Genomic DNA, 144,179 nt, shown 5'->3' on the forward strand with positions numbered 1-144,179 from the left:
TAACAGAAACTAAGAAAAATGCTTTTTTTTTTTTTTAAATTCTCTGTCTTTTTTTATTTGTAGCATAAAAAATAAAAACCCCAGCGGTGATTAAGTACCACCAAAGAAAAGCTCTATTTGTGTGAAAAAAATTATAAAAATGTAATTTGGGTACAGTGTAGCATGACCGCGCAATTGTCATTCAAAGTGTAACAGCGCTGAAAGCTACAAAATTGGTCTGAGAAGGAGGGGGTGAAAGTGCCGGTATTAAAGTGGTTAAAAGTGGGGACCAAGTGCAGCCTCGTCAATGCCCATCAGCGCAGCCTCATTAGTGCCCATCAGTGTTGCCTCATTAGTGCCCATCAAAGCAGCCTCATCAGTGCCCATCAAAGCAGCCTCATCAGTGCCCATCAAAGCAGCCTCATCAGTGCCCATCAGCGCAGCGTCATCAGTGCCCATCAGCGCAGCGTCATCAGTGCCCATCAGTGCAGCCTAGTCAGTGCCCATCAAAGCAGCCTCATTAGTGCCCATCAGCGCAGCGTCATCAGTGCCCATCAGCGCACCCTCATTAGTGCCCATCAGTGTTGCCTCATTAGTGCCCATCAAAGCAGCCTCATCAGTGCCCATCAGCGCAGCATCATCAGTGACTATCATTGTTGCCTCATCAGTGCCCATCAAAGCAGCCTCATCAGTCCCCATCAATACAGCCTCACCAGTGCCCATCAGCGCAGCCTCGTCAGTGCCCATCTGTAACGAGCCCCTTGCTTGCTCTATTCCACTCTCCCGACACTCCTCTGCAGCTATAGAATCAGATTGCAGATCGCAACATCTGATTGTTGGGTCATCCAATGCTCCGGGATTAGAACTACAGCTATGTGCTGTTCTAACCCAGTTGTGATAGCTCAGAACAAACACCAGGCAGGCTGTATGTAAATTCAAACAGGAATCTCTTTTATTCAAAAATACAGTCTCTTTTATACACTAACAGTGGAGGTGCAGACCTCCGGCTCATATTACTCTAACAATACACCTGTAACCTAATTAACCTAATTAACATGGGCTAATTAACTAATCCCTTTAGACAGCCTAGATGACTCAGATATGACCTTTAGGCCAGACTGGCTGTCTTGTAGCTTAGAACCCCCAATCAACATTATCACAATAGCAGAGTTTAATTAACACAAACAACAATGGGGATCTAATGACTCTTAGATTCCATACTAGAGACTTATTTACAATACACATTTTAGCAGACAACAGACAGGTAGCTGGAATTGATGACATTAGCATTTAACAGTAGGAGTCCCAACGGTATGAATCAGTCACTATTCCAATATGGCAAATCCAGGGTCCCCAGAGTCTGTGTGTCCTGGGGGACCAGGACCCGAATCCACAGTAACACCACCTCAAGGGTCCCCAGGCATACAGCTCACAAAGAGCACCGTTCCCCCAAATGCCAGGGCCCACGATCGATCGGCAAGAGGCTAGCATTCAGTCCCCTCCAAAAGTCTCTCTCCCGGCTAGGTCTGTCACACCATTAATGCAGCCTGATCAGTGCCCATCAATGCAGACTTACCAGTGCCCATCACCTCGGCCTCATCAGTGCCCAATAAGGGTCTCCAATTGCATTCTAATAATACCAAATTATGTGCGCAGACTGCAGTTCCTATTTAAGCACCCATTTACATTGGGCCGATTTGACATGCGATTTGACATGCGAAATCGCATGCCAAATCGGCTGCTGTTGCCAGCAATGGCACTGTCTGAATTGGTGCGAACCTGACTTTGCGGCACCGCACCGATTCCCAAAAGTAGTTCCTGTGCTACTTTTGGCGACTTAGGGGGTGATTTGAATAGATATCTGTGCATGAACCCGCACAGATGTCTGTCAAATCACCCCCCGAAGTCGGACTGCACTGCTGGTTTGAAATTGTGCGAGTTCAGCTGAACTTGCACAGTTTCTAACCTGCATCAGTGTGAACCTGGGCTGAATGTAGTCAGCAGGATGGGTAATAAAATTCAGACTGATCTATGATCAGAAATGACACTTTTCTTCATATGTCAGAAGGCAGCATTAGGCCGGGTTCACACCTATGTGAATTGGATGTGGGTTTACCACCATCCAATTCGCATAGCAGGAGAATGTGACTGGCTCCCTATGGTGCCGGTTCACATATCTCCGGGGGCGGCTGTGGAGTACACTGCACAGAAACGCTGTGCGTCTTTGGCTCCGTTTCAATGCCGAATTCAGGCAAAGATTCGGTCCCTGAAATGGAGAACAGGGATGCACAGCGTTCCTGTGCGATCCGAGGCCGGTTCCAGTGTGAACTGAGCCTAAACCTAGGTTCACATTGGAGCGATTTGTCATGCGATTTGAGAGATCAAATCCCATGACAAGTCGCAGGCTATTGGAGGCAATGGCACTGTTCCAATTGATGCGACACTGATTTTGCAGCGTCGCACCGATTTGCAAAAGTAGTTTCTGTACTACTTTTGCCAATTTCAGGTGCGACTTCAATAGACATCTGTGAACGAAGCCACAGGAATGTCTATCAAGTAGCACCTGAAATCGCGCTGACCTTGCTACTTTGAAATCGCTCTACTTCAAGTGAAATAGTGTGATTTCAAAGTAGCATCAATGTGAACCGGGGCTTAGAGATACAAGGAGCTATGAAAGGTTAACCACATATATACAAGCAGACACTAAGGTGTTAAATGCCATTGATTCCAGAAGCACCAGACTGCAGACATTGAGCTGTAAAGAGTTAACCATAAATGTAAGCAGCAGTGTACATGTCTCCATTGATGCACAGCAAGGACACAGAGGGTTCATTATCAGAGAGTCCATATCTCAGATAACAGGGAGGTGATAGGAGAAACAAAGTTGGAGTACAGAAAAGCCCTGTGTGAGGTTTTCAAGAAGAGACAGTGAAGAGGATCGGGATTTTACCCTCACCCTCCAGGATATGCAGACTGTAGCCGAGTCTGCCCACTATAGCCACAATCCGAGCGACAACACCGGAGGAGACGCTGACAAGTTCTCTCTCTCCTGTCTGTGCAGAGCGGAGGGGGAAGGGGGAACTGTGAGCACTCCATGTGAGAGACGCTGCTGCAGCCAGCAACCTCCGGCAATGAATAGACTGACTCGGGAGGCAGAGGGGGGCTGCCCTAGGCCTGGGCCTTGTTGGCCTAGGCCAAAATACAGCACTGGCTGGGAGTGGCTCAGAGTTGGTTGGTGGTGATTCACAGATAGCATCATCTTTCGCTTACCTCCCTTCTGCTTCTAGAGGATTCTAGAAGGAGGGAGGGGAAGAGAGGTGGAGCTGTTTGGGGTATCTCAGGGAGCCCTGACCAATCCTCAACTAGGATTGGCAGGGGGCAGGCCTCCTTGATATACCCGGGGTCAGCCCATCTGGGGAGGAGTGGTCAGGTGGAAGAAGCTGGAGATGGAGCACTAGGCTATCGGGGCCTAGGAGGCACTCTCCAGTCTGGGGGTGTTGTGGAAATTTTATGAAGATGTATTTCAATATGTAGTGTCATAGTGTCTCCCAGTGTTAGTTCTCCCGCAGCCCGCTCTAAAGAGCTGACTGGGGCAGACTGACGCTGGTTGAAATCTGTTTTGGTAGTGGAAATGGGGATGTAGAGAAGTGTTTACGGAGTGCGGATATGTCCATCAGCGAAGGGCCCCTGTGCGATGCACAGAACGATCGTCTGGGGGGGGGATGTGTTCGCTCTGCAGACACATTATTGGTTTAGTGGATGTGCGCTCGTGTCACCTCTGTATGCCGGATCAACATATTTGTGGTGCCATGAGCATACACCTGCAGATAATCTCCCGTCCACAGAGACAGTAGTATAGTCCGGGTTCAGAGAACAACGCAGAATAAGCACTCATGGTCGGGAGCAGCGTTCAAAATCTCAGGCTTCCTGTGATCTCATTTGGTGTACAGAGACAAGGGGCTGGAGATCGTACACGCTGCCCCCGCCCAGACACGTTCATAAGACTCCCCTAGTCATTATTCATTGGTTGTTGTATAAATTCTTATCCTTGTTTGGTCATATCCTGTGTTGTCATATCCTGTGTTGTCACATCCTGTGTTGTCATATCCTGTGTTGTCACATCCTGTGAGGTCACATCCTGTTTGTGGCTTCCTGTTTGTGTGTGAATAAAAAGCCAAGAGCCTCTGTCCTGCTGGGCAGATGGAGGAACGATGGAGCTGAGGTGGTGATTATGTCTGTTTACTGGGGAAAAGGGGAGACATGGGATACTTAAAGATGCATTATACCATTACGCTGAAAGGGCGGTTAATAGCGCAAGAGTATAGTGGAATTTCCACGACAGGGGATTGACCTTGGGCCTGAGGAGTTCAGATGCAAGTCGGAGCCTTCTTGAGTAACTAAGGAGGATCTGCACAGGAGGCACAAAGAGGAACCGAGAAAGACGGCGGGAGCTAGTGTTGTCAGGCAAGTCTCCAGGAGGGATCCACCGGAGTGCAGCCAGGAGGGCTGGTGAGTGACAGGCACAGTTGGGGAAGCTGGAGAGGCATGCCGGAACAGACTGGGGGAGTGCAGTCTGAGATGGATGTAGAGCCAGCAGGAGAGATTGTGATGTCATGGGGAGTGAAGTTCTTTCACTATTTGTTGTTACACTAAAAGGATCCCTGCCTGCAAATGGCAGTTGTTAAGGCCTAGAGTCAGAGTTGGGCCTATCATGTGCTAGCTGTACCAGGAACCAAGTATTGTACAAGAGAGAGGAACAGTCTACAAATAAGCATTGCGCTGGAGGAGACTGGAGCTCTAGAAGTGTAAATAGAGATTACAACTGATCATCCTATTGATTCCATTATTGATTCTGGACATCCCATAATTTTCCTTACCCTATCCAAGTTCAAAATCCCTCAATTAAATACAGAACAAACATTTGGACTGTTCATTGTCTCAAGAGTGACTGGGAAGTGAATGCTAGGCCGGGCAGGGTGACAGGTGGACCACAAAATTCCAGCAGCCCCTATGGGGGTACAGCTACAAAACATCCAACGTGTTTCAGGGGGCAACACCATTCCCCCTTCATCAGGACTCCACACAGAATAAAACTTGGATGGACTCCATTCATTGCAACTCCATTGCTGCTCTTCAACTGTTGTCAAGTTGTTACTCCATGAGGAGAGTTCCATACTGGTTCTAATATACATCTGGGAGGTCTCTTTTTTTTCTGACTCCCTCCACGTTCCCAAAATGCTTTGGATGCTTTTATATGATTTATTTTTTTTTAACCAGCTTTATGCATTTCTATGGTTTGAGTTCCTGTTGGGTGAAGAGAAGCCTTGCTGTGTGGGAGCCGCCTCACGAGAGATATTAACCTCTTGGCGCCGGCGCCTCCCAGTCCTTTAAGAGGTTTATGGAGGCCGGGCATGGCTTAATATCACATGACTGCTGAGATTGGCTGTCACGGCAGTCATGTGGTCCAAAAATGTTTCGGTTAGGCAACGGTACCTGTGCTGGGAGTGCACAGCGCGTGGGGGCAGTGGCGTCACTAGGGTTGGTGTCACCTGGTGCAGTAAATCATGGTGTCACCCCCCTCCTGTCTAGACTGTCCAGCACTATGCAGGCAGAGCACGGTCACGGGGCGCGCCTCAAGCCAGCCCATGTAAATGATAGTATAGGATGGTATAGTAGCAGGTTGGGGTAGTATATGGCAGGTTAAGGTGGTATAGGGCATGTTGGGGTAGTACAGGGCAGGTTGGGGTAGCACAGGGCAGGTTGGGGTGGTACAGGTCAGGTTGGGGTGGTATAGGGAAAGTTAGGGTGATATAGGGCAGGTTGGGGTGGTACATGGCAGGCTGGGGTGGCACAGGGCAGGTTAAGGTGGTATAGGGCATGTTGGGCTAGTACAGGGCAGGTTGGGGTGGCACAGGGCAGGTTGGGGTGGCACAGGGCAGGTTGGGGTGGTACAGGGCAGGTTGGGGTGGTATAGGGCAAGTTAGGGTGATATAGGGCAGGTTGGGATGGCACAGGGTGGGCTGGGGTGGTATAGGGCAGGCTGGGGTGGTACAGGGCAGGTTGGGGTGGCACAGGGCAGGCTGGGGTGGTATAGGGCAGGTTGAGGTGGTACAGGGCAGGCTGGGGTCGTACAGGGCAGGTTGGGGGGCACAGGGCAGGCTGGGGTGGTACAGGGCAGGTTAGGATGGTACAGGGCAGGCTGGGGTGGTACAGGGCAGGCTGGGGTGGTATAGGGCAGTCTGGGGTGGCACAGGTCAGGTTGGGGTGGCACAGGGCAGGCTGGGGTGGTATAGGGCAGGTTGGGGTGGCACAGGGCAGGCTGGGTGGTATAGGGCAGGCTGGGGTGGTACAGGGCAAGCTGGGGTGGTATAGGGCAGGCTGGGGTGGTACAGGGCAAGCTGGGGTGGTATAGGGCAGGTTGGGGTGGCACAGGGCAAGCTGGGGTGGTATAGGGCAGGTTAGGGTGGCACAGGGCAGGCTGGGGTGGTATAGGGCAGGCTGGGGTGGTACAGGGCAGGCTGGGGTGGTATAGGGCAGGTTGGGGTGGCACAGGGCAAGCTGGGGTGGTATAGGGCAGGTTGGGGTGGCACAGGGCAGGCTGGGGTGGTATAGGGCAGGTTGGGGTGGCACAGGGCAAGCTGGGGTGGTATAGGGCAGGTTGGGGTGGCACAGGGCAGGCTGGGGTGGTATAGGGCAGGCTGGGGTGGTACAGGGCAGGTTGGGGGGCATAGGGCAGGCTGAGGTGGTACAGGGCAGGTTGAGGTGGTACAGGGCAGGTTGGGGTGGTATAGGGCAAGTTAGGGTGATATAGGGCAGGTTGGGGTGGCACAGGGCAGGCTGGGGTGGTACAGGGCAGATTGGGGGGGCACAGGGAAGGCTGGGGTGGTATAGGGCAGGTTATAACTCTATGTAGTGACACTGTGCAGTGTGCAGAGTAACTTACTGTACATAGCATGCCTGCAGATGAAGACTCAGGCGGGGCTGCTGTGTCCTCGCCTCTATCTGCTTCAGCTGCGGGATCAGCCATAGTGAAGGAGTCTGTGGGAGGAGTGGAGGAGGCAGCCACACCCCCAGCTCCGCCCACCAACTTCGGCTCACTCGGGGATATTAGACTGAGGAGTGTTACAGGCAGCCTACCCCTCACGGCTGGATGCCGTTCTCGCACCGCTCCGCTACAATACAGTATAACAAAGCAATACAGTACAGTGTTTAGCGGCGGCCCCGGTTTCACCCCTCTGGCGGGTGTCACCTGTTGCGGACTGCACTCCATATGGGGGTTAAGCTTTTATGAGGTTTTCCTTCATCTGACTGCACTTGTGTAGCGCCCTCCTAGTAAGGCTGCTAGGTAAATTTGTTTTTTGGCTTCACTGTAGTGAGTGGAGCAGTGATTGGCTGAATGTTTGATTTATTATTATTATTATTATTATTATTATAATACAGGATTTATATAGTGTCAACAGTTTGCGCAGCTCTTTAGGCCTCATGCACACTGCTGCTGTTAAACTCACGTTTTTGTGAGTTTGGGCATTTTTTTTTACCAGCCCTTAAACTCCCCTCTGTGTTATCCTATGTGTCCATGCACACATGGACATTTTGAGCAGCTTATCAGCAGGGGAATTTATGGGCTGTTGTCTGAATGCCCTAAAATCGCAGTTCTTCTGACCACAAAAAATGCTGAAAAACGCCCATAAACGCTCATAAAGGCGCATAAATGTGCTTAAGCTCTTGGCACGTTTAGCACTTCAGGGTTTATTTATTTCAGTGGCCGGAATAAATAAAAATACTAGCCAATGAAATAAACAAACTCCCAAACTCTGCTAAACTCTTTTGAAAAACTGCAGCTTAGGTGAGTTTATAACGCTGATTTTCTCCTTTCGGGATAAACAGCATTTACAAGAAACCAGTGTGCATAAGGCCTTACAATACCAAGGGAGACATAACAGCAACAATACAACTCAATACAAGAAAGTTAGGAGGGCCCTGCTCCTGGGAGCTTACAATTTCTCCCACCTGTTTCTGGAAGAAGCTTCTGGAATATAGGGCAGGGAGATGCAGATGACCAGTATGAATATTTATCATGCCCCAGCCAATCCCTGGAAGGAGGCATCCAAAAAGTAACTAGTGAAGTGATAAATGTTTGGGAAGCTCTAGGTAAGGGTCTTTCCTCTTTAAAGAGAGTTCCAGTCTCCTGGGGGGGCTGCTTCCTCTAGGAGAGAGATTCTGAGACAGGAGGTTGCTGTCTGGGTCTCAGCAGGAGACGGGTTGAGGAGCTGGGGAAGACCGTTAAAGGAGTATTTGCTGGAGGCCACTGTTTTGAAGTCTTGGTTTAGAGAAGGATCATTTTATCTCCTTCACTAAGGATCTACCTGTGGATGACACTGTGAGTACAGACCTTGCCTTGGACTTTGGGTGTGCTTGGGCTAGAAGGGATCTAAATGCCAGAAGTTGCTGAAAAGAATGGGGCTGCTCTGATAGAGTCCTAGATAAACAGGCCATTTCTTGTTACCTTCAGGAAAGGCTGCTGTAATAAGATTAGTGAGAAGTTTGTCCTCCTATGGTTGCTACTGATCATTTTGGCAGTATCCTAAGACCCTAAGATCCTCTCCTTTTAAAATTCGTCAGCAACAAATACTATATAGACCAGTGGTTTTCAACCTGGGGGGTCGAATGCCAGGGGGTCACAGAATCCTGGGCTGTTCCTGAAGCCCACGCCGCTCTCCCAGCCTTTACGTGGCCGCCCAGCAGGGCTGTCCCTGGAGCCCACGGCCGTCCACTCAGCCTCTTCGTAGCCACTTATTCAGTTCACAGCATGGCTGGGGGGCAGAGACTAGAGGTCAGCTGATTGGTGAGGAATGTGAAGTGAGAGGGGCTGGAGGAGACCCTATCTCCTGATTTCGGCATAGGTGTCACTGGTACGAGACCCCACAAAGTCGGAGACACAGTGAGTAACACTACCTGTGATTATAGTTGCCATTAAAAGTCCCCAATACAGTTCTCAGATCAGCAGATGACTTTGATCAAGAGCATCTAAGCTGGCTGATCAGAACCCCCCCCAGCGGGAGGGGAAAGAATAAGAGAAAGAACAAGAAAGATGGCTAGAGAGAGGGATGGGGGAAAAAACAAGAAATTAGGATAGAGAAAGGAAAAAGGAGAACAAAGAGAAAGAGTGGTATATCCTAAAATGTACCATAAGGGGTTTTAATATTGTACGAGTGGAAGGGACTCAGGGAGCGCTAAATGTCTGTGGGTTAGGGGTGCAAATTACTTGTCTTGCCTTGGGTGCTGACAACCCAAGCTACGAAAATAATTTCACTGTTAGGGGTCCCCACAACTTGGGAAGGTTTATCAAGGGGTCACAGCATTGGGTAGGTTGAGAACCACTGCCCTAGACTGAGCCTGAATCATCGGTGTGCATATGACAGTTCTTGTGTGATTGGCAGCCTCTATACCAGGGGTAGGCAACCTTTGAGAAATGGAGATCTACTTGAGCAACACTGATGAAGTCAAAGATCATCGGGCACAGTGGATGCAGTTATGCAGAGAATGCAGGGTTCACCAGTGCATTACGCTCAGAATGCAGGGATGAGGAGTGCAACTGAGAACAACCGAGTACCGGTAAGCCTAGGAAGGAAGGAAAAATCCTGGACGGCCGCACACCGCTGAAGGCATCTTTATTGAAAGATTAAAATCCAAAAACAGTCATATCTTAGGCATAGAAGACGGAAATCAGCTAATGTGTTTCACATCACAAACAGATGCTTAGTCGTAGCTTCTACCGGTAAACCAACTTGCCTTATGGGAAAGGGGGCTGCAATAGGTGAAGAACACCTGCATTAGGGGTAGGCGTGACATGGGGTTTAGATCAATTGTGCAAGTAGGATCTGGACAGGTGGTTATTCTTGCCTGCCAGCAGGGCTGGACTGGGATAAAAATTTGGCCCTGGACTTCATCCAGACCGGCCCACTTTATTTGTGCAAACAAGCACAAAAACAGTATATAAACTATATGCAATTGTGCAAAAAAACATAAGTAGCATAACATAAGGAGTTCTCACTAACCTCTTTTACTATTTCACTTATTCTCCTCTGTATTTTTCTCATCTTTCTCACATCACTGTGTGAAGTTGAGGGCGAACCAAGAAAGCCATTACTTTGACAGGCTGTCACTGAAACCAGCCCACTGAGCCATCGGCCCACCGGGAAACTCCCTGTAGTCCCGATGGCCAGTACAGGCCTGCCTGCCAGACACCTTATCATCACTCACTTAGAATTCAAATCCAGGAATAAAGGTCACATGACTGAGCTCTCCTCCCACATGAAGTCACATGCTCCTCCATACTCAAGAGTACCCACTATTTGCTCCTGTTGGTTCATTAAAGCAGGAGGAACGTAAGGGGGGCATCAATGTGTATGTAAGCCTCAACTTGTTTTTGTCAGTTTTAGATACAGTGGGTAGGGGTTAAAACCCCTATCAGGTTTTTACTGGCATCTCTGCCAATATTAGGTAGATTAACACTTTATTTGTATCCTGGTGCCCACTGTCACCTGGATGGAAATTTAGGGAAAATCCAAAATTTTGAGCTTTCGCTCCAATGGGGACATCTGTTCTCGTGACAACTGTTTAAGAGAGAAATCCCTTCCTTTTGGAGATATTTCTTCTGATTTCCTGTTATGTCTACAGGACAGATAATAAAGGGTGATCTCCAAAATGGGACACAGATGGCAAAAAAAGGAAAAACTGGCAGGGATTTCACCATTCCCTACTCTCATAGGTGTGCGCAGCCTGCTACATTAGGGTGTGCGCCCAAAAGCTCAAACACACACATGTGTGTGTGTGTGTGTATATATATATATATATATATATTCTATTATAAATTTATTAAAATATGGATGGTGTCAGTAGAGCAGTGGACGTTGTCAGTAGGGCAGAGACATTGTCAGTACTTTTTCATTTTCATTATTTGTTACAATTTATTTTTTTAAATATTTTTTTACAATATTGTTTTTATTATTTAAAAAAAATAAGTTTTTTAGGAGGCCCACTGAGGGGGCTTTGGTGAAATATCAGGGGTCTAAACAGACCCCTGATTACTCATTTTTGAGAAACAGACTGAGAACAGATCTTCCCAAAATCCTTTCTCTGCAGCCTCAGCTGCACTAAACAGTGAATGTGAAGACCGTTGTGCGGAGCAGCTTCTTGTTAATTCACAATTCTCATGAATGGACACAGTGAGTGATCGGTACCAATAACTCACTGTGTTCATTCCGAAAAAGTAGGAGCTGGCAAATGACATCCTGAAACTCTCCATCCTGAATCGATCTCCCGCGGTGAGAGGAGAGGGGTGCCCAGACAGCAGGGTAAATCTGCACCGCACAGGGAGATTAGGGTATGCCCAGGCACACCTGGAACACCCTGTGCACATGCCTATACTTTTTTGATTGCATATTTCACTTATTAAAGATTTTTATAGAAAATACAAACCAATAAAAAAAAAACATTGAAAACAAAAACAGTTCAATACCAAACAACCACAAAACGTAGATGTTTCACAATTTCTAAAATTACCTAATATAATCTTAAAAATACTCCTATCCTCATGTCCTATATTTTAACCAATGTGTAATCAAAGACTAAATTATTTGGTAGCAGACCAGATGTCTGAAGCCATTCTGAAGTCCTTTCAGCCAAATATTTTGCAATGTAATTTTGAAATGTATTTAGAGTGCTCTGTGTTGGAAAGTCATCTGCTCTAATTTAAAATTAAAACATCTGAAATCCAATTTTGCTACCATCGGTGAATCTGGCGAGGTCCACTTTTGTGCAATTCTTTTTCTGGCCAGAAACAGTATTCTATTAAACTCCAGTGTCAGAGTGACTTGACTGTGTGGTGCCCTGTGCATGAGTGTAAGGACCTGTGCTGGTGGGCTTTTGTTTGCTTTTATTGGGATTTGTAATCCTATTGTATACAGTCTATTGGATTGCACAACCTACTTGAAGCAGGTCAAATACAGGTTGGAAGGTGGTCCACTGCAGGTCAAATGTACCTGTCAATGAATTCTGATCTCAGAAGCTGCTCAAATTGATGTCAAACTAATGGCATCCACACAAGCCCAAAACCCATCTGTACCTGTAAGGGACCTAACATTTGTTGGTGACCCATGCCAACAGGGAAAAAAGGCCAAGATAAACGGTTACTAAGGAGAAAGGTTTGCAGTTCCTGTTCTCATGAGACCCTGATGATCCTCTTTAATACATTAAATAGTTTCCTACCTAAGCCTAACAAATTGATGTCAAACTGATGCCATCAACACAAGCCCAAAGTTTGTCCATACAGGACCTCACATTGTTCCGTGACCCATGCCAACAAAATGATAAGGCCAAGGAAAAGAGATTCTAAGGAGAAAGACTGTTGTTCCATTTCTTATAGGTCTCTGATGATCCTCTTTAATACATTATATAATTTTCTACCCAATCCTAACAAATTGATGTCAAACTGATGGCATCAACACAAGCCCAAAGCCCGTCCATACAGGACCTCACATTGTTCCGTGACACATGCCAGCAAAGATAAGGCCTAGGAAAAGAGATTCTAAGGAGAAAGAGTGTTGTTCCATTTCTTATAGGTCCCTGATGATCCCCTTTAATACATTATATAATTTCTTACCCAAGCCTAACAAATTGATGTCAAACTGATGGCATCAACACAAGCCCAAAGCCCATCTATACAGGACCTCACATTGTTCCGTGACCCATGCCAACAAAAATATAAGGCCAAGGCAGAAGAGATTCTAAGGAGAAAGAGTGTTGTTCCATTTCTTATAGGCCCCTGATGATCCTCTTTAATACATCGCATAATTTCCTACAAGAATCCGCAGCTGTAGAAATAGAAATAATGGGACAATCTTATCACATAAAATCGGTTCTCATCCTCTGCCTCTATGGGTCTAATAATGGTGGAGCACATGTTCAAACTAATTTCATAAAAGAATCACATATGGGTACAATCACTAAAGAGAGCTCCCTGTAATCTCATATGGGAACATATAAAAGAAGATTGGTATTATGAGTTTAATTGCAACCAAGCTAGCTTCTGATTATTCCTTGCAGACTTCCAATGGGAGGACGGCTTTTTAATGTTTCATTCTGTGTGCTTACCATTTCTAATGGCTCAACTTTTTAAAACAAAGGAACAGCTTTAGAAGAGGAAAACGTATTAAGATATAATTATCAGGCATGACATTCAAAAGCGAGCCGCCCCTACTGCTCAGTTATCAGATTGGAGACACTCAAGGGACTACTACCAACAGATAATACAAATGTGATGGTGGCCTATCCCTTGGAAACCTAATGTAACACTTATGTAGACCAGTCTGATAGGAGAAATGGAAATAACCCTAATCTTCTGCAATTTTTTTTTCTTTGTTACAGACTGACTGCAGTGTATCATCCCTGGAGAGGAAATAGACGGAATAAAGACATACATGATGTTGAATTAAAGGGAACTTGTCAAGATAGAAATAGTGGAGATATATTATATGGCCAAGCATTTGTGGATACCAGACCGTCATTCCTATAGGAGCTTGCTGCACATCCCATTCCAAAACCAAGTGCATATTGACAAACCCTGACATATACTGTATGTTCACTTCCAACCTTTGGTAACCTTTGGTAACAGGGGAAGTGGGAAGGGGTTTGGGAGTTTGGGAAGACCCTTTTCTGTTCCAGCATGACTGTGCCCCTGTGTACAAAGCCAGCTCTATAAAGACGAGGTTTGACCAGTTTGGTGTGGAGGAACTCCAGTTCCCAATGTTAGTCATCAAGTACCCGAAACAGGTCATGTGTTCAATCAATGTGAATGGCTAAATTATGTATACCTAATTGTTTTGATTTATCGTTGATAAGACATGTAAAGTTCGTTACTGTGTGCCTATCGCTGTATGTGTGAAAGGCCCCATATGAAAGTTATCTTAGAATCTGGAAGTCACATGATCTAATTGAACCTACTATGTTCTTTTACTTAGTATGTCTTTCTTGTGTTTTTCCACATATTTTGTCCAAGTGTTTTGCTGTAAACTGGAAAATATGTTTAAATAAAAATTACATGATTCAAAAAAAAAAAAAAATGTAAATGGCTTAGTATTTTTGACAGCTATTTTATTTAAGGGAAATTCCCCAAACATGGCCTGTTGGGGGTACTTGAAGATTGAATTTGTCTACCCATTGTTTTGGACAACTGTGCTCTTCCCACCTTGTGGTAACAGTTTGATGAAGACTCTTTTCTGTTCCACCATGACTATGCCCCTGTGTACAAAGCCAGCTCCTGGTTTGACCAATTCAGTGTGGAGAAACTTGAATTCCAAACCTCAGCCCCCAAGTTCCCCCAACAGGGCATGTGAATGGCTTAGCATTTACGACAGCTATTTTATCTCTGGAAAAATAGCCCAAACATGGCCTGTTAGGGGTACTTGAGGATTGAGGTTTTCTACCCCTGTTTTAGACAACTGTGATCTACCAACCTTGTGGTAACAGTTTGGTGAAGACCCTTTTCTGTTCCACCATGACTGACCCCTGTGTATAAAGCCAGGTCCAATCAATCCAGCGATGTCTATGAGAGCTTTGGCTCCCAGGGGACTCACACTCCAATAGCCCACGCTGCTGTCAATCACAGCCAGTGAGCCAGTCAGGAGACAGAGGGGGCGGGGCTGAGTCATGGCTCCATGTGTGAATGGGCACACAGAGCTGTGCCTTGCTCTGGGGGACACTGAAGCATTGATCTTAACAAATCAACAGCTGTGCACTGCTATTCACTTCAAAGGCAGGCTGTAAACACAGAGGCTTGACAAAGGGGCATGTACAGCCCTGAAACGCTTAACCACACCCATATCAGCATCTGATGTCACTTGCTGAGTTCGGAACTTCTACCATTGCTCTGCGTTCCACCCTGGCTAACCTATTGCCACCTTGTATCCAGCAGGTTCCTGTTGTGTTATTCTGCATTACCGTCTGCTTCCTCTGGGGAACTCGGCTCTGGCATCCATGTCCTTTTCCAACTGGGACCGAGGAAGGATGTATTATTTGCGTGCTGGCGCTCTCATAATTTGCAGTGAGTGCATTACTGTTTTTACTATTTATATTTACTACTAAAGCTACACTTAGATGGTGTGGCCCTCTCACCTACCACCCATAGTGTGCGTGCATGATGCCATATACTAGAAACATTTTAATAAATAATAAATTATTAATAAATAAATAAATTAATTAATTAATGGTCCCAAAGCCATTATAGATACAAAGTACTAGGGCCATGGGGGTACTAATTAAAAGACAACCTCACCAGAGGTCACCAAGGGTGCAGCTACAGTAAAATTGACCCAAATGCCTTTATAGTTATCATTTAAATGAGCCTTTCTCAACCCTTTTAACCCCAGAGGAGCCCTTCTATAATTTTCAGGTCTTGGGGAACCCAAATCATCAGGGATCAGTGAGAAAAATGCTCCTTACATTGGCGGTCAGTGAGAAGAATGTCCCTTACATTGGTGGTCAGTGAGAAGAATGTCCCTTACATTGGCGGTCAGTGAGAAGAATGTCCCTTACATTGGTGATCAGTGGGAAGAATGTTCCTTACATTGGTGATCAGTGAGAAGAATGTTCCTTACATTGGTGATCAGTGGGAAGAATGTTCCTTACATTGGTGATCAGTGAGAAGAATGTTCTTTACATTGGTGATCAGTGGGAAGAATGTTCCTTACATTGGTGATCAGTGGGAAGAATGTTCCTTACGTTGGTGATCAGTGGGAAGAATGTCCCTTACATTGGTGATCAGTGAGAAGAATGTTCCTTACATTGGTGATCAGTGAGAAGAATGTCCCTTACATTGGTGGACAATGGGAAGAATGCCCCTTATATTGGTGATCAATGGGAAGATTGTCCCCATTTCAGTGGTGATAAGAATGCCACTCTTACAGGCAGCTAAATAGATTGTTGATGTCAAGCAGTTGGCTTTGCCAACTGGCGTTGGCCCTGAAACTTAGCAAAGACCATAAGATGGTAGTCCAATCAGCCACAGCTCAAAGTACCCATAGGAACATCTGAAGGAACCCTGGTTGAAAACGGTTGCTCTATAAAAGATGAGGCTGAAAGTAGGAATGTAAGCCAATCAATTTCCATTGCAGTTCCAGGGTCCATTCCGGATCTGCCAACCTGAAAGGATGGTGTGGGAAGGGTGTTTATACATTTATAACAGGACAGGAAGAACACTAGGTAAACCTTACTTGTTGGTGAAGCACATTCCCAGTCATGTTAGAAGGATGAAGGTGGGTAGGTGACATAGAAAGCTACAGAGCTTCCTACTCTGAATACTGGGGTCTTTATGCTTTTCGTCAGATTATTTGAAGAAAAAGAAACAATGGACACATTTTGGCAGGTAATACAATTTATCTATGTGACTTGCAGCTGCTCATTTAGTTTTTTGTCAGGAGTTCTGCTTTAGGCATTGGGAAGACACATCATCTTCATTACCAGTTGGTCGTTTCGACATGCAAACCCTTCTGTTACATTAAAGATAGTATGTGACAGTCTTTATTCAATGACTTATTGCTCGAATTTACAATTCTGACTGAGCTGCCAGCGCACATCAAGCAAAAACTAGCGAGGCGCTGTGACACGTCCCCTTTGGGATCTGTTTAGAAAGGTACCAGCACTCCATTGAGCAGCAAACTCAGGAAGTGCATTAAAACAGTGCAGTGCCTACATTCTTGTCAGCATGAAAAATCCATCATTGCTGAATTCCCAGTGGACGGCCGGAACACATATTAAATTGTGAAAAAGGCCTGAGATAAATTTTAGACGGCATATAATAACATAATAGAACTGTGGAATATTGACAATTGAAGCAGGCGCCTTGTCAATCCAGTTTACCTTTTAAAGACCGAAGCCATCTTGACTGATAGTTCAGGTTTGGGTTGAACGGCTGTCAAGAGGTCTGGAGCGGAAACAGACCCCGTCACTCACAGGTTGTTCGATTAGCATTTTGAAGAAGGAAGAAACAGACAATGTCCAAATATAGTGGCATCATTTTTCAAAGGAGACAACGCATTTGAAGAAAAGTCTCCACTAGAAGAAGCCAGATCCCAACAAGACTTCCAAAATTGGCATCAGTGGGCTGTATTCCATGCATCCATGATGGGTAGGGATAAGCAAAATTGAGAGCATATGTTTACCTGAAATTTGGGCAAAAATCTATTTCTGTTAATAATTGTCATTTTAGGGAAGGTGGAAGGAAGATGATAAAGGGGATACATATAAAGGTTTATCATGCCTAAATAGTACCCTGAAAAAACTACTTTTTGTCCTGAAGTCCCACTTTGGGATACCAGTCACCTCTGCCCAACCCTTACCCCCCTCCTTTAACAGATCCGGTTAATAGAAAATAATTCCCTTTTTAGCCTACCTGAAGATGCAATCATGTGACACCACTAGTCCAAGTCTTCTCCTTTTTTGTTTACTTCCTAGAGGGGTCGTTCTTTAGGTGTCCATGTCGCCTGTGAAATCTGGACACCTCAGACTCTATAGATACTGGCAGGGTCCTTTCAGGAGAGGGGAGTGTGAGAGAACCCGGACACCCTGACTGGGTATCTCCGCCAAGACGTTGCTTCTCAATGCTCTGGAACATGAGATCAGTGAATCTAGGAATAGTTACCCCAGGAACTAGGCAAAACCAGTTTAAGAGTAAACCAAAATAAGAACTGTTTATTTGAACAAGAATACAGGCTTTTATACACTTGAGAGTTTTTACTCACCACATACACAATAACCCAAATATTTACCAAAAACATCACACAATGGGTTAGATAACGAGGTAGGGCTGACTCATGGCTACTCCCCCCTCCTCCTTAAACTAGCCCAGGTGAACAGACTGTCTGGCAAAAAGGGTAAAGCAGAGTTCATTATAAATGATCCTAAGTATAAACACAGAACACCTTATTAAACAGACAATAGCAGGAGACCCCCAGCAACAGACTGTCCATCATTGAGCTCACAACTTACAATACACAATATTACAAGTATAAACACATCCCCCAATAGTTTGCTAGGAGACAAAGGTGTGTTAATTAGCTCAATTAACAATGGGTAAACGACCCTTCAGATTAGTAGACAACAGGAGACCCAGGGCTTTCCTGATCTCATTAATCAGCGTTCCTTTCACATACATCTGTCTACTGAGTCCCAACCTGCCAGAGGACATCATGGCCTCCTTAATAGTGTCCTTTTGTATTAAATAACAGAACATCGTCCTAAATGCTTGTAGCTCCTTCAAATGCCAGGGCCCATAGTCGGTAGGCAAAAGGCTAGCATTCTGTCTCCTCTAAAAGCCTCTGTCCTGGGTGAGTTGGTCACAGACAACATCATAACAAGAGGATGGCAAGGGATTGGTGGTAGCTCCCTCAAATGCCAGGGCCCATAGTCGGTAGGCAAAAGGCTAGCATTCTGTCTCCTCCAAAAGCCTCTGTCCTGGGTGAGTCTGTCACAGACAACATCAGAAAAAGAGGATGGCAAGGGATTGGTGGTCTTGGGTTGCCATTGCAGCGCTGGATCAGCAGCCCCCTGAACTGGAACTGGCAATAGTGGGGGACCTGGACAGGGGACTTAGGTGAGTATATCTGCCTTCACCAGGTAAGGGGAGGTAAAATAACTATTAGGATGGGCTAGAGGGGGTGTAAACGAGGTGCTGTGAAACTATCCAAGAATGCGCCCTTTACATTTTTTCTGAAACCAGTGCACTTCCTGGTAGGAATGAGGTAATCTGCTCAAATTTAATTCAAACAGGGTCCTGAAGTTAGTGATGAGCTTGGGTTCGGATGAACCTGGAAGTAAGCCATCATCAATTGGTCAATCAGCTTCAAACCGTCACATTCCCTGCCCCACAGCTGTCTGTTCTGAAGAGATGCTCATGACATCATTGACCTAATATGGAGACAAGACCATGTTAGGTCAATGTAGGTCAAGGGGAGAAGATATTTATGACATCATTGACGTACTATGGAGACAAGGCCATGTTAGGTCAATGTAGGTCAAGGGGAGGGGATACTCATGATATTATTGACCTAATATGGAGACAAGGCCATGTTAGGTATATGTAGGTCAAGGAGTGACTCATGACATCATTGACCTAATAATGGGAAAAGGCCACATCATTAGGTCAATGTAGGTAAAGGGGCATGGATACTCATGACATCATTGACTTAATATGGCCATGCGGTCGGTGTCACAAGCATCCCCGTCCCTTTGTGTATGTGCAGCTGTAGAGCAGAGGCTACTTTTGGCCACAGCTGATTGGCCCAAGAATGACAGTTTACTTCTGCGTAAGCCCAAACTCATTGCTACTTGAAATTTATAAAAAAACTGGACTTAGTTGTGAACCCCATTGAAGCCTACGAGGGTAAATCTTGATAGAAGGATACGTTGAATCAGTGGTGATGGATGTATTGCTTTTGCTCATTTTCAGTGTACCGTATATACTCGAGTATAAGCCGAGTTTTTCAGCACATTTTTTTATTCTGAAAGTGCCCCCCTCAGCTTATACTCGAGTCAAGCACTTTTCTGGTGCAAAGAATGACATTTTCCGAACCGAATTTGGGGCCCCATATCTCGGGGCCACTTGGTGCTAGGAACCCCAAATTTGGTGTGCAAACCCAGTGGAACTAGCACTACAACCCCAGCTTTGGATATGTTGTAGTGCTAGTTCCACTGGGTTTGCACACCAAATTTGGGGTTCCTAGCACCAAGTGGCCCCGAGATATGGGGCCCCAAAATCGGTTCAGAAAATGTCATTCTCTGCTGCAGAAAAGTGCTTGACATTTTCTGAACCGACTTTGGCGGCCCCGTATCTCAGGGATACGGGGCCCCAAAGTCGGTCAACTGTGTCCATCTGCAGCAATGTCATTTCGGGACCCTTTGGGTCCAGAGACCCCAAATTTTGGCTGAAGCTAGGGGGCATCTAGGAACAATGGTGTCCCTAGGGGGGGCCCCAACATTATGCTGTGCCCCACCATGTGCCTCCCCCCCCCCCCCCCCCCCAATTAAAAAAAAATTTTTTTTTTTTTTTTACAAAAAGGCAATGCCTTTTTGTTTGCATTCATAGCGGATGCGCCACATCTTACTTGGGCCGCTGGAGTAACACAGTCTCTATTGAGCAGGAGAGCATCCCCAGTCAGCTCCTGCGGGTGATTCCTCCCCCCTCCCTCTGCTCGCTGACACTGCATAATGCGAGCGCTCCCACAACCACGGCCGCCCGATCTGCTCCTTCCCCTGCATCCATATTGGCAGGGAGAAGAGCGAGTTGCAGGAAGGACTCCACCAGGACTCCTAGTTACTGAAAAAACAGATTGATTTCTCCCGTCCTTAGGACAGGAGAACCAGCCTGTAAATACCAAGAGATGCCAGACCAGCGCTGTCAATAGCAGGGGCAGGACAGCAAGAGGAGGCTGGGGAACCCCACAGTGGCAGAATACCAGGGCCCGGAGGAAAGACAACCTTTGCAACCCTGATAGTTCTCCCACTGCTTTGGACCCTTATATTTTCTTGGTATGCTGGTGACATATATCTCTTGTTTTCTGCCACCCTGGGGGACCCCAATATAGTAGGAAGAGCGTTCACTGCAGAACATGTGAAAGGGCCCGTTGTGGGATCTTAGTAAAGGGCTCCAGGAGATATATATATATATATATATATATCCTATATATATGCAATTATATATATATATAATTGCATTTTATAGTTGCCCCCCTACTTTTGTCCTTGTCCCCCCATGTGCCCCCCCAAATATGAAAGCTGGAGACGCCACTGTCTAGGAACCCTTAACTACCGAGTTTGAAGTTCGGGGGACTTGTGGCTGCAAATGGGCACAGTGAGGCTGCAAATGGGCATTGTTGACCTTCTTTTCCACTTACAGTAGCTGCGCATTTCTCACCCTAGGCTTATACTCGAGTCAATGCGTTTTCCCAGTTTTTTGTGGTAAAATTAGGTGCCTCGGCTTATATTTGGGTCGACTTATACTCGAGTATATACGGTATGTACTTCTCAGTTACCTTAAAGAACAGAGTATCTCGAAACGTGTTGGAATATGAGAAACTTATACCCAAGTTGTACTATGATCACTATCACATCTGTTCTCCTGTTTTTATGAGGTTTTATAGAGACTTGATTCAATTCCCACCAGTTTTGTCACATGCTTTAAATTAGGGACAGGCATGTTTTCTGAATGTTTTTTCAAATCTTGATATAAATTCTGGCTATTATCAAGGAAAGCTATTTTCAAAAAAAGGGCCTAGGGAGCCAGGTACTGTCATGGGGGACATTAAACAAAGCAAGAATAATTATTATATAGTGCAGTGCTGAACAGTAATAAAACCTACACTATATTAATGTATACTATAAAGTGCAAACTACCAATATTAATAATAATAATAATGAATAATAATAATAATAATAATAATTATATATTGTTTTATTACTTTTAATCCAACTACAAAGGCAACATGGAAGAGTGACAATCCATTAACCTACATGATGGGAGATGCCGTTAAGCTGTATGTGGTGTTATGGAACAGTCCATCTTTTTTTTTATAAGAGTGTCAGCAACACCATATTCTGTCCTCACCCATTTTTTGAGGTGCAATTGATTTGTTTAAGTTTAACATTTCATTTGGCTTAAATACAACAGCAACACCTCAACCTGATTTATATCAACTTGAGGAAAAAGCTTTTTTTTTAGGTAGCTTTGGCTGCGACACCTTTGTTTTTTATCCAGTAATTGGCAGGAATTGAACTGTGGAAGCAGCAGCCTCAACAGATCTAAAAGCAATAGGAAAGTTTACTCTTAAAAAAAAAAAAACAAAAAAAAAAAACCTAAGGCTATAGCCTTTATTTAACTTCCTACAAATTGGTCAGTGGCACAATTTAGGAGTATAGTTTGTGAGCTTCCTTTTACACTGTAGCAGATCAAAGTTAAGTAAAATGTCAAAACCGAGTGTGCGAAAAGATTTTAAGCCACAGCCCCACATTGCCTGAACCCTCTCCCATCACTTTATAACCAATTAATTCCAAAATATTGCTATTATATTATATATATTATATATTCTCTAGGATAGTACGTAAGCAGTTGAATAGGCAGCAAATAGAAAATGATAAGACTTGCAATAAAAATGATAGTGTGTTATCCCAGAGACAATTGCCACAAAAATTATTAGGTAGAAGGAAAAAATGTGTAAATAATTTGGTTAGGCTACAATATACTGTAAAAGGCAAAAGGTTTTTAATCTTGTTATTGTTATTATTTAAAGGACAATAGCCTGAAATATTGTACAGTGGCTGGACATTGCAGCTCCAGATGGCAGCAGATGTCATCACAATCTTTAAATATTTATTTCCATTTTCCTTCAGAATTTTTTGTTACAGTTTTACTTTTATAATAGTTTTGGTTAGGTTGCAAAATAAAAGGCAAAATGGTTTTTATGCTGATTTAAAAATTAGAGTGTACTGTTTAAATGACAATAGCCTGAAATATTATACGGTGGCTGGACATTGCGGCTCCAGGTGGCAGTGGGCATCTGCTGCCATCTGGAGCTGTACAAAAAGCTACACTATAGCCACCCCTAGGTCCAGCGATATGAACCCTACTTTGCCCAAGCTCTTTTGCTTCTCCCCTTTCTCATTTACCCCCCCCTTCTCCACTTTCTTTCTTTCTTTCTTTCTTTCTTTCTTTCTTTCTTTCTTTCTTTCTTTCTTTCTTTCTTTCTTTCTTTCTTTCTTTCTTTCCCTCTTCCTCTCCATCATCTCCCATTCTATGTCATTATGGCATAAGGATGAGCTCTGGGAGCTAGGGTTATAAGGGGAGAGTAGTGTCTACTAAATTATACATGGTGGAAAACTAGTGAAAACAGCCCCCTTCCTACATTTCATGGTCTGAACGATCCCACATAACATACATTATTTCTTCTTGCCATCACAATAATTTAATATTTATTTGCATTTTCCTTAATAATTTTGGTTAGGATGCAATATAAAAGGCAAAAGGGGTTTTATGCTGATATCAAAATTAGATTGTATTTTTTAAAAGACAATAGCCTGAAATATTGTACAGTGGCTGGACATTGCCCATTCAGATGGTAGTGGGCATCTGCCGCCATTTGGAGTTTCATAAAAAGATACACTATAACTATCCCCAGGTCCAGTGATCTGAACCCCACTTTGTCCAAGCTCTTCTGCTTCTCCCCTTCCTCATTCACCTCTTCCTCCTCCTCCTCCTACTTCTCCATCTCCTATTGCTCTGTCTTCTTTAACTCTTCTTCCTCTACCACCTCCTTCTCATTCTACATCATTATAGAATAAGGATGGGCTCTGAGAGCTGGCGTTATATATGGGGATACTAGTGCCTACCAAATCAAACATGCCGAAGAACTGGTGAAAACAGCCCCCTCTACTTTTTGTGTATGTATGTATTATTATTATTTTTTTTTTTTAAGGGATGGCAACATTAAAATATTGGCAGCTGGGAAGGGGGACCCAATTGGATTTTGTAGGGCCACCACATGTGGTGGAAGACTCATTTCAGTTCCCCTTAGTCCTAACTGGCCTTTTCCGTGAGTCTTTCTCCAAGGGTAGGCAGCTGCAAAAATTAGGCATACAATCCTACGACCATAGCTTTCCTGTCCTTGAAACTCGAAACAACAGTCACCAACACGCACTCCACCATCTCCAGAAATACACTATATTACCAAAAGTATTGGTACGCCTGCCTTTACACGCACATGAACTTTAATGGCATCCCAGTCTTATTCTGTTGTGTTCAATATTGAGCTGACCCACCCTTTAACAGCTTTAACTCTTCTGGGAAGGCTGTCCACAAGGTTTAGGAGTGTCTGTATGGGAATGTTTGACCATTCTTCCAGAAGTGCATTTGTGAAGTCCCGTGCTTATGTTGGACGAGAAGGCCTGGCTCGCAGTCTCCACTCTAATTCATCCCAAAGGTGTTATATCGGGTTAAAGTCAGGACTCTGTGCAGGCCAGTCAAGTTCCTCCACCCCAAACTCACTCATCCATGTCTTTATGGACCTTGCTTTATGGACTGGTGTGCAGTCATGTTCGAACAGGAAGGGGCCATCCCCAAACTGTTCCCACAAAGTTGGGAGCATGAAATTGCCTAAAATGTCTTGGTATGCCAACGCCTTAAGAGTTCCCTTCATTGGAACTAAAGGGCCAAGCTCAACCCCTGAAAAACAACCCCACACCATTATCCCCCCTCCACCAAATGATTTGGACCAGTGCACAAAGCAAGGTCCATAAAGACATGTATGAGCGAGTTTGGGGTGGAGGAACATGACTTCACTGTTCCCCTTGGTCCTCACTGGCTTTTTCTGTGATTCTTTCTCCAAGGGTAGGCAGCAGCAAAAATGTAGGCATACGATCCTACGACCATAGCTTTCCTGTCCTTTTCCCAAGGTGAAGCCTTGAAACTCAAAGCAGCAAACACCAACACCCACCCCATCTCCAGAAATAACTTTCCTATACCAGGTTGGAGCCAAAGTAAAAAATGGCCCCCCGACACACATGTAAACTGCTCCCATGCCAACTGGCTAAAACAGCTCCCTTCCTTTACTTCATGGTCTGGGCAGTCCCATATTAACATTTATTATGTTGGGTTTTTTTTTTGTTAAACTTTTTTTGACCCATTAATTCTTCTTTTTTCAAAATAAAGTGATCCCTGCACTGGTCAAGTAAACACGAGCAGGGACAGCAAGGTCATAAGTAAAAAAGGCTACTGGGTGTCAAGGATGTACGTACCATTGGTTGTAGGTGACTCAATATGCACTTAAAGCACTAGCCTGCCCTGCTGAACGTGTCATGTCAGAGAAGGCCTACAGTGTAGCGGGAGGGATTTGTGACTGAGAAGCTGACTTTTAAGAAAATTAACCAGACCTGGAGCACAGAAGACTACCATAAACCCGCTGCAGATGTTAATGATAAAAACAATACATTTAATGAATGTACATTTAAATTAACTAAGAAAAGGCCAATCATTTTCCCTGTTATTCTCGCTGTTACTGCTGCCAACATTTCCACCTCCTGGCACCTCTTCTACTTCCACTTGCCAAAAAATCAATTGACCCACTCAAATCCAAAAGCTTAATTCTATTCTTTAAGAGAACTCTATGTACCTTCTGTCTCAGCATTTGACTTTGTTCTCATGTCTCGTATCTCCACATTTAGGGCCTGTGCTTGTTGTCTTGGCAAATTTGCCCAAGATGTGAGGCACAGAGTCTAAGGAGCCACCTGGTATTCACCAGCGTACCCTGCAAAGAGTGATGGGCTTCTCTGCAGAATGGTTCCCAGATTGTGGTTCCCTCAGGTGCTCAATTTACTATAAAATATCGCATGAGATAATTGGATCACGTGACACATTTTATCAAAATATCTAATGCGATATTCAAAATGTCAATTCTCTGTCAGTTGATGCGGTAATTACCGCACTAGTAAAAAAATGCATGGTAAATACCTCATAAACTGACTCTAAGGTCAATTCTCTAAACTAAAAAAATATATACATTCGTTGAACAAGTCGTGGTCCAGCCACAGGTTTTTCAAGGAATAAATTGAATTAGTGCTGCTTGTTAAGGAGCTGGCACGCGCCGGCGTCCTTAACAACCAGGAAAATATCTTGGGTGCTAAGGAGTGGGCAGCCGCCGTGTCCCTAACAACCTGTGGCTTCCCCCGCTTGCAGCAGGCCTTGCAAAGAGTGATGGACCTTGCTGCAGAACGGTTCCCAGGTTGTAGCCCTTCAGGTACCCCTCTCCCCAGATCCTGCCCCCCCATATGCATGAGTAGGGGGTACATACGCATTCATCAAAAAAAAGTGCAGAGTAAATTAAAACACAGTCAGCTCTTGACAAGTCCTTATCCCCCCCCCCCCCAAAAAAGAAAAAAGATGTCCCTTGAAGTAGATCCAATGTCAATTACGATGCAGGCAAACGGCTGACCCAAACTAAAATTTGAGAGCCCTTCCCTTAAAGCCTTTGAGATCTACTAGCCTATCATTACCTACTAAGAACAGATGAAGGCAAGTACGCAAGGAGGAAGACAGTTCTCACTCTCCGTGTTTTTATGTTACAGTTTATGAAGACTAGGAAAGTGTTGTTTTTCATTTCCAGTGATCCAACATCACTAGTGAAGCCTACAACGATACAGTATCGCACAAAAGTGAGTACACCCCTCACATTTTTGAAAATATTTTCTTCTATCTTTTCATGTGACAGCACTGAAGAAATGACACTTTGCTACAATGTAAAGTAGTGAGTGTACAGCTTGTATAACAGTGTAAATTTGCTGCCCCCTCAAAATAACTCAACACACAGCCATTAATGTCTAAACCACTGGCAACAAAAGTCAGTACACCCCTAAGTGAAAATGTCCAAATTGGGCCCAATTAGCCATTTTCCCTCCCCGGTGTCATGTGACTCGTTAGTGTTACAAGGTCTCAGGTGTGAATGGGGAGCAGGTGTGTTAAATTTGGTGTTATCACTCTCACTCTCTCATACTGGTCACTGGAAGTTCAACACCTCATGGCAAAGAACTCTCTGAGGATCTGAAAAAAAGAATTGTTGCTCTACATAAAGATGGCCTTGGCTGTAAGAAGATTGCCAAGACCCTGAAACTGAGCTGCAGCACGGTGGCCAAGACCATACAGCGGTTTAACAGGACAGGTTCCATTCAGAACAGGCCTCGCCATGGTCCACCAAAGAAGTTGAGTGCACATGCTCAGCATCATATCCAGAGGTTGTCTTTGGGAAATAGACGTATGAGTGCTGCCAGCATTGCTGCAGAGGTTGTAGGGGTGGGGGGTCAGCCTGTCAGTGCTCAGACCATACACCGCACACTGCATCAAATTGGTCTACATGGCTGTCGTCCCAGAAGGAAGCCCCTTCTAAAGATGATGCACAAGAAAGCCTGCAGTTTGCTGAAGACAAGCAGACTAAGGACATGGATTACTGGAACCATGTCCTGTGGTCTGATGAGACCAAGATAAACTTATTTGGTTCAGATGGAGACAAGCGTGTGTGGGGGCAACCAGGTGAGGAGTACAAAGACAAGTGTGTCTTGCCTACAGTCAGGCATGGTGGTGGGAGTGTCATGGTCTGGAGCTGCATGAGTGCTGCTGGCACTGGGGAGCTACAGATCATTGAGGGAACCATGAATGCCAACATGTACTGTGACATGCTGAAGCAGAGCATGATCCCCTCTCTTCAGAGACTGGGCCACAGGGCAGTATTCCAACATGATAACGACCCCAAACACACCTCCAAGACGACCACTGCCTTGCTAAAGAAGCTGAGAGTAAAGGTGATGGACTGGCCAAGCATGTCTCCGGACCTAAACCCTATTTAGCATCTGTGGGGCATCCTCAAACAGAAGGTGGAGGAGCGCAAGGTGCTGGAAAATAATGGTGGCCACACAAAATATTGACACTTAGGTCCAATTTGGACATTTTCACTTAGGGGTGTACTGACTTTTGTTGCCAGCGGTTCAGACATTAATGGCTGTGTGTTGAGTTATTTTGAGGGGACAGCAAATTTACACTGTTACACAAGCTGTACACTCACTACTTTACATTGTAGCAAAGTGTCATTTCTTCAGTGTTGTCACATGAAAAGATAGAAGAAAAGATTTACAAAAATGTGAGGGGTGTACTCACTTTCGTGAGATACAGTAGGTGTGCTAATAGACAGGGGTAAAAGAAGCACAATAATTATGTAACTTGTGACTCTATGAAGAAAGTTGGGAAGCATGACCTGTTAGACTCCATACATACATGTATTTGTTTCTCATTGTAGCCCAGATCCTTGAAGGGCCACACAGATTTGCCCCAGGTTCTATTCCCAAGGGAGTGCACGTCAACCAGGCACATAGCAGATCCCACAGTCTCACAACACAATTCCCAGGCAGTGAGTGTATTTTTTTAGGGTTTAATGCTTGTGGAACATGGATGGGATGCAAGGAAGCTTTGGGATGCTCCAGAATTTAGTTTACAAAATATTCAGAGGACTCTCTTTAAGGAACCCCCCCTCCTTTGACAGAGATTTGGAGCCCAAGCATTTCACAGTAAGGCAAATCTCACTTTAGCAGCGCCAACACAGTCACTCAAAGGGTAAAACAGCAGACACTTGGACCCCACTTCCAGGTCTCTACTCAATGTGTCTCCAGATACTTGGATAATTCCTGTCTAATATTGACTAAACACTGTACTGTGAAACTCCAGGCTGGCTCCTCAGTGCTCCCCCTTTGCTTGGCTCTGAACTGCTTCCAGCCACCAGCTCCTCCTGAGCTGGGACCTCAATTAACTCTCTCTGTTATAGCCGCCCCCCCCCCCCAGGTCTAGCATAGCTGGGCCTTTGGTCAATTCACTGCAGGCTTTCAGATGACTTGCCAAGAAGGGCAGCACCCCAGGCTGGGATCTCCTGCTCCAGGACAAAAACCCTGCGGCTCCAGGCCTCAGGCAATTGATGGTCTCTCTCTCCAGCTTCTGGGCTCACCTCCCCTGGGATTGGCCAGAGTCCCATAAATATTCAAGCTCAGGGTCTGCCTCTCTCAGCCCACTACATTCTAAACCCTACTAGAAGGCAGGGAGAGGTAGTAGAGCAAGCAGACTGTGAGACCCAGAACAGCCAAGACTAATCACACGCTGCTCCTCTGACTAAGGAGGAGCCAAAAAGACTAAATTTACCTTAACCTCTCTAGCATCCTAATCTAGGAAGGTTCTACATTATACTCTATTGTTCATAGACTTCCTCTTTCTCAAAGTTAAAAATCCCTTATTTGTACATTGAGTAGTAGTAGTGAGTATTTCAGTCCTTGCAGATAACACCAAGCTATGCAGTGGAATAATGTCCTTACAGGATGTCTCCAACTTACAAGCCGACCTCAATGCTCTGTCTAATTGGATGACTATCGGGCAGATGAGGTTTAATGTTGCTAAATGTAAAGTTATGCACTTGGGGGCTAAGAATATGCATACATCATACATACTAGGGGGAGTACAACTGGGGGAATCCATAGTGGAAAAGGATCTGGGGGTTTTGGTAGATCATAAGCTTAACAACTTCCGCCCGAGAAGGATTTACCCCCTTCCTGACCGGGCCATTTTTTGCGATACAGCACTGCTTCGCTTTAACTGACAATTACACGGTCGTGCGACGCTGTACACAAAATTCTTAAAAGAGACAGAAAAGACAAAAGTCTTAGAAGACGAAACGCGTCGGTTTTTCTGTGCTATCCCAGCTACCACTTACTGCACTATTTTTGGTTCAATTGAACCAAACTTTTACCACTCTTTTTTATCTGTTGGAAATATTTTATACAAATAAATTTTCCTTGCTCAACTGGATTTACACTATGTGGAGGCCCTTGTTCCTTTCCTTCCTGGCTTTCTCCTCGTTTACACTGCGAGTATTGTCAGAGATTGAGGCAAACCCAGCGGATGATCCCAGCCCCTACCAGGATTAGAAAATCGGAGCCGTGGGTTCTTTCCTGTCTACCAGACACTTCCTCTGGATCGGAACCAGACCTAACCCTACCGTTTTGACGGTCCAAGCCTGTATGACTCACCGCCAACGGCCTGTGAGTCCAACCTATCCGGTAAGGAGCATTATATTTTTCCATGATGGAGTGTGTGCTGTAAGAAGATCCTGTTTATAAGTTGATATGCCTTTCACTTTGTGGTGAAGAGCATTTGCACAAGTCTGGAACATTTTACTCTTCCAAGAATTTTTACTACACACATGGACTTGTTTTATCACATCATGCCATTGTCTTGTAATTTCTGGTCAATATTTTTTAAATTTGTCGGCACATTTTTTTGTCATGATAGATGTGTGTCACCATCTTTCTTTTTATGTTTGTATCAATATGCTAACATAATCCCCCAGATCACTTATGCACTTCTGATTTTCCAATTTATACCTTTTTTTCCTCCCCTTGTTTCTTATAATTCTTCTGCCCTGTTTGATGTCACATCCAGTGAGATACATTTACACGGCTTATGATCTTTGAGTATATGGAATATTTCTTTGACTTAGTAGTTGTCTATTTGATGCTATACACCTTATAAGGGTTATTTATACACTTTGTCACCAAGGTGATTTTACATTCATATAGATTTTTGTGTTTTTTGTTGTAGCGCTACACTTTGTTGTTTTTTATTTACTTTTCACCATTAGTCTGATTGTAGTGTTGGCTGCTTCTAGAGTTGGCGCGGCAGTTCTCCTTATTCACAAACAAAATCGACATCCTTTTTTCCCCACCAATAGAGCTTTCTTTTGGAGGTATTTGATCATCTCTTCTCTATTAAAAAAAAAAAAAAAAACACCGACAATTTCGAAAAAAAAGACAATATTTTTTACTTTTTTGCTATAATAAATATCCCTAAATTAAAAAAAAAATTCTTCATAAGTTTAGGCCGATATAGATTCTTCTACATATTTTTGGTAAAAAAATATCGCAATAAGCGTATATTGATTGGTTTCCAAAAATAGTGTAGTGTCTACAAAATAGGGGATAGATTAATGGCATTTTTATATTTTCTTTTACTAGTAATGGCAGTGATCTGCGACTTTTATCGGGACTGGCACATTGCGGCGGACAGATGGGACACTATTTTGGGACCATTGACATTTATACAGCGATCAGAGCTAAAAATAGCCACTGATTACTGTATAAATGTCACTGGCAGGGAAGGGGTTAACACTAGGGGGCGATCAAGGGGTTAAATGCGTTCCTACAGTGTGTTCTAACTGTAGTGGGGATGGGACTGCCTGGGGGAGGAGACCGATCGGTGTTCCTATATACTAGAAACACACGATCTGTCTCCTCTCCCCTGCCAGAACGTGGATTTGTGTGTTTGCACACACAGATCCTCGTTCTGTTAGGAGCGATCGCGGGTGCCTGGCGGACATCACGACCGCCGGGCACGCGCATTGGCTCCTCAGTACCACAGCGCCCCCTATACCCCTTAAAGCGGCCGCTGTACAGCTACGGCGATTCGCGCAGGGGAGCCATTCTGCCACCATCAAACGACGGCGGGCGGTCGGTCGGCAAGTGTTTAATAATAGCATGCAATGCCAAGCTGTGGTTTCCAAAGTCCTTTCTTGTATAAGAGGTATGGACTCCAGAGAGAGAGAGAGAGATATCATCTGTACAAATCATTAGTAAGACCTCATCTGGAATATGCAGTTCAGTTTTGGCCTCCAGTTCATAAAAAGGATATCAGGGAACTGGAGAAAGTGCAGAGAAGGGCAACCAAACTGATAAGAGGCATGGAGGAGATCAGCTATGAGGAAAGATTAGAGGAACTGAATTTATTCTCTCTGGAGAAGAGGAATTTAAAGTGATTGTAAAGCTTTGTTTTTTTGTTTTTTTTTAAATAGCAAACATATCATACTTACCTCCACTATGCAGCTCGCTTTGCACAGAGTAGCCCCCGATCCTCGATTTCTGGGGTCCCCCGGCGGCTCTCATGGCCCCTCCCCACATTAGATAACCCCCTAGGAGAAGCGCTCTCCTGCGGGGGGGGGGGGGGGGGGTTACCTTGCGGGTTCGCTCCCGAGTCCAGCATTTTCGTCCATAGACACGAATGCCGGACTCAGCCCCGCTGCGTTACTATCAATCTATCCAATCAAGAGCCAAGACCCCGTGGAGAGAGGGACAGCGCGTCACCGCCGAGTGAATTCCAGGGCTCAGGTAAGTAAAACGGGGGGGACTGTAAGAAGTTTTTATACCTTAATGAATAGGATGCATTAAGGTGAAAAAACACGAACCTTTACAACCCCTTTAAGGGGGATATGATCTCCATGTACAAATACATATATGGTCCATATAGTGAACTTGGTGTTGATTTATTCACTTTAAGGTCATCACAGAGGACAAGGGGGGATCTTTACAACTAGAGGAAAAGAGATTTCATCTCCAAATACGGAAAGGTTTCTTCACAGTAAGAGCTGTGAAAATGTGGAATAGACTCCCTCCAGAGGTGGATCTGGACAGCTCAGTAGATTGCTTTAAGAAAGGTCTGGATTCTTTCCCAAATGTATATAATATAACTGAGTACTCACTTTTATAGGTAAAGTAGATCCAGGGAAAATCCGACTGCCTCTCGGGGGGATCAGGAAGGAATTTTTTCCCCTGCTGTAGCAATTTGGATCATGCTTTCCTGGGGTTTTTTCGCCTTCCTCTGGATCAACTGTGGGTATAGGATTGGGTACAGTATATGGCATACCTCCCAACTTTTTGAGATGGGAATGAGGGACACCTATCAGCAAAAGTATGCAGGCATAGGACACACCCCTTGCCACGCCCACTTAAAAGGAGAATTGTACAAAAAAAACAAGATTGGTTAAACCCACAAGTGCTTTTTTTTTTTAACCACTACTATTCCTTTATATTGGCTTTTGGAATTTAGAAATGCAGCAAATTCAGAAATCAGATGAAGGTTTAGCGCTGGAAAACACTTTTTGATAGATAAAAAGTGCATTTCTGAATGAATTAATGAATGAATGATTTGTAAAGCGCTGCAAATGCGAACTGAATCGCCTCAAGGCGCTAGATGCGTTCTCTGTTGTCAGCTTCTTAGAAAAGGAAGGTCTTTGGTTTTTTCCTGAAGGCCTGATGGTTTTCTTCCATGCGGATGTAGGTCGGAAGAGCGTTCCATAGCCGAGGTCCCTGGACTGCGAATCTTCGTTCTCCCCTTGCTTTGTAGCGGTATTTGGGAATGATGAGGAGGTTTTGGTTAGCTGATCGAAGACTGCGATTAGGTGTGTAGTGTTTTATCTTCTTCTGGAGATATAGCGGAGCGTTTCCTTGTATGCATTTGTGGGTGAGGCAGAGGGTCTTGAATGTGATCCGATTCTTTACGGTTAGCCAGTTGGGGCTCTTTAGGGAGGGGGAAATGGATTCCCAGGGTTTTTTTCCTGTTAACAGTCTTGCTGCCATGTTTTGGATGACCTGTAGGCGCGCAAGCTGATATTGGGGTAATCCTATGTAGAGCGAATTTGCGTAATCGAGTCAGGAATTGATGATTGTTCCAACAACTGCCGCTTTGTCCTCTTCTGGGATGAAGGGGATGAGTCTACGTAGCAGGCGGAGGAGATGGTGAGATCCGCTAACTACTGATCCTATTTGTGCATCCATTGTCATTCCTGAGTCAAAGATGACTCCGAGACTCTTGGCTTTGGTGCTTGGAGAGATGGTCTGTCCGAAGATGGTGGGAGGTGTCCACGGAGTCTTAGTTTTGGAATTTTTGTTAGCGTGTAGGAGAAGAAGTTCTGTTTTTGAACCGTTGAGTTTGAGGGAGGTAATGGTCATCCAGTCATCTATTAAAGTGAGGCATTTCTCTAATTGCTGATGAAGGTCCTTTTTGTCCGGTGATGCAGAAGTAGAGTTGGGTATCATCAGCGTATGAGTGGAAGCAGAGGTCTGTTTTTTTGATGATTTTGAGGAGTGGGCGGATGTAGATGTTGAATAGCACTGGTGACAGGGGTGAGCCCTGAGGGACTCCACAGGAGATTGCCCGGGTTTCCAAGGTGAATGCTCCTAGTTTCACTATCTGAGAGCGATTCTCTAAGAAGGATGCAAACCATTTTAGATCAGAATCTGTAGCTCCTGCTACTTCTGCGAGGCTAACAAGTAAAGTATTGTGGTCCACTGTATCAAATGTTGCGCTGAGGTCTAACAGTACCAGGAGACATGATTCTCCATCATTTGCTGCTTCAAGGGCGTCGTCCCATATTTTGAGAAGTGCTGTTTCTGTGCCATGGCCTGGGCGGAAGCCTGATTGCAGAGGGTCCAGGAGTTGGTGTGTGTCCAGGTGGCGCTGTAGCTGATGTACTACTGCTTTCTCCATAATCTTGGAGATGGTGTTGAGGCTTGTTATCGGTCTGCAGCAGTTAGGGTCCTTAGGGTCGAGATTGGGTTTCTTTAGCAGGGGTTTGACGATGCCTTGCTTGAGGGTGGTTGGCACAATCCCTTCTTTGAATGACTGATTTATGAGGTGTGTTATGGTAGGGGCCAAGATGTCGGAAAATCTATATAGATACATCTATATAGATCAGGCCAAAATGAGGGACAAATGAGGAGGAATGAGGCACAGAGGGACTTTGCTCCAAATCAGGGACAGTCCCTCGAAATCAGGGACAGTCCCTCGAAATCCGGGACAGTTGGGAGCCATGTATATGGGATTGTATGATTTTTTTTTTATTTTTTTTATTGGTTGAACTAGATGGACTTTTTCAACCTGACTAACTATAATTATGAGTATCAGCTTAAAAGACAATAGATTATGAGTTTGTATATTCCCAAAATGAGCCCTTTCCTCCTACTGGCTCTTCCCGGGGAAATGTTTGGAGCCGAATGCTGAGTGAAGAGTTTGCTTCGCCTTGTAATTTGCTTTCCTTTTTGGCGGCTTCACGCAGGAAGGATTGCAGGCTTATGTGCTGGACTGTGCTGACACTGCAGCTCGCGCTCTTCTCAATGGCTCTCTGGGCAGGACCCCCCAAGCGGGAAGAGTATCAAAGCGCGCCGTGACTCCATTAGCCAACAAGCACATAAAAAAACCAATTCCGCCGGCGCTCGGTCCTTGTAGCCAACAAAGGCCGATTAAAGCGCGTGTCTAATGTCATCACTAAAAAAAGAGAGGTCTGCAAACATATGTTTATGGCCACACACCACAATCGAAGGTTCCTACTTTAATTCAGAAGTCGGCCATCATGGTGACATACATAGCAGACCTACATTACACGTAGGAATCTAAAACCGGCGGAGGCTCGGGATTAACTTCTCGTGGAGAAATGCCTCATTTGCAGCTTATTGAGGTGATTTAAAACAACATGCTAATGCTGCAGACCAGGAAAACAGCCAAATGCACAGTTTAAAGTACAACTAAAGCCAATTTATTTTTTTTTTTATATTTTGGTGGAGTATGCGGGCAGGGCTAACAAGGCGGCTGTAATTTAACACTTTCACTGCCAGAGCCACTTATGTTTTTTTTTTTGCATAAATATTTTAAAAAGAGTACCGGTCACCCCCCAATTACTGTCACAAGGGATGTTTACATTCCTTGTGACAGCAATAAAAGTGATCAGAACTTTTTTTTCTTTTAAAGTGACAATGTAAAAAAATAAAATTAAAAAAAAAGAAGGAAAAAAAACTATTTTTAAAGCGCCCCCGTCCCCGCGCAGCAAAGAAAACGCCTGTGTAAGTCGCGCCCGCATATGTAAACGGTGTTCGAATCACACATGTGAGGAATCGCCGAAATCGTTATGCCCCGCACACGCGGTCGGACTTTCTGACGGAAAATGTGCGATCGGAGCTTGTTGTCGGAAATTCCGACCGTGTGTGGGCTCCATCTGACTTTTTCCATCAGAATTTCCGACACACAAAGTTTGAGAGCGGGATATAAAATTTTCCGACAACAAAATCCCATCGTTTAAATTCTGATTGAGTGTACAACAAATCCGACGCACAAAAGTGCCACGCATGCTCAGAATAAATTAAGAGTTGAAAGCTATTGGCTACTGCCCTGTTTGTAGTCCCGACGTACGTGTTTTACGTCACCGCGTTCAGAACGATCGGATTTTCCGACAAATTTGTGTGACCGTGTGTATGCAAGACAAGTTTGAGCCAACATCCATCTGAAAAAACCCGACGGATTTTGTGGTCGGAATGTCCGATCAATGTCCGATCGTGTGTACGGGGCATTAGAGTGAGAGCAATAATTCTAGAAAAAGACCTCCTCTATAATTCTAACCTGTTAACTGTTACGTTTTTTTAAAGTGTCGCCAAACAAACAAAGTATCTATAAATAGATACAAAGTATCTAGTTACTCGGCGTAGCATCATCTTTCACAGTATACAAAAAAATTGGGCTAACTTTACTGTTTCCTTTTTTTTTTTTATAAATCTTTTTATGAAATTTCTTAATTACAAACAAAACATAAAGAGACACAACAAACCATCATATACACTGAACCAAAAATATAATAGCACAATTTCCAAAATCTAATATAAGAGTTATTAATCCAAAAGGGAAGGAGAGTGGAAGAAGAGAAATAAATGAAATAAATAAATAAATAATAACAAATAAATAAATTAAAGTAGACATTAATTCCTTCTTTCACCAATAGCCCCAAACATTTAACTTTACTGTTTAGTTGTTTTTTTTTTTTTAATTCATGAAAGTGTCTTTTTCCCCAAAAATTTGTGTTTGAAAGACCGCTGCGCAGATACCATGTGACATAAAATATTGCAACAATCACCATTTTATTCTCTAGCGTCTCTGCTAAAAAAAAATATATATATATATATATATATATATATATATATATATATATATATATATATATATATATACAGTGGGGACGGAAAGTATTCAGACCACCTTAAATTTTTCACTCTTTGTTATATTGCAGCCATTTGCTAAAAAAATATATATAAGGGGGTCTGAATACTTTGAGTTCCCACTGTGTATATATATATATATATATATATATATACATATATAATTTTTTTTTAGCAGAGACGCTAGAGAATAAAATGGTGATTGTTGCAATATTTTATGTTACACGGTATCTGCGCAGCCGTCTTTCAAATGCAAATTTTTTGGGAAAAAGACACTTTCATGAATATATATATATATAATGTTTGGGTGTTCTAAGTAATTTTCTAGCAAAAAAATATGGATTTTAACTTGTAAGCAACAAATGTCAGAAATAGGCTTAGGGTTGAAAGGGTTAAAATGCACGAAACTAAACACTATACACTAAAGTTAATTACCCGGTTTTTAGGTAAAATATAAAAGATGAGGTTGCGTTGAGTAAATAGATACCCAACATAGAAAGTCTTAAAATTAAACCTGTGAAATGGCGACAAACTTCGGTACCCTATATTCTCCTTAGGCGACACTTTAAAAGACCCTACAGGTCATCAGTTTAGAGTTAACCATGAATAGTGGGTATAGCATTTATTGGGGAGGGTTAAGTGATTGGGTGTAACGTTTTACACTTTAAAAAAAAAAAAAACATTCCGCTAAACTTTATTTTTTATTACACAGGGGATAAAATGTCCTGCACTTACGGGATTAGCGCTGCACATTTTCCATATATATTTCTGTCTATTTTACACTTTTGTGCTGGCTGCTATTGTGTAGACAGCGCGGTATATTTTGTTATTTACGTCACACTTACAGGGGGATGTATGGAAGGTAGACATGTGCACAGCCAAAAAATTTGTTCATGTTCCTTTTCGTTTCATTAGTTTATTTTTTTTTTTCGTTTTTCAGGTCATTCGTTATGATCGCAATTCGTTAATTCGTACATTCGTAAATTCGTTCATTCGTACATTCGTTTATTCGTACATTCGTGAATTCGTACATTCTTACATTCGTAAAATCGTACATTTGTAAATTAGAGAATTCAGAAATTTGTAAATTCGAAGTTTGAAAATCCAAAAACCAGAAAATTCGAAAATCTGAAATAGTAACTAACTATCAAATTATAGGTATTGTAATTTCCTTTCAAATTGGACTGTCAGTGAACGTAACAAATACAAATTTATCCGAAGTTACGAATTATCCAAAACGAATGCTGCATCTAAACAAATGGAACGGAACAAATTAATAATAAATAATAATAATAAACGTTTTTATTATTGTTATTTATTATTATTAATTCATTACGTTCCATTCGTTTGGATACGGCATTCGTTATTTTGGATCATTCATAACTTCGGATAAATTTGTATGTGTTACGTTCACTAACAGCCAAATTTGAAAGGAAATTTCAATACCTATAATTTGATAGTTACTAGTAATAGTTAAGTTATTATTAGGTAATTATTATTTCAAATTACAAATTAACGAATTTACTAATGTATGAATTTACGAATGTACAAATTTTTTCGAATTTATGAATATTCGGAAAAATTTGTTAAACGGGTTTTCGTTAATTCGGATATTTCCGAATTAACGAATTTGTCGAAATTCGTTAAAAAACGGCTTCGGAACTAAACGAATTGCACATGCCTAATGGAAGGTTCCATCGCTTCTCTCTGATAGTCAGATTTACACACACCCGGAAGCTGTGTAAAACTGCCCGCAACCACGTTGTATGACTTAAAGCAGTAAAAGGGTTAAAGGGAGCAGGTGATATGTATGTACAAAACAGGCACGTTACAGGTTCTTAGCAAAGCAACCAACAAACAGAACTTACAGGTGGTAGTGTGCTGGGGAATGCTCCTTGAACAGGTCCCCTGGTGTAAAGTGGCCTCACAATAGGGTGGTGTGCTGGTGATAAGGGATGCAAGAGTGTGTCAAACCAGTTAATTAAAGACTGGAAAAGGACCCCCCCCCCCCCCCCCAGCAGTGTCCAGGGTAATCCAAACAAATACTTGTCAAGAACCTTTCCTTACACTTAGAAATAAAGAGGTCAGATGGTTCTAAGGGAGCAGGGGCAACCAGGGTTCTTGGTAAGCAGCTCTGCTCCCCCCCCCCACACACACATATTAATTGTCATTGACATTACTGTATTAAATGTTGTTATCACTCTAGTCAAGTGTATTATTATTGATCACTTGTTAATCAAATTTCAGATATCCTCCTGACGAAGCGGCATTAGACCGCGAAACTAGTTGAGATGCTATCCGCGATCAACTATCCCACTGTGATCTTCCCCCCGCTTGGGGATCATTATCTTGGTGATACACATGGATTGTTGCCATACTTTTAATCTGTATTTGATCATTCATTATGTGTTATTAATTTTGTATTAATAAACTTTTATATCAATTAATTTTCTACTCCTTTGTACTATACTGAAATAGTCCAATTGCCCCTGCTCCCTTAGGAGGCTTGGTTGGGGACCAAGCATCTGACCTCTTTATTTCTAAGTTTCTGGATGATGGTACAATTTTTTTCTACTTATTCTTATTCTTTCTCTCTGGAGAAGAGACACTTAAGAGAAGATATGATTTTCAATATACAAATACCGCACTGGTGACCCCACAATAGGGAGAAAACATTTTCGTGGAAGGGAGTTTAACAAGACTCGTGGCCACTCATTAAAATTAGAAGAAAAGAGGTTTAACCTTAAACTACGTAGAGGGTTTTTTACTGTGAGAGCGGCAAGGATGTGGAATTCCCTTCCACAGGCGGTGGTCTCAGCGGGGAGCATTGATAGCTTCAAGAAACTATTAGATAATCACCTGAATGACCGCAATATACAGGGATATACAATGTAATACTGACATATAATCACACATAGGTTGGACTTGATGGTCTTTTTTCAACCTCACCTACTATGTAGCATTATTGCTATAGAGGCTACCCCCATCTCTCTTTCTTTACACTTGTCAAAGCTCTCCCTTGCCAACGTGTGCACCAGGACTATCTATAGACTTCTCAGGGTCCAAAATGGCTGTCCAAATCTCAGCGAGAAATCAATGTCCAATCAGACACTGTCTCCCCCAAGATGGTCACTGGAAGTCCAATACAGACAATCCTCTATAAGGTTCCTCTATTGTCAGAGGTAAGCAGTGATCCCATCATCAGGGTATATTACTTTGGAGACTATAAAACCTATAGGATCTGGAGGGGAGGGTAGTTCACTGGTCCTTTGGCCTGTAAGCTGACCCCCCCCATGTGTTTAAAAAAATATGCTTATCTTATTTGAATCTACTCTCAGACATTGTTGCATCGGTTCTTCCCCAGTTTTTATTTACCGGGTGCTCTCTCAGTAGACTTCTCCAGTTTTTCCTGGTGGGATCCATGAGGGAAAGTGCAGACAACATTCCCATTAAGAGCAGAAGTAACAATTGGAATCCGAAACAAAATCCACCAATAAATGAATCCCCGTTCCAACATGAACCACAACTATACCGCACTACCTCTTCGTGTGCCCAGTCTTCAGTGTTTAACGACTGCCTAAGACTGTGACTGCAGGGTGTCATGGTCCCAACTCCTAACACATGGTTGAGCCCCGTCTTTAACTGCTCCCCAACCACTCCCCCTTAAGCTGCTTAAGGGGTGTAAACATGCCGCAGCTGTGATGCATTGCATTGTGGTGCAGCAAAAATAATCCCCCCCAGTCATGTTTGGTGGGCAGTACAGCTTGCAAATCTGATCCGTTCAACTTAATGTGACTGTGGCATCACCGTGATGCACACGATTGTGGCTCGGGGTTTTCAGGGGTCACCACAGGCTGTGAGGAGTCGTCAAAGCACCTCTGGTAAGCGATCCACTACAGATAGCTCTGCACAGGGCAACACTTGTCTAAATAAGCCTGATAAGTGTCCTGACTTCCATTGCTAAATCTTATTTATAAAAAACGGGGTTTTGGGTTTTTGAATGAAGCCAGGCCTAATAAGGTCCTATGCCTCCATCCCTATCAATATGGAAGAAAAGGCGAGAGGTTGGGACTTTATATGAAGCATGCGGTAGTCAACAAATGAATTGATGGATATGAAGATATTTATTGGTTCATTATATATATATATATATTAATATCAAGTTTTAAGACAAAAATATCACATAATAACAATTCATGATCCAATAAAATGTAATTTATATACACATACATATATTACATATTATCTATATCGGCTATAACCTTGCTACTCTTTATCATTGTTGATACAAAAATAAATATTGAACACGATGGTAAAAATGTCATATATATTCATATAGACGTGTGTTGTGTGAACGAATGACATGAAAATCTTTTGTCAACACATGATTGTTATAGAATACGGCAGCTGATAGCTCGACGCGTTTTGTGACTTTGGGTCACTCTTCAGGAGAAAGCCCATAGTTTTTTGCTTTCACGACAGACTACAAAGCAATATCTGCATCTAAATGTTCTGTGCAAATAAAAAAGTATCAATTTGTTTCCAGCCCTAAAATGTACAATCCAGTCAAAACTGAAAATCAAACTCATATTGTATCCTCAGGTTTTCTTTTGCTGTGAAAGAGGATGTCCATACTAGGCGTAGATCAGTGTTTCTCAATCATGGTGCCCCGGTTGGTGATCCCTGGGGTGCTATTTGGATTCCCTCCGGGTGCCACAAGCATGGATGGATCAGGGATGAATGAGAGAACTCTGTGGATGAGGAGGGACTCTCACATATAGGGGCACTCTCTGATGCAGTGGGAAGACTCGGATAAGATGGGGGGCTCTGATATGATTGGGGGCTCTCATGTATGGGGCACTGTAACTCTGTGATGGGAGGACTCTGACTCTGTTATGAGGGAACTAATGCAAATGAAACTGAAGCCTGCAGATCAACATTGTAGACAGGCAACAAATGACTGAAGCCTGCAGGTCAATATTGTAGAAGGCAACAAATGACTGAAGCCTGCAGGTCAACATTGTAGACAGGCAACAATTGACTGAAGCCTGCGGATCAACATTGTAGAAGGCAACAAATAACTGAAGCCTGTGGATGAACACTATAGACAGGCAACAAATAACTGAAGCCTGCAGGTCAACATTGTAGACAGGCAGCAAATGACTGAAGCCTGCAGATTAACATTGTAGACAGGCAACAAATGGCTGAAGCCTGCTGATTAACATTGTAGACAGGCAACAAATTACTGAAGCCTGCAGGTCAACATGGTAGGTAGACAGGCAACAAATGGCTAAAGCCTGTGGATCAACACTATAGACAGGCAACAAATGACTGAAGCCTGCAGGTCAACACTGTAGACAGGCAACAAATGAGTGAAGCCTAAAGATCAACATTGTAGACAGGCAAAAAATGACTGAAGCCTGCAGGTCAACATTGTAGACAGGCAACAAATGACTGAAGCCTGCTGATTAACATTGTAGACAGGCAACAAATGACTGAAGCCTGCAGGTCAACATGGTAGGTAGACAGGCAACAAATGACTGAAGCCTGCAGGTCAACATGGTAGGTAGACAGGCAACAAATGACTGAAGCCTGTGGATCAACACTATAGACAGGCAACAAATGACTGAAGCCTGCAGGTCAACACTGTGGACAGGCAACAAATGACTGAAGTCTGCAGATTAACATTGTAGACAGGCAACAAATGACTGAAGCCAGCAAATCAACATTGTAGACAGGCAACAAACGACTGAAGCCTGCAGATCAACATTGTAGACAGGCAACAAATGACTGCAGCCAGCAAATCAACATTGTAGACAGGCAACAAATGACTGAAACCTACGGATCAACATTGTAGACAGGCAACAAATGGCTGAAGCCAGCAAATCAACATTGTAGACAGGCAACAAATGACTGAAGCCAGCAAATCAACATTGTAGACAGGCAACAAATGACCGAAGCCTGCAGGTCAACATTGTAGACAGGCAACTGGCATTTCCAAAAGGAGAGTTCAGCAACATCAGTTGAGGTATTTCCAGCACAGTTTTCCCTTTAATATTAAATCCTTGGTGGCGGAATAATGGTCATAACTAATAAGATTTTCTGTACCTCTGAAAAGAGTTGAAAAACTTTGCTTGCTTAGTAAAGCCCCCCCCCCCCACCCCACCCCATCTTTTATTCGATTTAAACTTCTTTAATTATCTCTAACAAAAGGACATATGTTGGGGAATCAGCAGGAACGCTGAATTTCATCACCTCCGTTAATTAAAACAATGGATTAAATTTAATTCAATCCGAGGCACTTAATTAACACATTTGTACTCTAGTTAACACTTACTCCAATAGAGATAATAGGTGCGGGGGGCAAAAAAAAATAGATGACAGTATATATATATATATGTATATGTGTGTAACAGAACGGAGTCATTCAGCCTATCGCTGTATATTGTGACTTCATACATAGATGTGTTTCTTGATATTATTGGCGATAAAAACATTCCTATAACGTTCGGTGATTAAATAAAAAGCTTTTAGCTCTTATTATTATTATTATTATTTAGCTGCCCTCATATAATGGGGCAGATTTATTAAAGTTACCACAAATGCACTGAAGTTGGCATAACTGTGACACCCACATTTATCAAATCTTAGAACTGCTGTGGCGCAGTACCGCCCAGGTTTAGGAACCCGGGGTCAGAGAGTGAAGAAAGAAACGTGCCCACGAGGGGGAATGTCATAGCACAACACTGTTCAAAATTGATGGCATGCAGGTACAGGAGTATTTCAGGAATAAAAAAGAGGGTGCACCAGCCTTGTGCACTATCATAAAAAATATTTATCGAAAGAAGCAAAAAATACCAATATACTCACAAAAGAAAGCATGAACAGGCACATAACATGCAACCTGTAGAGGTACTTTGATGATGCCCAACAATAGGCAGTGAAGCTTATGCGTTTCAAGGGCATTACCCTGTTCATCAGGTCTTCATTCAAGACTTACGTGTTTCAAGGGCAGTACCCTCTTCATCAGGTCTTCTTTCAAGGCTTACATGTTTCAAGGGCAGTACCCTCTTCATCAGGTCTTCATTAAAGACTTGCATGTTTCAAAGGCATTACCCTGTTGATCAGGTCTTCATTCAAGACTTACGTGTTTCAAGGGCAGTACCCTCTTCATCAGGTCTTCATTCAAGGCTTACATGTTTCAAGGGCAGTACCCTCCTGATCGGGTCTTCATTCAAGGCTTATGCATTTCAAGGGCAGTACCCTCTTCATCAGGTCCGATGATGATAGCATGCAGGTACATGAGTATTTCAGGAATAAAAACAAAAAAGAGGGTGCACCACGTGCTTTGTGCATTACCATAAAAATGATTTATTGAAAGAAAAAAAGAGTACCAATATACTCACAAAAGAAAGTATGAACATGTACATAGCATGCAACCTGTAGAGGTACTCCGATGATGTCCAACAATAGGGAGCCAGGCTTACGCATTTCAAGGGCAGTACCCTCTTCATCAGGTCTTCATTCAAGGCTTACATGTTTCAAGGGCAGTACCCTCCTCATCAGGTCTTCATTCAAGGCTTACACATTTCAAGGGCAGTACCCTCCTCGTCGGGACTTCATTCTAGGCTTACGCATTTCAAGGGCAGTACCCTCCTCATCGGGTCTTCATTCAAGGCTTACGCATTTCAAGGGAAGTACCCTCTTCATCAGGTCTGATGATGATAGCATGCAGGTACATGAGTATTTCAGGAATAAAAAACAAAAAAGAGAGTGCGCCAGCCTTGTGCATTACCATAAAAATGATTTATTGAAAGAAAAAAGAATACCAATATACTCACAAAAGAAAGTATGAACAGGCACGTAACATGCAACCTGTAGAGGTACTCCGATTATGCCCAACAATAGGGAGTGAGGCTTACGCTTTTCAAGGGCAGTACCCTCTTCATCACGTCTTCATTCAAGACTTATGTGTTTCAAGGGCAGTACCTTCTTCATCAGGTCTTTATTCAAGGCTTACTCATTTCAAGGGCAGTGCTCTCTTCATCAGGTCTGATGATGATAGCATGCAGGTACATCAGTATTTCAGTAATAAAAACAAAAAAGAGGGTGCACCAGCATTACCATAAAAATGATTTATTGAAAGAATAAAAAATACCAATATACTCATAAAAGAAAGTATGAACGGGCACATAACATGCAACCTGTAGAGGTACTCTGATGATGCCCAACAATAGGGAGGGTTTTGCTTGCGTCTATCTAGCAAGGTTACTCTGTGGTATAAGCAAGGAAGCTAAGACTTCTGCAGTGTGTAAATGTGCTTTTATTATACAAAAATGCTGTACATACAAAACTATTACAATCTTAGGAATACAGTACAAGACTGACAGATATCTATAACAAGCAAAATGCCTAGCAAATGGTCTATACCAGTACAAATACACTTAAAGGTTACTTATCTTCTGTTACTGTATGTTCGTGATCTCCATTGGCAACGATTCTCCTGGAGCATCAGGCACCTTTCTTCTATCATCAGTGGCTTCTGATCTACCTTCAGGCGATCCCTGAAAACTCATCTCTTCAGGAAAGCCTCTCACGTCTCTAACTAATCTTTTATCACTTCCAGCAGCTCATTCCCCACAGTTACAACCTTTTGTACCACCTGCCCCGCCCTATTAGATTGTAAGCTCTTCTGAGCAGGGCCCTCTTAATCCTCCTGTATTTTATTGTATTATAACTGTATTGTCTCCCTTTTATATTGTAAATCGCTGCGTAAACTGTTGGCGCTATAGAAATCCTGTACAATAATAATAATAAAAATAATCTTACAGCATGATGGTGTGTGTGTTTGTGTGTCACTAGCTTATGCCTGAATCCCCCTTTTATGTGCCAGGCTGTTTACCATAGTTACCAAACGACAGAAAACATACCTGTTTACTGTAGCAGTGTAGACAATGGACTGTTGAAACTGCCAATTAGATACAACAATGATATCTATGTAAACCATTGTCTACTCAAGCCAAGACCTGCCAGTAATCAGTCATTCTTTCAGTTTGAGAGCTGAAAGAATCTCAAACAAGTAACGTCTTACTTGTTTACTGTAGCTATAAAGACAATAGACTGTTCTTAAACTGGAAACAAAGAAATACAACAATGATAGCTACATTCCCATTGTATCCAACAACATTTGTTTGAGAAAGTCTGTCTCTGTGACACCAGAATGCTATGAGTCTTATAGAAAAATTATATTTTATATCAAACGCAACACATTCTGCCCTTGATTTTTCTCTCACACTACACACAGAAAATCACTTCATCACTTAGAGAACTCATTCTAAACATTAGTTTTCCTTTAATGCAACACTTCCCATATTTCTGTCATTGAGAAGGTGTTTCAGTCTTTAACTAATTGTTCATTAGAAAGTCCATTCTAAAGTTCTTTAGAAACAAGTCCAGGCTTGTAATTCATCAAAGGCCTTGCTCTCCACAGCTCTTGCGATCTTCCGTCATTCTTTCCATCATGTCCTAAGGATCAAATTGGAGACAGCCTGTGGAGTGGAAAACAAAGCGGATTATCTGTTCCTTCTAATAATACATAAACAGTATATCCAGACCCTTGAGCTACAATCTCTCCTCTAAATGGCTTCTTGCCTGGATATCTGACTAACACTTTGCCCCCTGCCTGTACCCACTTCTGACCCTCCCAAAGAACATCAATAGGGAGGAGAGGAAATATACTGATATTTCCCAGAAGATCGCTACTGTTTATTTTGGAAGGTTTGATGTTATGTAGCCTCCCTTTCCACTCTTGCTGGGAAGTATCCACTAATCAGTCAGCCACTGTCTTGAAGCTCATCTGCCAATGCAAATATAACTTCAAACCTTCCTGCCAGATTCCCTCTCATTCCTAGATAGGCTTCAGCTACGTCACTCTTGGTTTCTATGTCATGGGAAGCAGTAACATGGTATCTGTTAAGCCCTGTTCTTTCAGGAACTTTACATAAATACTGAACTCTGCACTCCAGCTGTGGAATCTGTGCCCCAGCCCCTACCATCCTCTCATATGGTGTGCTTTTGGCTATTTGGCCTAGAATTTAACAACATGACTGCCTGTGTGAGGACACGATCCCACCCCCTTAGTGTATGTGTGGGTGTAAGTTTGCGTATCTGGTCCTTCAATAGCCCGTTGTATCTTTCAATCAAACCAGCTGCCTGTGGATGGTATGGGATGTGGCACAACCAGTACACTCCAGAATCTTTGGCCCACTGCTGTACTGTTGATCCGATGAAGTGTGAGCCGTTATCACTTTGGACTCGTTTGGGACAACCATAAGCAACAACAAGTTTCTGGAGCAGTTGAAGCATTGAGGCTTGATCTGCATGTTTGAACAAGCATAAATCCTGAATAGGTGTCCACTGCAGTGCAACAATATCTCAGTCCATTGTTTCCCCGGGGCAGGGGACCAATAAAGTCAATCTGACAGATCTCTGCAGGCCTCTGTGCGAGGCTTACGCGTTTCAAGGGCAGTACCCTCTTCATCAGGTCTTCATTCAAGGCTTCCATGTTTTAAGGGCAGTTCCCTCCTCATCGGGTCTTCATTCAAGGCCTACGCATTTCAAGGGTAGTACCCTCTTCATCAGGTCTGATGATGATAGCATGTAGGTACATGAGTATTTCAGGAATAAAAACAAAAAAGAGGGTGCACCAGCATTACCATAAAAATGATTTATTGAAAGAATAAAAAATATCAATATACTTACAAAAGAAAGCACGAACAGGCACATAACATGCAACCTGTAGAGTTACTCTGATGCCCAACAATAGGGAGTGAGGCTTACGCATTTCAAGGGAAGTACCCTGTTCATCAGGTCTTCATTGAAGACTTACGTGTTTCAATTGCAGTACCCTCTTCATCAGGTCTTTATTCAAGGCTTATGCATTTCAAGGGCAGTACCCTCTTCATCAGGTCTGATGAAGAGGGTATTGCCCTTGAAACATATAAGTCTTGCTCCCTATTGTTGGGCCTCATCCAAGCACCTCTACTGGATGCATTCTATGTGCCTTTTCATACTTTCTTTTGCAAGTAAATTTATCTTTCAATAACTTATTTTTATTATAATGCATGAGGCTGGTGAGCTTTCCTTTTTGGTTTTGTTCCAGTTTTTCTGTTAAAGGATTTCCCCAATCTGCAGAGGGCAACAAGGCCTATTCATTACCTGGCCTGTGACGGAAGGACTGTTTATGGGATGACATCTGAAGAGTCCCACCATCTATAATTGACTTTACCATCTATGCAAGACGTGGGGTTCCCTTTGTCCTTCAGCGGTGATGTTTTTCTTTGAGTGATGTGTACATGATTATTTCAGCCCACACCTCATACCTGCATAAAGAGCAAGTCAAACACACACAAGTTTTTTTACATACCTTATTTTAAATCCAATAAGGTAATCAACTCCCGTGGATTTTTTTTTTCAATTCTGCTGATCTCCTCCAGCCTTTTTAAGATGCTTTCTCTCTGCAAGTATGCTCTCCACCGTCAGCTGCACATCAGTCATTGTTCATAACCAACTTCCCGATAGTGACAATTGCTGACCACTCCTGAGAAATGCATGATGGGATACGCATGTTCTTTTCTAACATCAGTAGCTGACATAACAAATGTTCTTTTGGCTGAATGGGCACAAATTCCCACTGAGATCCTCCATAATAGTATGGAAAAGCTTCCCAGAAGGATGGAGGCTGAGCCACAAAGGGGGCTATCAACTCAGTATTTTTTTTTACATAGTTACATAGTAGGTGAGGTTGAAAAAAGACACAAGTTCATCAAGTCCAACCTATGTGTGTGTGATTATATGTCAGTATTACATTGTATATAACTGTATGTTGTGGTCGTTCAGGTGCTTATCTAATAGTTTCTTGAAACTATCGTTGCCCTCCCGCTGAGACCATCGCCTGTGGAAGGGAATTCCACATCCTTGCCACTCTAACAGTAAACTACCCACCCCTGACCATTCCAAGTACCCCCAATTTATCACCACCCTCTGATTTCGCCCTTGTAGTCAGTTTTCAATCCATGTACTCACCCTATGGTCCATGCCAACGGACCTTATTTTGTATAGTAAACGTTTATGGGGAACTGTGTCAAATGCTTTTGCAAAATCCAGATACATCACGTCTACGGGCCTTCCTTTATCTAGATGGCAACTCACCTCCTCATAGAAGGTTAGTAGATTGGTCTGGTAAGAACGATTCTTCATGAATTCATGCTGATTACTGCTAATGATACCGTTCTCGTTACTAAAATCTTGTATATAGTCCCTTATCATCCCTCCAAGAGTTTACATACTATTGATGTTAGGCTAACTGGTCTGTAATTCCCAGGGATGTATTTTGAGCCCTTTTTAAATATTGGTGCTACATTGGCTTTTCTCCAATCAGCTGGTACCATTCTAGTCAGTATTAATAGCCAGGCGTTAGAATGTAGTGTTCAGGAAGCTTAGATAGGTGTGATGGTCAGGTGTCCACAAACATTCGCCTATGTAGTTTATATTATAGCATACTGTGTTACAATCCCTAGTGCCTGTGCCACCTTCTAGCACCAGTTTTTCCCTGCTGCCTCAGGCCAGCAGCTTTAGCCAATTATTGGTCACCAGCATTGCAGCCAATGTGTTGTCTGTCACAGTCTTAAAGGGTTGTCTTTCATGTCGATCATCGTTCAAGTAACATTTCTACACATTAGCAGTTTGACCAGTGGCTCCTAGCATTCCCAGTAAGTCCTTGTGTTCCTCTACATTTCATCTGTGATTCTGTGATCTCCATTGTCTGTCTCTTTCTCTGTATTCCTGCGTGCAATCCAAATCCCAGCACTAGGGATGAGCTCAGGCGTGTTCGCATCCTAGTCTGAAACCCACCTGAGCTATCCCGCCAGGAAGCTGTCACTGGTTCCTCCCACTCATAAGCAGCCAGGGCATTTCCTGCCTCACAGCCTCAAATATACGAGGGTAGTTATCTTCTGTTCACTCCGGCACACCTGTACCGGTGAAGAGGGCCGGTGCTACAACTAGGCAGCCGCCTAGGGCGCTCTGCTGCCTAGGGCGCCCGGCCACAGGTATTCCTACTCTCTTCTCTCTGCAGCAAGTAACTAAGTCTCAGCATCAGCAAGCAGCCGCTGCTCCATTCGCACGTAGTGTCAGATGCGCAGTGGCGGCGGAGGACTGTGTCTGTGTCCCGACTCTGGAATGAATGAAAGCAAGCAAACATTCATTGATGGGCACTGGTAGGCTGCATTGATGGGCACTGGTAGGCTGCACTGATGGGCGCTGGTAAGGCTGCATTGATGGGCGCTGTTAAGGCTGCATTGATGGGCGCAGCTGAGGCTGCATTTGATGGGCGCTGGTGAGGCTGCATTTGATGTGCACTTCATTAAAAATGTGGGGTTTACATGGGCAGGGCAAAGAGGGTGGAGTCAGGGTGGAGCCAGGGCGGCAAAATTAGATTTCACCTAGGGTGTTAAGAAACCTTGCACCAGCCCTGCCTGTGAATTCCTTGTGTACCTCTAGCACCCAGGCTTCCTTAACCTCAGTGTCTCCCTTTGCATACCAGGCAGCAACCTGCATTCCAGCACCTGTGTGATTCTCTGTGTGTTTGAGCCAGCCACTTGCTACTTGCACCTATGCACTCCAAGCCTGAAGCCGGCTCCCAGTACTCCCAGCTAGATCCCTGCTCTGTGTTCCTGCGCACTCCAGTCTACTTTCAGTGATCCCGTGTGACTTGGTGCAAACCTACCAAATCCCAGTGCCTCTGGGATTCAATGAAATGGGGTACTTTGACGCAGTAAGTGGGCTTAAGCACCATATAGCCATATGGTGTGACCAAATCCCCATGTTTTTTTGAAAATGTTCAGGTGTTTTAAATAGCCTTGCAGAAGTTAAATGTCATTTTTTGCATGTGTGCGCTGTAATATTTTGTTCTGCTGTATGGTCTTATGGCTGCACCATCTTTATTGCTCTTTTAGGGTGTGCCCCCCAAATCTTTGTTTGGCTATTGTATGGATTCTGACCAAATTCCTTTGGGCTGGAGCACCCCACCTCTCCATCATTGCTTCTTATTAGTGTCCCCCTGTGTTATAGGAGGAGTCTTTTAGTTCTCCCATATAGAGGAGTGTATTTCTCCCATGGTTCAGAGAAGCAGGATCTCCCATTCTATAGATAGTGTAGGACCCACTGATAATGAGGTACGTCGACGCAGTAAGTGGGCTTATGCACCATATAGCCATATGGTGTGACCAAATCCCCATGTTTTTGAAAATGTTCAGGTGTTTTAAATAGCCTTGCAGGAGTTAAATGTCATTTTTTGCATGTGTGCGCTGTACTGTGTTCTGTTTGCATGGTTTTATGGCTGCACCATCTTTAATGCATCTTTTAGGGTGCTCCCCCCCCCCCATATCTTTGTCTGTGATCCAATGCACCCCTGCCATCTGGGACTGTACTCCCTACTGACCTGTAATCGAAGCAGATTAACACTTCAAGAAACTCTTCCTGTATACCTATCCTGTCCTGCTTGGAAGAGTTAGAGTGTCACAACTTGGGAGCCATCAGACGTGAAATCCATCTCATGTGACCCTCTCATCTCCTACTTGAGTCAGGAGGCTGTAACCCGGGAGCCATCCCTGGGGAAACCCATCTTATGTTACTCTCCGGTCTCCTATGTGAGTCAGAGGACTGCAACCTGGGAGCCGTCAGCAGTGAAAACCATCTCACATAACCCTCCAGTCTCCTACATGAGTCAGAGGGCCGCAACCTGTGAGCTGTCAGCAGCAAAGCCCATCTCACATGACCCTTTGGTCTCCTACATGAGTCAGAGGGCCGCAACCTGGGAGCTGTCAGCAGCAAAGCCCATCTCACATGACCCTTTGGTCTCCTACATGAGTCAGAGGGCCGCAACCTGGGAGCCATCAGCAGAGAAACCATTTCCACCACTAGGAGCTTTTGAGAAGACCTTGCAGCTCCTTAGACTCTGCTCCTTGACCTTTCTAAGGGCTGTCACGTCCGCTGAATGAGTGGGGATGCCAAGCTCTCTGTGGCTTATGCCACTGTCTGGCCCAGTTGCTATAATCAAATCCTAATTACCCAGTCTGCCCCCCTAGTGAGGACAGACTCCTGTCCATGACATGCTGCCTCTTCTGGCTCCTGTTCCCCATCCCATTACCTTACTGACCAGTGAGGTATGTATTAAAAGTACGGCTCGGCAAAAAATGACAAATCTTTGGTCAGGTAAAACATTGCATATATTTCAACCATATATTTAGATCTTTTCCTGGAATTCCACTATAAAATGGGTAAGCCTTAACGGAAACTGATCATTGAAGCCGACAGAACAAATATTCAGCCTGGAGTGAAGGTAATGTAAATGGCTTATTAGCAATGCAGGAGGAAAAGCAGAGCACTCATTAAAAAGCTGGAGATTGGGGAGGTCAAGTGGCTGAGGAACACTAGCAGAACAATTTGTCGAGTTGATTTTTTTTTTCCCACACATTAATTGCTTGTTTGGCTATAGGAAAAGAGGTGAACGCTGGACCAGAAACACCATCAATGAAATAAATCAAATGACAAAGGTGTAGGATAAATGCGGAAGGGAAATAAAGGTCAGCAAATGGATAAAACACCGCCAAAATGATTGTATAAAAATACCTCGCGAGCCGCGGATCACAATCATGCAGATTCTCAAAAAAGCAGATGCAGGGAATATTTTAAATGACAACCCCAGGCAAACAGGTTAAACACCGACACTGAAATCTTTTATCTGCCAAGAGGCTTGTATAGTAGTGAACATGCTCCTGTAATCAACCCAATCCTGCTGTTCTATAAATGTGTAGATGGAGTATATGAAGGGTTCTAACTAGGTCTTCCATCAGAAAACTGATATATTCCCCCTGTATGATTTACTGGTTTCTGTCCTGCTCTACAAAAAAAAAAAAAAAACCAGGCTAATATGCAGTTTCACCTATAGCAGCTGCCTTTATCTTTGCTAGTGTGCCTACCGGTACTTGGATGCCCCTTGAACTTAAGGCTCCCCAGCAACCCAGGGGGAGAGAGAGAGTAACCAGGACTAGTGACTGGAAGAACTGCAGGTAGAGACAAAGTCTGTATCCAAGCAAGGGTCTAGACAGGCGGTGATTAGTAGCATATCCATTATCTAAGCCAAGGTCATGGCATGTGGCGATCAAAGGGTGATCCATTATTTAAGTAAGGGTCAGGGCAGGCAGCAAACAGAGAGTAATCCTTTATCTAAGCAAGGGTCATGGCATTTGGCAATGGGAGAGTAATCCTTTATCTAAGCAAAGGGCAGGGCAGGTGGAATTCAGAGAGAAATCCTCTATCCAGGCAAGAGATTTATATAAGCAATAAGAGAATAATCCTTTATCTAATCAAAGGTTAGGGCAGGCAGTGATCAGTAGTGTATCCGTAATCCAAACAAAGGTCAGGGCAGGTGGCAGTCAGTGAGTAATCCTTTATTTAATCAAGGATCATGGCAGGTGGCAATCAAAGAGTAATCCTTTATCTAAGCAAGGGTCAGGGCAGGTGCAATCAGAGAGTAATCCTTTATCTAAGCAAGGGTCAGGGCAGGGGGCAATCAGAGAGTAATCCTTTATCTAAGTAAGGGTCAGGGCAGGTGGCAATCAGAGAGTAATCCTTTATCTAAGCAAGGGTCAGGGCAGGTGGCAATCAGAGAGTAATCTTTTATCTAAGCAAGGGTCAGGGCAGGTGGCAGTCAGAGAGTAATCCTTTATCTAAGCAAGGGTCAGGGCAGGTGGCAATCAGAGAGTAATCCTTTATCTAAGTAAGGGTCAGGGCAGGTGGCAATCAGAGAGTAATCTTTTATCTAAGCAAGGGTCAGGGCAGGTGGCAGTCAGAGAGTAATCCTTTATCTAAGCAAGGGTCAGGGCAGGTGGCAATCAGAGAGTAATCCTTTATCTAAGTAAGGGTCAGGGCAGGTGGCAATCAGAGAGTAATCTTTTATCTAAGCAAGGGTCAGGGCAGGTGGCAGTCAGAGAGTAATCTTTTATCTAAGCAAGGGTCAGGGCAGGTGGCAGTCAGAGAGTAATCCTTTATCTAAGCAAGGGTCAGGGCAGGTGGCAATCAGAGAGTAATCCTTTATCTAAGCAAGGGTCAGGGCAGGTGGCAATCAGAGAGTAATCTTTTATCTAAGCAAGGGTCAGGGCAGGTGGCAGTCAGAGAGTAATCCTTTATCTAAACAAGGGTCAGGGCAGGTGGCAGTCAGAGAGTAATCCTTTATCTAAGCAAGGGTCAGGGCAGGTGGCAGTCAGAGAGTAATCTCTGCAGTTTTCTCCACCTGTGCACACCAAAGGTTGTCTGTTTGCCACCCCGCAGGGTGACCTAACAAATGTAAATTATCCTTTCTTTTTTTGCCCATTGATCCACCCTTTTCAGCTAATTGTGTCTTTTTGGGCCAACCTATTACTCTATAATGGCTCACTCGCCTCCCTCTACCACCCTGAACTACTCCAGAGGCCGCTGGCCAGTCTTTTTGGGACTAGACCTCTCGGACTTAACCAAAAAAGTCACTCATTTGGTGAGGTGTACACATACAGTACACTGGGCCACACCACAGCAAATGTTAGCAAATCCAGCATTTAAAGTGGTTCTAAAGTCAAGACAGTTTTTTACCCTATTTGCAAGTAAAAAATGGCCCACTACTTACTCCCCGACCCCAAAACACTTATCTCTCTCGCTAGTCCTCTCTTGATCCAGCGTTGTGCCCGTCTGCAGCACTGATCCTCTCTCGTCCTCTTCCTTTAGAACACACAGGCAGCAGCGGGAGCCATTGGCTCCTGCTGCTGTCAGTCAAATCATGTGGGGAGGAAGCAGGGTGCAAGGCTAAGCCTTGCTGAATGTGTCTATGGATGCACAAGGCCCAGCTTGGCAGTGTGTGTCCGCGCAAATGCCCCCTCAGCACACGGCTTGCTGAAGGGGCACCCAGGGGAAAGAAGGAGCAAAGATCACCAGCGGGGGACCCCAGAAGAGGTGGTAAGGAGCCGCTTCGTGCAATAGCATTACAGACAGCAGGTAAAAAATAAATTACCTTTAAGTAGCGCACCCCCCAAGGAGCCGCTGGTTCAATAGGCCCTCTGAAACTCGTTTCTTTTTCAAGATGGGTGGGACACTGCCCGTACCACTCTGACACACACACCCTTAATAGAATGAGCAACACCAGGTTAGATGAACACTGTATTAAAAGTAAATTGATCAAGTAAGACAAGGTAATACAACTGTGACCAGGCTAAGATAACACCAATTCCTACACAGAGAAATTTGGTAACAAGTTTGTATAAAGGAAGCATCACCAACAGTGACTGGGTCCAGGTTTCACCAATCAGCTTACACTGTAACAAAGTCACCTCAAACGGATGGTATAAACTCCCTGAGGCTACTCTGCCTTAAGCCCTGGAATGACTCTGCTAGGTCCAAGTCTGCTTGCAGGACTTCACTATTCCAGGAAAGTAAATATTGACAAAGTCTGTGTAAGTACTATGAGACAGGATGGGGCTCCAAACAAACAGGGAAAACAAAAACAGTTATTGGTGCCGGCTAGGTTGGGGCCCTTTTGGTGGTGCACTAATAGTGATGTTGAGTAGTGGATACTCCCAGTTTGAGAGGGGGTGGAGATTGAAGAAGAGCTTTGGTGGGAATAACTTGCAGAAAAGCTTAATGGTAACGAAAAACCATGCAACAAGTTCAGGGAGAAGTTAAAGTGGACCTGAGTCAATGGGATGATCCTTGTCTGGTGATATGGCACTACTCAGTGGTATGCTGAAGGAGTATGGCAATGCCTGAGGAACTGGAGGGCAAAGGGTGCTAGACTTAAGTCTCACTTGCTGTTGTGTAGTGTGTATAGTTAGTGGGTTGGCAACCCTCCCACCAATCCTGTGCTTCAGCTGTAGACACTGATGGTGAAGGGGTCCCTCATGGATAGGTGGCTTGAGCTCCGGTGATCCTGCTCTCTATGGCTGGAGATGCAGAAAGAGACTCGTGAACCTGATCTGTATAGCTGAAGATGCTGTTTAAGCTGCACTAGAAGGCAAGTACCTGTGGAATCAGCACTCTAGTCTGGACACCAAGCGCCTCCCCGAGCAGCTTACTAAATTCCTCTCCACTCCTCTTCCCAGGCCACATAGCTCCCTGGGAACTGTAGTTTTCTTGTCGCTGTGATGCAGTGCTGCCTGTTACTTAGTATAACTATACCTCCCACAGTCTGTTTCTTAAAAAAAACCTTCTCCTCATAGCCCGATGTTGACCAATCAAGGGAGGACATAAAGAATCAATAGAAGCATAGCTAACAGGCATGTCGGGACTTGTTGTCTTACAATGCTCATTCTGTGAAGTTTTTCTTTGCCTTATCTACACCAGAGGGGCCCTTGTACCAGCACCTGGCTACATTTAGAACCACTGTAGCATAAAAACATAATAATTCGAAGAGTTTTCTCATACCTCCCAACTTTTTGAGATCGGAATGAGGGACGCCTATCAGAAAAAGTATGCAGGCGAAGGACACACCCCTTGCCACGCCCTCTTAAAGGAGAATTGTACAAAAAAACAAGATTGGTTGAACCCACAAATGCTTTTTTTACCACTACTATTCCTTTATATTGGCTTTTGTAATTTACAAATGCAGCAATTTAGAGATCAGATGAAAGGTTTAGCGCTGGAAAACACTTTTTGATAGATAAAAAGTGCATTTTATATACAACTTTATAAATTAGACCAAAATGATGGACAAATGAGGAGGAATGAGGGACAGAGGGACAGAGGGACATTGCTCCAAATCAGGGACAGTCCCTCAAAATCAGGGACAGTTGGAAGCTGTGGTTTTCTGTGTGTGAATAATGATGGTGAATGCGTCTTATAAGCTGAGCGATTAATGGTTAATGAGTGTATGGGGGAATCTGCCATTTGACCAGTGGCGGCTGGTGTTTTTGTTTTGGGGGGGGCAGCAAAAAAACACTCCCCCAGCGGCTGGTGGAACGACCTCCCCCTGTCTCCTGGTCAGTCTGACACTTACCCCATCTAGGTGGTGGGTGGCGGGCTGCGGCTCCTCTTCATCTCCTCCCTCCTCCTGCGGCTCCGATTTCCTGCAGTGCAGCGGACGGTGGCGAGTGGCGGAATTCGGCTGCTCTTCGTCGCCTCCTCTCCTCCTGCGGCTCCGGTGGCCTCCAGCACAGTGGACGGTGGCGGGCTGCGGCTCCTCTCCATCTCCTCTCTCCTCCTGCAGCTCCGGTGTCCTCCAGTATGGCAGGCAGTGGCAGGTAGCGGGCTTCGGCTTCTCTCCGTCTCCTCCTGCGGCTCTGGTGTCCTCCAGCACAGTGGACAGTGGGGGGCTGTGGCTCCTCTCCGTCTCCTCTTTCCTCCTCTCCTCCTGCGGCTCCAGTGTCCTCCAGCCTGGTGGGGTGGCGGGCTGCAGGCAGCAGCTTCGGTGTTCTCTCCGTCTCCTCTCTCCTCGTTCCAGGCGCTAGGCGTCCAATAGAATCGCCCGATGTTGTGGCCAATTGGGATACGGGTCTAACGACCCGCTTCCTGATTGGCTGGGAGGAGATTTAATCTGAAAATTGTGAATTGTGCCTATTAGAACCTCTGGCTGTAATCATGTGCTTCAAAAAAATACACCCCCCCATTTGGAATCCATAGTATGGTGCCCTGTATGCAGATCAGGGGGCCAGATGCATGGACGGGGGGGGGGGGGGGGCGCCCGTGCGCCCCTAATGGACAGGCCGCCACTGCATTTGACCCTTTAAAAAGAAAAACTTCTCAATGTTCTCCGCTCTTTCTCCACCATGAATGACTTTGTGATTGGCATATTTGTGGTAAGTCTTCTAAGGGCGGTGATATTTCTGCAAAGTGTTCTTCCTCTGCTTATGATTAGAGGAGCTTTACTTCTTTCAGATACTTTGATCCTGAAATCAGACATTGTTTTCTGGCAATGGATGTTTAGAGGCTTCGGTGCTCTTAGAGTATCCTTCCGCCTCCCTGGGGTCGCATTGCATACGGTCTAGACTTTATGTATATCAGTCTTTCCCGAAGATGATTTTTACATTAATCTTTACCAACAAAGTTTAGCAGAAACGAAAACCTACAAAATGCATTTTAAAGATAGATTTAAAACATAAAACATTTCAAGAAAGGCGGTGGGCTGATGATTGAAAATTCAACTTTATTGAGCTTGTGTCTGTGAATACATTCATCTTTTCAGACTGTCCCTCCTAGTCCAGGATCCGCCGTACATCACTGGAAAGCCGGGGATTAAGTCAGCCGGCTCTGTTAGTGCATACTAAGGTATTACAGGGCATCACATAAAACATATTTTCTCAGATATTTATGTGACACCAAACAAGGTAATGGCTTAAGGTTTATCTCTTAGTTAGGAAGTTTTTCTGCGTCCAATATTCCACAAGACCTTTAGAAAGCACGGTTTGCATGTAAACTGGTCATAAAACATAAACTCGATAAGACTGAGAAATTCAGAAAGCTTCATCCTAAATGAACGCTGAAAATAAAGCTGAAGCCAAAAGTTTGTTTTTTAGTTTTGGAGAGATTAGTAAATGTTTAAAGCTGATATTTAATCGGCTTATATTTTGCATATATAGGACAGTTTTTAATCTGGAATAATAGGCCTAACTGGTTTATGCCTAACTTTTATAAAGTGTGTGCCATGAAAAATGTTTGTTAAAAGTATCTACATCCTATATTCATTTCAAGAAAAACTGTTTTTTGAGGCTATCATGGACTTCAATAGTACTGTTTTGGTGGAAATTGTATTAAGATGTATTTAATATGCATTGTCACAGTGTCTCCCAGTGTTAGTTCACCTGCAGCCCACTCTAAAGAGCTGACTGGGGCAGACTGGTGCTGGTTGAGACCTGTTTTGGTAGTGGAAAGCTTCTTGAGGATGCAGAGAGAAATTTTTGCAGAGTGGGGATATGTCCGCCAGCGAAGGGCCCCTGTGCAATGCGCAAACGATCGTCTGGGGGGATGTGTTCACTCTGCAAAGACATTATCGGTTATGGGGGATGTGCACTGGTGTCTCTCGTGTGTCTGATCAACTCGTAGAGAGGCTATGGCGTGTTCCTGCAAATAATCTCCCATCCTCAGGAATGCTAGAATAAGCCGGGTATGTATTGTTCTCTGAACAATGCAGAAAAATGATTCATGCCAACGGTGAAAACGTCAGTCTTTGAATTGTTCTTTGCCTTCCTTTGTCTAGCTGAAGATGATGGCTTACAGGTACAGGGGGCGGGAAATCATATACACTGCCCCCGCCCAGACACGCCCATAAACTCCCTCATCGTTCATTGGTTGAGATTTGTATAACTCCTCCTGTTTGAAGGAATGCCTGTGCTTGATCGGCTGATTGTGAAACCATCAAGCTCTATTGTTAAGTACTCTAAATAAACAGGACACAGGCTCTCGAGAGACAGTCGAGCTGTGGAACTAAGGATGTAAGGAGGGTGGTCATGTCTGTTTACTTATATGGGAAACAGGGGTTTACTAAGATGCATTATACCAATAAGCTGAAAGGGCGCTGTATTAGCGCAGGAGATATGGATAACGTGCAGCATATAGTGGAGTTTCCACGACACTGTATAAAAATGTGAACACTTTGGGTAGATATACAGTGCATCCGGAAAGAATTCACAGTGTTTCACTTTTTCCACATTTTGCTATGTTATAGCCTTATTCCAAAATAGATCAAATTAATTATTTTTCTCAAAATTCTACAAACAATCCCCCATAATGAGAACTGCAAACAAGTTTGTTTGAAATGTTTGCAAATTTATAAAAAAAAAAAAATGAAAAAAAAAAAACACGTGTATATAAGTATCACAGCCTTTGCCATGACACTCAGAATTGAGCTCAGGTACATCCTGTTTCCACTGATCATCCTTCAGATGTTTCTACAACTTGATTGGAGTCCACCTGTGGTAAATCCAGTTGATTGGACATGATTTGGAAAGGTACACACCTGTCTATAGAAGGTCCCACAGGTAACAGTGCATGTCAGAGCACAAACCAAGCCACCAAGTCCAAGGGATTGTCTGTAGACCTCCGAGACAGGATTGTATGGAGGCACAGATCTGGGGAAGGGTACAGAAAAATGTCTGCAGCATTGAAGGTCCCAATGAGAACAGTGGCCTCCATCATCCGTAAATGGAAGACGTTTGGAACCACCAGGACTCTTCCTTAAGCGGGCCGCCCGGCCAAACTGAGCGATCGGGGGAGAAGGGCCTTAGTCAGGGAGGTGACGAAGAACCCGATGACAGTGCTCCAGCATTTCTCTGTGGAGAGAGGAGAGTGGCCAGACGGAAGCCACTCCTCAGTAAAAGGCACATGACAACCCACCTGGAGTTTGCCAAAAGGCACCTGAAGGACACTCAGACCATGAGAAACAAAATTTTCTGGTCTGAAGAAATAAGGATTGAGCTCTTTGGCCTGAATGGCAAGCTTCATGTCTGAGGGAATTCGGGCACCGCTCATCACCTGGCCAATACCATCCCTACAGTGAAGCATGGTGGTGGCTGCATCATGCTGTGGTGATGTTTTTCAGCAGCAGGAACTGAGAGACTAGTCAGGATGGAGGGAAATATGAATGCAGCAATATACAGAGACATCCTTGATGAAAACCTGCTCCAGAGCGCTCTGGACCTCAGACTGAGGCGAAGGATCATCTTCCAACAGCTCAACAACCCTAAGCACACAGCCAAGATAACAAAGCAGTGGCTATGGGACAACTCTGTGATTGTCCTTGAGTGGCCCAGCCAGAGCCCAGACTTGAACCGGATTGAACATCTCTGGAGAGATCTGAAAATGTCTGTGCACCGACGCTCCCCATCCAACCTGATGGAGCTTGAGAGGTCCTGCAAAGAAGAATGGGAGAAAATGCCCAAAAATAGGTGTACCGAGCTTGTAGCATCATACTCAAAAAGACTTGAGGCTGTAATTGGTGCCAAAGGTGCTTCACCAAAGTATTGAGCAAAGGCTGTGATATTTATTGTATGTACATGGGATTTTTTTGTTTATTTTGTTTTTTTTATTTTTAATAAATTTGCAAAGATTTCAAACAAACTTCTTTCACGTTGTCATTATGGAGTATTGTTTGTAGAATTTTTAGGAAAATAATACATTTTAATCCTTTTTGGAATAACGCTGTAACGTAACAAAATGTGGAAAAAGTAAAGCGCTGTGAATACTTTCTAGATGCAATGTATAAAAAGTGATATTTATTGCAACATTTTTTTCTAAAAAAACACACATAAAGGACAAATTATGCCAAAAAAGGGCATCCAGTTGCTCTCTATAAGCCGGACAATAATATGGTGGTGATGGCAAAAAAGGCTGATACGTTAAGACTGTAATGGAAATTTGTAAGTTCTGTATATAATTGTATTGTATTTTGTATGTATTGCACTCTGCCCTCACTGTGCACACGGCACTAATAATGTTTTCAGTAAATGTTTACATTCTTTCGAGTCCTGATTAGAATAAGCCTGCCTATGTAACGCCCCTTGTTACCATAAACGTACAATTGTAATATTAATGTGATACCTACGTAATCATGTGCATAAAAACCTTCAATTGTGTCATAATAAAGCAGAACAGTTATTTGGAAAGATGTTGAGCGTATCTTTTGTGTCTGTTCCCTACTGCAGTAGTTATTATTAATTTGGAACCACTAATCAATATGAGGATAGGGGTTGCCTATCATCAATTTAACCAAGTCAGCATGGCGAGCTTTGCCTTAGGAGGGGATTCCAGGTGACCCTGAGTATCCGAAACGAGGAGCTTGAGACGATCCGGGAATTTCTGATAATCAGCCAGCTGAGGTAAGCCTTTTGCTTACATTTGAGTTATCAGACTTCCTTGATCGGTAAGGCATTTTCGGGACAAAGGGTACCTATTTTACTCCCCTTAATCGAACTGTATTGATTGGTGGTTATATGTTATGTTGTCCCTGTCTATTGTCCATCGGAGTGTTATAGATCAGAAAGGGAAGAATAGTGCTGTTCACAGGTATATGTAGTAAATCTGCTAGATAAAGTAGTTTAGAGGCAAGAGGGTATAGGCACAAGTAGAGAAGAGAGAAGACTGGCCAGTCATTATGGGCATTAAATTAAGTAAGGGAATGAAGGGTAAGAGACCCTCAAAAATGCCCAGCGCAAGAGGAGCGCTATATATGAACCAAAGGTGCGGTTCCGCCTATACGGAGCCCCTAGATTAATGGTTAGAGTGGACAGGGATCCACAATGGGTAACTGGGTTACCAAAGATCCACAGGGACTAAGAATCATGCAGAGTAAACAGCTAGAGAAACAGCTATCTATGTGATCAGGATGGATCAAGGGTGACATTAACACTAGACAGAAAGGGACATTTTCATGTTAAGTTGTGGGATGAATTTGGGGTCAGGCACTACAACTATTAGAGTCAGAAACAGAGAAATGAGAGTTAAAACAGAATTCTTTATATGTTGTCAGAGAGGGAAGATGGGATGAGCACTCTGGCTGACCGTCTGATCATAGAAGCTAGATATAAAAGGTATCTGAACAAAATAAAGAAAGTAGAATTTAGACAGGAAAATATTAATAAGAGTTAAAAGAAAGTGAGAGAATGATACATGTTGTGTACAAATTGGAAAAATGTAAGCGATTTTAGAGAGATATTGGTGTGTGTGCGAATGCTGGGACCTTTAGTTCTATTGCTTGTGTGTGTCATGTACGCAGATGTGACCCCCTCCTTTGTGCTCTCCTGAAAGAATGTGGTCAGTGATAAGCTGGAAGGACACCATGCCAATTTCTGTTTTTTAGACAAAACATTTATAACAAAATGTGCCGGGTTAACGAATCTAATGGTAAACAATGTGATCACAATTATTTTGAATCTGTTTTCCAAACATGGTAAAATGAAGGTTACATTTAACCGTGTATTGCACACATTGAATATCCTTTGATAGTGGAAACAGTGCATTTAAAAAAGGGAAATTAAGTAAAATTAAGTAATAATGAGTATTAATTTCTAATATGAGTTTAACAATTTTATTAATAATATAGATATATTGAAACTGGTTTAGACAACCTTTGGTTGGAAATGAAATCCAGGTTAATGGGGAATTTTGTAATGAATGAGATTAGTTTAGATTAAGATAACAATTTTGTAATTTTACATTTATTCAATAAGCCCTTATTGAGAGAAAAAAAGATTAAGATGAGGTTGTTATTTGGAATACAGCTGCCATAATATTTAACAAAGCCAAGATGGATGGAATACATAAGAAGTTTTTCTACAAAAATGAAATTTCAAGGTTCTTGATAATAACTTGATGTCAGTCCATGATGTGAGAGTTGTTATAAATAAAATTTAAATATAACAGACCCGTCACATCAAGTCCACACACCCTGTTAGGATAGATGCCACCTGCAGACAGTTGTTTTATAGTTTTTGATGCTTTCTGGTCCATCATACAGATTGGTCCTTTTGTTTTTATTTATTTTTGTTTTTGAAATCCAAAGCAGAATGTGTGGATTGTGAAATGATGTGCCCCTTTTTCTTGTAAGTACAGTGGTATAAGCAGAAGAATATTTTGGATTTATGGGCATCTCTCCATGACCGCAGGGTATTGTTATCATTTATTATAATATTGCCAGGAAAAAGTTGTCTTTTGAAACATGAGACTGGAGTTCTTACACAAACAGTGTGATAGAAAACAAGACATTGTAATATATTTATGCAAGCTGGACCCAGTAATGAAGGGTTCACCCCGATATATCAGAGCTGCAGTTTTTATGCAAAGGTGCTATTAGACAAAGTTAGATATTGTTTTGGTCAAACATTTAATTTTTAATGGTCCGACATTCTGTGCAGCAAATATACAGCTAACTAAATGTTTGTTTAATGAAAGGTTTAAAATATGAGTTTGTTTATGTACAAATCTAACAATGAAAAATGCGTACATTTATTCAAAAGAAAGGAAGACACGTGTGTTAAATTGATGTGGGAATCAGCTGCTGTGAGCCCAGTGCAGGACACACTCCCTGAAGACCCAGATATTACATTTTTTGTAGATTTGAGTATGCAGTTTATCACCCAGAAGGATACTCTGTATTCAAAGTCATTGGATCCTTTTCCCCAGTTCAAGAAGCAGAGCTCCATGTTTTAGCAAAGCCTGTGAGCTGTAAAAAGAGTGTATATTTATATAGATAGTCGAGATATAGAGAGCTTTTGGTTCCATTTAAAGGGCCAGAAGTTTGTTTTTACTTCGGCAGGTAAACCAACCAAGCATGACAAGTTAATTTGTTCGGCTGTTTTCAGCCTTCCAGGTTCTTGCTGAGGTAGCCATATTAACTTTCACACATGGAAGCAGACCAGGTGACTAAGGATGCTGCATTTACAGCCCCGGACACTTGATGGGTCTGTGCAACTCACAGATTCCATCCTAGTTCTGGCCCAGTATAGCTGGGATTAATAATTCAACTTTAAGGACCCCAGAACGAGAAGAACAAGTGGTCCACAGGGGGCAACTTCTTATGAAACAGGACTTTGGAAAAGGTGATCATTTATGTCTGCCAGCCACTCTTTTCCCTTCAGCTTGACACATGGACCATGTCATGAGTCACAAGCAGTTATGGCTGCCTTAGTAAATGAGCGTGGGATAGAGCCAGGGTTCTCCACAGTTGTTTTTATAACATACCACTTCTTGTTTTACCTGTTACCAAAGGTGTTACCAAAAGCTGAACATCCCTCCCAGAGATTACAAAAAGATATATCCAGATGCCCAAGTCAGGATCTTACGAGTATGCATTTTGTCTGTATGGACATGTTTTTTGGATGTCCAGTGGCAAATGCTACTGCAAAGGCCACAGTAAAAAGTGTCATCAGAAGTAGTTTGTAAGTACAGAGTGCCAGAAAGTACAGAGAGTAACAGAGGAAATCATTTTTTATAGGAGAGTCCTTACTAGAAGTTTTGAGGTTTTATTTTTACACCCCCTACTGTCTACAATGTATCAGACAAAGTAGAGTAAGAAACTAGAAAACTTTTGCCTGAATGTTTTCTTATATTTTATGAAGCCCCTAAGGGGGATGTTGGACTCTCTCCCTATGGGATTTGGTTTGGGAGTGTGTTACTCACTTGCTTATATTTTGTCTCAGCAGCTGAAGTCCTTCATTCGGATCTCACGGAGAATGCTGATGATCTTTTAAGGTTTTTGACAAACTCATTTATGTGTTTTCTCCCCAATTCCAGATCCTAAAAGTTTGGAAGGATCTAAAACTAAAGCCAGGTGACTTGTGGATTGTTAAGAGACATTTATATATAAGGAAATGTTTGGAGACTCAATACAGCATCTATTTCATGTACAGTTTTTGCAAAACTTGAAGGAAAAGTCACCTGGATCCACACCAGACACTGCAAAAATGACTAAATTAAAGAAATCTCTGTTTGATTTGTTTCCCTCTTGTGATCACAGTCTAGGGTACTTTTTGATTCAGTTACTTTAATTGTAAGGGATATATATATATTTGAAAAGTAGTTTAGCCATGTTGAAGTCATATTTTGTCTTTTGTACGTCTTCCATTTTATGTAGAATTGTCTGTGTTTACATATGCTGATAAGTCAGCATGCCAACAATTAAGCTAGAAGGCCATTCTGGCCACAGGAGTGTACAGCCAGTACTCTGTAAATATGTCTTATCAATCATTTGTTTTTCACAATGAAAAGTCATTTTGTAATGAAAAAGTTGCTCAGCTATTATTTTCTCCACAATGGAGTTTTTTTTGCCTCTTTGGCCAGGACTACCTCCACCTAAGCGTGTGGAGGTTCCAGGTTAAAGGTGATAGCAGGTATGGTTAGTGATCAAAATATTGATCAAAAGAGGGGAGACTGTAATGGAAATTTGTAAGTTCTGTATATAATTGTATTGTATTTTGTATGTATTGCACACTGCCCTCACTGTGCACACAGCACTAGTAATGTTTTCAGTAAATGTTTACATTCTTTCGAGTCCTGATTAGAATTAGCCTGCCTATGTAACGCCCCTTGTTACCATAAACGTACAATTGTAATATTAATGTGATACCTACGTAATCATGTGCATAAAAACCTTCAATTGTGTCATAATAAAGCAGAACAGTTATTTGGAAAGATGCTGAGCGTATCTTTTGTGTCTGTTCCCTACTGCAGTAGTTATTAATTTGGAACCACTAATCAATATGAGGATAGGGGTTGCCTATCATCAATTTAACCAAGTCAAAACCTATCACATATATATTTTTATATATATCCAGTTCCTTCTCCACATGTTTCGCAGAGATGGTTCCGCTTCTTCAGGACTTATTAGAGAGCGAGCACAAAATGATTTTATTTCTACAGAAAATAAAAATAATAATTATAACAATAGCGTAACAAGGGAAAACAATGTGTACTTGATTACAGGGGCCGTGCAAAATCTTACCCACAATGTAAGCGAAATTTGAAACTCTGGGCCCAGTGGCCAGGTTTAGGGTTAGAAAACCAAAATAGTGACTGGCGCTGCTACTCTGTCCACATTTTGGAGATCCCTAAAAACTCATCTCTTCAAGGAAGCCTATCCCACCTGTCAGGGCCCCATTTCGCCACTAGCTTCCGCCATGCTGGCTAAGGGCCCTTCCCTCCATTTCCTGGATGAGGGTAAGCACCCACCTGTTAGGGAGAAACTCTGCCATGTTTGGCTCATATGACTTGGCCTGAAGTCCACCTTCTTGAAGAAAAGAATGTCTACACCTAAGGCTCTTTAATGGTTATTTTACTATAAAGCAACCTTCATCAGCCTATCCAATCCACATTCCCCATTTCCAGTACAGAGTAAAACTAAAGACAGAAATTGAACTCAGAAAGTCTAGCCATCTTCCTATTTTCCCCAGCCTGAGTCCCCTTACTATGGATCCCCACCTGAAGTGTCTCTCCTTGGTCCTAGGCCTGGAAGGCCTTCTCTTCTTCAGGTTTCAAACTTGCATGGTGTAAGTCAGGGGTAACCTGTTCCCAAGCTCCTTCTGCTCAGGACTCCACCCACATGAGATATTAAAAGGTCACAGACTCCACCCAAAACTACCCTCAGGGGCAGGACCGCTGCTAGAAATGATGGGGCTCCATACAGCCTACCTGACGGGACCCCCAACCCTACCCCCTGTCAGTTTTTCAGGCAGACCCGATCAGACCCTTCATACACCTATATGGTGGGGCTGGTGTAAACAGACTTGTGCCTACCTCCAATCTGATCTGCCAGAAAGAAACTGAAGGGTATCTATTCCCCTATCTACAGTCTTCCCGGGCCCCTCCGGATTAATTCATGGGGCCCCCCAGACTATGGAATATGATTTACCACCCAGGAGCCATGAGGGGGGGGGCAACTTTATGTGCTCACAGTATGTATGAACATGTACAGTACTACATGAAGCTTGAAGCTGTTGGTTGGCTGGGCCCCCCTGTGACTGAGCATGGGCCCCCTACAGGAGCCCTGGTGGTACCCCTTATCGGCGGCCTTGCCCAGGGGAGGGGTCTTTCTAAAAGGGGTACTACCACCTGCTTACACACCTCCACCTAACAACTGAACTTTTACTTTCTCTGTTAGTTCATTGCCCAACAGTTATTACAACAGTTATTACCATTTGTATCACTTCCCCCTCCCTTTTAGATTGCAAGCTCTCATGAGCACAAGATTAGAAAAGGACACAGACTCCACTCACAACTACGGCCAGGGGGAGGGGTCTCTCTAGAAGAGGTACTACCACCTGCTTACACACCTCCGCTTAACTGAACTATTTCTTTCTCCACCAGTTCACCCTCCCCCCCAGTTATTACCTTTTGTATCAGTTGACCCTCCCTTTTAGAAGCTCACATTAGCTCTTGTATTGCATTGTATTGTACCTATATTTTGTAGGCACTATACACTCACCGGCCACTTTATTAGGTGCACGTTGCCAGTACCGGGTTGGACGGGACATATTTCTAAAACAGTTTAGGCCGATATGTATTCTTCTACATATTTTTGGTAAAAAAAAAATTGCAGTAAGCGTATATTAATTGGTTTGTGTAAAAGTTGTCGCGTCTACAAAATAGCGAATAGATTTATGGCATTTTTATTATTATTATTATTTTTTTTACTAGTAATGGGGGCGATCTGCGATTTGTAGCGAGACTGCAACATTGCGGCGGACAGATCGAACACTTTTGAAAATTTTTTGGGACCATTGCATTATTACAGTGATCAATGCTAAAAATAACCACTGATTATTATATAAATGTCACTGGCAGGGAAGAGGTTAAACACTAGGGGGCGATCAAGGGCTTAAGTGTTCCCTAGGGAGGTGATTCTAACTGTGGGGGGAGGGGACTGACTGGAGGAGGAAAGAGATCTCTGTTCCTGATCACTAGGAACAGCAGATCTCTCTCTACTCCCCTGTCAGAACGGGGATCTGTTTGTTTACATTGAGAGATCCCCGTTATGGCTCTCTGTTGAGCGATCGCGGGTGGCTGGCAGACATCAAGTCCGCCATCGGCTTCCGGCAACGCGCCGCGGGCGCGCGACTCCTATTGCTCTTAAAGTGGCTGACATACAGCTACGGCGATTTGTGCATCCGTGCCAACCTGCCGCAGTATAATGACGGCAGCTGGTCGGCAAGCGGTTAAAGGGAGCTGTAAACCCTCGTGCATCCTATGCATTAAGGTGAAAAAACTTCTATCACTGACCAGCCCCCCAGCCCTCCCGTTTTACTCACCTGAGCCCGTTTGTTCCTCCTGCCAGAGATGCGCTCTACCTCTCCGACTGGGGTTCTCGGCTCTTGATGTGATAGATTAATAGCAGCACAGCCATTGGCTCCCACTGCTGTCAATCAAATTCATGGAGCCGGGGGGGCGGGGCCGAGTCCGGCATTCTGTGTCTGTGGGTGGAAATGCTGGACTTGGGAGCAAGGTTACCCCCCGGGGAGAGCGCTTCTCCTAGGGGGTTTCCCGATGTGGGGAGGAGCTGCGAGCGCTGTTGGGGGACCTCAGAAATGGAGGATCGGGGCCAAACAAAACTAAAAAAAAAAAAAAGGGTACAACCCTGTCCGCGCTATAAGCGAAAGACGGCTACAGTGCGGACCTAATTTGCCGGGAGGGCGTCCATAGACGCACTCCCATGCTCGAGCAGCTTGTGGGCCCCCTTTAGTCTGCGCGCGCATGGCGTGCTCTATGATCAGCAAGTCTATGCGGCCCTTTACCACGTGATCAGCTGTCAGCCAATGACAGCTGATTATGTGATGTAAACAGAGCCGGTAATCGGCTATTTTTGAAAAAAAAAAAGCTGATCACCGGTGGCTGTGAGAGGGACATCAGTCCCGATTGTGGAGAGCCTCTGCAGAGGCTTCTGTGCCAAATACCAGTGCCCACCAGCGCCAGCTACCAGTGCCTACAGTACCACCCATCAGTGCCCACAGTGTCACCTATCAGTGCCACCTATAAATGTCACCAATCAGTGCCTCATCACCAGTGCTGCCTATCATTACCACCTAAGAGTGCCCATCAGTGCCACATACCAGTGCTCACCAGCGCCACCTACCAGTGCCCACAGTACCAACCATCAGTGCCCACAGTGTCACCTATCAGTGACCACAGTGTCACCTATCAGTGCCACCTATAAATGTCACCAATCAGTGCCTCATCACCAGTGCTGCCTATCATTACCACCTACCAGTGCCCATCAGTGCCACCTACCAGTGCCCATCAGTGCCACCTACCAGTGCCCATCAGTGCCGATAAGTGCCACCTATCAGTGTCTATCAGTGACATCTATCAGTGCCACCCATCAGGACCCATCAGTGCCATCTTATCAGTGCCCATCAGTGCCATCTTATCAGTGCCTATCAGAGTCGCCTTATCTGTGCCTATCAGTGTCGCCTTATCTGTGCCTATCAGTCCAGCCCATCAGTCCAGCCCATCAGTGCCCATCAGTGCAGCCCATCAGTGCAGCCCATCAGTGCCCATCAGTGCAGCCCATCAGTGCCCATCAGTCCAGCCCATCAGTGCCCATCAGTGCACATCAGTACAGCCTCATCAGCGAATATCAATGAAGGAGAAAAATTACCCGTTTGCAAAATTTTATAACAAACTTTGAAACATGTTTTTTTTTTTTTTTTTAATCTGTCTTTTTTTGTTTGTTTAGCAAACAATAAAAACCCCAGTGGTGATTAAATACCACCAAAAGAAAGCTCTATTTGTGTGAAAAAATGATAAACTTTTCATTTGGGTACAATGTAGCATGACCGCGTAAGTGTCATTCGAAGAGTGACAGCTCTGAAAGCTGAATATTGGTCTGGGCAGGAGGGGGGTTTAAGTGCCCAGTAAGCAAGAGGTTAATGTACTCATTATAGATTTTTATTTATTTTTTATTCTGGTATATTCCTTTACAAAGCAGCACAATAAAGGAATAATAAAAAAAAAAAAAGCTTAGCAACAGATGCCCCCCACATAACATATTAAAATGTATAAATATTACATTTATAAAACGAAATATTTGAAGCACTTCCAGCACTATCGTTTCCCATGAAACCTCCAACTCTACAATATGTTGCTAAATGTTGCAAAGGAAGATAATTCATTTCAGTCTATTTTTAGTGGAAAATGCGCTTGAAAATTTCTTCGATAAGAGGAATAAAACATACCGGGAACGCAATGCCTTTAATACATCGCCGTAATTGCACGCCGCTTATTTACCTGCAGAAAACATCCATTGTGACCTGCTAATGGAGTCCGCCATTGTCCTGTACAATACGATGCCTTGACATCTAGTTATGAAAGCAAATTCCACATTATACCCCGTGCTAGCGACACCAACATCCACCAAAAACGTTTCCTGTGACCCAAACATCACGATTTTCACTCCTCTCTATCATTATCTTGTAATATTATCGCTCGATGTTCTTTGCCGTCGGTGAAGGACCCGTGTGATCACATAGAGGAGCAAGAACGCATATTCAAATCTGACTTCAAGGGGGATTTTTATAGGCATCTTCATTTTATTTTATACAAACATGTTAAAAAAAAATAAAAGATCAACTTGATGCAAGAAATCTTATTAAACGTGTGTTACTGTTTTAACCCTTTCGCTGTCGGAACCGGTTATTGCGTTTTTTTTTTTTGTTTTTTTTTTAGCATGCAAATGTTTAATCACTTGAAGACCGGGCTTTTCTGGTTTATTTTTATTACAGGTTTAACCACTTCAGCCCCGGAAGTTTTTTTTTTTTTTTTTTTTTTTTAATATAATATAATAATACAATTTTATTAAACTTCAGGAAAGGGCGGGGTCCCAATATAACAATGTTATCATTCAACAAAGACGAGGTCGCAGCCTCGTGTCATCAGATCCCATCAGACAAGGATATAAACAAGAGTGAGTACACATGTGCAAGCGATCTTCTACATAAGTTCCTGGTCATCTTGAATTTTTATATATCGACTTATAACTTAATTAACCTGTGTAATGTGATCCTTCTAGAAATAGGGCCGTCCAATCCTATTTTCCAGTTTTTCCCGTAATAAATAGGAAAAGAAAAAAGAAAAGGAAAAAAAGGGGGGGGGGGATACAGAGCATGACAGTTAGAGATAAAAGAGGGAGAAGGGAAGGATCAGGGGCGGAATGACCATTCGGGCACTCGGGCACTGTCCAAGGTCCCCATGCCACTAAGGGGCCCCATCAGGGTTGTCAGCCTCAATAAAACCAGGGACAGTATGTAAAAATCTGTGTTTTTTTTAAATCCCAAGATTATAGCTGCCCCGCCTCTCCAGTACCTTTTCAGTGTGTGTATGTGTATTCTGTGTGTGTGTATACTGTGTGTGTATATTGTGTGTCTGTGTGTGTATACTGTATGTGTGTGTGGGTATACTGTGTGGGCCCATAATCTATTGCCTGGGGGCCCCATAATCTCCTATTGCCTGAGGGCCCCATAATCTCCTATTGCCCGGGGGCCCCATAATCTCCTATTGCCCGGGGGGCCCCATGAGTTGTCAGTCCGCCCCTGGGAAGGATATGAGTAGGGAAAGGAAGGGGGGGATAGGGACAAGGGTTAGGCGTAGCCATGGAACTGGACAGCAGGGCTACTTTGTCTTTTGCTTGCATTCAGAGGACTCATGTTCTGTATAAAGCTTGTTCTTCTTCTGAGAATATAAACATATTCCAAAGATCCCTTTTCTTTTTATACGTCTCATGTTTGTTTTGTGCTGTAAGAATCAAATCTTCCCTTTTTCTTATCTCTTCCACTTTCCTTAGCCAAGTCACAGTGGTCGGGGGCTTTTGTTGCTTCCAGAACAGGGGAATGCATGATTTAGCGGCATTTAGTAGGTGTCACAGAATGGATTTTTTTTTATAGACTCTAGTGGATATTGTTGATATGTGTAATAGGAAAAACGCCGGTTAATTCGGGATTGGGTGGTTTGTAAATTTTTAGGAGATAGTTCGGACAGTCATCCAAAACTCTGTCAGTTTAGGGCAAGCCCAGAATATATGCAAAATTGTCCCTATTTCTTTTTGGCATCTCCAGCAGAGTTCTGATGTGTCGGGAAAGATGGTATGTAGACGACTAGGCGTCAGATACCACCTCGTAAGTACTTTGAAGTTAATCTCTTGAATTTTCATGCACAACGAAGATTTGAGGGCAAGTCCTATCATATTTTGTTTTTGGGGTGTTGTGAAGGTACATTGGAGATCAGTTTCCCAACGTGCTATGCATGGTAGTTGTGGTTGTTCCGGGGGGGGTGTTCAGGAGTGTGTACGTTTTGGAGAGAACTCGGGGCAGTTGATCCGTCCAAGATCAGTATTCCTCGAAGGTGGTCAACTGTCTATTGAAGTTCAGAGGGTTGGGTATGGAATGAAGAAAATGATGTATCTGTGCTGCATTACAGAACGTGAGCTGAAAGGGTCCTGTGGGGTCCCTTAGCTCCGCTATGGTGGGCCATCTTCCCTCAATCACAAACCTGGAGGCCTGTTCACAGTTGTTGTCCCGTAGTGTTTTAAATGAGGTTGGTGATAGTCCCGCGGGAAAGTTAGGGTGTCCGAGTATCGGGGTCAATGATGAGTAGGCAGTGGTCAGAGATGTTGGGAGGGTGACCTGGGAGCATTGTCTCAGTGTGGTTCCAATCAGTGGGTGGGATTTCATTTCCAAGGGCAGTGAGTCGTAGCACCATAACGCTCCTTTCAAGGGGATATCCGACTGGTTCTGTTCTATCTGTACCCAAAGTTCTAGGTCTGAGTGTCTCCCCCAATCAATGGCTCTACCCAGATGTATTGCATGATAATATTTCCGACTGTTGGGTAGCGCTATGCCCCCGTAAAGTTTCGGGAGGGATAGCTGCGTTCGTGGAATACGTGGCTTTTTCTGTGCCCACACAAAGCGGGTAAATATGGCCTGGACTTGTTTGAGATAGGAGAGAGGTATTTGAATCGGTAAGGCTTGGCAGAGATATAAAAATGTGGGTAAAATGCTCATTTTTATTAGATTACATCTCCCAAACCATGAGTGAAGGCCTGTTTGCCATTTGTCCAGTAGATCCTTCGTTTTGGTTAGTAATTGAGGGTAGTTGTGAGCAAATATACGGGAAAAGTCAGAAGGGATGCATGTGCCTAAGTATTTTAGAGTGGATGTGTTCCATTTAAAACGGAATTTGGATTGTACAATTGGAGTGATGTGTGGTGGGAGAGCTATGCCCATTGCTTTCGATTTAGACAAATGTATTTTTAGGTTAGACAGTGCTCCATATTTATCAAATTCTTTCAAGAGGTTGGGTAGTAAAATCGCTGGATTCGTCAGTGAAAAGAGTAGGTCATCTGCGTAGGCAGAACTTTTATGTTGGGTTTTACCGACTGTCAGTCCTGGTATGTCCTGGTTCAGTCTAATGGTGGACAGAAATGGTTCTAGGGAGAGGGCGAATGAAAGCGGGGAAAGGGGGCATCTCTGTCTCGTTCCATTTTTTTATAGAGAATGGGTGTGAGAGAACTCCGTTTGCTTTCACTTGCGCGGTCGGATTTGAATAGATCCTTTTAATCCAGTTGATCATCCCCTGCCCCAGGCCAACCAGTTTAAGTACCGATGACATAAATGGCCAGTTCACCCTGTCAAATGCCTTTTCAGCGTCGGTGTTCAGAAAGACACATGGGGTGTTTGTAGTCTGTGCAACATGTAAAAGGTTCAATACCTTGGTCGTGTTATCCCTCACCTCTCTGGTGGGGATAAAGCCCACCTGATTGACTTGTATCAATTTCTGGAGATGCTGTGCCAGTCTGGTAGCTAGGATCTTAGCGAACACCTTAAGATCTATGTTTAATAGCGATATAGGCCTGTAACTATCGCAAGATGCGGGGTCTTTCCCTTCCTTGTGTATTATTGAGATGTGTGCCCTCAGGGTATCCCTAGTGAAGTTAGAGTCAGATCCTACTGCATTAAAAAGTTTGACTATGTGGGGGCCTAATAGTGGGAGAAGTGTCTGGTAATACTGCAATGTATAGCCACCTGGGCCCGGGGCTTTACCTGGTTTCATTGTTCCTATGGCTTGTTGGATTTCCAGCAGTGTTATTGGGGAGTCTAGTTCTTCCCGGATTTCAGGGCAAATGGATGGGATTTGAGATGACGCCAGGTATTCTCCTATGTCCATTTGGGATGGAGACTCATGTGGCAAGTTATACAAGTGGGAGTAGAACTCTCTGAATTCACTTGTAATTCGTGTGGGGAAGACCACTTTGTGGCCTTCAGAAGTGATGATTTGGGGTATATATGTGGAGAGTTTGTGATCTCTGACCATCTTTGCTAATAATTTTCCGCGCTTGTCACCCGATTCATACATAGCTTTGCGGCAGAACTGTAAGGCCGCTTTAGCTTTATGGTGTAGTGTGTCTGTGATCTGTCTACGTAATAATGTGAGTTTGTTCTCTGAGGAGGGGGATGGAGCATGCTTGTGACAGGCCTCTGTGGTCAAAAGTTCCTGTAGGAGCTGGGCTAGTTGTGCATTGCGTTCCCGTTTGATACGGGCGCCGTGCTTAATGAGAACTCCTCTTATAACCGTTTTATGGGCTTCCCAAGGGATGTCCGGGTCACATTCCCGGTAGTCCATTCATCTGGAAATAATAGTTTAGTTCTTTTGTCACATCAGCTAATACCTCGGGGGTTTGTAATAGGCTCTCACTGAGACGCCAAAAGCGATGTCTAGGTGAAGACGTGTCAGAGAGCGTGTATGTCAAAAAAGATGGGGGCTCGATCAGACCAAGTTATATTTCCTATTGATGTGTTTACCACTGTGTGTAGTTGTGTATGAGGGATCAAGAAATAGTCAATCCTGGTGTAGATTTTGTGGGGTGTGGAGTAAAAGGTGTAATCGCGTTCGCCTGAATGTTGCAAACGCCATACATCTATCAATTGGGCTCTGTGCAAAGATTTGGCTATTCGTTTCAGGGAGCTTGGGGAGATAGAGGACGTACCCGAGGAGGTATCTGCTGTCGGGAGTAGAGGTGTATTAAAGTCCCCACCGAGGATTAAGTGTCCCATTGTGAATTCCATGAGTTTTTCAAGTGTATTTTTAAGGAAGATGTCTTGGCCTTCACCGGGGGAGTATATAGTTGCTAAGATCACTGTGACCCGCCCGTAGATCCCTTCAGGAATACGTACTGTCCCATTGGATCCATGAGAGAGTCTTGGTCTTTCCAGGGGAGCTTACTTGATAGCAATATGGAGACCCCCTTCGACTTGGTCGTCGGGTTCAGCCCCGGAAGGTTTTATCCCCCTCCCCTTCATGACCAGGCCATTTTTTGGAGCGATGCGGCACTGCGTTACTTTACCACTTAAGGACCGGAAGGTTTTGCCCCCTTAATGACCGGGCCATTATTTGGGCGATACGGCACTGCGTCACTTTAACTGACAATTGCGGAGTCGGTCAATGCTGTACACAAACAAAATCGACATCCCCCCCCACAAATTGACCTTTCTTTTGGTGGTATTTTGATCACCTCTGCGGGGGGGTGGTGTTCCTTTTTTGCGCTATAAACAAAAAAAGACTGATAATTTTGAAAAAAAACACAATATTTTTTACTTTTTGCTATAATAAATTTCCAAAAAAAACCCCACAAATTTCTTCATCAGTTTAGGCCAATATGTATTCTTCTACATATTTTTGGTAAAAAAATAAAAAATAAAATTGCGCTATAAACAAAAAAAGACTGACATTTTTGAAAAAAAAAAACACAATATTTTTTACTTGTTGCTATAATAAATAATTTAAAAAAAAAACACAAATTTTTTCATCAGTTTAGGCCAATGTGTATTCTTTGATATATTTTTGGTAAAAAAAATAAATAAATCGCAATAAGCGTACATTGATTGGTTTGTGCAAAAGTTATAGCGTCTACAAAATAGGGGATAGATTTATGGTATTTTTATTTAATCATTTTTTTTTTACTAGTAATGTTGGCGATCTGCGATTTTTAGTGGGACTGCGACGTTGTGGCGAACAGATCGGACACTTTTGATACTTTTTGGGGATCAGCGACTTTTAAACAGCGATCAGAGCTAAAAATAGCCACTGATTACTGTATAAATGTCACTGGCAGGGAAGGGGTTAACACTAGGGGGGCGATCAGGGGGTTAAATGTGTTCCCTGGGAGGTGTTTCTAACTGTGGAGGGAGGGGACTGACTGGAGGAGGAGACAGATCAGTGTTCCTAATCACTAAACGGGGGATCTGTCTATTTACATTGACAGATCCTCGTTCTGTGTCTCTCAGGAGCGATCGCGGGTGTCCGGCGGACACCATGGCCGCTGGCAACGTGCATTGGCTCCAGCGTCGCGCCGCGCGCCCCCTAGTGGTTTTTAAAGTGGCCGACGTACCATGACGGCGATTCGCTACATATTTTTGGTAAAAAAAAAATCCCAATACATGTATATTGATTGGTTTGCGCAAAAGTTATAGCGTTTACAAACTACAAACTACAGACAATTTTGAAAAAAAAAAAAAAACAATATTTTTTACTTTCTGCTATAAAACATCCAATAAAAAAAATGGAAAAAAAAATAAAAAATAAAAAATGTTTTTTTTTCAAGAAAAACTTAATTTCCCCTTTAAGACCATTGGGTGGAAGTGGCGTTTGACGTCGCTCCCGTCATCCAATGTTATGGAGCCGTGTGGGGGCCGTCATTCCCTCCCTCGGCTCCATGCTAATGAAGGGAGAAGACACGATCGTCTCCGGTGCTACAGACGGCTCCGGTAAGCGACGGAGACGACCAGAGCGTGGCGGGAGGGGGGCGCCCCCTATAAAAGTGATCTTGCGGCGAATCCTCTGCAGAAACCACTTTTATCAGAAAGAGGACCGCCCGCCGTTTCTGAAAATTACCGGGGCTGTGGCGGCTACCTGCCGCCATAACAACGGTATTAATCGTCAAAGTATCGACGAACAGCTACGGCGGCTTTCAGCAAGTGGTAAGAAATCTCCATAGGTGATGCTTTAAACATTTTTACAGATTCCCTGTTTAGAGTTACAGAGGAGGTCTAGGGCTAGAATTATTATTGCTCTCGCTCTAGCGTTTGCGGCGATACCTCACATATGTGGTGCGATCACCATTTACACATGCGCGTGCGACTTACATACGTGTTCGCTTCTGCGCAGAGCGATGGGGGCCCTTTAAAATCTTTTTTTTTTTTTTTTATTTATTTTGTATTTTATTTTTACACTGTCCCTTTAAAAAAAATTTTTTATCACATTTAAACATGTAAACATCCCTTGTAATAGAAATAAGGGATGACGGGTCCTCTTGATGGAGACATCTGGGGTCGAAAAGACCTCAAATCTCTTCTTTACTTTTAAAGGCAAAAGATCAAAAAACATCTTTTTTGATCTTTTGCTTTAAAAAAACAAAAAAACTGTTTACTTCCACCCAGAAACGGTCAAGCGACGTCATGACGTCGCTCCAGTCCTCCAAGGCCATAGAGGTGATCAAAGACGATCTAGTCTTTGATTGCCTCTGGGACCAGCCGGCCACATCGTCGGATTGTTTCTTGGGAGCGCCAGTAAAAACAGTAGGCCCAAGAAACACCGCCTTCTGAAAGCCTTCCAGCGGCTCATGGGAAAGCCAGACGCCGGCTTAAAACAATACAGGGATGGCTTCAACCGCAATCCCGGTAAACCCCTTCAAAGCCACAACGTGTATATACAGATTAGGTGAAACCCGCAAGCATTAGATATTTTATGAAAGCAGATTTCCTGAAGAATAAAATTGTGGTAGTTCCAATTTTTTTATGGCATATGATATTAGCTCAACGATTTCTTAAGTGCAAAATTTCAGTAAAAAATGCACAAAAGTTAATTTTAGGGCATGTATACACAATGTATTACCCATTTTTTCGGTAACATATAAAAGATGAGGTTGTACCGAGTACATCAATACCCAACATGTCAAGGCTTAAAACTGTATGCCCGGGAGTTAAAGGTTCGGCTTTTTTTTTTTTTAAACATAAACATGTTATACTTACCTGCTCTGTGTAATGGTTTTGCACAGAGCAGCCCCGATCCTCTTTTTCTCTGGTCCCCTGATGACGCTCATGGCTCCTCCCCCCTTGACCAGTGCCCCCAATAGCAAGCAGCTCGCTATGAGGTCACTGACTCTTGCTCGCTCCCGAGCCCTGCTCTATGCTTCCATAAAACACATAAGAACCATGGCTTGGCCCCGCCCTCACTCATTGGCTCATTGGCTGTGATTGACAGCAGTGGGGGCCAATGGCTCCCGCTGCTGTCTTGGTCAATGAGAAGGGAGAGTCCTGGGACAGCCGAGGTTTCCATGCACATCATTGGATCAAGATGGGGCTTGGGTGAGTATTGGGGGAGGGGTGGCTGTGAGGGGGGGGGGGGGCAGCACACAGAAGGCTTTTTACCTTCATGCGTAGAATGAGATATAGAACAAAGATGTCCTTAGCTGTAAGATATACAAAAAAGGGGCAGCTACCACAGAGGGTTTCAAAGCCTCCATCCCAAAAGATACTCGAAAAAATTGCGAAAGGTGTTGCCCCAGGGATTTGAAAGGAGGTCATGATACATTATAGCCACTCCCCTTCACATGGCGCTGGGAACAGGGGCGGAGCCGGTGACTCCCCCAGGGGGGTATAAGCAGCATATTATAGAGACATTCAGATGGCCTGTTTTGCACCAGATGTCCTCTGGACCAGAAATTCTGCCATAGGCTTTCTTTCTCTTGTAGTAAGTTCCTTGGGTTGCCTATCTCTCTTGTCTTTTCACTTTTTTGGGGTCCCGTTGTTCTTTCACGCATCTTTACCCCCTCAGGGGTGCTCAATTTCTGTTTTTATGGTTTATTTTCTTAGTTTCATTCATTTATTGCCATAAGCCTCTTGCTTTTGTAGACTTTTATTATGGTTTGGCCTTCTTAAAAAATCCCCCGATTCATCGGTCCTCCTTTATATGTGGGGCTGGTAAACACTTGGCCTTTCGATCTTTGGCTTTTTATTCCTCCTTCACCACTTCGCAATTTCCTTATCTTTTATATCTTTTTTCATTTAGGTGGTTTCTCTGTAGGCCAGTGGCCTTGTTTCTTGGTCATATCTCCTTCCCTTTGTCTGCTTTGCCCCCTGGTTGTGTTCACTGCCTGCCTCCCCTGTGCCCCCCGGGATAGACATCTCTGATGTGGGCCCCCGTGATTCCTGTTCTGTTTTACTATATTCTATTCTTTTCCATTTTTCCATTCTGGTCTTCTCTGTTCTGTTTTACTCCTATTATTTTTTATTCTATTACTTTATATTATCTTCCTTTTTTTATATTATATTTTATTTTATTCTTTTATTTTCTATTCTATTCTGTTCTGTTTTACATTGGTCTATTATTTTCTATTCTATTCTTCTTATTTTCTATTCTATTCTTTTACTCTATTCTTTTCAATTCTATTCATTTATTTTCTATTCTTTTATTTTTGTTTTTTTTTTACTCTTCTATCCTATTATTTTATACTCTCTTCCTTTATTTTATTATATTTTATTTTATTCATGTATATTCTATTCTATTCTGTTTTGTTTTACGCTTTTTTATTCTTTTCTATTCTATTGTTTTCTATTCTATCCTTTTATTTTCTATTCCGTTTTATTCTATTCTAGTTTTCAAACTGTATTTAAATCTTGTTTTCAAATTTGATTTGAATTTTCACTTTGTTATTTTATGAATCGTTTAAATTTGTTACTATTGTAATTTGAGAATTCTGATACGTCCCAATTTCCGAATCATGAAAAAGGAGTCTAATAATTTGGATTCAGAACGAAACGAACCGCGCATTTCTATTCTTTATTCACGGAGGAACATATGCATTGTATACCACCTATTACAGTAACATTATCTATTCTATTCTGTTCAGTCTTACTCTATTCTTTTCTACTCTATTACTTTATATTCTCTTCCTTTTTTTTATATTATATTTTATTTTATTCTTTTATTCTCTATTCTATTCTCTTCTGTTTTACTCTGGTCTATTATTTTCTATTCTATTCTTTTCTGATCTGTTTTACTCTATTCTTTTCAATTCTATTCATTTATTTTCTATTCTTTTATTTTTTTTTCTCTTCTGTCCAATTCTTTTATACTCTCTTCCTTTATTTTATTATACTTTATTATTTTCTATTCTATTCTGTTCTGCTTTACACTATTTTATTATTTTCTATTCTTTTCTATTCTATCCCTTTATTTTCTATTCCATTTTATTCTTTTCTAGTTTTCAAATTGTATTTAAATCTTGTTTTCAAATTTGATTTGAATTTTCACCTCGTTATTTTTCAATCGTTTAAATTTGTTACTATTGTAATTTGGAAATTCTGATACGTCCCAATTTCCGAATCATGAAAAATGAGTCTAATAATTTGGATTCGGAACGAAACGAACCGCGCATTTCTATTCTTTATTCACGGAGGAACATATGCATTGTATACCACCTATTACAGTAACATTATCTATTCTATTCTGTTCAGTTTTACTCTATTCTTTTCCATTCTATTCTTTTCTATTCTATCCCTTTATTTTCTATTCTGTTTTATTCTATTCTTGTGTTCAAATTGGATTTAAAATTCATTTTCAAATCTGATTTGAATTTGAATGTTGTTATTTTTGATTCATTTTAATTCATTACTATTGTAATTGGGAAATTCGGAAACATCCCAATTTCCAAATCATTCTTTTCAATTCTATTCATTTATTTTCTATTCTTTTATTTATTTATTTTTTCTCTTCTATCCTATTCTTTTATACTCTCGTCCTTTATTTTATTACATTTTATTTTATTCTTGTATTTTCTATTCTATTCTGTTCTGTTTTACGCTATTTTATTCTTTTCTATTCTTTTCTTTTCTATCCCTTTATTTTCTATTCCGTTTTATTCTATTCTAGTTTTCAAATTGTATTTAAATCTTGTTTGATTATTTAAATTTGAATTTAGGTTATTTTTGATTAGTTTAAATTCGTTACTATTGTAATTTGGAAATTCGGATACGTCCAAATTTCCGAATCATGAAACATTAGTCTAATAATTTGGATTCGGAACGAAAAGAACCGCACATGTCTATTCTTTCTTCATAGATGAACATATGCTTTGTATACCACCTATTTGCAGTAACATCATCCTTGTATTAAGGTGTATTCAATTTAAATCGATTGTTTCTCATTCTGGTGCATGTTTCTGGTTTTAAAAATGTTTTATTCTGTAAATTCGTAATAAAGAATGGATTTTGTCGATTTTCTGTATATCTTGGTTTGTTGGGACCTCCTTTAAAATCCCCGGGGGGGGGGGCAGCTGCTTTTGCACTTTTTTCAAGTCCTTAGCTGCACACGTGTTTGAGGTCACAGAATAAAAGGATCGAAGCCATAAATTCAAAATGATACCCAAAAAAAAAAAAAAGGGCGAGCGTTTTCTGAAGGCGAGCTCGGCGGTCTCTGTCATGGCGGGTTTCCTTTCATTTATTCTCCTCTGCCTCTCTTAAGAAAAAAAAAAAAAATTCAACTTCAAATGGCAAATAAGATGTTGCCAACCTGATTTAATTGCCTCATTTTTAATGAAGAAGATCAGAGCGATGTTCTTCTGGTTTGAATTATGTTTTTTTGTAGCTCTTGTCAGATGCAATTGTAAGAAATGAGATTACTTGTCTCTTACCAGATGCCACCTCTTTTATATCTGCGACGTAACGCACGCCACATTAGGATCCGGGGGTTGGCAAACGATCGCATATTAGTGTCAGATCGCGGTTACAGACCGCCGTAATGTCATTTTTTTTTTTTTTTAAGTTTTGGGTTATGCCGCTCAAAATAAAAACAAAAGTGACTCAACTTTGTAAACACCAAATGTTAAATCTTTCAAACAATCAAAATCTGATAACAAATGGGCCTACCCACTTGCCTACCGGGCACTTTCACCCCCTTCCTGCCCCAGGCCAATTTTCAGCTTTCAGCGCTCTCACACTTTGAATGACAATTGCGCAGTCATGTAACACTGTACCCATAGGACATTTTTATCTTTTTTTTCACACTGAAGACTGCCCCACGCTCGCGGTAAACCGGTTTACCGGCGCTGTGCGGGCGGTAGCGGGGCGCTTTTAACCCCAAAGATGGGGTTAACAAGGGGTTAAAAGCACCCGAAAAAGCACCGCTGCCGAAGCGCATTGCAGCGCTGCCCATTGATTTCAATAGCAGGGGCGGTTTAGGAGTGGTGTGTTCATCGCTCCTGCTTTGTCCCAAAGATGCTGCTGGCAGGACTCTTTTTTCCCCGTGTTGCAAGCGCACCGCCCCCAGTGAGGAAGCACTCGGGTTTTCACACCGGGGTGGTATGAGAGGTGCTTTTCAGGCGCTATTTTTAGTGCTACAGCGCCTGAAAAGCTCCTCATTGTGAAAGTGGCCAAATAGAGTTTTCTTTTGGTGATATTAAATCACCTCGGGGGGGATTCATCGTTTGTTATAAAATTTGGCAAATAGGCGTATTATTCGCTCCGTAAGACACACCTAGGTTTTAGAGGAGGAAAACAAGAACAAAAATATTCTGAACCAAATGGTGCACTAAAATATTTACCAGTGCCGAAGAAATGCAGCCTTACCAGTCCCATAAATGCAGCCTGACATGATGTCACCTGGCAGAGGACAGAGCAGCCCGAGCGGCCGCCGCGGCCGTTACTCCATTCGGCCGCTCGGGCTGCTCTGTCTTCTGTCTGAGTGACGGGCCCAGCCAGGAGATCGACCGACGCTCGTGGGGGCTTGGGATGTCTGTCCTCTGCTCTCCTGCCGGTACTGTAACGTGGCGGCAGCGGCGGTTGGAGGGGTGGGGTAATGGGACGGGTGCGATGTCTGGTCAATATTTACTCTATAAGACGCAGAGACATTTTCCCCCATATTTTTCAGGGAAAAAGTGCGTCTTATGGAGCAAAAAATACAGTAATTTTTCACCTTCATTGATGGGCACTGATGAGGTGGCACTGATGAGAAAGCACCAGTGGGCACTGATAGGCAGCACTGATAGGTGACACTGATGAGGAGGCACTCATGCAGCCCCAGACCATGACACTCCCACCACCATGCTTGACTGTAGACAAGACACACTTGTCTTTGTCCTCCTCACCTGGTTGCCCCCACACACGCTTGTCACCATCTGAACCAAATACGTTTATCTTGGTCTCATCAGACCACAGGACATGGTTCCAGTAATCCATGTCCTTAGTCTGCTTGTCTTCAGAAAACTGTTTGCAGTCTTTCTTGTGCATCATCTTTAGAAGAGGCTTCCTTCTGGGATGACGGCCATGCAAACCAATTTGATGCAGTGTGCGGCGTATGGTCTGAGCACTGACAGGCTGACCCCCCACCCCTACAACCTCTGCAGCAATGCTGGCAGCACTCATACGTCTAATTCCCAAAGACAACCTCTGGATATGACGCTGATCATGTGACCTCAACTTCTTTGGTGGACCATGGCGAGGCCTGTTCTGAGTGGAACCTGTCCTGTTATACCGCTGTATGGTCTTGGCCACCGTGCTGCAGCTCAGTTTCAGGGTCTTGGCAATCTTCTTATAGCCTAGGCCATCTTTATGTAGAGCAACAATTCTTTTTTTCAGATCCTCAGAGAATTATTTGCCATAAGGTGCCATGTTGAACTTCCAGTGACCAGTATGAGAGAGTGAGAGTGATAACACCAAATTTAACACACCTGCTCCCCATTCACACCTGAGACCTTGTAACACTAACGAGTCACGTGACACCGGGGGGAGGGAAAATGGCCAATTGGGCCCAATTTGGACATTTTCACTTAGGGGTGTACTAACTTTTGTTGCCAGCGGTTTAGACATTAATGGCTGTGTGTTGAGTTATTTTGAGGGGACAGCAAATTTACACTGTTATACAAGCTGTACACTCACTACTTTATGTAGAAGTCTGAAGCTAGCAGAGCGCTAAACACACCGCTGTGCTTTAGCGGTAGCTTTTTTTTTTATTTAGTTAAAAAAAAAAAAAACAGTAGCATGGACCTGGTTTAGCCATACCGCTGCTTTATAAATAGGCCCCATGGTGGGTTCAGAGAAAAACCAGCAACCGTCCACAAAATGTGCAACAAGCATATTGTACACTTTCCAGTTAATAGAAAAGCGCGGTGAAGTTCTATCTTCTCAGCACTCTCGATTTTCGCACGTTACACAAAGGACACAAAGCTTAAAATATTTTTTTTTTATATAAAATCACCTTCCCGTCTAGCTAAATAAAGCAACGATGGTTTATAAACCATTCTACTTGTCATGTGATTACCCACAATGCACATTTATCACAATTAGAACAGAAAACACAACTAAACCAAGTTGGGTTTTTATTTGGGAAAATATTTTCCTTGGAGATGAATGTTTCTGATGAACTGGCTTAATTGTTAATGGGTTTTATTGCTGTTTCAGGAAGCAAAGCGCATCTAATGAGGTATAAATTCTGCTAGATTTATAGAATGTAAAGCTAAATGTATTTATAGATTGATCCCAGGTGCTCATCGCAGTCAGCAAGCCAACACGAAGCTAATCTGAGTTGAAACAAAGGACAAATCTTGCCAGTAAGTTTTCTGTTAAACACGGAACTATTAACCCCCGAAAAAAAAATAAAGGACCAGAATATGACTACGAATCTTCACCATGAGCCTGACTTCAAAACAACTGGACAACCGGAGCAAAGAGATATGGAGCAAAGCCATTGGCCAGAGCAGCAACCTTCAGCCACAAGGATTACGAGTCAACGACTTGGTTTCGGGTAACACCTAATCCATTTGGCTCCATATTGTTCTGCTCTAGTTTTGTACATGTGAGAGATCTACCAATAGTAACGGGAAAGTGGGCCTAACTTTTTTTATTAACTTACGAATGTCACGTGTTGGTGGAATAACTCTTTCTCTGTAGCAGGGGTCTCTAACTGTTCTACGTTTACTGTCCTTCAGACTTTAGGGGGGCTGGACTCTGGCCATTGGGAGTAGAAAAGGTCCTGACGTCAGCCGGAAAAAACAATGCCCCACCATTGGTGTCGCTGAGCGGAATTGTGGCCCACCATTGGTGTCAATGGTGAGGAATTGTGCCCCATCGTTGGTGTCATTGAACCTAATTGTTGGTGTCATTGGGGGGAATTGTGCCCCATTATTCGAGTCGGTGGGGGGAATTGTGCCCCATTGTTCGGGTCGGTGGGAGGAATTGTGCCCCATTGTTTGAGTCAGTGGGATGAATTGTGCCCCATCGCTGGTGTCCTTTGGGCCAGTAGTTGGTGTCATTGGGAGGAATTGTGCCATATCATTGGGCCCAGTTATTGGTGTCATTGGGAGGAATTTTTGCCCCATTATTGTTATTATTGGGTCCAGTTGTTGGTGTCATTGGGTAGAATTGTGCCCTGTCCTTGGTGTCATTTGGCCAAATTGCTGGTGTCATTGGGGGTGAATTGCGCCCCATCATTGGTGTTAGTGGGGGGGAACTGTGCCCCATCTTTGCTGTCATTGGGCCCAATTGTTGGTGTCATTGGGAGAAATTGTGCCCTGTCCTTGGTGTCATTTGGCCAAATTCTTGTTGTCATTGGGGGGAACTGTGCCCCATCGTTGGTGTCAGTGGGGGGGAGGAAGTGTGCCCCATCATTGCTATCATTGGGCCCAATTGTTGGTGTCATTGGGAGAAATTGTGCCCCATCATTGGTGTCATTGGGCCCAATTGTTGATGTCATTGGGAGGAATTGTGCCATATCATTGGTGTCATTGGGTGCTTCAAGGGCTGGATAAAAGCAAGCAAAGGGCTGCATCTGGCCCCCGGGCCACAGCTTGCAGACCACTGCTTTATAGTAACTGTTCTTCTTCTTTTTCATTCATTTCTTTTTCATTGCAGGTAAATAATGGATTCCAAGCAGAAGCAATGTGTCGTCATGGAGTTCTTGATGAAGGGAGGGGGTACAGGCTGTCCAACATCCACAGAAGGTTACAGAATGTTTATGAAGATGACACCAATGTCAGGAGCAATGTGTGGTCATTGCTGTCATCTCCATGAACATTCTGTAGCCTTCTGTGGATGTCAGCCAACCTGCACCCCTCCCTTCATCAAGAACTTAACTACGGCATGTTGCTTCTGCTTGGAATCCATTATTTACCTGCCATAAAAAAGAAGAAGAACAGTTACTATAGAGCAGTGGTCTCCAAACTGCGGGCCTGGGGCCAGATGCTGCCCTTTGCTTGCTTTTATCCAGCCATTGGAGCATTATTTCATCCATTGATACCAACAAGGGGGCATAATTCCTGCTCACTGTGACCAGAGAAGGGGCCCAATTCCTCACAATGACACCAACGATGGGGCACATTTCCTCCCAATATCACAAACATTTGGACCCAATGACAGCATTATTTACCTGCAAAAAGAAGAAGAATGGTTACTATAGAGCAGTGGTCTCCAAACTGCAGCCCTTTGCTTGCTTTGATCCAGCCCTTCTTCTTCAGCCTTATGCCGCCTACACACGACCGGTTTTGCAGTCGGAATAAACTCTGAAGGTTTCTCCGACGGAACTCTGACGGAATTCCATTCAAGCGGTCTTGCCTACACACGGTCAAACCGAAGTCCGACCGTCCAGAACGCGGTGACATACAACACTTACGACGGGACTAGAAAAAGGAAGTTCAATAGCCAGTAGCCAATAGCTTCCGTCTCGTACTTGCTTCAGAGCATGCGTCGTTTTTGGTCCATCAGAACAGCATACAGACGATCAGTTTTCCCGATAGGAATTGGTTCCGTCGGAAATATTTAGAACATGTTCTATTTCTAGGTCCGTCAGAATTTTGGGGAAAAAAAAAGTCCGATGAGGCCTACACACGATTGGAATAGACGATAAAAAAAAGCTTCCGTCGGACTTTTTCTGTCGGACATTCCGCTCGTGTGTATGCGGCTTTAGTCTTCTTTACGTACATGGTAATCCAACTGTAGACACAACTAGGCTTTTGCATGATTCGGCATCACATTTTAGACTTATTTTTATTGGAAAAAGTGTATACAAAGATGACAAATAATAAAAGTACAAAAGCTTTTTCCAAATTGGTAGCCAACAGGATACAAGTAAGCTAATGCCAGTCATTATAAAATGGGAGAAAACTGGTGTATGAAAAATCTAATATCTACTATATAAGTGCATGTATACACAAATATCAAACAACAACAAAGGAGACAAAAAGCAGCGTAAATGAAAAGAAAAGAAATAAGAAAACAGGGAACCACAGTAAACAACCATGAGTATATCTAATCAGTTATGAGATTATTAGTAGCTCGTTCACCTAAGGTACAAACCAGATATACAATACAAGACAATACGAATGGTACTAGTACAATGGTTGGCCTAATATGACATAGGAGCACTCCAACATCAAACACAGGAGAGAGTCATAAACAATATCTGTCAGTAAGCAAATTGAGAAGAGAGTCACTAGTGTCTTGGGTATTTATCCAGGGTCCCTAAAGTTTAGAGAACTTCCCTGGGCACCCTCTTGCCTCAGAAGTTAATTTGTAGAGCGGAAGGTTCTGATTAATTAGTCGTTGCCACAAGCTAATGTGTAGAGGTTTAGAGCGTATCCAATATAAAAAATGGTTTACCTAGCATAGTAAAGTAGAAACCAAATAGCTTTACAATTTACTTCTTTTGATCCAGCAAGAGTCTAAACCAGCCATTCTCAACCAGAGTTCTGTGGAACCTTCGGTTTCCTCTAGAAGTTGGTATTGGTTCCCTAAACTGTGGCTAACTGATGTCCCATCTCATGTAGTCTGCATAGTTCCAGGTCTAACGTCACTTGGCAGAGCCAGCAGAATGATCCCAAGATCAGTGATCATTTTAGTTAACTGTAATGCCGCGTACAGAGGATCGGAATTTCCGACAACCAAACCGTGGATTTATTTCCGACAGGTGTTGGCTGAAACTTGTCTTGCATACACACGGTCGCACAAATGTTGTCGTAAATTCCAAACGTCAAGAACGCGGTGACGTACAACACATACGACGGGACTAGAAAAAGGAAGTTCAATAGCCAGTGAGGCTCTTCTGCTTGATTCCGAGCATGCGTGGAATTTTGTGCGTCGGAATTGTGTACACACAATTGGAATTTACGACAACGGATTTTGTTGTCAGAAAATTTGAGAACCATCTCTCAAATTTTGTTGGTCGGAAATTCCGACAAAAAATGTCTGATGGAGCCTACACAGGGTCGGAATTTCCGACAACAAGCTCCCATCCAACATTTATTGTCGGAAATTCCGATCATGTGTACGCGGTATAAGGGTGGCATTCTGACCACCACTGTATAGAAGGGGTGGGGAATTTTTCCCCACTGACCACCAATGTAAGTTTCATTTTACAATTACAGTATCTCACAAAAGTGAGTACACCCCTCACATATCTTTTCATGTGACAACACTGAAGAAATGACACTTGTCTACAATGTAAAGTAGTGAGTGTACAGCTTGTATAACAGTGTAAATTTGCTGTCCCCTCAAAATAACTCAACACACAGCCATTAATGTCTAAACCGCTGGCAACAAAAGTCAGTACACCCCTAAGTGAAAATGTCCAAATTGGGCCCAATGTGTCAATATTTTGTGTGGCCACCATTATTTTCCAGCACTGCCTTAACCCTCTTGGACATGGAGATCACCAGAGCTTCATAGGTTGTCACTGGAGTCCTCTTCCCCTCCTCCATGATGACATCACAGAGCTGGTGGATGTTAGAGACCTTGTGCTCCTCCACCTTCCGTTTGAGGATGTCCCACAGATGATCAATAGGGTTTAGGTCTGGAGACATGCTTGGCCAGTCCATCACCTTTACCCTCAGCTTCTTTAGCAAGGCAGTGGTGGTCTTGGAGGTGTGTTTGGGGTGGTTATCATGTTGGAATACTACCCTGTGGCCAAGTCTCTGAAGGGAGGGGATCATGCTCTGCTTCAGTATGTCACAGTACATGCACGAAATGTGAGGGGTGTTCTCACTTTTATGAGATACTGTATCTCCCCATAAATTGGCTCTAGTAAGGGTTCCCCTAGGCCTAAAAATTATTTTAGGTGTCCCCCTGAGGTAAAAAAGTTTAGAAAGGCTGGTTCAGAAGGGCCCCATACCAGTTCAGATCATTTTTATTCCTTTGGGGTTCCCATGGAGCCGTGTAAACACGGTCGGACTTGCCAACGGGATAACCTCCGTTGGCATTTCCGACAGAAAAATTTAGAACATGTTCTCTATCTAAGTCTGTTGGAAATGCCGACAGAAAAAGTCCGATGGGGCATACACATGGTCGGAATATCCGACCAAAAGCTCCCATCGGGCTTTCTCTGTCGGAAATTCCGACCGTGTGTACGGGGCATAATACATAGTGTAGTGTAGTGGCGGCGTGTACCTAATGGAAATCCAACCCTGGCTGAAAGTATTTCCATACAGCTTATTCACCTCAATTAAGAAAAATTCCTAGTATAGGTTCCCTCAGACCTAAAAAGATTTCAATGGTTCCTCTAGGGTAAAAAGGCTGAAAAAGCTTGAGAAAGGCTGATCTACACTGAGTTTTAACTGCCTCTTTGTACATCTGTGTGGACCTCAATCCTACTCATTTGTCAATACTGAGTACAATATATCAAGAAAGTGGAAAATCCCTTTAGCTTATGTACACTCTACATCAGCCTATCTCAACTTTTATTGGCAGAGCTGGGGGTCTAACCCTTATGCCGCGTACACACGACCGGACTTTCCGACAGAAAAGGTCCAACAGAATCATTCCGTCAGACATTCCGATCGTGTGTGGGCTTCATCTGACTTTTTCTTTCAAAAATTCTGACGGACCTAGAAATAGAACATGTTTCAAATCTTTCTGACGGACTCAATTCCTATTGGGAAAACCGTTCGTCTGTATGCTAGTCCGACGGACCAAAAACGACGCAAGGGCAGCTATTGGCTACTGACTATTGAACTTCCTTTTTCTAGTCCCGTCGTATGTCATCGTGTTCTAAACGAACGGACTTTGGTGTGATCGTGTGTAGGCAAGTCCGTTTTAGCAGAACTCCGTTGGAAAGACCGTCAGAGTCTACTCTGACAGAAAGTCTGGTCGTGTGTACGCGGCATTAGGATCCCTTTTGGAGCTAGTTAAGGGATTCTATACCTGGGGACCTGGTCTGAAGAGCACAAACTGAAGAGTTTCTGGTGAATACTGGAAGGAGGCATTCTATGATCCTCAGACATTATGAGTACTGACCTAAGCCCAGAGTTTTTCGTGACTGTTTGCTGTATTCCTCTGGGTGGACAAGCCAACAGAATCCCCTGTTTGAGTTAGCTCCCAAAGAATGGACTAAGGCCGGCCATAGATGCAATGATTTTCTATCCTGCAACCACAGGTTGTAGGAAAGAAAAATCGCTTTATTTCCTCATTGACACAACCAGTGTTGATGGGGGAATCCCCCCCCACGGAACTATTGTGTTCTCCTGGTGGGGGGGGGGAGCTGTCCTGGCCCTGAGAACACACAGCAATTATTGCTACTGTCTATTGCCTCTGGCAATAATCGCATTGCAAGAATCCAACATGCTGGTTGCATAGTAGTTGATTGATCAATAAACTTAGGTACAATCAGCCTGCCCATACATGGTCCGAATCCCGGCCAGTCCCTGCTGAACAGGCTGAGATTCCAACCATCTATGGCCGGCTTTAGTAACGCTTTTGGTATTTAAGTCTGCATGCAGAATATTCACAGTAACTGAGCAAAGTGTCCTCATACAAGCAAATAGGAAAGTTGGAGTATCCCATTTCACACCCCCCCATCCCAAATTCTTCAAAAATAAAAATCCGAATAGACCTTCCAGTGTTGGGACAAGGTCATCTAGAGCCCACGGAAAACATAACAAATTTCACCCCCCCCAAAATGTATGAACACTACGTGTTAGCAAAAACCCCCCCCCAAAAAAAAAAAACTGAGCACCAATCTGCATGCTTAACCTTTAAGTATCAAACCCCCCCCCTCCCAACACAAATCTTTGCCCCCACCCCACAAGCTCAAATCCTCTCTCTTCTCAAAGCCCCACACCACAACCCCCCCACCCCCCAAAAAAAAATCTTCTCTTAGCACAAATCCTCTACCCCTCAAATTTCCCCTCCAAGTACAAATCCCCCCCCCCCCCACTTCAAATATACTCTCCCAGGCACAAGTTCCCCTATCCCCCCTCCAAGCACAAATTCCCCCCCCCCCCCAAAAAAAAAGTCCCCTCCTGGCACAAATCACCCCTCTACCGTATCACCTCTTCTAGCATAAACCCGCCAAATTCCCCCTTCTAGCATAATCTCTCAACATCACCACTTCTAGCACCCCCCCCCCATCAAATGTCCCCTCCTAAACAATTCTTACACCCTAATACCTCCCAAATTCCCCCTCCCAACACTATTCCCCCCCCCCCAGTCTACTTGTGGTGCCCTCCCCCACCTCATATGATACCACAGTGCCCAGGGCAGCTGCCTTTCCTGCCCACCGCTTGTCTCAGCCCTGAGACCAACTCTAGACTGATTTATACGTTTTATACTCCACATGGCCCCACACTATGCTCTATGCTGAATGCTATAAGACCAAGATCCACTCTTTTGCATAATATACAGTACCTTGAAAAAAGTATTCATACCCCTTGACATTTTCCACATTTTGTCATGTTACAAAGTTATTTTTTTTGGTCGGATTTTATGTGATAGACCAACACAAAGTGGCACATAATTGTGAGGTGGAAGGAAAATGATAAATGGTTTTCAAAATTTTTTTACAAATAAATCTGTGAAAAGTGTGGGGGGGGGATTTGTATTCAGCCCCCTTTACTCCGATACCCCTAACTAAAATCTAGTGGAACCAATTGCCTTCAGAAGTCACCTAATTAGTAAATAGAGTCCACCTGTGTGTAATTTAATATCAGTATAAATACAGCTGTTCTGTGAAGCCCTCAGAGGTTTGTTAGAGAACCTTAGTGAACAAACAGCATAATGAAGGCCAAGGAAGGGCTCCCTTTTGGTTTATCTACCCTACACCTGTCCATCTAAATGCATGTGCTTCCATTGTTGGAGACTCACATAATTTAGAGTTTAGGTCCACAGAAAATGGGGTGCCTTGCCAGGGCCCTGTGGCTTAAGCATGTATTTGCAAATGTGTGCAAATAAACCCCTGTCTTTGATGCATACTGCTCGACAGCTCAATTTCGTTGGTCACAGGCTGGTCGGCAAGTTGAGCATGTCTATGTTATTTTTACAAGGAACACACCAGACAGGTCAGGGATGAAGTTGAGGAAAAGTATAAAGCAGGGTTAGGTTATAAAAAAAATCTCCCAAGCTTTGACCATCTCACGGAGCTCTGTTCAATCCATCATCGGAAAATGGAAAGAGTATGGCACAACCGCAAACCTACCAAAACATGGCCGTCCACCTAAACTGACCGGCCGGGCAAGGAGAGCCTTCATCAGAGAAGAGCCAAGAAGTCCATGGTAACTCTGGAGGAGCTGCAGAGATCCACAGCTCAGGTGGGAGAATCTGTCCACAGGACAACTATTAGTCGTGTTCTCCACAAATCTGCCCTTTATGGAAGAGTGACAAGAAGAAAGACATTGGTGAAAGAAAGTCATAAGAAGTCCTGTTTGTAGTTTGTGAGAAGCCATGTGGAGGACACAGCAAACATGTGGAAGAAGGTGATCTGGTCAGAGGAGACCAAAATTCAACTTTTTGGCCTAAAATAAAAACGCTATGTGTGGGGGAAACTAACACTGCACATCACCCTGAACACACCATCCCCACCGTGAAACATGGTGGTGGCAGCATCATGTGGTGGGGATGCTTTTCATCAGCAGGGACAGGGAAGCTGGTCAGAGTTGATGGGAAGATGGATGGAGCCAAATACAGGGCACTCTTATGCCCCGTACACATGATCGGAAATTCCACCAGCAAAAGTCCGATGTGAGCTTTTGTTCTGAAATTCCGACCGTGTGTATGCTCCATCGGACTTTTGCTAAAAAATTGAGAGCATGTTCTCTATTTTTCCAACGAAAAAAGTTCCTATTTGGTTGGTCGCAGGTTGGTCGGCAAGTTGAGCATGTCTTTGTTATTTTTACAAGGAACACACCAGACAGGTCAGGGATAAAGTTGTGGAGAAGTATAAAGCAGGGTTAGGTTATAAAAAAATCTCCCAAGCTTTGAACATCTCACGGAGCTCTGTTCAATCCATCATTGGAAAATGGAAAGAGTATGGCACAACTGCAAATTCTGACCGTGTGTATGCTCTATTGGACTTTGGCTGGCGGAATTCCCGCCAGCAAAAGATTGAGATCAGGTTCTTTATTTTTCCGATGGAAAAAGTTCCTATTTGGTTGGTTGGAGGATTGTCTGTAGCAATTCCGACGCGCAAAATTCCTATGCATGCTCGGAAGCATTGAACTTCGTTTTCTCGGCTCGTCGTAGTGTTGTACGTCACCGCATTCTTGATGGTCGAAAGTTCAGAGAGCTTTTGTGTGACTGTGTGTATGCAAGGCAAGGTTGAACGGAATTCCGTCAGAAAAACCATCCAAGGTTTTTCTGATGGAAATTCCAAACGTGTGTACGGGGCATAAGAAGAAAATCTGTTGGAGTCTGAAAAAGACTTGAGACTGGGGCGGAGGTTCACCTTCCAGCAGGACAACGACCCGAAACATACAGCCAGAGCTACAATGGAATGGTTTAGATCAAAGCATATTCATGTGTTAGAATGGCCCAGTCACAGTCCAGACCTAAATCACATTGAGAATCTGTGGCAAGACTTGAAAATTGCTGTTCACAGACGCTCTCCATCCAATCTGACAGAGCTTGAGATATTTTACAAAGAAGAATGGGCAAAAATGTCCCTCTCTAGATGTGCAAAGCTGGTAGAGACATCCCCAAAAAGACTTGTAGAGAAAGGGGGTTCTATAAAGTATTGACTCCGGGGGGCGCCATACAAATGTCCCTCCCCCACACTTTTCACACATTTATTTGTATCATTTTCCTTCCACTTCACAATTATGTGCCACTTTGTGTTGGTCTATCACATAAAATCCCAATAAAATACATTTAAGTTTTTGGTGGTAACATGACAAAATGTGGGAAATTTCAAGGGGTATGAATACTTTTTCAAGGCACTGTATATACGCTGTCTCAGTCCTTGGACTCCGATGGAAGTGTGTCAAAGTAAAACTTTGTTTCAGAGTTGATTAATGACGGTTTCTGGGAAACGCCATCGACGTTTAAAGTAATTGGCAAGATGGATAACACTTGTAGCTAGTGAAGAACTCCGCCAGTTATGATGAGCCGCGCCGTTATAAGAATGTAATTGGTCTTACTTGAGTTTAAATTGTGTTACTACAGCACAGCAAAGTTCAAGTTTAACATAGGATTCATTATGTAAAGTGATTTTCTTAACCATCGGTAGACCTGAATGTTTAGAAATTCAATTATATGTGTTATTCTATCATTTGCTGGGATTAAATCCAAAACAGTTTGATCCTAATTTCTCTGGGGAGACAAACTTGCTTTGAATCCAGAAAACTCTTGTTGCGTTCCTGTAGATTGATTCCATTAGCTGAGACAAGTTGACAAAGTACAGAACTCTTCATGCTATTCATTTATGTAGCGCCGTTATAATTTGAAGGACTTTAAAATGAGTTAAAGCGGACCTTCGCTCCAGTGTTTTACTTTGTTTAAACCTCCCCCACCCCCGTAGCCACAGCTCCGAAGGCTCCTGAGATATCACATATTTTGGGAGGCATCAACGGCATTATGGTGGCCAGACCCAGGGATGCGTCACCAGGGTGTTAGCATGGTGGGATTGCATGCTGGTTGCTATGGACTACTACTCACGTGGGTTCAGCACCCCCTCATGGCCAGAGGCCAAAGAACTTCATTGGGCCCCACCCATGGAAGGATAACGTCCATTACACCTGCCAGTGACACCTGTCCTGCCACTGACCACAGAGACATTTTGAGGGATACAGCATCAAGCTCTGATTCTCCCCACCAAATTCTTCTCACACTTTGCACTTTGTTGTGCTCAGCCTGAAGGCAAAGAAGGGAGCCACCACACATGCTTCAAGAGGCTTTGCACACCTTGCTTCTTTAAGACCATTTCCATTCTGGAGCAAGCCCAAGAATAGGTGCCTAACTACTCGGCAGGGTGCATTATGGCCCAGACCACCCTACTTATGGAATCTCCATCACCGGTCACCACCGCTCCCCCTCATGGCCAGAGGCCAAAGAACTTCATTGGGCCCCACCCATGGAAGGATAACTCCATTACACCTGCCAGTGACACCTGTCCTGCCACTGACCACAGAGACATTTTGAGGGATACAGCATCAAGCCCTGATTCTCCCCACCAAATTCTTCTCACACTTTGCGCTTTGTTATGCTCAGCCTGAAGGCAAAGAAGGGAGCCACCACACATGCTTCGAGAGGCTTTGCACACCTTGCTTCTCTAAGACCATTTCTATTTCGGAGCAGACCCAAGAATAGGGGCCTAACTACTCGGCAGGGTGCATTATGGCCCAGACCACCCTACTTATGGAATCTCCATCACCGGTCACCACCGCTCCCTCTCCCTAGCTGACTGCTCCTCCTTTATACTCTTCCTCACCCAGAGGGTTAAGCTGAAGGTTGACACTTCTGTAGCACCCTGATGTTTAGGCCAGGGGCGTAGATAAGGGATGGGTCAGGGGTGTTCAACCCCCCCCCCAGAGCATCCTGGCAAAATGCCCAGACAGTGTCCCTGCTGTTTAGCCTCAGCATCAGCACAGTAGAAGCAATCAGAGTTTCGGAGTGCAGCAGCTAGCCCCCCTTCTATTGTGCCCCATCCCCTCAGTTAAAGAAGGGGTCCCCTTGAAAAGCATGAAATTACTGCAAGGTCTCAGATGCCGGTGTTCTGACGAAAAGTGTCCCCCCCCATCGGATAGTGTCCGCTCCGTACTGCGCAGGCGCCGCGCTTGCGCAGTAAGGAGGACAAAGGAGACGCCGAAAGTCTCCGAAGAAGAACAGCTGACGAAGAAGTATAAACGGCGCCTGCCCAATTCATGTGACATTCTGTCACAGGCTCCCGCACGCTCCCGATGCTCGAGGGGGCGGATTTATAAAATGGGCGGATGTTTGCGTGGCGTGTTTTAGTGAAGTAAAGGGTGGGTTTAGCCATGTTTATGCCCTTATCACCGCCCCACACACCACCCCTTACAAAGTTGTAAGAGCCTCGGGAGTGTGCGGGGGCGTGTGACATAATATGGTATGAAGTGCTCATGCGCCCAGCTCAGCTGTTGATTTTTAGATATTTTCGGTGTGTCCCGCTGCGCTTGCGCAGTAGAGGGCAGACACTATCCGATGGGGGACAAAATTCGATAGGACACCGGCAATTGAAAGCGCACAGTTGAGGGAACTCCTAGACTCCTCCTCGAGGTATCATATGACACAGCCGAAGGGAGACCGGGGATGCAGAAGTTCTCCTACTTCTGTGCCGTGCTGAATCTGAGGTCTGGTAAGTGGCGAGGCATTAATTTTCTGTTTTCGGAAGGAGGAAGTAAGAATTCCAGTCTAGGGGAGTTTCTTTTGGTGGGGGGGTTAAGGAAAGGGGGGTGGGTTTGCTTTTGGAGAAGCGGGGGGGGGGGGCGTGTTTCTTGTAGAGAAGTTTACAGGGGGTGGTTAATGGGAGGGATTTGCTTCTGGGAGGGAATTTGATTGGATGAAAGGAGATTTTCTTCATAATTAGAAATCTTTGCTGGGGGGAGAGGGTATTGACTGAGGGAGATATTTGTGCTTTGGTGGGTTGGTTTAAAGACAGGGTGAGTTTAATTTTTGGGGGGATATTTGAGGGAGGGAGATATTTTACAGTGGCACGCACCGGTGACATCACTGGATGCTTTCCATGTGAATATCTCCTAAACACCACAAAATTAGGAGATATTCACTGTACCTACAGATAAACGTTATTATAGGCTTACTTGTAGGTACAAGTTCAGAAGCTGGGTTTACTACAGTTTAAGACTGAATAAAAGCCAACCATATTGACCGGGTGCAAAGGGCGCCATCCTGTGGTAGGCAGTGCACAATATTTTGTATTTTTTCATCTCTTAAAACATTTTATAAAATTTCTTAGGACACATTTTTTTTAAGGTTTAAATAAATCACTGAATTTACTGCCCACCACAATATGTTGCCCCTTGCACCTGCTCAACTTGCACTTGGTTATCTAAAGTCCAGTCTTGGGTGTCATTCATTCATCCTACATGACCATGGTGCAGCAAGTATACTGCAAATACCTTCACCGGGGATCTCAGAGCTTCCAATCTCTGCTCAGCCTGTACACCTGAGTGATGAAAAGAGCCAAGGCCGTCTGCTGCTGTAATCATGTATCTGCACATCCAGTGGTCACCTGCAGGTAGGGAGACATTTTTGCCGTTGGATAAAATCTCTCTGCACCCAGCGTCAGAAATTTGTCCCCAACAGCAGGTAACCCCTGTGACCCAGGGTTTGTTTTTGTGTCGCTCAGGTTCAATCGATGTGGGGAGTAATGTAGATGATACCGAATGTGCTGCAGGAGTGCCGGGAAGGCATGGAGCTCATCCCAGCTCCTGTAGTCACTGCAGGGAAGAGAGAGAAAGAAAATCCCTGGTGCCGCACATCCACCGAGTCCTATGGTAATGTAGTAGTGATGGGACAGACCTCAGCCCGGGTTCCCGCCAGGCCGCACCCCAATGTATTTTGCTTTGTCCCCCGGGAGCTTAAACATGGGGACCACTGGATGTGCAGATACATGATAACAGCAGTGGTTCTTTTCAGCCCATCACTCAGGTGAACAGGCTGAGCAGCTGACAAAAATTGGAACATCTGGGATCCTGGCTGGAGGTATTCCTGGTATATTCGCCATTCCATGGCCATTTAGAACATATGAATAAGATCTAAAGCTTGGTTCACACGGTAATGCCCCGTACACACGAGCGGAATGTCCGACAGAAAAAGTCCGACGGAAGCTTTTCATCGTCTATTCCGAGCGTGTGTGTGCCTTATCGGACTTTTTTTTTCGAAAATTCTAATGGACCTAGAAATGGAACATGTTCTTAATATTTCCGATGGAACCAAATCCTATCGGGAAAAATGATCGCCTGTATGCTGTTCCAAAAACGACGCATGCTCTGAAGCAAGTACGAGACGGAAGCTACTGGCTACTGGCTATTGAACTTCCTTTTTCTAGTCCCATCGTACGTGTTGTACGTCACCTCGTTCTGGATGGTCGGACTTTGGTGTGACCGTGTGTAGGCAAGACCGCTTGAGCGGAGTTCCGAGAAGTTCGGAGAAACCTTCGGAGTGTCGTGTGTACAGGGCATAAGTTTTTTTTTTTTTTAGTTCAACCCAGCAGGCTGAAGGGAAAAAAAAAAAACTAGGGAGCTTAGGAGGAGCTCGCTGTACTAATGAGTACACTACCGCATAGCAACTGCGTGCATTGCGTTCTATTCAGTTGAATGGGGATAATTTTTGCTGCGCTCCATTGCAAAGTCTCATGGCCCCACCCTGCTGTCACATGTCTTTACCGTACCTCCCCCAACATAAAAGTGTAAACGATGCCTTTAAGTTTGAAAGACCTGAACCCCCCCCCAGGAAAAAAAAATTATCTACGGCCCTGTCCTTGTGCAGCGATTACATCCCCTCGTGAATGGACTTCCTTCCAACTCCCAAAAGCCCAACCTTCTCCTGCGTATCTCTGAATGGGAAATGACACATGCAGGGAGAGTTACCAAAAATTAACCCTTTAATATATGTAGAGCGGCGAGCTGGAGGCAGCATAGTGCTGGATGGAGGGCGGGGCAGTCCTAGCAACCAATCACCAGCTTGTTATTTTGAGCTCTGGATCCCGCTCCCGACTTCCACCCAGCACTGTGCTCTCTTCTGTCTCTGCTCCGCTCAGGTAAGAAGTGCTACCTACACAGCATTGTGTGTATGTTGGGGGGGTGGGGGTGATGTGAAGGGGACAAAGGAGATACTGTTGGAGGGTGTTCAGAGGACGCTACAGTGGGGGGGTGACTGTGATGAGAAATGGACAGAGGACAATGCTTTGAGGAGTGGGGAGGCAGAGGACTCTTTGTGGGGGGCAGAGGGCACCGCTATTGGGAGGAAGAGAACACTGCAGTGGGGGGGGGGGGTGATGCGAAGGGGGGCAGAGAACCCTGCTTTGGGGGGGCAGGGGGTACAAGACACTACTTTGGGGGGAGGGGGGCAAAGGAAACTGCTATGGGGCAGAGGACAATACAGTTGGGGGGGAGTGAGGTGAAGGGGCAGAGGACACAGCATTAGGGGGTATAGGACACTACTGTGGGGAGGGGGGGGCAGAGGACACTGTGTTGGGGGGATAGAGCACAACACTGTGGGAGGAGGGAGCGGAGGACACTGCTATGGAGGGCAGAGGGAACTACAGTGGGGTGGGGGGAGTGATGTGAAGGTAGGGTTGCCACCTCATCCCTTTTAGATGCGGCATTCGTTATTTTGAATAATACGTAACTTCGGATAAATTTGCATTGTTACGTTCACTAACAGCCAAATTTGAAAGGAAATTCCAATACCTATAATTTAATAGTTATTGTTAGTTAGTTATTCTTTCGAATTTTCAGATTTTCTTTCTTATTTTCGAATTTACGAATTTTCAAATTTAAGAATTTACGAATTTATTTTCTTGTGAAAAAAAAAAAAAAAAGAATTTACGAATTTGCGAATGACCCGAAAAAACTCCCCAAAAAAATCATGAAACGCACAAACAAATTTTTTGGCAGTGCACTCATCTAGCGAATATTAAATGGCTATTGTCCCACAACTGGGTGGGCTCACTGCGCCCCGAGCCCACCCCTTTTTAAAGCCAATTAGAGCCCCAGGTTCTAAACATGTGCTTCGGAAAAAAACAAACCCCATTGAAATCCATGCGTCCGGCGCCCCGCATGTACATAGTTCCCAACTATCCCTGATTTCGAGGGACTGTCCCTGATTTCGAGGGACTGTCCCTGATTTCGAGGGACTGTCCCTGATTTGGAACAATGTCCCTCTGTCCCTCATTCCTCCTCATTTGTCCCTCATTTTGGTCTGATCTTTATAGTTGTATATAAAATGCACTTTTTATCTATCAAAAAGTGTTTTCCAGCGCTAAACCTTTCATCTGATTTCTAAATTGCTGAATTTGTAAATTCCAAAAGCCAATATAAAGGAGTAATAATGGTAAAAAAAAAAGCACTTGTGGGTTTAACCAATCTTGTTTTTTTTGCACAATTCTCCTTTAAGGGGGTGTGGCAAGGGGGTGTGCCCTATGCCTGCATACTTTTGCTGATAGGTGTCCCTCATTCCCATCTCAAAAAGTTTGGAGGTGTGCATGTAGATTAGGGGGCGGGCGCATGGACTAAGGGGGCGGCGCCCCTCCGCCCCCTAATGGAACAGCCGCCACTGATCCAAAATATTAACTCCTATCTCCGTGGCTTTTCAAAAACTTTTTGAGAATGACTCCAGTCAATGGACAATACAGACATGGTAGACATTTCCACGCACACTTCGGGCGGCTTGCCATGAGAACCAGCAACGCAACATTTTATTTCCTTTTTTTTTTTTTTTTTTTTTATTCAATAAGCTTTGTCACCATTCTTATCCTGTACAAATAGCCCTCCTTAGTCTGGGATTATGCACATATTTTATTGCCCATTGAACTTGATGATGATCAACAGCTTACAAAATTTCCATAGAAACCCGATCCTGGAAATATTTATTGATTCGCGCCGATTTTCTGCCCGGATCACCGGCTTTTAAGCACAATGCACGATGGGCCTGTGAAGTGGGTGGATTTTTTTTAGCTGCTATTCTTCCTGCTTGGCCCCGGCATTTCAAATGTGTCCAAATGAATTCAACTGTTTAAATTTTATGTATGGAGCTGACAGCAGCGCAAATGCGGAAGGAAAAAAGCATGAATAATGCATAAAAGTACAAACCCAGCAGCTGCCACACAGCAAATAGGAAAATATACTAATCTGTAAATGTAACTAGATGTCGTCCACCGTTATTTTCATGTCGACAGATGTGGATTTCTATACATTATACATGTGCACACGGAATGAGCAAATCCTGTTTTGAAAGCTGATTTCAGATATTTTTTTTCTATCTCATACAGTTTAACATGTAACACATGCAACCGTGGGCGCTGCGCGAGGAAATTGTTTGTAGATATCGTGTAGCTGCCTACGTGTTCGTTTTATGAGAAAATACATCAAAGTGATTGTAAAGGATCGGTTTTTGTTTTTTTTATAATAGACATGTCATACTTACCTCCACTGTGCAGCTCGTTTTGCACAGAGTGGCCCCGAACATCCTTGTCTGGGGTCCCCCGGGGGCTCTCGCGGCTCCTCCCCACATCAGATAACCCCCTAGGAGAAGCGCTCTCCCGAGGGGGGGTTACCTTGCGGACGTGCTCCCGAGTCCTACATTTGCGTCCACAGACACGAATGCCAGACTCGGCCCCACCCCGTTGGATTTGATTGACAGCAGCAGGAGCCAATGGCTGCTCTGCTATCACTCTATCCAATCAAGAGCTGAGAACCCCGTGGAGAGAGGGACTGCGCGTCCTTGCCGAAGAGATGAAGGAGCTCAGGTAAGTAAAACAGGGGGGGGGGGGCGGCTTCTATTTTTGCCACCCAAATGCATTATTTTACATTTTTCTACATTGAACCTCATTTGCCATGTAGTTGCCCCTCCCCCATTAATTTGTTCAGATCTTTTTGCAAGGTTTCCACGTCCTGCAGAGAAGTTATTGCCCTGCTTAGCTTAGTATCGTCTGCAAATACAGAGATTGAACTGTTTATCCCATCCTCCAGATCGTTTATAAACAAATTAAATAGGATTGGTCCCAGCACAGAACCCTGGGGAACCCCACTACCCACCCCTGACCATTCTGAGTACTCCCCATTTATCACCACCCTCTGAACTCGCCCTTGTAGCCAGTTTTCAATCCATGTACTCACCCTATGGTCCATTCCAACGGACCTTATTTTGTACAGTAAATGTTTATGGGGAACTGTGTCAAATGCTTTTGCAAAATCCAGATACACCACGTCTACGGGCCTTCCTTTATCTAGATGGCAACTATCCACCATCCACACCTAAACTTTTTTTTATCTGCACATAGTATGGATATACCTGAGCCAAACCTGGGGAATGAGTCTATGTTACATAGTTAGGTTAAAAATAAATAAACAAATGAAGAAAAAACACACACAAGAGGTGCTGGGACTTTGATGTGAGTTTGTACAAAGTAGCAAGAGAACGACATTTTCAGAGAGCTCATTGGCTCAGGTTAGGCTTTACACAACAGACCCTCCAGCCGGGTCGCCGGCAGGTTACCAGAAAAAAAAAAAAGTCATTGTCTTCTTACACTTCAAAAGACTGGAAAAAACATCCTCTGAAAATAGCTGAAGAAAAATTGTGTTGGATTCAACTTCTATGTCTTAAGCTGACCAATAATGGGTAGAATTTTTCATGAAAATTCTGAGGCTTAGGAAAGGTTCTAAGAAAGTTTGTTCATTTTCTCTAATCATTAGAGGGGTCAAATCAACCTTCATTTTTGACCACAGTGACGTGAAAATTCGAAGGAGCAGGATGGAAATTTTTTCTTGAACAAATATTTTTCTAACGGTGTACTTGTATGTGACTTTCGTTTAGTAAAGCCTCTTCATTCCAAAATCAAATGTTAAAAGGAAACAAAATTTTTCGAACGACAAACAGTTGTTCTGAGAATTTTCGTATGAATTTTCCTAAGACTCCTCCTAGTGCCACGTACACACGACCAGACTTTACTGCATACTTGGTCCTGTGGACCGGAGTCCGTCGGACAATTCGATCGTGTGTGGGCTCCAGCGGACTTTTTTTCCCCAAAGGAAAATGAAACATGTTTCAAATCTTTCCGACGGACTCGAGTCCGGTCGAAAAGTCCACTCGTCTGTATGCTAGTCCCACGGACAAAAAACAACGCTAGGGCACGTAGGAAACTTTGGTTGATCGTGTGTAGGCAAGTCCGTTCATTCGGAAAGTCTGCCGTAAAGTCCGGTCGTGTGTACGTGGCATTAGAATTCTCATTTGAAATTCTATCCATCTATGGCCAGCTTTAGTGACCGGTTAAGCTGCCTGTAAGTGGGGGGTTTTGCTATTGGCTAGTAATGGCGCCAAAGGGCACAAGTCCTCCCTGCCCCCGCTCCTGTCCTGTTAGAAAACTACCCCTCCTGCTGAGGCTGAACCCTTCACCATATTGTGCCCCGCTCCATGCCGGAGGCCTCCACACGACATTCCTGGACGTTGACCTTTATATCCCAAGGAAAGAATGTTCACAAAAGAATAGAATTTATGCACGTTTAATGATGGTACTCAGAAAATGGCATAACAGTCACATCACATTGACATACAGTATCTCACAAAAGTGAGTACACCCCTCACTCACATGTTTGTAAATCTTTTCTTCTATCTTTTCATGTGACAACACTGAAGAAATGACACTTTGCTACAATGTAAAGTAGTGAGTGTACAGCTTGTATAACAGTGTAGATTTGCTGTCCCTTCAAAATAACTCAACATTTGACACTTTGACATTTTCACTTAGGGGTGTACTGACTTTTGTTGCCAGCGGTTTAGACATTAATGGCTGTGTGTTGAGTTATTTTGAGGGGACAGCAAATTTACACTGTTATACAAGCTGTACACTCACTACTTTACATTGTAGACAAGTGTCATTTCTTCAGTGTTGTCACATGAAAAGATAGAAGAAAAGATTTACACAACTGTGAGGGGTTTACTCATTTCTGTGAGATACTGTACATTCCAGAGTCACCTGACAATACACAGTCAATCATATTTAATGGATGGTCCGCAGTAGTTACATGTGAAAGCATATGCAGCCATCTCCCTCTAACAATCTCTCCTTCCACCTGGGGTCATTAGTACTCACAGGACTGGGATCTCTGTAGACACCTCCTCCACAGGCACACACCTTCCGGAACCCTCCAGGTGAACAGCATCACTCAGGGCATGGCTTGGCTTTTGCAACCTGCCCTAGCCCCCACCTCCATAAGGATCAGAAAGCCTACAGCTGGCTCTCTTAGGGTGCAGTTCTACTCTTCCCTGGGCTCCCGCCCTGTACAGGGCCTCCATGTGCTGGTACCCTGTTTCCCCGAAAATAAGACCTAGTGTGATTGTCGGTGATGGCTGCAATATAAGCCCTACCCCCCAAATAAGCCCTAGTTAAAGTCCTTGTAGGGCTTATTTTCAGGGTAGGGCTTATTTTCAGGGAAACAGGGTAGGGCTTATTTGGGGGGTAGGGCTTATATTGCAGCCATCACTGACAATCACGCTAGGTCTTATTTTCGGGGAAACAGGGTAACATCTGTGCTGGTAAGGGGTGCTTGGCTCCCATGCTCCAAGTGTACTAGAACTCCGCCCAACCTGGCTTGTAGATGGACACCGACTCACCCCTGACATCATTGCAGGAGGGCTCTACCTAAAAGGGGCCTAACACCTGAAGACACTGCTGTAACCAGACACTATTCTGGAAAAGAGCCACCTACTGGTAGACTAGCTAACTGCACCTTCCTACATGCCTGCGGATGTCAGCAGGTGACCATATTGTCCGGACAGACTGGGTCTAAGGAGGTACGTCAATGCAAAAAGCAGCATTGGAAACAGTTCTTTCTTAGTCTGCTTAGGGGTTGGTTGCACATTTGAAAGTAAGATTCAGTGCTTTTCAAGCATATAATGGAGCCGATGATGAAAGTATCATTAGGAGAATGGAATCGTCTAACAACAAGCCTTCAATAAATATCTAAAAAAAAAAAAAATTAAATCATCATTTGATTTTAAAAATAAGACAAAAACACCACCCCCCGTCCTCATAGCGTTGTTGGGCTCTGGATGATGATGTCATAGTGTTCATCCTCCCGTCTCTGTAGCGGAGAATGTATATTTCTGAACGCAATTTAAATCACCAAAAAACAAACTGCTGTCCAATTACAGGTTCTAGCAGACTGGCCTTTCTTTATACAGCTCGATAAAAACAGCTTCCAGAGATAGTGTCGGCTGAAAAAAAAAATGAGAGCTGGCTGTAGGAAATTCTGAGGTTGATTGTGTCTTCCTTTTGTTTCTTATCTCGTCCTTTTACTCCGGAGCCGTAATTCAAGGAAGGCCGAGCAATAAGAAATCAAATAGAAGCAGCAGATTGCTTTTTTTGCTGTGAGTATTCTGGAGCCGTGGGTGGTCCTGTAGACAACTTGGAGTGTTTCTTAAAATGAAAATGGTTTACTGATTTTCTTTGATACGTGAGAGATAATCCTTGTAAGTAAATGGAAAATCTGGGCTATAAAACAGGATGTCCTGCTGCTGAAGGTGCGTTGTACATCCCGCCTGTCCTCCTTGTTCATTTTACGGGTGAAAAATGTTGTCTGAGCGGCATTATGGGAGATCTATTGAAGATGACAGAAGATTGTTGTCCTTCTCTAAAAATAACTGAGAAGAATTGTAAATAAGTTCTTTTAAAGCCCCAGTCTAGGCAAAATATGACCCAACACTGAAGAAATGACACTTGTCTACAATGTAAAGTAGTGAGTGTACAGCTTGTATAACAGTGTAAATTTGCTGTCCCCTCAAAATAACTCAACACGCAGCCATTAATGTCTAAACCGCTGGCAACAAAAGTCAGTACACCCCTAAGTGAAAATGTCCAAGTTGGGCCCAATTAGCCATTTTCCCTCCCCGGTGTCATGTGACTCGCTAGTGTTACAAGGTCTCAGGTGTAAATGGGGAGCAGGTGTGTTATATTTGGTGTTATTGCTCTCACTCTCTCATACTGGTCACTGGAAGTTCAACATGGCACCTCATGGCAAAGAACTCTCTGAGGATCTGAAATAAAGAATTGTCACTCTACATAAAGATGGCCTTGGCTATAAGGGTGTCAGTTGAAGGAATTCTGCCCCATCGTTGGTGTCAATGGAAAGAATTCTTTCCCATTATTGGTGTAAGGAATGTTGGCTCATTGATAATATCAATAGAAGGAATTGTGCCCCATTGTTGGTGCTAATGGGAGGAATTGTGCCCCATCGTTGATGTCAATGGAAGGAGTTCTGCTCCATTGTTGGGGTCAGTGGGAGGAATTCTGTCCCATTGTTGGTGTCAGTGGAAGAATATCTGCCCCATTGTTGGTATCAATGGGAAGGATTCTTCCCCATCGTTGGTGTCAATGGAAGGAAGGATTGACAGAGAGGAGCAGCAGTCACAGATCGATTAGTGAGGTGTATTAGTCTAGCAGCAGCATTCATTATAGACTGAAGGGGGGAGGAGCCTGTGTAAGGGTCGGCCATTAAGGAGAAAGTTTCAGTAGTCAAAGCTGGAAATAACCAAGGAGTGAATAAGTTGCTTTGTGGTGTCATTAGTCAGGAAGGGGCGAATTGTGTAGATGTTACGGAGGTTAAGGCGGCAGGATTTAGCCAGTGATTGGATGTGGGGGCTGAAGGAGAGGTCAGAGTCAAGGATTACACCCAGCACCCTGGCATGTGTGGAGGGACCAATGGTTGTGCTGTTGATCTTAATGGTAAAGTCATGGGGGGGGACCGGGAAGGAGGAAATATAACAAGCTCAGTTTTAGAAAGATTGAGTTTGAGGAAGTGGTATGACATCCATACCGATATGTCATTCAGTAACTATGACATCCGTGAGGAGATCAAGGGGGTGAGTTGAGGAGTGGAGAGATAGATTTGGGTGTCATCGGCGTAGATTTGATATTGGAAGCCATGGGAGGTTATCAACTGGCCAAGGGAAGAGGTATAGAGAAAGAATAGGAGGGGCCCAAGGACAGAGCCTTGGGGTACCCCAACAGAGAGAGGAAGAGGAGCGGAGGAGATGGAGTTGTAAGTGACACTGAAAGTGCGCTGAGATAGGTAGGAGGAGAACCAGGATAAAGCAGAATCACGGAGGCCAAGGGAGTGGAGTTTGCTGAGGAGGAGCAGGTGGTCAACTGTGTCGAAGGCAGCAGAGAGGTCTAAGAGTATGAGTATGACCATTGGTTTTATCAGTTAGTAGGTCATTGGTGAGTTTTAGTAGGACAGATTCAGTAGAATGTTGTGCACGGAAGCCGGACTGTAGGGGGTCGAGAAGGTTGTTGTCCATGTAGTAGCGACTCATTCGGTCATGGACAAGGCGTTCGATGAGCTTGCAGGCAAATGGGAGCAGGGAGATGGGTCTTAAGTTATGCAAACAGGTGGGGTCTAGTGAGTATGGGGGTAACCATAATATTAACACTAATAATATTGGCCTGTTGTTGGTGCCAGTGGAAGGGATTGTGCCCTTTCAACGGTGCCAGTGGATGAAATAGTGCCCCGAGGGCTGGATAAAGGAAAGGGCCACATCTATCCCCCCCCCCCCCTCCCCGGCAGCAGTTTGAGGACCACTGTCATAGACTGTGTTACTGGAGCCGGTGTGAATGGACTGGTGCTTGCGGTGTTGGGTAGCCTCTGTTCTTTTAGGGAAGAACCAGTTATTACCAGCAGCCTCTTGGGGGGGTAACACTACAAAAGTAAAATATTTTTCCAGACATAAGACTTGCAACACTCCAAATCTTCCCAGCGCCATCCTCCCCGTATTGTCTAGATTAGTCAGATTCCTATTTTTATGAAGTGTGCTGTAATCCCTATAAATAAATAATTGAAATAGAAGAAATCCCCAGATAAAGCCGGCACGTCAAGGTAGTTCTTCGGATTAGGTAAATCATCTTAATGGGGATCCACTGTTTTCCTTACCCCTAATGATAATTGGTGTCGTGATCTTGTTTGGTCATCTACAGAAATACAAAGAATTAATCCGGTCTTGAAAAAAAAAAAAAAAAAAGATGAAAAAAGAAGTTGGAAAAGCCTGGAGATTTTCTTCACAGTTTACACACACGTCCTTTGCGATCATTTTTTTTCCTGGATTTGCAATCTGCCTGTTCTTTGGGGAGTATTAACATTTGACTCTCACTTCTCTCCCATCTGTCTTCTACCTTCTGTCTATAATCACCACCCTGGATCCCGTCTATGACTCATTGGAGCCTGCATAGGATTCTACACTTTCCTGCAACCAAATTACAAACATTAAGGTGGTTACGTAGCCGATGGAAACCTTCCAAGGAACTTTATTGCCAGAAAAAAAAAAAGGTTTTGTTAGGAGTATTGAAGACTGCGTTGGCAAAGATTAGCACACAAAGATGGTATTTTCTTTTGCGATGTTAATCAATATTCTATACGATGAACATAAATTCCTTATTTTCTTGATGAAGGCTTTAATTCTAGAAAAAAAATAATAATACAAGTTGGGCAAATAATCATTAATCAGGAACATAACACTGGGGGAGGGGATGTTCTCGAGTCCCCAGTAGTTAACAGGGCAGGACTGATAGCACGGTGCAGAATGAGCTGAGAAAAGTTAGGAGCTCCCTGGATATATATTATATATATATATATATATAATATATACAATGGATAAAAAAGTCTATACACCCCTGTTTAATGTCAGGTTCCTGTGGTGTTAAAAAATGAGACAAAGATAAATCCTTTCAGAAATTTTTCCACCTTTAATGTGACCTATAAACTGTACAACTCAGTTGAAAAACAAACTGAAATCTTTTTTTTTTTTTTTTTGGGGGGGGGGAGTAAAAGTAGAAAAACTAAAATAATGTGGTTGCATAAGTGTGCACACCCTCTTATAACGGGGGATGTCGCCGTGTTCAGAATTAAGCAATCACATTCAAACTCATGTTAAATAGGAGTCAGTACACACCGGCCATCATTTAAAGTGCCTCTGATTAACCCCAAATAAAGTTCAGCTGTCCTAGTAGGTCTTTCCTGACATTTTCTTAGTCGCACTCTACAGCAGACGCCATGGTCCTCAGAGAGCTTCCAAAGCATCAGAGAGATCTCATTGTTAGAAGAAATCAGTCAGGAGAAGGGTACTAAAGAATTTCCAAGGCATTAGATATACCATGGAACACGGGGAAGACCGTCATCATCAAGTGGAGAAAATACGGCACAACAGTGACATTGTGAAGAACTGGACGTCCCTCCAAAATGGATGAAAAGAAGAGAAGAAAACTGGTCAGGGAGGCTGACAAGAGGCCTACAGCAACATTAAAGGAGCTGCAGGAATATCTGGAAAGTACTGACTGTGTGGTGACAACAATCTCCCGTATTCTTCATATTTCTGGGCTATGGGGTAGAGTGACAAGACGGAAGCCTTTTCTTACAAAGAAAAACATCCAAGCCCAGATAAATTTAGCAAAAACACATCTAAAGTCTCCCAAAATCATGTGGGAAAATGTGTTATGGTCTGATGAAACCAAGGTTGAACTTTTTGGCCATAATTCCAAAAGATAGTCAACCCTGCACATCACCAAAAGAACACCATACCCACCGTGAAGCATGGTGGTGGCAGCATCATGCTTTGGGGCTGTTTTTCTTCAGCTGGAAAAGGGGCCTTAATCAAGGTAGAGGGAATTGTGAACAGTTCCAAATACCAGTCCATGTTGGCACAAAACCTTCAGGTTTCTGCTAGAAAGCTGAACATAAAGAGGAACGTCATCTTTCAGCATGACAACGACCCAAAGCATCCATCCAAATCCACAAAGGAATGGCTTCACCAGAAGAAGATTAAAGTTTTGGAATGGTCCAGGCAGGGCCCAGACCTGAATCCCATTGAAAATCTGTGGGGTGATGTGAAGAGGGCTGTGCACAGGAGATGTCCTCGCAATCTGACAGATTTGGAGTGTTTTTGAAAAGAAGAGCGGCCAAATATTGCCAAGTCAAGAAGTGCCATGCTGATAGACTCATCCCCACAAAGACTGAGTGCTGGAATAAAATCAAAAAGGTGCTTCAACAAAATATTAGTGTAAGGGGTGTGCAGACTTATGTGACCAAATTATTTTATTTGTTTTATTTTTACTTCCCTCCACCTAAAAGATTTCAGTTTGTTGTTCAACTGACTTGTACAGTTTATAGGTCACATTAAAGGTGGAAAAAGTTCTGAAATGATTTATCTTTGTCTCATTTTTTTTTACATCACAGAAACCTGACCACCCGGGGTGTGTAGACTTTTTATATCCACTGTATATATATATATATATATATATATATATATATATGGCGCTTTATTTTATTTATTTTTTCCTTGTCAAAAGAAGTTTATTGAGTATACAATGTTATAAAGATACATAAAGTAAGTTTACAAGGATCTATAAAGTAAGCTCATTGTTTTACAGTAGGGTTTATATAGGTAAATATCATGAAATTTCAAATATTAAACATTGGGTTCACGTAAACCTAAATTAAAGATATATATCATTTCCTTAGTTACTTTTGTAGGTATTTAAATGATTTATACCTACTATACATATTGTTTACAAGTAGAGTGTATATAGGTCAAATAAATTCTGATAATGAGCTTTAATCGTAAGGTGGAGAAAAGGAAAGAGAAAGAAAAAAAAGGGTTGAAAGGTAGAGGTATGGTCCACAAGGTTGTCCCGCTCGTCAGTTTATTATTCTTTTTAGTTCTCTTTGAAGCCTTAGAATGGGTGTCTCTGTAAGTCATTTAATCTGTTACCATGGCAACAGGACAGAGTCATTGAAGTTTGACAGGAACTGTTGTTTTATCCAAGGATGCCAAAGTTTTTCAAATTTTGGATTTTGATTTTGATCGATGGCTACCATCTTAGCATGGGACATTGTATTATTCATTCTGTGAATTGTTTCTGCTAGTACCAATGTAGGAAATTTCCATGCCTTGGCCACTGTTTGTTTTGCAGCCGTTATTAGTTGGATCATAAGTTTGAATTGAGAGAGTGTTAACCATTCCGGTTTTAGATTAAGTAAAGTTAAATATGGATCTGGTTGTATTATTTTTTTTAATATTTTAGATGCAATCACGAAGACTTCCTTCCAGAAGGTTTGGATTACTGGGCACGTCCACCATATGTGTAAATATGTGCCTATTTCTGGGCATCCTCGAAAACAAAGAGCTGAGGTATTAGGTGAATATTTTGCCACTCTAGCGGGTACAAGGTACCAGCGAGTTAGGACTTTATAATTTGTCTCCAGTGCTAAGATGTTGGGTGAAGATGACTTAGATGTGAGCCATATGTTAGACCAGTCCGTGTCTTCTAAAGTTCGTCCCAGGTCCTCCTCCCACCTCTGAACGTAAGAGGGTCTATTAAGATTTACTACTCCATATAATTGATTATAAAGTGATGAAATTGTACCTTTAGCAAATGGATCTTTTGTACAGATTGAATCAAAAATGGATAATTGGGATAATGGTGTATCCCCCTTTAGGAATGGTGTATAGAAATTTTTGATTTGGAGATATCTAAATATCTCAGAGTTTGGTAGATCATATTTTTCTCTAAGCGAAGGGAATGAAAGGAATGATTTAGATGCTATGAAGTCATTTAGTGTCTGAATGCCTGATGTTGTCCAAGCTTTAAAAGAATTTGGGTAGATCCATGCCGGATAAAAGGCCGGATTTCTGATAAAAGAAAGGAGAGGATTGTGTGGAGATTGTAACTGATATTTAGTTTTTAGTTTATCCCAGAGAGATAAGAAGTGTTTAGTTATGGGATTATGAATTTTAAAGCAGTCTTTAGGATCAAGCCATAATAAATTTGATATTAATAGAGGGTCATTTTCTGAAGCCTCTATAAATACCCATAATGGGATTTCCTGTTTTGCATGGTATTTGGACAGACTGGCCAAATGTGCTGCTCTGTAGTAGTTAGTAAAATTGGGGTATCCCAGGCCTCCTTTATTTTTGGGAAGATGTAGTGTGTGTATAGGTATACGTGGTTTAGAAGAGCCCCATATAAACGAAGTTGCTCTTTTTGGTACTATTCTCAAAAAATAGGAAGGAATTGGAATAGGGAGGACTCTGAATAGATAAAGCAATTTGGGTAGAATAGTCATTTTGATTGCATTAATCTTCCCTATCCAGGATAAAGGAAGTTGCGACCATTGTTTTATTAGATTTGTGATCTGTCTTAATACAGGAGGATAATTGGTTGAGAATAAGTCAGAATGAGATGCTGTTAAATGAATTCCAAGATATGGGATTGATTTTTCTGCCCATGTGAATGGGAGTGCAGCCCTAGCCGGGATCAATTCCATGTTTGTGAGTGAAATATTAAGCACTAGGCATTTCTTAGGATTAATCATAAGGCCGGATAGGGCTGCAAATCCATCAAGAGCTGGTATTAAGTTAGGACCAGAGACCTGTGGTGATGATAGAAAAAGTAATATATCGTCTGCAAATATACATAATTTGTGTGTAATACCTCCTACTTCAATGCCAGTTATAGTTTGGTTTGTTCTGATGTATTGGGCCATGGGTTCGAGTATAAGGCAAATAATAAGGGAGATAATGGGCAACCCTGTCGGGTACCTCTTTCGATATTAGAGGCTTCAGATTTGTATCCAGCATATTTTATATAGGCTTTGGGTTTATTATATAATGCTTTGATCCATGTTAAAAAGTGGGGTCCAAAACCCCATTTTTGTAATGAATATTGCATATATTGCCAGGATACTGTGTCAAATGCCCTCTTAATATCGAGAGATAGAAAACATAAAGGGATTTTCCGTTTTTTAGCAATATGTGCCAATAGCACTGCCCTGCGTATATTATCGCCTGCCTGTCTATTTGGCATGAAGCCTACTTGATCTCTATGTATTAATTTTCCTATAATGCTATTGAGGCGTTTTGCTATTATTTTTGCTAATAATTTAATATCGAGGTTTAACAGAGAGATAGGCCGATAATTCACACAGGAAGTATCATCAGAAAGGGGTTTTGGGATCATACAAACAATTGCCATTAGTGTTTCTTGCCGAAAAGAATGTCCATCTAGAAGTTTGTTAAAAGTTTCAGTGAGAATGGGAGAGAGTATTTCTGAGAATGTTTTATAGTATAAAGCCGAGTAGCCATCTGGGCCTGGTCTTTTGTTAAGTTTTAGGTCTTTTATGGCGTTAGCAACTTCATCTATAGTTATAGGCTCATCCAAACTGCTTTTTTGATTCTGAGATAACTCAGGTAAGGTTATTTTTGAGAAGAAGGATTCAGCCTCTGTAGGATTAAATTCATTGTTTGTCTTGTATAAAGTTGGGAGATGTGAGTGAAATTTATGGACTATTTTAACTGGATTACAAGTGTAAACATTTTTTGATAATTTCAAACGTATTGGTTTGAAAGATTTGTTAGTTGAATTTAATGCCCGAGCCAAATATGTACCTGGTTTGTTTGTATTCATGTAGAAATTGTGTTTGGAGCGTTTGAGGGATTTATCAACTGACTCAGTGAGAAATAGATCGTATTCCAATCTAGATTTTTCCAGATGAGATTTTGTACTCTGAGATGGATTATCTTGAAATGATATGTAGGCTGCATTAAAATTGAGTTCTAGTTTTTTTGCTAGATTTTTGCGTTCCCGTTTAAATAGTGCCATTTGTCTTTGTAGTGTACCACGCAAGACAGGCTTATGAGCTTCCCACAGTGTTATTGGGGAGATGTCTGTTGTATTATTAATTGTTATGTATTCCTTTAAAGCTTGTTCAATGGCCATCTGATGTAGTGGGTGTTTGAGCATTATGTCCGGTAAGTACCACGTTGGGTCATGCGCTTTTGGTATGGCTGAGGCTATAGTAGTGTATACTGCATTATGGTCAGACCACGGAATCGGAATTATATCTGATGCAATAATTTCTGGTATCATTCCTATTGTTAGAAAAATATGATCTATTCTGGTGAAGGTTTGATGAGGGTGCGAGAAATAAGTGAATTTCTTTTTCATTGGGTTACTTTCTCTCCACGAATCTACCAGATTGTATTTGGAAAGAAGTTGAGAAAAAGGTAATCTAGAGGTTTTTTTGGATGGTGTAAAAGGTGATTTATCTAGAAATGGGAGGAGGACCTGGTTCGAATCCCCACACATTATTACTGTTCCTATTTTGTGTGTATTAATCACTTGTAATATATGTGAGAGGAATGGTGTAGGTTGTTTGTTAGGAGCGTAGTAGGAAATCACCGTGATTGCTGTATCCATTATATAACCCATGAGTATCAGGTATCTACCTTCTGGGTCTTTAATTTCTGATGATAAGGTGAATGGTGTGGATCGGTGAAATGCAATTAGAGTTCCCCTTTGCTTGGTACAGGCAGAAGCCGTGTAAATTTGTTGATAAAAAGGAGAAATATATTTTGGAGTAGAATCTTTGGTGAAGTGTGTTTCTTGGAGGCATACTATGTGAGCCTTCTTGTTATGGAAAGTACGGAAGGCTTTGGTCCTTTTTTGAGGGACATTTATTCCCTGAACATTCAGGGAAAGTATATTCAGTGGTGCCATGGCAATAGATCAAATAGTTTTGACTTACTTTTTGTTATGCAGAGCTGACTGCGCAGATCAACCTGTGTGGACTGAAGAGATGAATAGATAGAAAAGAAACCAGTGAATTCTGGAGTAAAGAGTAAACAAAAAACATATGAGATTAGATGATACATTGTATAAATTATTTTTTGCAAGTAATCACAATTTACCCGTGAAAGAGAATAAATATCTCTCTCAGGGGAATAAGTGCCTTCGTCACACTCCCACATAATATGGTTGGGAGAATGAGGAGGGCTAATGGGGGTACACGGATCTTCCGCTTACAGGAGAGAAGTGCTATGTCAAAAGACATCAAAATGATGTTTCATTAATTGGAGTGCAGAATATAGTTTTTGTTGAAATTATTTATTCCAGGGTGGTTGTATATGGTTAGTCTTGCCCTAGGCTAAATAATTCAGTTAGAAAGGTACTGTTAATAACTTTGGTATTGATGAAGATAGTTTGAATTATTTTGGGATTTTAACCCTTTTAGAGGAAACAATTACATATTTTATTCATATGCAACTGTTTAGATATGTTAACTCATAAAATTGAGGTTGTATTGCTTCAGATTAGAATAAACAAAAACATAATTCTAGGAACTAGTTAGGTAATAATATATTTGTTTTAAGAAAAGAAAGAAAAAGCTTCCATTACTTCTGGATTATTGAACATATTTGTCCTAAAAAGTAATAAATCTATTGTTATTACCTGATAATATATAACTGAACAAGAATTTCCTTATTTCACTTATATATTCTAAGGCTATATGAATCAGAAATAATAAGAAATATAACTGGAATGTAACATGATCCCACACAGTGTGTGACTATCAGAATGCAGTTACATACAGTTATAAATATAAGTTTTTTTATAGAGAACCATCTCTTAGTATAATAAATGAAGAGATATCAGGAATTAGGATGTCAGTCCATTGAATCTTCTTGGTCCATGGATGATGTGGCAAAACGGCCTCTTTTGTGAGAATGATGATTCCCATTTTGTTCTGAAATTTTCTGGGTGCTGCCTGAAGGTGAAGATGATGCCATTCTTCTGCGTGTGGGAGTGTTGCTGCTTGTGGGTTCTGTCAGATTTAATTTTAAAAGGGTTTGTTGTAGTTCATCTGCTGATCTGCTTCTGTAAATTGTACCTTGGTAGTTAAATCTGACTGAAAAGGGGAAGCCCCATTGATACATAATGTTGTGGCGTTGCAGTTCCATTAGTTGGGGTTTCATGGATTGTCTTTTAGTAATAGTAAGTTGGGATAGGTCAGCAAAAATTTGATAAATGTGTCCTTGAAAATTAAGTTCCTTTTTTTCTCTTGCAGCAATTAGTATTTGTTCTTTCGTTCTGTAATAATGAAATTTTGTGATTATATCACGTGGGGGTCCATCTTTCTTTTTGGCGGTGAGGGCTCTGTGTACTCTGTCCAGTTCTAAACGTTCAATAGGGATATCTGGCTTTAGTTCTTGTAATAGAGCAGTAATAGTAGATTGCAGGTCTGTCACAGTTTCAGGTATTCCCCTTATGCGCAAGTTTGAACGTCTGGCTCTATTTTCGGAATCTTCGAGCTTAGTTTGAAGTATTAAATTCTCTTTTTTTAATTGTTCCAATTCTGTTATATTTTCTTGGGTTGTAATTTTAATTTCATCCATTTTTATTTCTAAGGCTGCGGTGCGGTTTCCCAGCTCTCTTATTTCTTTGGTTAGGCTTTTTGTTATTTGGTCTGAGGTTTGTTTTAAAGCCTTATGAAGCATCTTTTCAAATTGTAATAATATTACTGGGGATACTGAGGAGGCTTGTGGAGAAGTTTGTGAGAGGATTTGTTCTGTATCTGACTCAAATGGAGAGTCTTGCTGTGACATTTTCTGTCTGTGAGAGCGCCCTGATGCTGTATCTTGTGAGGTGACTGGAGCTGCTTCAGCTGCAGTGAGTGCCTGTGAGCTCTTTGTGAGGTGATTTTTATTTCTGCCACGGTTTCCTCCCAGTACCATATTTCCTGCCCAAACTTTCACAGTTTGTTCCCAGGGGCAAAAAGGTTCAAATGGATACCTTTTGAGCCTGCAGGCTCCGCTTTGTCCTTCTCTCCTCAGCGGTGTGGAGCTCTAACAATGCATGTCTGCTCCGCTAGGCTCCGCCTCCTGCCCCCCGATTTATTTTTTCTTATTTATTTTACTTTTTGTTTTTATTTTTACACTATCCCTTTATTTTTTATTTTATTTTTATCACTTTTATCCCTATTACAAGGAATGTAAACATTTATTTGACATTTTGACTTTAATAAAAAAAAATGTTGATGGCCGAGAACCGGAAGTGACATCAGAGGTCGCTCCGCTTCTCCAAGGGCATAGAGCCAAGTGTAGGGCCATCTTGCCCTCCTTGACTTCCTTGACTTCCTGCCCAGCTACTGGCCGGTCCGGATCGCTTCCGGGTTTTTTGCGACGGCTTCAGTAAACCCAGAAACGGCCGGGAAGGGGAGGAGGAAGGGGGGGACACCTCTCCAGCCGCCTATAAAAGTGATCCCGTGGTGAATCCGCCACTGGGGTCACTTGTATTGGAAGGCCAGCCTCCTAATTGAAAAAAGATACCCGGGGTTATGGTTATGGCAGCTAGGTACTGCCATAACCCCGGTATTTAACATGACGTAGATTTAGGTGGTTGGCAAGTTGCCCTTCCGGAGGATTTTCCCCTCTTCATGACCAGGCCATTTTTTGCCATTCAGCACTGCGCTACTTTAACTGGTAAGTCATGTCACAGGTCATGTAACGCTGTACCCAAATGTAATTTTTATCTAAACAAATAGGGCTTTCTTTTGGTAGTATTTGGTGACCAGGGTTTTTTTTATTTTTGACAATATAAATGAAAAAAGTCTGAAAATCGTGGAAATAAACAATATTTTCAACTTTCTGCTATAAAACCTATTTAATAATAATAAAAAAATAAATTTTCATAAATTTTAGCCAAAATTTGCTCTGCTACATTTCTTTGGTAAAAAAAAAATCTCAATCGGTGTCTATTAATTGGTTTGTATGAAAGTTAAAGTTTGGCATTCAGTATATACTGGAATGTATGCAGCCGTGATGCTTTATTGGTAATGACGGTGACCAGAGACTTATAGTGATAAGGTGGTGGGCAATCTGGTGCCAACAGACCGTTGTTGGGAGGTACATTAACTCAGTGGCGTCACTAGGGTTGGTGTCACCCAGTGCGGTAAAAAATGGTGTCACCCCCCTTTAGCATTAAGCCAGGCTCTCCCCCCTTAACCTGCCACAGTGGTTGGAACCAGGATGTGAGGGATCAGGGGATAATTGGAGCCGGGATGGGATCGGAGGGGATGGATGGAGCCGGGATAGATGGAGCCAGGATGGGATCGGAGGGGGTGGATGGAGCTGGGATGGATGGAGCCGGGATGGGATCAGAGGGGGTGGATGGAGCCGGGATGGGATCGGAGGGGTTGATGGAGCCAGGATAGGATCAGAGGGGATGGATGGAGTCGGGATGGGATTAGAGGGGAATGGATGGAGCCGGGATGGGATTGGAGGGGGTGAATGGAGCTGGGATGGGATCGGAGGGGTGGATGGAGCCAGGATAGGATCGGAGGGGATGGATGGAGCTGGGATGGGATCAGAGGGGAATGGATGGAGCCGGGATAGGATCAGAGGGGATGGGTGGAGCTGGGTTGGGATCGGAGGGGATAGATGGAGCCGGGATGGGATCGGAGGGGATGGATGGAGCCGGGATAGGATCGGAGGGGATGGATGGAGCCGGGATAGGATCGGAGGGGATGGATGGAGCCAGGATGGCTGGAGCCAGGATGGGATCGGTGGGGGTGGATGGAGCCGGGATGGGATCGGAGGGGGTGGATGGAGCTGGGATAGGATCGGAGGGGTGGATGGAGCCAGGATAGGATTGGAGGGGATGGATGGAGCCAGGATGGAATTGGAGGGATGGATGGAGCCGGGATGGGATCAGAGGGGATGGATGGAGCCGGGATGGGATCAGAGGGGATGGATGGAGCCGGGATGGGATCAGAGGGGATGGATGGAGCCGAGATGGGATCGGAGGAGGTGGATGGAGCTGGGATGGGATTAGAGGATATGTACTAGGGGATGCTTTGGGAAGGAAGAGGAATTGTGCTGGGGGGTCAAACTTCAAATCTGCCCCCTCCTTCTACTTCTAGCTCGAGTTCTAACCCAAATCAAAGCCCCCTAGCACATATCCTCTAACCCCCACCCCCTCCCTAAAATCACTCCTAGCAGCATAGATGTTACCTGTCAATTCCCCACCTCCCAATCGCCATGTTCCCCTCCCCTGCAATATTCCTGTTACTTTACTTACTGTACCTTAGCGCCGGGCAGATGCTGTAGAGCAGTGTCCCTCCTCCTCCTCCCGGTCTGTGTAATTGTAAGAAGGAGGAGGAGGAGGCGGCGGCTATAGTCCAGTCTGCAGTGAATTTTATGGAGCCAGCGGGGAGAGATGTGACTGTAGCGTGCGGGACGGTGGGATCCCGGGCACCTTGTCTCTCTGCCTCACTCCCTCCGGCTCCTCCCCCACTCTAACTGCACATCGCGTGCAGCTGAAGAGGTTCCAGAAGAGAGGGAGGGAGCCGCGCGGTACCGGTACTTGCCTGAGCCTGGTGTCACCCTCTGCAGGGTGGCACCCGGGTGCGGACCGCACCCCCCGCACCCCCCTAGCAACGTCTCTGCACTAACTGACTAACTGACACTGACACCAATAGTGACACTAATACAGTGATCAGTGCTAATACAGTACTAATGACACTGACTAGGAAGGGGTTAACATCATGGGGCGACCAAAGGTTGAACTGTGTGCCTAATAATGTGTAATGAGTGTTGCTTTTACTAAGAGATCTGGCTGTTTCTTCTCCCTGCTCTGCTCTGCAGGGAGAAGAAACAGCCAGATCGCTGCTCTGTGTACTGAGTCCCGTGTGTTTGCACACGCAGGACTCTGTGCTGTGATTGGACACAGCCGATCAGCAGATCTCAGCCACTAATGATCGGCCAGGACTTGCTGACAACACCACAATGTGTCCAACCACAGCATGGGTCAGCAGGGGGGCGCAGGGCGCACACCCCAAGACCAGAAACAAACTTGCAATGTTCATTTGCATTGCTGAGCCTGCAGCTACCGCTCGGCCACCGTGCATCTTCTGTCACCGAGCGGCAAGTAGGCATGTGCAATTCGTTTTGTTCCGGATTCGTTTTTTAACGAATTTCGACAAATTCGTTAATTCGGGAATATCCGAATTAACGCATACCCGTTTAACAAATTTTTCCGGATATTCGTAAATTCGAAAAATTTGTAGATTCGTAAATTCATACATTCGTAAATTCGTACATTCGTAAATTCATACATTCGTAAATTCGTACATTCGTAACTTAGTGAGTTCGGAAATTTGTAAATTCGGAAATCTGAAATAATAATTAACTAATAATAACTTAACTACTATTACTAGTAACTATTAAATTATAGGTATTGTAGTTTCCTTTCAAATTTGGCTGTTAGTGAACGCAACACATACAAATTTATCCGAAGGTTATGAATTATCCGAAATAACGAAATGCTGCATCCAAACGAATGGAAGGTAATGAATTAATAATAATAAATAACAATAATAATAATAAAAACCTCTTATTACTATTTATTATTATTAATTTGTTACGTTCCATTTGTTTAGATGCGACATTGGTTATTTCGGATAATTCATAACCTTCGGATAAATTCGTATTTGTTACGTTCACTAACAGCCAAATTTGAAAGGAAATTCCAATACCTATAATTTAATAGTTAGTTACTATTTCCGATTTTCGAATTTTCGGGTTTTTGGATTTTCAAATTTCGAATTTACAAATGTATGAATGTACGAATTCACGAATGTATAAATTTACGAATTTACGAATTGCGATCATAACGAATGACCTGAAAAACGAAAAAAAAAAAAATACTAATGAAACGAAAACGAAAATGAACGTTTTTTTTTGGCTGTGCACATGTCTAGCGGCAAGTAGTTAATGATGGATTGTCAAAAATAAAAATGTTTATGGTTTTTATGAAATTATTGTTTCGTCATAACAAGATATGCCTAATGCCGCGTACACACGAGCGGAATGTCCGACAGAAAACGTCAGACAGAAGCTTTTCATCATCTACTCCGATCGTGTGTAGGCCTCATCGGACTTTTTATGTCGAAAATTCTGACAGACCTGGAAATGGAACATGTTCTAAATTTTTCCGATGGAACCAGTTCCTATCGGGAAAAAACGATCGTCTGTATGCTGTCCCGACGGACCAAAAACGAAGCAAGTACGAGACGGAAGCTATTGGCTACTGGCTATTGAACTTCCTTTTTCTAGTCCCGTTGTACGTGTTGTACATCACCGCGTTCTGGACGGTCGGACTTTGGTGTGACCGTGTGTAGGCAAGACCGCTTGAGCGGAATTCCGTCAGAATTCCGTCGGAGAAACCTTCAGAGTTTATTCCGAAGGAAAGAAACGCTCGTGTGTACAGGGCACTGCAAGTCCCAGCATAATCACAGCTTGTCCCATGGTAGGACTTCTTCAGCTAGATGTAGATTAACCACTTGCCTCCCGGGCACTTTCACCCCCTTACTGCCCAGGCCAATTATCGGCTTTCAGCGCTGTCACACTTTGAAGGACAATTACGCAGTCGTGTAACACTGTACGCATAGGACATTTTTATCATATTTTTTCACACAAATAGAGCTTTCTTTTGGTGGTATTTAATCACCACTGTTTTTTTTTTTTTTTTTTTAAAGACAACATTTAAAAAAAATAAAAAATACTTTTTTTCATCATTTGTTATAAAATTTTGCAAACAGGTAATTTTTCTCCTTCACTGATGGGCACTGAAGGGCACTGAGAGGTGGCACTGATTATGAGGCACTGATTGGCAGTACTGATGGGCAATGTTGGGGCCGATGTCCTTTTAACAGAAGCCGGTTATCGTCTTTCTTCTTTACTCCTCGTGTTGTCAGCGTGAGGGGAAAAAAAAGCTGATAACCGGCTTCTGTTTACATCCTGTGATCAGCTGTGATTGGCTGACAGCTGATAAACGTGGTAAAGGGGCTGCTGTGATTGGCCCTTTACCCCGATCTCTGATCAGCTGAGTCCAAAGGGCTTGGCAATCACAGAGCATACCCCGCCCATGTGCCACGGGGGGGCACGAGCATGGGAGGATGTCCATGGACGCCCTCTCAGCATTGTAAGCCCCCGCTGTAGCCGTCTTTCAGCTATAGCGCATAAAAATCGATGAACAAATGGCGTATTCCATGCTGTTCATTCCTACTCACTCATCACTCTGTAATTCCTTTTCTGTATTCTGAAAAAAACCTGGTTGATCCTACTGCTCTCTATCTCCCCCTTCTGTACATGCCCCCAATTTAGCTAGAGATTTTGCAGATCAGTGTTGGCAGCTCTGCACATGCTCAGGTCTCAGCGAGTTTCTATTCTGAGCATTTCCTCCCTATCACATCTGAGCAGCCCATGTGACTATAGAGCCACACATGTGGGCGTATACAGCGTGGTCAATGACAGCCCACACCCTCCTCCTCCACGCCCACTAACCAGCTAAACACAATGAGGATGGGATATTACATGTAGATTAATGGAGGCTTCACCTCCCTCTTATTCTAAGACACAGGCTGGAGGGGGCGTGGCACAGCCTGTCACTGGCAGAAATCCGCCCCCACACTGTGTTATTGCCGCAAAATAATAAATATTTCAATTCAAATATATATTTGTATGACAATTTAAAACAGTTTATTGATATAAATTATTTATTTTTACTCTGTATTCTAAAGGCTGATTTTTTAATTTTTTTTTATGTTGAACATGTGACCAGCAGCAGAGGACTGGAAGCTCCTCCTGCTTATGTTTCCCTGCAGACAGGCTGGGGGAGAGCCGGGTCATGTGACAGCCGGACATCCATTAGGAAAAAGATACATAGATGATTTTTTTTAATTAAAATGATTACAGAGCCGCCATCCGTATACAGAGATAGAAGGGGGAATGGAAATGATGTAGCGTGTGTTTAGTATCACTTTAAGCTGATATAAGATGTCCACGTTTGTCTGGTGTGCGCCATACCAGAGTTACACTTTGAATAAAATCTCTTCACCCATTACATTAAAAGTTCCTCCTGAAACAAACATAAAATCAAAGAAATGTTCCTTTTTTTTTTTTTCTTTCTCCCAGTCACATCCCGTCCAAAGGCATATGAAATAGAAACTGCCAACGCAACAATATTGTAACATCTGTTTTACACCGACAAACTGTCAGGCTTTCTGGGGGCTGTCAACAAGGAAAACAGAAAGGCATGAAGGAAATGGAAAGCATTAATTAAATTTGAGACACCAGCCTTTCAAAGACTATGATGACCTGCCATTCCGCGAAACCAGCAGCTCGGTTGAGAGGCACGAGGCAGAAAAGCGACTGGGAAAAGTGGAGCTTAGTGGGCCGTGACTTGGACTATTACCGGGTGCTATATCGTTCTAGAGCCGGACAACCTTAAGTAAGTTCCTTCATGGTGGGGATCTGACAGGTAACGTTTCATTACACGATGGACCCTTCAAATGCTTAAAAACTGTTACTGCTATCAACACCGTGTCTGATGCTTTAGAGTAAAAAATAGACTTAGGGAAAGGAAGAAGCCTGATTTATCAAGGTGTCCAGAAGGAACTCTTGTGTTTGTTTTGCTGAGCAGCCAATAAGCACCCATTAAAAAAAAAAAAAAACAATGCCAATGCTCAACCGCAAATTCTGCTTCTTGTGGTTGGGAACCGGCGCTCTGACTAGAGCGTCTCCGCACTCACATGGCAAACTTTTAATAAACTTAAGCCTTCAACTCAGGGTCATCCAAAGAAATGGCTGGGGTCCCCCAGGGTTCTGTGCTGGGACCAATCCTATTTAATTTGTTCATAAACGACCTGGAGGATGGGATAAACAGTTCAATCTCTGTATTTGCAGACGATACTAAGCTAAGCAGGGCAATAACTTCTCCGCAGGATGTGGAAACCTTGCAAGAAGATCTGAACAAATTAATGGGGTGGGCGACTACATGGCAAATGAGGTTCAATGTAGAAAAATGTAAAATAATGCATTTGGGAGGCAAAAATCTGAGTGCAATCTATAGACTGGGGGGAGAACCTCTGGGGGAATCTAGGATGGAAAAGGACCTGGGGGTCCTAGTAGATGATTGGCTCAGCAATGACATGCAATGCCAAGCTGCTGCTAACAAAGCAAATAGAATATTGGCATTAAAAAGGGGATCAACTGCAGAGATAAAACGATAATTCTCCCGCTCTACAAGACTCTGGTCCGGCCGCACCTGGAGTATGCTGTCCAGTTCTGGGCACCAGTCCTCAGGAAGGATGTACTGGAAATGGAGCGAGTACAAAGAAGGGCAACAAAGCTAATAAAGGGTCTGGAGGATATTAGTTATGAGGAAAGGTTGTGAGCACTGAACTTATTCTCTCTGGAGAAGAGACGCTTGAGAGGGGATATGATTTCAATATACAAATACCGGACTGGTGACCCCACAATAGGGAGAAAACTTTTTTGTGGAAGGGAGTTTAATAAGACTCGTGGCCACTCATTAAAATTAGAAGAAAAGAGGTTTAACCTTAAACTACGTAGAGGGTTCTGTAAGAGCAGCAAGGATGTGGAATTCCCTTCCACAGGCGGTGGTCTCAGCGGGGAGCATTGATAGCTTCAAGAAACTATTAGATAAGCACCTGAATGACCGCAACATACAGGGATATACAATGTAATACTGACATATAATCACACGCATAGGTTGGACTTGATGGACTTGAGTCTTTTTTCAATCTCACCTACTATGTAACTATGTAAATGCAAATCTTGGCAAATCAGGCTAACACGTTTCAGCTGTAGCAGCCTTCCTCATAGCACTGTTAAGAGAAGAGGCAGCTACAGCTGAAACGTGTTAGCCTGATACGGTTGTGTTTTCCATGTAGCCAATAAAGATTTGCATTTCGATGGATGACGCCGAGTGGCTGGCTTAAGTTTACTACAAATAAGCACCCATAACCCTATACAGTATGGAATGGGAATATAATTCAAAATCGTCAAGTTGCCAATACTTTACATGGCTGTGCTTGTTTGCATAGGAATGCGCGCAGGCGCATTCGGATTGTGCCGAGGCATGTGGCTGTGCGTTTTGGTGCAGGTGCTTGCACTGGTGCACATTTATGCAGACTTGGCGCCAAATTCCCTATACTGCTCATATGTATCCTGTATTCCTTGGACTTCCTGTTACCGACCCGTCTTCCCATTGGACCATCCTGCTGCCTGACTCCTGGTTTGACCCCCGACTTGCTCAAAGGACCCTCCTGGCAAACTGTGTATCACTTACTTTTCATCAAGGTGGTGTTAGAGTCAGTCTAGCGCCTTACAAGGCAATTGTTTGGTTTTGTCCCTCTGGTAGCAGAGGTGGGGGACTCGAGTCACATGACTTGACTCGAGTCAGACTCGAGTTACCTGTTTGAGGACTTGCGACTTGCTTGACAAAATTAAATAAAGGACTCGACTTGACTTTGACTTGTCACTAATGACTTGCGACTTGACTTTGACTTGGGCTATTTGACTTGCAATGACTTGGCACCACCAGTGCTGTGTCTTGGCCTAGGCAAAAGCCGCCCCCCCCCCCCCCACAAAAGAAAGCTCCCCCCAAGTCCCGGCTTCGGGGTAGACCAGTATTTTTGACTTAATTTGTGACTTGACCAAAATAAATGACTTGACTTGACTTGCTTGACTTCTAGCAGGGACTCGACTTGACTTGCTTGCTTTTCGCCACAGTAACTTGGGACTTGCTTGTGACTTGAAGGTTAAGACTTGAGACTTGCTTGTGACTTGCACATGTGTGACTTACTCCCATCACTGTCTGGTAGAATACCCTTGCTGGGTGCCTTGGCACTGCCCCAGCGGGTTTTGTGGTGCTATACAGGCCTTTACGCCCAACCAGGTGAGTCAGAGTGGTTCGGGACATCCGCGGAGTTCAAAGCCAAGAACAAGAGGACCCATCCCAATCAGCGGCCCCCCCAGGGGGGGTAACGCTACAACCACTTCCCATCAGGATGTTTATATACGTACGTTGGATGGGAAGTGGAAAAAGTCAACGTTACCCTCAACTGGGTGACATTATTAAATGGATCTGGGCTTTAAAGGTCGTGTGGTCCTAAGTAACTTCAATGTCTGGGCCATTCTGTTAAATAAATACCAGATAATCCTATTAGTAATTCACCAAGTTATCCTAATCGGAAAACAGTGGAGGTGGTGGTGGTGGTGGTGGTGGTGGTGGGGGGGGATGCATTTTGTAATGGCAAGCCTCTTCAAAAACTAACAAGCCTAACATTAGCGAAGACATCAAGCCCTGACCATCTATCTGTGAAATCACTTTATGCATTTTTATTTTTTGTGAACAACACATAATGATAGCGAGCGCACTGCAATTTCCAAAAGGTTTAAAGAGGATAATGCCAGATAAGTATCGTATATTAAGGCTTTATGTTAAAATGCCCTGTAAGATGTGCTCGATAGTACGGCGAAGGTCACCAGAAAGTCACATGGAGCGACTCGGCTCTGATATGAAGACTGATGTTTAAGAAGTACATGAAAACTGCAAAAAAAAAAAAATAAAAAGCTGCCTGACCTTTATAGCATGAAGAAAAGCTCAAAGCTGTGAATTATTTCATCCGGGCACAATAGCCGCCGCTCATATATTTCACCCGACCAGATTTTTACAGCCATCATAAATTGTGATAGGTGCTTTAAATTAATATTGCAAATTGCTAGATTAGCTGTGTATATCTTGATGATGCGGGTTTAATGGGACTGTCAGAAAGCAACACACCTGTGGGAGAAGGCTGCGATGGAAGAACCTGGACTAGTCACCGGGCAATAAGTCGCAACTAAAAGATTCGTCAACCTCAGTCCTTCCAGCAACCCTTAAAATAATAACAGGGACTGCGTGACATGGGCTTAAACGGCCACATCAGCCATTTTATTTACAGAATGGAACATACAGGCTCTCATTAAGGTAACAATAAACAATTTAGACCAGAAGGGGGTCTTCAGGTGTCCTTTAACCACTTCCCGCCTGGCCTATAGCAGAATGACGGCCGGGAAGTTGGTTCAGTTGATCCTGACTGGGCGTCATAAGATTTCCAGCAGGAAAACAAGCCAGTGCGCGCCAAGGGGGGCTGACACACCGCAACTCCAAACTAGGTAAAGAGCCTCTGACGGAGGCTCTTTACCACATGATCCGCTGTGTCCAATCACAGCTGATCAAGGTGTAAACAGGAAAAGCCGTGTATCGGCTTTTCCTCTATCGCGTCTGACAGACACGAGTAGAGGAGAGCTGATCGTCTGCTCTCCTGACGGGGAGGGGGGTCTCTGTACTGATTGATTATCAGTGCAGCCCCCCCAAGGATGCCCACCCAGGACCACCAGGGATGCCCACCCAGGACCACCAAGGATGTCCACCAATGATGCCCACCCATGACCACCAGGTATGCCCACCCATGACCAACAGGGATGCCAATCAGTGCCCATAAATTATGCCAATCAGTGCCCATCATAAATGCCTGCTAGTGCCTCCTCATCAGTGATGCCTATCAGTGCCATCTATCAGTGTCCATCAGTGCTACCCATCAGTATCCATCAGTGTCACCTATCAGTGCCCATCAGAGCCACCGATATGTACCCATCAGTGCATCCTTTTAGTGCCCATAAGTGTCGCCTATCAGTGCCCATCAGTGCTGACTATCAATGCCCATCAGTGCTGCATACCAGTGCCACCTATCAGTGCCCATCAGTGCTGCATATTAGTGCCCATCATCAATGCCACCTCATCAGTGCCGCCTTATTAGCGCTCTTCAATGCAACCTCATCAATGCCCATCAGTGAAGGGGAAACTTATTTACAAAATTTTATACACAGAAACAAAGAAAAACTTTTTTTTTTTTTTAATTTTCAGTATTTTTTTATTTGTTTAGCAAAAAATTAAAACTGCAGAGGTGATCAAATTACAACCAAAAGAAATCTCTATTTGTGGGAACAAAATGATAAAAATGTCACATGGGTACAGTGTTGCATGACCGCGCAATTGTCATTTAAAAAGTGACAGCGCTAAACGCTGAAAATTGGCCTGGGCCGGAAGGGGGGAAAGTGTTCGGTATTGAAGGGGTTAAAGGCACATAAGTAGAATCTCCCATGTCCTCAGCCGCACACCCAACCAGCTCAAAGACCTTATGAACTCACGCGTTCTTACTTTTTCCCCTAGGGGACCAAGCTCCTGGGAGACCCACCTATAGCCAATCAAGTGGCTTCTGGAGCCTCCTTGGGCATACCCGCCCTTGATTTATACATTGCTGTATATATTCCAAAATGAAGGTTCTGACAGACTAGTGTAGCACCCTCTAGTGTTATTAGGCTGCTACATTAGATTGGTTTTCTGTAGTATAGGTACATTCCAGGTTTGGCTGGCAGCCAAGCCTGTTTGTTTGATCTGGGTTGGGAGTGACTCAGGCAGAGCTGGGTGACTCACAGGCAGCATCACTGATACCTCCCACTTCTTTCCAGAACATGCTGGAATCTTCTGGAAAGGAAGGGGGATCGGAGTGGTGGAGCTGCCTGGAGTATTCTGAGGAGCCCTGACCAATCCCCAACCTGGATTGGCAGGGGGCAAGCCTCCTCAAATACTCAGTGTCAGCCCAGCTGAGGGGGGGAAGCTGGAGATGGAGTGCTAGGCTGTCATGGCCTGGAGGGAGCTCCCCAGTCTGGGGTGGGGTGACCTTGGGCTTGGGCTTGGGTGGGGACAGGACCTTCTGACAACACAAGAAGGTGTCCTGGACAGGTGGCACAGGAGCAAGGAGAGGACAGCAGGAGAGTACTGTCAGGCAAGTCTCCAGGGAGGAACAACAGGTCACAGCCAGGAGGGCTGGTGAGTGGCACACAGTCAGGAGGACTGGGGAGGCACGCTTGAGAGGACTGGGAGAGTGCAGTCTGGGATAGGTATGGAGCCAGAGGAGAGGACTGTGGTGGAACAGGCAGAAGAAAAAGGCAGCTGCAGCCAGGAGGGTTGGAAGGGCCCAAAGATGTGGAGCTGGGATCAGTAGCCACGTGGGACAGCTAGCATTGGGACTATCTTCTTTTTTGCTACACCAGAGGGGCCCGTGGTCCTTGCCTGTAAAGGGCATCTGCTTTGGGCCTGGCTGAGCCAGTGTCAGGCCTGCAGTTCAGTGCTAGCTGGACCTGAGAGTCATGATCTGCAAGCAAGTTTTGTGCTGGAGGAAGAGAGAAGGTTGTATATACTGGATAAATATATGGTTCTTAGTCCCTACATTGTTTGCTTTCAATCATCTTGGCCTCTCATAATTACCTTACCCTATCCAAGTTAATTCCCCCTATAAAATATAAAAAACAAAAAAAAAAACAAAACAAAGTGCTTGGACTGGTTCCATGTCTTCTGAATGCTTGAGGACCGTGTGCCTGGCTGGGCAGGGTGACAGACGGACCACAACAACCAGCAGCCCCTACGGGGGTACCGCTACACTGGAGTTGGGGATCACGCTACATAGAGGGATCCTTGATGAGGCAGGGTGACATCCACATAGATTTGCAAATGTCGTGCAAGTAAAACCTGTTTTTAAATCGAATTGTCAAGCAGTGTAATTTGTTCATGGGTTGGCCCGTTGGTAAGTGTGCTGGGAAAATTTTGTGATGAGGAGAGGGGCAGGTGACCCTAATTTACTGAAGCAAATTTGAGTATAAATTAAGGCGCCTGCTTCTAAATGGAAAAAAACCATGAAGCTGCCCTCCTTAAAATGAAAAAGTAAAATATTCTCTCTTTGTTCAGAAAAGAACAGAAACAAAAGGGAACCTGGGTCCGGGGCCCACATGACTGCGGGTTGCTATGGAGGTTACATAGTTACATAGTTAGTAAGGTTAAATAAAGACATCAGTCCATCCAGTTCAACCTGAGTGAGTGTGTGTCTACAACCCTGACCCTTGTCCCTAACCCTGTACATCGCACACTCACATCAGTCCCTACCCTCAATCCAAGGTCCCCCTTCATATACTAGGGTCAATTTTGGACAGAAGCCAATTAACCTACCAGCATGTCTTTGGGGTGTGGGAGGAAACCGGAGTACCCAGAGGAAACCCACGCAGGCACAGGGAGAACATGCAAACTCCAGGCAGGTAGTGTCATGGTTGGGATTCGAACCAGCGACCCTTTTTTACTGCTAGGCGAGAGTGCTAACCACTGCACCACTGTGCACAAGTCTGTTCCTAAGAAAGGGGCAGGTCAAGAGGTGGGGTAATAGGTGCTGGGCAATGGCAGGGCTAGGGGGTGCAGCCTGGGTATTGGTTATGCCGGGTGGGCGGGGGTTAGTTAGTAGGGGGTCAGCAGGAGAAGAGGCAACATCAAAGAAATCTTTCATTTCCCTCCCTGTAGTTAAGATTTGTGGTTTGTTTAATAATATGTTTTATTGTTTTAGGTTGTTGGATGCAGGGGTCTCTGGTTTGTGAAGGTCGGAATGGTGGAAGGTACAGTATATGGTGTGGAACAGGTTGGGCCTATCTCGGTATGGGTACCTTCCCTATCTGGAAATCATGGTCTATCGGTCATCGGCAGGGCTGGACTGGGACAAAAATTTGGCCCTGGACTTCCTCATGACCGGCCCACTTTAATTTTGAGTGTCCCCAACAGCGTCCCCCTTACATCAGAGTGTCCCCAACAGCGCCCCCCTTACATCAGAGTGTCCCCAACAGCGCCCCCCTTACATCAGAGTGTCCCCAACAGCATCCCCCTTACATCAGAGTGTCCCCAACAGCATCCCCCTTAATCAGAGTGTCCCCAACAGCGCCCCCCTTACATCAGAGTGTCCCCAACAGCGTCCCCCTTACATCAGAGTGTCCCCAACTGCTTCCCCCTTACATCAGAGTGTCCCCAACAGCGTCCCCCTTACATCAGAGTGTCCCCAACAGCGTCCCCCTTACATCAGAGTGTCCCCAACAGCATCCCCCTTACATCAGAGTGTCCCCAACAGCGCCCCCCTTACATCAGAGTGTCCCCAACAGCGTCCCCCTTACATCAGAGTGTCCCCAACAGCACCCCCCTTAATCAGAGTGTCCCCAACAGCGCCCCCCTTAATCAGAGTGTCCCCAACAGTGCCCCCCTTACATCAGAGTGTCCCCAACAGCGTCCCCCTTAATCAGAGTGTCCCCAACAGCGCCCCCCTTAATCAGAGTGTCCCCAACAGCGCCCCCCTTACATCAGAGTGTCCCCAACAGCACCCCTCTTACATCAGAGTGTCCCCAACAGCGTCCCCCTTACATCAGAGTGTCCCCAACAGCGTCCCCCTTACATCAGAGTGTCCCCAACAGCGTCCCCCTTACATCAGAGTGTCCCCAACAGCGTCCCCTTACATCAGAGTGTCCCCAACAGCATCCCCCTTACATCAGAGTGTCCCCAACAGCGTCCCCCTTACATCAGAGTGTCCCCAACAGCGTCCCCCTTACATCAGAGTGTCCCCAACTGTGTCCCCCTTACATCAGAGTGTCCCCAACTGCGTCCCCCTTACATCAGAGTGTCCCCAACAGCATCCCCCTTACATCAGAGTGTCCCCAACAGCCATCCCCCTTACATCAGAGTGTCCCCAACAGCCATCCCCCTTACATCAGAGTGTCCCCAACAGCATCCCCCTTACATCAGAGTGTCCCCAACAGCGCCCCCCTTGCATCAGAGTGTCCCCAACAGCCTTCCCCTTACATCAGAGTGTCCCCAACAGCCTTCCTCTTACATCAGAGTGTCCCCAACAGCCTTCCCCTTACATCAGAGTGTCCCCAACAGCGCCCCCCCTTACATCAGAGTGTCCCCAACAGCGTCCCCCTTACATCAGAGTGTCCCCAACAGCGCCCCCCTTACATCAGAGTGTCCCCAACAGCGCCCCCCTTACATCAGACTGTCCCCAACAGCCTTCCCCTTACATCAGAGTGTCCCCAACAGCGCCCCCCTTACATCAGAGTGTCCCCAACAGCGCCCCCCTTACATCAGACTGTCCCCAACAGCCTTCCCCTTACATCAGAGTGTCCCCAACAGCACCCCCCTTACATCAGAGTGTCCCCAACAACGTCCCCCTTACATCAGAGTGTCCCCAACAGCGCCCCCCTTACATCAGAGTGTCCCCAACAGCGCCCCCCTTACATCGTAGGGTCCCCAACAGAATCCCCCTTCACATCAGAGTGTCCCAATCAGCAGCTCCCTTCACAGAGAGTCCCCATCAGAGAGTCCCTACCAGCAGCTCCCTTCACATCAGAGTGTCCTCCCTCTCCTCCCCCTCCCACATGCACTCACAGTTTTGAAGGTATATATTTGATATATATTTAAAATGGAAGTTAATTTATAGAATTTGTTATGGTTGTTAACAAAGGGGCCATACGGCCATTTAATCCAGAAGGTGTGGTGTGTTGTTTCTTAGGTATACTAAGGGGGGAAGAATTTAGGGGTTGGGGGTAGCAGGTGGGGCAAATGGTACATCAGACATACACCAGCCACGAAACAGAATAAACAAGGCGCAAACACAATAAAATCACCACATAATTCAACAATTAAATAAAAGTCGATAAACGCACTGAGGTCACATAAAGTCCATCAACATGCACTATATTCCCCACACCGTGTATATACATCTTCTGCGTCTGGATGGATAATCTTCCAATAGTGCCACCACAAATCACCACCACTGTGAGAACGGCACACTCACCGTCAGTCCAATTACCTCTATTTCACTAAAGGTGAACAAGCTCTTTGGAATAAGGTATATCCTCCTAATCGATCACACCACTCTCCAGTAGATCTTCCACAATGTCCCTAGGTCAGTGATGGCAAACCTTGGCACCCCAGATATTGTGGAAACTACATTTCCCAAGATGCTCAACTACACTGCAGAGTGCATTATGGGAAATGTACTTCCAAAAAATCTGGGGTGCCAAGGTTTGCCATCACTGCCCTAGGTCTTCAATCATTACTCCAAAGACACCACAACATCAAACCAACCATACTCGGCGCTAATGTAAAACAGCCATGTGAGTATTCGCACCGCCTCACCTCCAAAGTACCTGCATACGTTCCACCAACAGCAAGTTTGGGCCGGACGTGACGTCAAACTGGAACCAGAAGTGAGGACACCCATGGGCCCTGAACTAGATTCATTGACCGCATCTTCAGGAAGGGTGGCTTCCTGAAGACACGGTCACCGTAAACCAACATAACGTCAGGCCCCTACTTCCTGTTGGTGGAACGCACACCAATCCTTTGGAGGTGAGGAGGTGCGAATACTCGCAAGGCTGTTTACGTTAGTGCTGAGTCTGGGCAAAACTATAAGTGAGTGCTATACTTTGTTATCTTTGCTCATCTTTTATAATAAAATGCTACATGCATACAGTACATGTGCTGACAGTAGAAGGGGCAGAGGGAGTAGAATTGATGACCTATCAGTGTGTTTCTGCTCTTTTATTGAGCAAGCAGCAGGTCGTGGGCAGGGCAAGTGACACAATTGTACTGCCAACCTCTATAAGAGTGAGTGGTGTCACCCTGCTTGTTGTGCTGTCTTAAAGAAATAAATGGATCATATATGTGGATGAACAGAATTACAAGACAGTACATTACACACACTATATTACCAAAAGTATTGGGACACCTGTTTTTTCAAGCACATGAACTTTAATGACATCCCATGTCTTAGTCCGTAGGGTTCAATATTGAGTTGGCTCCGCCCTTTGCAGCTATAACAGCTTCAACTCTTCTGGGAAGGCTGTCCACAAGGTTTAGGAGGGTGTCTATGGGAATGTTTGACCATTCTTCCGGGAAGAGCATTTGTGAAGTCAGGCACTGATGTTGGACGAGAAGGCCTGGCTCACAGTCTCCACTCTAATTCATCCCAAAGGTGTTCTATCGGGTTGAGGTCAGGACTCTGTGCAGGTCAGTCAAGTTCCTCCACCCTAAACTCGCTCATCCATGTCTTTGTGGACCTTGCTTTGTGCACTGGTGGGCAGTCATGTTGGAACAGGAAGGGACCATCCCCAAACTGTTCCCACAAAGTTGAGACCATGAATATGTCCAAAATGTCTTGGTATGCTGACACCTTAAGAGTTCCCTTCACTGGAACTAAGGGGCCAAGCCCAACCCCTGAAAAACAACCCCCACACCATAATCCCCCCTCACACACCATAATCCCCCCTCCACCAAATGATTTGGACCAGTGCACAAAGCAAGGTCCATAAAGACATGGATGAGGGAGTTTGGGGCAGGCGTACCAATACTTTTGGTAATATAGCGTATGTATCATCTGTTTGCCTGGAGTTTAGCATTACACAATACCTTTCTCTGGTTCCGTGAAATTAGACCTAATATAAGGAGAGAGAGGATGTATCTGAGACCCCCGGACCTCAGATTGTTGCCCACCCCATATATGATGCCTAACGGGTTCTATAATCTCAAGCATTATAAAACTGGGCACATGAGTGGGGGGGGGGCTAATTCATACACCATTCAAAGAGTATGGTTAATCTTATTAGCTTTAAACTGCTGTAGACCAGTATTAAGTACATCGATAAGCTTGAATTGGAGGCCACTTCTTTGTGGGGATCATGATAAATTGTCCCGGTTGCCGCCATTCTAAATGGAAATCATCCTAAAACCATTCCATCCCATCCAAAGACAATTAGGTGGAAGAACAATGGTGATACGAGTTTAATTGCCAGGCTATTTATTAATGTGTTAAACGATGCTCCGTCTACCAACCAATTACAGTTAAGGTGACTGATTTCAAGTTAAACCAAAGGACATCTGTTGTTATTTTTTATTGTTAAGTAGATGTAAACCCTCACTCAATTTTCTTTAAGAAAACCCTGTTTTCACCCTTTATCGTATTTTGTTTTCAGTGCTAATGATCTCCTGCAGCCTTTTCTTCAGCCAGTGCATGCTAGAAATGCAGTCCTGAATTAGTTGCACTTCATCAATGGGACATGCTTGGGCAATGAGGGTTTGCGATGAGGTCTCCATCACAAGTGCATGGGACAGGGTGACAACATGGGAGAGCAATTGGGGGACAGGGACAGAGTGTTGTCACCCTACAACAGCAAGAGTCTGAAGAAAGGACTTCATGGCAGGATCCTACCATGAAAGGATGTCTATGAAACTTCAACAAAACCAACAGTTCAAAGCTGAATTTGAGGTATGACAATATGAATTTTTTTTTTTTTTACATATTTACATTGGTCCAGCTTGGGTCAATGTATGCACCATACCTGTCAGATTGCCTCGAAAGCTGGAAATCACTGTAGTATGCACCTGTCAATGGTCAGGCTTGGAGGCCAGTAGCTATAGTAGTAGAGAGGCTCCAACCTACCAGCAGGAAAAGTATACAAGCAGGTCACTCTGGCAGGTGACGTGGGGTCATACTAACCGGTATTAACCAGAGCCCCTGATGGTAGAGATGGGTTTTGCTGCATGTTAGTACCAGGCCCTAGTCCTCAGGATCGCCCCACCAGGAGGTGAGCAGCCTGAGGTCCAGTAGCAGATATAGCAGGTAAAGATCAAGCAGAATTGTAGTCAGTAAACAAGCCAAAGGTCGGTAACATGAAGTAGTTGCAGGTAGGGATCAAGCAGAAGCATAGTAGAGGAACAAGCCAAAGTATGGTAGCAAACTGAACTAAATGTGTTAGTAGTGAAGATGCAGATGGCAGCAAGACAGACAATAGCGAGATATTGGCTTGAGAGAGCACAATAAACTGGCAATCAGGATGGCTTAAATAGGACGTTAATTGAAGGAACATAGAGGTTCACTAGAAACAAGGTTCAAGACAAGATTGTTCAAGAAATGGCTCAGGTGGCTCAGCAAGAAGTTATACTGCCAGACACAGCAGAGGTTGCAGGTTTAGATCCGGGTCCTGATAGAACTGCTTCTTCAGTAATCTGCACTATCTCACCAGGTCCTGTGCTGATTGGCAGTCCTGCTGCTTACTGAACACCGATTTATGCCAGAGAACACTTAGCATTTTCTTAGTAAATGCAAAGCATTCTCAGGTTGGACAAGGTGGAGAGGTGGGGTGGTGATGTCATAATCTTCACCTTGTCCAATCAGAGAACACCAAAGTAACTGAGAAAATGCAAAGTGTTCTGAACATTGCCGTGCCACGTAGGCAACCTCCTTTGTTTAGAATGCAACAGGGCAGCCTCTTGGCATGGGACCCGAAGGTTAGCGACAATCACTGTAGTAGAAGCACTAATAAGCACTAATAAGGCAGCACTGATGAGGTGGCACTGATGATGGTCACTAATATGCAGCACTGATAGGTGGCACTGGTATGCAGCACTGATGGGCATTGATGGGCAGCACTGAAGGGCACTCAATTTTGAAAAAGAACCGATATTTTTTTACTTTTTGCTGTAATAAATATCCCGCATTTTTAAAAAAACAAACTCATTTCTTCATTAGTTTAGGCCGATATGTATTCTTCTACATATTTTTGGTAAAAAAATCGCAATAAGCGTGTATTGACTGGTTTGCGCAAAAGTTATAGCGTCTACAAACTATGGGAAAGATTTATGGCATTTTTATTATTTTTTTACTAGTATTGCGGTGATCTGCGATTTTTAGCGGGACTGCGACATTGCGGGACTGCGACATTGCGACATTGCGACATTGCGGGACTGCGACATAGGATTAACTAGGGGAGGAGACATATCGTTGTTCCTACCTAGTAGGAACAAACAATGTGTCTCCTCTCCCCTGACAGAACAGGGCTTTGTGTGTTTACACGCACAAATCCCCGTGCTAGCTCTCGTGCGCGCAATCGCGCCCACCAGGTACGCGCATCAGGTCCCCCGGCGTGCAGCCGTACGAGGTTTCACGCAGTGGTGCCATTGTGCCGCAGTAAATTGTGCGTGAGCCGGTCGGGAACCGAACTTTATACCTCCCCATTAGCTTGTCATCTTTGGACTAAGCTATGATTAAGCACTGACTACAGTGTGAAATGCGTCAGCTTTCCTGCTTTGTGATTCTGTGGCATGTATTTTTATGATTATATTTAAATAAAGATCGAAGATTACTTTTGAGTGCGGCTGTCCATCTTTGGACTTCTGTGATTAAATACAATACACTTGGACTCCTGAACATTTGATGTGGGGCTGTTGATTCCATTACACTTTGTATTGTATTTCTCTTGAGACAGGTTTACTTGAATGACCACCTGTCAGGGCCTGGATCTGAACCCACAACCTCTGCTGTGTCTGGCAGTAACTTTTCTCTCTGAGCCACCTGAGATGCTAGACAGCCCTCTGCCTCATTGCTTAGACAACCTTGCGTTATGTCTTGTTTCTGGTGAACTTTGAACTCTTTGCTCCTCCCACAAACTTACTATTTAAGCCTTGTCCCTGCACTTCCTCTTTGCCAGATTATTGTGCTCTCTCCAGCCAATATCTCACTCTTGGCACTTTTGCCCCCATCCGTATCTTTGGTACTTGTTACTGATCTTTGGCTTTTTTACTGACTTAGCTCCTGCTTGATCCCAATCTGCTTAGACCTCAGGTGAGCCATCATCCGCCAGGGTGACCTGCTTTGTGTACCTAGCCTGCTGGTCGGTGGGAGCCTCCCTACTGCTATAGCTACCGATCTCCGAGCCTGACCCCTGACTGTGACACCACCAGGCAAGCTGTATGTGCAATAAAATCATGAAAAAATAGCGACTAGGTGAAAAATTAAAAAGTGAGTAGAAATACTTCTTTCTTAGACGTTCTTTGCAATAGCAACAGCAAATGAACTTTCACTCACAATACACAATTGTTTGCCTTGCAAAGTGTTAATAGCATCCCAGAGCTGAAAAGCCATTTCTATGTAATAAAAGTGAATTTGAGAATCTGCCTCTAAGGCATTTGTCCCCCTACTGCTCCAATATGCCATCCATTCTACTCCCTACACTCATTCAGAAGCGGCACACTGGATGGAAACCAGCTTAGCCTGACAAATGGACAAGAGGCACGCCATGATACTAATGCTATTATCACTTCCTCTACATTAACGGCTCTTTTGTTCACCATTGAACCAGTTAATTTGTTGCGGCTGGAGGGTCTGTGGCAATAAGCGTTCGACTTGGTAAGAAAATAGAAACTGAGCTTTGTAGACAAAATGTTTGGGAAGGAAAGCGGTTGCATATTAGGAAGTGTATTCATCCATGAATTCATTCTGTCATCCATTCCCTGAATAAATTGTAGCGCACCACCTAAAGAGCCTCTGGAAGTTTTGGTCCTGTCCTGTCCCCCCCCAAATCCCCCCCCCCCACACTTAGAGCACACACAGCCAGGCACACAGCATGTCTAGTGGTTTCTTCTTGGGGTTTTATTGAGAACAATGAACTGGAATTAGGGAGGAAGCATGGGATACCCCAAAAACTGTGAAACTGGATAACATGACGCCCCACAGGATCTCTATGCGGATGGTGACCTGTACTCGTTCTAGAGATTAAGAGCTACACACAGTCACAGTAACTCCTCAGCAATAGGGTTGCTTACTCACTTAGCCACAGGATCATCAGTTGTCTCCTGCAGATTTCCACCAGGCTCTTCCTAGTGAGGGAGATGTAGACTCACACCACCATAGGACAGCTGGACTTTTTCCCACCAACTTCCTCCTGGCTCTCTCCAGTGAGCTTCTCCAAACCCAACTTGATCCTTGGTTTTTAGCTTGTGGATAGTACCCCAACTAAGCCTAGATGGGACCTCAGTGTCTTCCTCACAGATCCTTCCAGAAAGTTGCCCCAGAGGCAGAGCCCCTGCACAGAGGTCTCCTCCAGCAGGACTAGACCCAGGGCCACACCACCATAGGACAGCTGGACTTTTTCCCACCAACTTCCTCCTGGCTCTCTCCAGTGAGCTTCTCCAAACCCAACTGATCCTTGGTTTTTAGCTTGTGGATAGCCCCCCCCGAGGCAGAGCCCCTGCACATAGGTCTCCTCCAGCAGGACTAGACCCAGGACTGCTGTCCCTGCTGCTCAGGCCTCAGACTATTTATGAGCTCTCCATCCACTTTCTGGGCACACCTCCCATGGGATTGGCTGCAGTCTAATAAATATTCAGTCTGCCTGTTCTGTCCCCCCCCCCCCACTATACTTCTAGAATCCTCTAGAAGATAGTGGGAAGTAACAGAGCAGCAGCCTGTAAAACATTTAGCAGCCCTAAGTAATCAACCCCTTGCTGCTCTCTTTAAAGTGAAGTTTTTCAAGCTGTCAAGCACATGAACAGCTGTGGGGAAGAGAAGAGAGAGGATAAAGAGGACAGGACTGTGTGCCCCCATTGTATGCCCCACCCACCACCCAGGGAACACAGAGGAAGGGGATGTGAATAGCTGTGCATTCTGTGGTGACAAAAGCCTGCTGGGAAGAAGTAAAATTTGTGGGGCTGTAGTCCATAGACAGACGGAGCCTGTGTTTCAGAAAGGCATGTAAACTACATAACTTTAGGACCAGTTTGTCTAGGGACCGTCTGTCTAGGTGGAGAGGAAAAGGAAGGCCTATTCTTGAACTCAAGGTACAGTAGATGTGGTGAGAATGTTGTGGAGGACATGCTGTGCAGCAGGTTGCAAGTAGAGTGTTTTATCACCATATCACCATATCAGGGGTACCGAAAGAGGGAGTAGTGGACATCTCTTGGTATGTGGAAATGCCACTGTTGCGGACTGGTGCTGCCGACTGATTGTTGGGAAGAACACCACTGATGTTGACTCGTGTTGCTGCCTGTTCATCGGGCAGGATGCTGCTGCCATTGACTTCTCTGAGCTGCCAATCGAGAACGTAAGGAGTAGGGATGAGCCCGATTGTTCGAGTTGCAGCTGTAATGTATTGCCATATCACCGGCAATTTACATAATCCAAAATCCATACCAGACCCCTATCCGAGCACGCAACCTGGAAGGCCGCAGGAAGGGGTGGGGGCGAGAGATCATCCCCCCTCCTGAACTGTACCAGGCCACATGCCCTCAACATGGGGAGGGTTTTTGATGGGGACAAGGGCCTCTTCCCCACAACCCTTGCCCGTTGGTTGTGGGGGGTCTGCTGGCAGGGGGCTTATCGGAATCTAGAAGCCCCCTTTAACAAGGGGACCCCCAGATCCCAGCCCTACCCATGTTGAGGGTCTGGTATGGATTTTGTGGGGGAACCCCACACCATTTTTTTAATTTTGGCACGGGGTTCCCCTTAAAATTCATACCAGACCTGAAGGGCCTAGTATAGATTTTAGGGGGGACCCCCATGCCATTTTTTTTTTACATTTTGGTGGGGTTCCCCTTAATATCCATACCAGACCTGAAGAGCATTTTGGTGCAGGTTTTTTTTTCAATTATTTTTATCTATATTGCCGGGACCCGACAATACATTACAGCCGTGAGCCATTTTAAATGACATTTTTTCCTTTAGAAATATAATTTTGCTGTGGTACTGTTATAAACACGGGAAAGATGCGCTACATTACTGGCAGACCAAGGAGACCCCCCCAGACACGATATTTAAAGGAATATTTCATGTTTATTGTTTCACTTTAAGCATTCTTAAAATCACTGAAAAAACAGCCGTTTTTAAACCTTTTTTTTTGCATTGATACATGACCCCTGGGGCAGGACCCGGGTCCCCAAATACTTTTTTTTGGCAATAACTTGCATATAAGCCTTTAAAATGAGCAGTGCAGGTGCCTATTACCCTGTTCAAAAGAACTTTATCTGAGCGCCCCAATCCTGGAATTGGCGTTGTACTGGCGTGTACTGGCCAGTAGGGAAAGAGTTTGACAAAGACTGTCAAGCTATTATCTTTGCATTGCCCTTGGACAAGACCTTCCTAAATATTGGGTTTAGGGGTCACTCTCTGGTTTGTTTGCTTATTATCAACTGAATAACGGTACTCTGGTGTCCTTTTATGAAAGTGCGGTAAAATACCGCTTTTCAGTTCTCAGGCATTCTCAGAGGAGATCGCTCTCCTCTGAGTGCCTGTTTATGAAAGTGTGTAGATCGCTTCTCATGTTGAGTTGAGGAGCGATCTACAAATGCCAGGAACTCCTGAGAAACGGCTCCTCTCACTATAATCTCGCGTGATATAGCGGGATTACAGTATGAGGAACCATAAAATACAAAAGTTTAACACAATTCAGCACACATTATTCCCCAACATATTAATAAAATAATAAAGTTAAATTCCCCCTACACAATATACATTAACCTAATTATAAAAAAAACATTGTTTTTATCAATATTTAAAGATCATACATGTTCCTATTTAAATGTGAATGGTGTATAGTAAATGAATGTAATGCACATATGTAATGCAGCTATACACTATTCATATAAATGCAAAATACATTTATAATCATTAAAAAAATAATTTTAATAAAGTATACAAGTATAAAAATGTATTAATAAATTAAAATAAAATATATTTCATAATTGATATACATAAAAATTGATAAACGGGTGCAATGCGAGAACACTGCGAATCCACTGTGGGTTCCCGCATCGCACCAACTCGCATGTCAGTTCACACTGCCATATGCGAATCGCTGGGGAGTGTCAATACATTGTTAACAACACCCCCAGTTCAGCTTGCATATCGCACTGCGAACTGACAGTCCGGACATGAATCGGATCGCATATGTGTGAACACACATGCGATCCGATTCTGGTCCGAACAGAAAAAAGGGTCCTGTGCGTGTTTGCACCGAATGCGGTGCGATATCAGCCATACTATCTGTACAGCTGATATCGCACCGCACAGACATCGCATGTAATGTGAATGGCAGTGTGCTGCGAATAACATGCGATGCCTGTGCGATGTCCGGCATCGCACAAGTGTGAACTGGGCCTAAAAGTTAACACCCCCAAATTAGTTCGCATATCGCAGTGTGATCTGCAAACTCGGACAGTAATCGAATCGCATGGGTGTGAACACCCATGCGATCCGATTCTGCTGTGGACCAAAAAAAGGGTCCTGTAAGAGTTTGTTCCGAGGGCAATGCAAATTTAGCAATACTATCTGTATGGCTGAAATCGCATCGCACAGAGATCGGATGTGATTTTGCACTGCAGTGCGGTGCGAATCACAACCGATCTTGGACACCGCAGCAGTGGGAACTGGCCCTAAACCATATTGCATTTGCACCAAAATGGTACAGGACCCTTTATTTGATCCGCACTGGAATCTGATCGCATGGGTGTGAACAGGCATGCGATCCGATTCCTGCACCATTACATAGTTCGCACTGCGATCTGTGAAATGATCTGGGGGGTGTCATTAACTTTACATTGACACCCGCAGTGGTGCGCAGATGTCAATGTAGGTGCGATGTGAAAACCCGCACAGGAATCACGCTGGTTCACGCATCGCACAAGTGTGAACCCAGCCAGAGACATGAACATCTAAAAAATATATATATATCTATATCTATATATATAGATATATATATCTATATCTATATCTTTATAGATATAGATATATATCTATATATATATAGATATATATCTATATATATATATATATATATATATATATAGATATATATCTATATATATATATATATATAGATTTATATTTATATATATATATATATATATATATATATATATATATATATAGATCTATCTATATATATATATATATATATATATATATACACACTATAAATTCCTATCCTGCTGGTTTTGGGGTGTGTAATGGTGGGGACGATGTACTATGACTGGTGAAAGAAAGAAGTCAAAAGACTTCTTGCTTTCTCCAGAATATCAGCCAGTTTCAGGCTTCTCACTCTGATTCTCCACTTCTGAAATGGTGAATCAGAAAGTGAGAATTCTGTCACAGATCGCCAGTGAGGTGCCGAGATCGCACCTTCATAAACTGGCCGTTTCTGTGAATTCTCACTGTGCTGAGATAATCAGCGGAGAACATGTTCTCCGCTGATTATCTCAGTTTCATAAACTGGTTATGAGCTGAGATCAGCGGTGAGACTCGGGATCGCCGCTGATCTCAGTTTCATAAAAACACCTCTATTTGCTACTGTTTCATTCATTTGTTTGATGGGTTATCACTGTTTCCATTTCTCTGGGTATCGTAGTATTGCATACAATATATTGTTGTAATAAATATCTCCTTTTAAGCCAGGACATGTCTGTGATGCTTATAAAGTTGTGAACTCTGGGGACCCCAGAAAACAGCAGCTCCATCAGGGCTAAGCGCTTCATCATTTTAAAGGGGGACAATGCTCACCTCCCCTCTATGATACAACATACATGTGCTTCCACAACGACTGCTGGCATCTTCAACGGGTCTTCTTTTAAGACCTTCAACCATCTTGGATTCCTGCCCCAGGATGGCGTAACTCCTGCACATGCATGGACGTTCATTCAAGCTCTGCAGAAGCTGAAATTGTACACTGAGCAGCTCAGTGTAGGTTGCAACAGACAGTAAGTATCTTTTATTGCAGGAGATACATAGTATATCCTTTCTGCAATGAAAACCTGCTTGTTTGCAAAATGTTATTTCTGATGTCAAGCTCCACTTTAAGCATTTCTTAAAAGGTAAAAAGCATCCTTCTTGCCCCGCAGGAACATTGCACGTATTGGTGTTTTTTAAAGAAAATGTATAAAAAGACCTCCTCTTGACAATAACTTCCACTTCAGTTTGAAGTGGAGAAGAAACACTCTGTACTGAAAATAGGAAAATTACAAACAATGTTGACCTTGAATATGAAACTGTTCGAAAGAACTGAATTTATTGCATATTGTAGCAGCCAGTCCATTTTGTTCTTTTGTCCACTCTGTCCATGTTATAAGACTAAATAAAAATGCAGATTAAAGGCACTCTGTATCAAAGGGAGTTATGGTATCTCCCCCCCACACTATATAGCTAAAAGTGCAGGACCCCCCCCCCCCCTTTCGCCAACTAATGCTCTTCCAACCCTGTGGCAACAGTTTGTTGAAGACCCTTTTCTGTTCCGGCATGACTGTGCCCCTGTGTACAAAGCCAGCTCCATAAGGACATGGTGTGACCAGTTTGAAACAGCTCCATAAAGACGTGGTTTGACCATTAGGGACTAGCTCCATAAAGCCATGGGTTGACCAGTTTGGACCAGCAACATAAAGTCATGATTTGACCAGTTTGGACCAGCTCCATAAAGACGTGGTTTGACCATTTGGGACTAGCTCCATAAAGCCATGGGTTGACCAGTTTGGACCAGCAACATAAAGTCATGATTTGACCAGTTTGGACCAGCTCCATAAAGAATTGGTTTGACCAGTTGGGAATAGCTCCATAAAGACATGGGTTGACCAGTTTGGACCAGCTGCATAAAAGATATGGTTTGACCAGTTTGACATGGAGGAACTCAAGTGTCCTGTACAGAGCCCTGACCTTAACCCTACTGAGTACCGGAATGAATTGGATTGCCAATGATGAGCCTTCTCAGTCAAAATCAGTACCTGACCTCACAAATACTATTTTGGATGACTGAGGTTCTAGCCTTTCCCTGCACTACCAACCTCATGACAACAGTCTTGGAAAGCTCCTTTTTAGTTCCGGCATTACTGTGCACAAAGCCAATCCCATAAAAACA

The sequence above is a fragment of the Aquarana catesbeiana genome, linkage group LG10 (assembly GCF_042186555.1).
Source record: "Aquarana catesbeiana isolate 2022-GZ linkage group LG10, ASM4218655v1, whole genome shotgun sequence".
Classification (NCBI taxonomy): Eukaryota; Metazoa; Chordata; class Amphibia; order Anura; family Ranidae; genus Aquarana; species Aquarana catesbeiana.